Source organism: Halichondria panicea, chromosome 7 (assembly GCF_963675165.1).
Source record: "Halichondria panicea chromosome 7, odHalPani1.1, whole genome shotgun sequence".
NCBI classification, from domain to species: Eukaryota; Metazoa; Porifera; class Demospongiae; order Suberitida; family Halichondriidae; genus Halichondria; species Halichondria panicea.
In genome coordinates this window covers 6,257,815-6,379,710 of record NC_087383.1, presented here as the reverse complement: position 1 = coordinate 6,379,710, position 121,896 = coordinate 6,257,815, and the positions used below count along the sequence as shown (strand labels likewise).

General features: G+C 40.0%; 6 protein-coding genes and 13 long non-coding RNA genes across 39 annotated transcripts; 9 read left to right on the top strand and 10 right to left on the bottom strand.

Annotated features, from left to right (window-relative positions):
- Positions 1–7,797: 7,797 nt before the first annotated feature.
- On the top strand, positions 7,798–11,382 carry LOC135338625 (uncharacterized). 2 transcript variants are annotated; one of them, XR_010395664.1, is made up of 3 exons: positions 7,798–9,129; positions 9,326–9,407; positions 9,476–11,382. It is a non-coding gene; the product is annotated as an uncharacterized LOC135338625 (long non-coding RNA). The 2 variants fall into 2 exon arrangements; XR_010395663.1 differs by having other exon boundaries at positions 9,326–11,382.
- Positions 11,383–11,721: 339 nt separating this feature from the next.
- LOC135338540 (uncharacterized) lies at positions 11,722–22,795 on the bottom strand. Its single transcript, XR_010395535.1, has 5 exons — positions 22,593–22,795; positions 13,842–14,003; positions 13,505–13,637; positions 13,159–13,269; positions 11,722–11,949 (listed from the first exon to the last, which is right to left on the bottom strand). It is a non-coding gene; the product is annotated as an uncharacterized LOC135338540 (long non-coding RNA).
- Positions 13,997–18,130, top strand: LOC135338654 (uncharacterized). Of its 2 annotated transcripts, XR_010395700.1 has the most exons (4): positions 13,997–14,342; positions 14,638–15,917; positions 16,250–16,711; positions 16,794–18,130. It is a non-coding gene; the product is annotated as an uncharacterized LOC135338654 (long non-coding RNA). The 2 variants fall into 2 exon arrangements; XR_010395699.1 differs by having other exon boundaries at positions 16,250–18,130.
- Positions 14,330–16,492, bottom strand: LOC135338473 (uncharacterized). The gene is made up of 8 exons (XM_064534615.1): positions 16,234–16,492; positions 16,005–16,180; positions 15,658–15,940; positions 15,413–15,606; positions 15,212–15,361; positions 15,045–15,159; positions 14,793–14,999; positions 14,330–14,716 (listed from the first exon to the last, which is right to left on the bottom strand). Exons 1-8 carry the CDS (start codon positions 16,423–16,425, stop codon positions 14,396–14,398), a joined length of 1,638 nt encoding a protein of 545 aa, XP_064390685.1. The 5' UTR covers positions 16,426–16,492; the 3' UTR covers positions 14,330–14,395.
- Positions 16,564–18,204, bottom strand: LOC135338525 (uncharacterized). Its single transcript, XM_064534699.1, has 7 exons — positions 17,820–18,204; positions 17,671–17,767; positions 17,538–17,620; positions 17,373–17,486; positions 17,197–17,324; positions 16,756–17,142; positions 16,564–16,705 (listed from the first exon to the last, which is right to left on the bottom strand). Exons 1-6 carry the CDS (start codon positions 17,820–17,822, stop codon positions 16,977–16,979), a joined length of 591 nt encoding a protein of 196 aa, XP_064390769.1. The 5' UTR covers positions 17,823–18,204; the 3' UTR covers positions 16,564–16,705; positions 16,756–16,976.
- On the top strand, positions 20,289–22,161 carry LOC135338616 (uncharacterized). Of its 2 annotated transcripts, XR_010395653.1 has the most exons (4): positions 20,289–20,476; positions 20,564–20,893; positions 20,977–21,937; positions 22,005–22,161. It is a non-coding gene; the product is annotated as an uncharacterized LOC135338616 (long non-coding RNA). The 2 variants fall into 2 exon arrangements; XR_010395652.1 differs by having other exon boundaries at positions 20,977–22,161.
- On the bottom strand, positions 20,355–22,356 carry LOC135338515 (uncharacterized). The gene is made up of 10 exons (XM_064534680.1): positions 22,132–22,356; positions 21,799–22,047; positions 21,665–21,734; positions 21,548–21,612; positions 21,351–21,476; positions 21,226–21,300; positions 21,060–21,172; positions 20,873–21,007; positions 20,645–20,819; positions 20,355–20,587 (listed from the first exon to the last, which is right to left on the bottom strand). The coding sequence occupies exons 1-7, from the start codon at positions 22,153–22,155 to the stop codon at positions 21,101–21,103; spliced, it is 681 nt and encodes a 226-aa protein (XP_064390750.1). The 5' UTR covers positions 22,156–22,356; the 3' UTR covers positions 20,355–20,587; positions 20,645–20,819; positions 20,873–21,007; positions 21,060–21,100.
- Positions 22,796–23,522: 727 nt separating the features above from the next.
- LOC135338545 (uncharacterized) lies at positions 23,523–30,107 on the top strand. 5 transcript variants are annotated; one of them, XR_010395548.1, is made up of 6 exons: positions 23,523–24,599; positions 25,701–26,933; positions 27,406–28,111; positions 28,362–28,444; positions 28,648–29,210; positions 29,308–30,107. It is a non-coding gene; the product is annotated as an uncharacterized LOC135338545 (long non-coding RNA). The 5 variants fall into 5 exon arrangements; XR_010395549.1 differs by having other exon boundaries at positions 23,530–24,599; positions 25,701–25,917; positions 26,004–26,933; positions 28,648–30,107; XR_010395547.1 differs by having other exon boundaries at positions 23,532–24,599; positions 28,648–28,762; positions 29,056–30,107.
- On the bottom strand, positions 26,333–61,051 carry LOC135338663 (uncharacterized). Its single transcript, XR_010395710.1, has 2 exons — positions 60,972–61,051; positions 26,333–26,549 (listed from the first exon to the last, which is right to left on the bottom strand). It is a non-coding gene; the product is annotated as an uncharacterized LOC135338663 (long non-coding RNA).
- LOC135338548 (uncharacterized) lies at positions 33,017–37,597 on the top strand. Of its 2 annotated transcripts, none has more exons than XR_010395552.1 (7): positions 33,017–33,268; positions 34,807–35,461; positions 35,533–35,610; positions 36,377–36,549; positions 36,649–36,793; positions 36,841–36,981; positions 37,450–37,597. It is a non-coding gene; the product is annotated as an uncharacterized LOC135338548 (long non-coding RNA). The 2 variants fall into 2 exon arrangements; XR_010395553.1 differs by having other exon boundaries at positions 36,841–37,375.
- On the top strand, positions 44,235–81,363 carry LOC135338448 (uncharacterized). 3 transcript variants are annotated; one of them, XM_064534579.1, is made up of 14 exons: positions 57,579–57,871; positions 64,271–64,342; positions 64,458–64,544; positions 65,088–65,192; positions 66,412–66,516; positions 71,182–71,253; positions 71,396–71,482; positions 71,786–71,890; positions 74,813–74,899; positions 77,273–79,488; positions 79,598–79,670; positions 79,778–79,834; positions 80,030–80,379; positions 81,063–81,363. In XM_064534579.1, exons 1-14 carry the CDS (start codon positions 57,751–57,753, stop codon positions 81,066–81,068), a joined length of 3,543 nt encoding a protein of 1,180 aa, XP_064390649.1. In that variant the 5' UTR covers positions 57,579–57,750; the 3' UTR covers positions 81,069–81,363. The 3 variants fall into 3 exon arrangements, with proteins under 3 accessions (XP_064390650.1, XP_064390649.1, XP_064390651.1); XM_064534580.1 differs by lacking the exons at positions 57,579–57,871; positions 64,271–64,342; positions 64,458–64,544 and adding an exon at positions 44,235–44,274; XM_064534581.1 differs by lacking the exons at positions 57,579–57,871; positions 64,271–64,342; positions 64,458–64,544; ... (3 more) ...; positions 71,396–71,482; positions 71,786–71,890 and adding an exon at positions 72,270–72,555.
- On the bottom strand, positions 46,727–47,876 carry LOC135338612 (uncharacterized). 2 transcript variants are annotated; one of them, XR_010395648.1, is made up of 5 exons: positions 47,324–47,876; positions 47,134–47,257; positions 47,039–47,081; positions 46,939–46,980; positions 46,727–46,880 (listed from the first exon to the last, which is right to left on the bottom strand). It is a non-coding gene; the product is annotated as an uncharacterized LOC135338612 (long non-coding RNA). The 2 variants fall into 2 exon arrangements; XR_010395647.1 differs by having other exon boundaries at positions 46,728–46,880; positions 47,134–47,874.
- On the bottom strand, positions 61,402–64,258 carry LOC135338666 (uncharacterized). The gene is made up of 3 exons (XR_010395712.1): positions 62,069–64,258; positions 61,830–61,888; positions 61,402–61,652 (listed from the first exon to the last, which is right to left on the bottom strand). It is a non-coding gene; the product is annotated as an uncharacterized LOC135338666 (long non-coding RNA).
- A 430-nt stretch (positions 81,364–81,793) lies between the features above and the next one.
- LOC135338557 (uncharacterized) lies at positions 81,794–83,355 on the bottom strand. Its single transcript, XR_010395569.1, has 4 exons — positions 83,034–83,355; positions 82,824–82,924; positions 82,565–82,632; positions 81,794–82,144 (listed from the first exon to the last, which is right to left on the bottom strand). It is a non-coding gene; the product is annotated as an uncharacterized LOC135338557 (long non-coding RNA).
- A 2,750-nt stretch (positions 83,356–86,105) lies between these two features.
- LOC135338550 (uncharacterized) lies at positions 86,106–88,800 on the bottom strand. Of its 5 annotated transcripts, none has more exons than XR_010395556.1 (12): positions 88,639–88,800; positions 88,312–88,445; positions 88,009–88,128; positions 87,730–87,844; positions 87,616–87,672; positions 87,488–87,555; positions 87,271–87,319; positions 87,074–87,182; positions 86,920–86,976; positions 86,775–86,865; positions 86,665–86,707; positions 86,106–86,471 (listed from the first exon to the last, which is right to left on the bottom strand). It is a non-coding gene; the product is annotated as an uncharacterized LOC135338550 (long non-coding RNA). The 5 variants fall into 5 exon arrangements; XR_010395557.1 differs by having other exon boundaries at positions 87,074–87,196; positions 88,341–88,445; XR_010395555.1 differs by having other exon boundaries at positions 88,341–88,445.
- A 3,465-nt stretch (positions 88,801–92,265) lies between these two features.
- LOC135338538 (uncharacterized) lies at positions 92,266–95,454 on the top strand. Of its 4 annotated transcripts, none has more exons than XR_010395534.1 (5): positions 92,266–92,636; positions 92,730–92,770; positions 92,841–92,961; positions 94,183–95,175; positions 95,234–95,454. It is a non-coding gene; the product is annotated as an uncharacterized LOC135338538 (long non-coding RNA). The 4 variants fall into 4 exon arrangements; XR_010395533.1 differs by lacking the exon at positions 92,730–92,770 and having other exon boundaries at positions 92,277–92,636; positions 94,183–95,004; positions 95,068–95,175; XR_010395532.1 differs by lacking the exon at positions 92,730–92,770 and having other exon boundaries at positions 92,278–92,636; positions 94,183–95,004; positions 95,064–95,175.
- Positions 95,455–97,804: 2,350 nt separating this feature from the next.
- LOC135338920 (uncharacterized) lies at positions 97,805–104,022 on the top strand. The gene is made up of 15 exons (XM_064535013.1): positions 97,805–97,949; positions 98,190–98,310; positions 98,705–98,803; positions 99,046–99,148; positions 99,327–99,473; positions 99,588–99,677; positions 99,809–99,971; positions 100,120–100,222; positions 100,875–101,007; positions 101,254–101,502; positions 101,629–101,709; positions 101,878–101,982; positions 102,564–102,711; positions 103,137–103,385; positions 103,584–104,022. Exons 1-9 carry the CDS (start codon positions 97,805–97,807, stop codon positions 100,897–100,899), a joined length of 996 nt encoding a protein of 331 aa, XP_064391083.1. The 3' UTR covers positions 100,900–101,007; positions 101,254–101,502; positions 101,629–101,709; positions 101,878–101,982; positions 102,564–102,711; positions 103,137–103,385; positions 103,584–104,022.
- Positions 104,023–108,517: 4,495 nt separating this feature from the next.
- On the top strand, positions 108,518–121,316 carry LOC135338528 (ankyrin repeat domain-containing protein 1-like). 3 transcript variants are annotated; one of them, XR_010395524.1, is made up of 5 exons: positions 108,518–108,783; positions 112,153–112,445; positions 113,505–113,609; positions 119,233–120,821; positions 120,940–121,316. XR_010395524.1 is itself a non-coding variant. In XM_064534701.1 (4 exons), the coding sequence occupies exons 1-4, from the start codon at positions 108,773–108,775 to the stop codon at positions 119,301–119,303; spliced, it is 480 nt and encodes a 159-aa protein (XP_064390771.1). In that variant the 5' UTR covers positions 108,518–108,772; the 3' UTR covers positions 119,304–121,316. The 3 variants fall into 3 exon arrangements, 2 of the variants coding, with proteins under 2 accessions (XP_064390771.1, XP_064390772.1); XM_064534701.1 differs by having other exon boundaries at positions 119,233–121,316; XM_064534702.1 differs by lacking the exons at positions 119,233–120,821; positions 120,940–121,316 and adding an exon at positions 118,668–119,044.
- LOC135338594 (uncharacterized) lies at positions 110,583–111,430 on the bottom strand. Its single transcript, XR_010395627.1, has 2 exons — positions 111,033–111,430; positions 110,583–110,914 (listed from the first exon to the last, which is right to left on the bottom strand). It is a non-coding gene; the product is annotated as an uncharacterized LOC135338594 (long non-coding RNA).
- Positions 121,317–121,896: the final 580 nt, after the last annotated feature.

Below are 121,896 nucleotides of genomic sequence, written 5' to 3'. Positions count from 1 at the left end.
ACTTCCGGGCCTACAAAATATGTTTATACTATAATTATGACTCGTATATTGACCTGTATTTCAAAACCTCCCTATTATTCTAGCTCATAAATGTTATAAATGTGCCTATTATCAGTGCAATCTGTTGAAGGTGTGCATGCATGTGCTCCATTTATAGGATGCTTATACGGTCTCACCAAAGAAAGTTTTAGGCATTATCAAACTGCCCGTGTTGGTGAATCCTGCTGAGGAGCGTGTTGGTGGCTATCTTGTAGATATTGATTGGCAATATGTCGACTAATCTGCTTCAGCGATTTCTTCACTTCACAACTGGGAGCAGTGTATTGTCTGTCAGCAGTATTATCGTACAATTCAATCGTCTGAGTGGGCCAGGAGGCCCTGTGCGCACAACACATGTGATGCTTTGCTAAAGCTACCAATCTCGTATGCCAATTATAGCGAATTTCACGGAAAGTGGATGGCAATCCTCAACGACAATGACCTTTGTTGGGTAATGAACTGTTTGTAACTTCTTTCTGAATGGACCATGAACTTCTTAATTAAGTATCGTCATTATCATTATGTTACTATTCCCTGAATGGACCTTGAACTTCTTAAGTTTAATTATTTGTGCTGATCACGTCATAATTGTTTTGGCTATATACACAGTAAAAACAGATAATTATGTTATAATAACATAAAACATCTCAAATAAAATGCATCATTTGAAATTATTTTAATGTAGAAATGACATAAATTTCTGTCATTTTAACACTAAAATACGATGATGCATCCCATAATAACATAATTGTGTTTTTGCTGTGTAGCTAGCTTACTCTCAGTGTCATCCTTCATTTCAATCAATCACCTTCATGGATGTTCATAATAATTATATGATTATCGTCAATTCTAACAATAACTCCCTTTAATTATATAGGTAGTATTGTTTTGGCTTATAGCTATTGTACTGCATGCATACTCTCATTAATCATTTTTCATGTTGATAATTATATGAGCTTTGTTTACTGAGCATCACAATGGCATGCATAAAAATAATAATTATGTAAGAATAACATCAAATTATGAGAGTCATCATGGTCATGTTTTATACCGTAATCGTTGACATAAACTGCAAAACTTGTTCATACAAATCAATGCCAAACTCATCAGAAGGTGCTAACGGATTAACAGCTTGCTGTAGGAGAGCAAAATTCTCTGAACTTAGCCTTATTGGCACCTCAGGCACAACTATAGAACGTCCCTGAGACGGGATGGGGCCTTCCATATCAATTCCACATTCTTCCTCCACATTCTCAAAAAAATCCAAAGCTGCGAGTCCGGAGTGCTGCAAAAGTAGTGCCCCTGTTGTAAACAACTGGTGTGGAGACTTACGGTGTGCAGTTCGGATTGAGTGATGGTTCCATCCACCAATGAACAGTGCAAGTGCCTGATTAATACGTGGAATGAACACATTATAATGAAGGGAATACAGATGCGTCTCATTCAAACAGTCTAATAGATCCACTTGTTCCATAAAGTAAAACAGCTTGTAAAAGAGAATAGTCACAGCGGTGCATGTCCCTCCATATAGTCGCTCTATGCGTTGATTATGGACCGAGGCTCCTACAATCACACCTCTCCTATCATGTCCTCTTTTTTCTAACATGTGACGTGCGACCAATACATTTTCCCCACTTTGGTCCATTCTTATATACGAGATGGCAGCTGATGCTTTTGAACTGCACACAAAAATAATTCGTACACTGTTGGCGATTTATTATTGCCACAATACTTCAAGAAAGTCACCAGCCTACTGTAGCTGTCAATGCAGCCATGAGTGACGATTCTCCATCTAATAAGCTTATGATGTGAATCTGAAACAATTAAGATAATTCAACCATAATTAATTTTAATGTAATGAAATTAGTCAATACTATAATGAAAGCATGCACCGCAGGTGCTGATACCTCGATGGAGATGCCAAAGCTACATAACATAAAGCTACTAATAGCTTTTATACACATGATGAACATTTTTGATTTTGCTGCATGCAAACTTAGAGTGGGTAATGATTGACCATGATTATTGTTAAACAATAAAACAATCGATGCCAAAAGTTCAAGTCTAAAATTAATGGCTGCATCAGCAGAGCCTTGCAGCTCTCTTCTCACTCTTGTAATGCAGCTACCAATAGCTAGCATTCTAGTGCAGAGCTAACTACTAAGTAGAGTAGCAACACTTGGTAAATAAGTTTGGCTATACGTGCCCGGCTTCTGAAAAGACTGCAATGGCATTCCAAGTAAGCAAAACTAGGCGTAACTCGAGAACGAAGCATTATTTTGCAAATCCACGAATTAAAATCCAAGTAAACATGACTATAGAAGCCTATAGAAACTCTTACTTGCACTTGATTGCAGTCTACACACACATAGACACACAAACGTATATACCTCGCTTGCGCATGCATGCGCACCGAGGCATAATAATGGTCTAACTGGTTTGGGTTTACGGGGCCGCCCGGGGTAATTAAAAGCGCATCACATACGGATCAGTATTTGCACAGGGTTCAAACAACAGCTGCGGCTAAAGATATTATTAAAATTGCTGAGAACGGCATCATAAACGATTAGGTTACTCGTATAAGGGATTAAGAACACTCATAACAAACACAGGCAAGGGCCAATTAGAAGCCTTGCCATTGCTTGTTACTCGTACTACTTTATCAGAGGCTGCAGCTATAATTATACGATATTTTGCTAGCAATTAGAATTCGAGAGACCAGAAAGGTGTTCATTACGTCTACTAACGCTCCAGTAAAATGAGACCGCTTCCTTTTTTGCCTTTAGAAAGGGCTACTTTTAACCGTGCGTAAAGAATCTCACACACGGAATAACTCTTCTTTGATAAGAATGCACAAGTCACAAATTAATACTCGCGCTTATTTATTAATGTTACCATGCAGACTCAATTACAAACACATCTATGGCTGCTTGTCGTGACCAAATGTTTGGCATCCATCCACGCATAATGTAATTTGTGGTTAGTTCTACGCTGGGACAACTCTTTGATAAGTAGCATACCAGTTCCTTTCTGAAGGCAAACAGGAAGTGGTTTAGCAGGTAAGTTCTTTTCACCTGCACAAACTCAAAGTCTGCCATGTGAAAGTCTGCACTAACAAGCTGCTACTGTAGATACCACTGCAGTATCAATATGACTCAGAGGTGATTACGGTTAAAGTTTATTGAGGCTACTATTTGAGAGCAGCTTTTATCGCACTGAAGATGGGGATTAATTTTAGAGGCTACTATTTGAGTGTGGGCTTTATACAAGAGCGGCCTCTGATCAAGCATAATTAATATTTTGACGAATATCAAAAGGATGATACCGTATATTAGATTTATTCGATCTAAGGTGACACTTTTAAAGCCTAATTTTGGAGGTTGAAAAATTATGTTGAAGTCTTGCTGGTGTTGCATATTTGATCATTGTTTCTCTAGAGGCTATAGTTTGACCTCTATTTAGAACGTGACATACAAAAATATTGTCAACACAGCAGTTGCTACAGTGTATAGCCGGACCACGAATATTTTACCCAGCGACCTTGACTACCTTTACCTGCAGTGCAAGCAGAAACTATGAAAATAAGATCCATGAATGGACTTCCTCCCCCTCCCCCCCTAAACATCTGCATTCAGGTAGTTGTATGACTGAGTATATATGCAAAGGCAATCTCAAAACCCACTAGAATTCACCCTATAGACCTTCGAATGAACACCATGCAGTCATTTCTCTGCATGGCCGGCGATGTATTAAACAGGGTGTTGAAATAATGGTGACTTTTAGACCCCCCCTTATTTCCACTCTCTACTTCAAAGTCCTGTAAATGACACCCTGTTGACTAAATAACACGTACTTTTAGAGGTTACAATTAAAATTGCATATTATGGAGGGTGTCGCATATTTGGAGGGTTGCTTTACATGGATACCTTTAGCTATTTTCCAACAATCAAGAATATTTTTTGATTATTTCCACACGATACGTGGGGCACGGAAATCAAGCTTTTGGGAACTTAAAGAAGGCCTGTAAAGCCTTAAAGTTATTGCAGGGGACAAGATCAATCCCTCTTTCCTATAATTATATCTATTTGTATGGTTCCAGATCAATATGCATTTACAAAAACTTGTACAAATAATAATTATACCCACCAATATGCCAGAGGTTTGGGCCAGCAACTGAGTAAGGCTGTCGTCGACTAAGACCACCCATCAATCTTGAAGCTGCACTTAATGGGTCAGATGACCTTAGAGAACATCGGACTCTATCCCTTGACACACTATATCCCATTCTTCTCAGCCTTCCACATACCATAATGACTCCTAACGTCGGGGATTCTGAATGGATTTCCTTCACAATCCTGTTGAGCTCATGATCTGATAAAGTTGTTGCAGAGTCATCCAGCAATTCAAACTCAACTCGTCTTCTGTATACACAAGATTACTTATGTTTATCAGTCAAAAACTTACCTATATATATGGTCATACAAGATACACCAAGCAGGGCCGCAATTTCAGTCCAGCTAAAATTTAGTGATGATAGGTACACTAGTTGTTCCTTTTCAATTTCAAACTTAGATCTTCCTCTTCCAAAGATTCTTCTAGCAGCTTGATACTGGAATTTGCTGGTTTCTAACATCTCTTCATATTGCACCCACTGTCTATGTACACTTCTCAGGCACTCTAGTAGATGAGCCAAATTCGATTGAAACTCATTAATTACTAGCTCATCTTCTTCTCCAACTTCAGAACACCCTTGCAGCATTTGATCAGATAGTTGCATGCAAGTACTCAGACAAACTTCTAGTCTTGGCAACACATAGTCACAAAATTCTCGATTCGCTATTCCACGATGATGTTCTGTGTTCTCTAGGAATCTGCTGACATCAATAAAGTATTGACTCCATGCTCCAAACAATTCATCCTGCTCAGCCATCTCTAGCTAGCTAGCAAGCTAAGGCATGCAAGGTTGCTTATGCGCATGCGCATATGAAAAGGCAAGGTGATAAGGAAGGCAAGGTCAGGTTCAAAGTCTCCCTTGGCTACACTACGTATGCCACGTTATAAGGTTACGTACGCCACATTATAAGGTCACGTATGTCATGCTATAACTCCAATAAGGTCACGTATGTCATGTTATAACATTCAAACGTCATAACGCCATCATTTCTTTATGTTACTGGATTTCCAGGCCTATATTATATATTATAATATTATATTATATCAACTGGGAATGACTTTCTGTACCTATTATCTTCGTTGTTGTACAAGCAATATTTACCATTTTGACTTTGTTGAATAGAGAATTAGGTGAGGAATGGAATGGTGTTGACTGCTAAGTACTAAGGAAAGTTCACAACATGTGATAAAATGGCAAAATTTACCGGAATTTATGTTCACTTTTCCGTACCTCTCTTTGGCTTATAATTTGTCTTGGGTATTTCTATGCTTTTATATTGTAGTGAGTACTGTATATTGGGCACCCTTATTTGACTGAACAAAGCCTTATTTTGGCAGTAGCTGTGATGTTTAGTCTACATGTATATTTACAAATTAACGTACGTACATGTATATACTGGTCATACGTTATTATGTTACTACCGTCTTGTTTACTTACCCATGGGTGATATAATTATACTATAGGGTTGGATAATGAATACCTGGACGACTGGGATAGGGGGAAAAATCTGTTTCTAGCCGTAAGGAGCTTAAGACGCTGTAGTGATGCCACAAGGACTGAAGTTTACAGTCAGGTACGTATATATACAATGTGTATTGTAAACCTAAAACTCCCCTCGTCCCTTTGCAGTCAAATTATTTATTGACATGGTAGGGGACCTGTTCATCCTCCCTGGCACAAGTGCCTTTCTGAGTGAGCGAATCGGCTAGAACCCTCTCGAAGCGTTTAACTACATTTCTATTTGATGCATAATTATTTTTTTACGTGTGATCAAACAACCATAATTATAATTATGAATCGAATGAACTATAATACTAAAGAGTGTGAATACACAATACGCTAAAGTGACGTGATCAAGCTATTAAATTGTATTTCCCTCGTAAATCATACATTCATAGCTACAACTTTGTTGCTAAAGTCAGTGCAATTACATGATGCTGGCACTGCTAAATATCTTGAATCCTTCGTCTTCACAAACAGAGGCTTAGTGGCTTCTCTCGATCTCAGTAGAGTGTTTCTCTGTATTAATTAATATTAATTAAAAGGGACAATATTAAATTGGACAAGCAAGCTATGCAAATTAATGTAGACTGGTATTTTGGACTTATACCTCATCACTGCTCTTTAGCTCTAGCTCTTCTCAAGTCTCATATGCTGTCTGTCTGCTCTGTAATCTGTGCTGCCATCCCATATATCCCAAGGTGATGTGAAGAAACTATTATTAGCTTCCGGTGCAGTGAATTAACTTCCTGCACAGCCTGGATCCGTTTCCAATCCCTCTTTCTACACTACAGGGATTTGAGGAGTTCTTGCAACTGTAATGTCGAGAGCGGAAGTACTTGTCACGTGAACAGTTACGTAATTATGGCTCATTACAAACCAATTTTTCTCCAATAAAGCCTTTAGGCCTGTTTATTTTGGGAAAAAATCGACCTATAGGAGGCTTTGCTCTGCATATGCAGGGGCGGATCAAGGAAAAATGAAAGGGGGGGGTTAGTAGAAAGGGGCGAAGCCCCGTACGAGGGTGGCGGAGCATCCCCCTCCCGCCTCGCCGGAGGCGAAATTTTTTGCTTTTTACAATTTGCTCACACTTTTACCTTAATTTGAACTGTCATATTTATAAGTGAATACTGAATATGAAAAAGTTAATACAAAAAACTCGTTCTAATCAACAAAAGGATGTATACTGTAGATGTAATACATCTACATTCATGCACTCTTGGTACATGAAAGAATCACAATGCCTACCCAGACTGCACTGAGAGTGAGAGGAGATAAGGCTGCTTCCTTGCAACTAGCTGAAAAAGTCTGAGAATCTGCTCCATGTTGCAGCTCAACAGCATGCACAATAGCCTCCTTCACAAGGCCTAGGAAAAGAGGCCTGGGATATGATCGAGGCTACAAAACATTGCACAAGGAGCTGACTCAGCAACAGCAATAGTTGACCTATGCACTTTATTAGTTCTCTAGCTAGCTAGCTAGCTAGTATAGTATGCATGTCCAGCTAGCTAGCCTACATCCTTTATACTCTTAGTAGCTAGACTTGGCTATTGTCTAGCATCTCTTAAGTCAGTGAGTCTACATGCAGATGCATAAGTAACAAGGTTGGTGGCAAAATTGTTGTAACCTCAGACTAGCAATACATAGGTAGTTTTTCAAAAGGGGGGGGCTTCAGCCCCTCAAAATCACCCCTGGATCCGCCCCTGAATTATGCAAGCATTTGCACCACAGCTAAAGCTATCCTTGAGCCCAATCGTGAGCTACTACTATTAGTCTGTCACACAAACTGTGTATCCAGCTGGAGCTAGCCTAAGAGAGATATTACTGAGACTAGTGATACACTTTGAGTTTCAACAGCTTACAGGCAGGCTGGGGCAAGTAGTAGCTCACAAAACGATTAGAATCTCAAGGATAGCTTCAGCTGACAACCTGCTGTGGTGCAAAGCCTTTACCAAAGGCTCTTAGCTGTCTGATGTAAGTCGATGTTTTCCGAGTTTAACAAAAATGAATAGGCTCTATTGGAGAAAAATTGGTTTGGAATGTTACCAAGGTTCACGTGACAGATACTTCCGCTCTCGACATTACAGTTGCAACTAGTGTTCAAGCTGGCGCTGTGCTAATGCCTCTCGCCATGATTTGCTTTCGCTCAAAAGTATAGAAGAGAAAGTATAGAAGAGGAAAAAGTGTATAAAATAATCTGTCTAAAACTGACTTGCAATTGTATAATTATTGTTGTGTTTTGTGGCTGCTTATACCAGGACCTCAAGGATCTAGGAAGCAACAAAGAAGAAGATTTTGTTTTCAATTAATTATAAGCGGAAGTGCATAATTATTTCATAAAGTTAGCTTATCTATATAAAGTCACTGAGAAGAAAAGACTTATTACATGCATCTATTGTTGTATTATGTGGCTTTAATACCAGGACCTCAAGAAAGAAGAAAATTGGATCTGTAGTTCATGCAGTGTATAATTATAATATTTAAGAAGAAAAGACTTGTGTACATACATATTGTTATCTATAGTAGTGTTTTGTGGCTTACCAGGCCCTCAAGAAAAATATAATTCTGCCAGGAGGATCTGGATCTGGGGAATGAGCGCGCATGCGCATTACATCCATAGGAATAATTAAAGGGTGTGTCCAAAGAGATCAATTTCACAAATGGCTACTGCTAGCTAGCTGTTTTAATAGGTATTTTCTGAGTCTTGTAGCTAACAAAAAGCTAGCGCTTTAATGCAAGGCTAACTCATATGTTGAATATAAAGTTTGTGCGGACAGATGATGCTATGAAAGATTCTGAAGAGACTGCAACAGCCTTCAATGTGAGTCAAACTAGCCATAACTCGAGAAAGAAGCTTTAGTTTGCTAATCCACAAATCAAAATCCAAGAGAACGTGGCTAGAAGCCTATAGAAGCTGTTAGTTTTCGTCGCATTGCAACCGTTGAGCAGTTACAGCTGGAACAGACACACAGACACACAGACACACAGACACACACACAGTCAGCTTTACCGTATCCCTCGTGCCGCTACGCCTCGAGGCATAAAAACTCCTCAAATCCCTGTATCTATGCATAGATAGTAGAGGAGAGGGATTGGAAACGCATGTGTGGGACTCAGTACAATTTCGGCCCATCCGTGTCTCGCCTACGCCGACGCAATGCTGTAGCGGTAACTGAAGCAAGGCATCTTTTTAGAAAGACAGAGAAGTGCCTTGGCCTCAGGAATATTGCACAGGGCTATGCCAGTTAGTACTATGCTCTTAGTACCTAGTATAGTTGTAACCTTAACCTAGAAGTGTCTACTAAAGGAGTTTCATGAGTTTTTTTAAGCTTTCCTTGACTGGTTGAGGATTGTGGGATTTTTTTATCTCTCCAAAAAGAAGTACAGCCTGTTTGAGATTGAAGACAAGTACAGTGGTATGTTAAGTGTTTTTTAAATGTAGCAACTTTGTGATTGACTCTCCATGGTAGTATTTGCTGACAAATTTATTATCACACTCATGACTTTCACTTGTGGGATTTTATGGAAGTGTAGGTGTTGAAGTAGCAAATGTATATAGGCTAGAAGTGACCCTTTAATGTTACTACATGCTATTGTACACTTTATTTGTAGTTATACGAATGGATCGGCAAGTTTTTTGGGGAAGAGTTATGAGAGAATAAACGACGGAAGTGTCAGTTGTGGAAGACCCAAGGTAACTGTTATCTCAAACTGATACTGTTTTTAATCTCAGATTGTGTGCATCTGATGATGCTTCTTCAGAGTTTACATCGGCAGACTGTAGCACCTTCACTGAACCACTACCAAAGAGGACATTCAAGAAAATTGCATCATTATTTCTGTCTTTACATCACGAGTAGACATACAATAATTATGTTAAATTGTTTGTATAATGAATTGTTTATGATCTAGATCTATAAAAGAGAAGTTAACATGTTCTTGAACTTCTATTAATTAACACTGTGTCTGATCCCACTGTAAACAATGGCGAAAACTCCTCTAATACTAACTTCTGAAACACGAATGGAAGCTAGTAGCCTAACTTGATCCTAGTAGCCTTCCTGCCTGTCTCATGTCTCTTTCTGGCTAGTCAGTAGTAGCCTTCCTGCCTGTCTTTTGGCTGTTAAAGACTAAAATTATCATAGGACAAAGGTCAATTTCTAGTGACGGAGGTAGGAAAGGAAGAAATTTGACCGTGACACGCATGGGCCGGGCATTTACGTATGCGTTTCCAATCCCTCTCCTCTACTATCTATGATCTATGATTGGACTATGATTGCCGATTTCCAGAGGAGGTGCGAAGCACTTAACCTTTGCTCATTAGGTCTCTAATTGCCTTTGTGTTAATTGCATGTAGTCTTGTGGACCAGCCAATATATTATCGTCTGGCAAATTACACATGAGCTACTTGTGCAGCGGTCTAAGTGGCTGTTTGCATTGATAAGTGGTTAGTGGGTGGAGGACGGATGTGTGAAACCACATAATTAGATTTGCCAAATCTATTTTAGCTACCAGTGCAGCTGTGCGGTTTCACAACTTACTACAAACACTTATCAGCCACTTAGAGCGCCACGATATTTGTGGCGCGGTCAACACAACTCTGTACGGTGAAATTGGCCAGACCCTCTTTCAGGGTCTGGGTCCGCGAGACAAAATTGCATGTCAGTCTCATGAATTAGCCGCCCTTCCTAAGTGAGAGACCTAGGAAGGGCGGCTGATTCGTGAGACTAACCAACAAGCTGAAAGACATCATGCAAGACAGCCTGGAGCAAAGAGCTTGCCATCAATAGAATCATGTCAGGGAACACTCCAAAACAACCAGCTATAAGAAGCCATCATCTATGATTAAAAGAAGTGATATCCAGGACCATGCATGTACCACAGCAGAAGAGCCTGAGGCCTCCTTTTACAATGTATATACGTATAAAGTGGACCGTACATGCATGCTACATGCAACAAAGGCCAGCTATTGAGAAGCCTGGCCAAAATCTCATCCGCCCTGTGTTTGACTGTGGGAGGGAGCAGCTCAATACTTGACTGAAAGTGGTCGTCGTTCTCTGTTTTACGTTTTAATAATCCATTCTCGTTCACACAGTTAATGTGCATGTGACGCTCATTCAACTACAAAATGATCTTGTTGTTGCCAAACCAGTTCAAGATACGACAAGAAATGAAGATTTTGATGAGCTCGAGCATTCTTCCTCATTAGTATTCACACCTGAGTTTGCCAATGTGGTCAATGTCGATGGATTGAGAATTAAAGACGGCAAGGTGTTTGTTATTTGGAAGTGGCAGGTGCTACATCCACAAGACAAGACGGTAATAATAGTGAGGGGAAATTGCTGTTTGTTTTCGGCCAACGGAACCCCGGACTATTCAGACACAGGGTCTGAAACAGTCATCCAGAAGTACTCTGAAAAGCAAGTGTACTTATTGACGAAGGTGTCCCTGTACCTATATATAGAAGTACATGTTGAACCTGACAATCCTGTGACTCCAAATGCAATTGCGTTGTAGACAGTTCCTTTGGATACGTAGTGAAGGAAGCACGGGATGCTGTGCACAATGCCCTCATAAGGAATGACATTACTGTTGTAACATTCAAGTGGGTCAAATATGTTAGTGACTTTGTAAAAATGCCCAAAAACACATTTTTACAATTTGAAAAATTGCTAGGACCATTGATCAGGGGAAGTACCAAGGTATATACCGTATGGGCCCAGGGTTTTTTTTGCTAACATAACAAAGAAAGGTGCATGTATGGCACATCAAATTAATGTTGAAATACACATTAACCGAATAGCCGCGGTTGACACTTTGAAGCGTCAATACTTGAATAGCTGGTAGCCGCGGTTGAAGTGTCAACCGCACATTACTCTACTCTTAATTAATTTGTGGTGAGCTACAACCTTCCAGAGTTCCACAGCTTCACAAGGCTTCTCTCTAAGGTCAACAGAAGCCGTACTGAGTCCGATCACCATAGGTTAGTAATCAAAAATTTGCTGACATTTTTATGTGAAATTTGTATTTCAATATCAATCTCAAAAGTGAACATACATTATAATAAATACAATTACAATTAATTCTATGGTACAACAATGACTAAGAGGCCTCTGTACACAGGGGATGAGGTACTCCTAGGTATCCTGGATAGTAGTCACAGTGAGTAGACCTTCTCAGACCCATAAGATGGTGGTGGTTCCATGGCAGATAGCAGTGACGATAGTTTCACAGACCTGCATGAGGAAGAAGGAGTATTACCAACCAAGCAGACCACCTCTAGAATCAATTGTTCTTACACACAGTAGAACATAACCTTCTCAGAGACAAACACCAGCCAACAAGCCAGCCATAAAGAAATTGAATTTTAAATGTACCTTTGTTTGGGGTGGTGCCTAAAAGATCAAAAGATTATCATGCAATCAATACACACACTAAATTGAATAATAACATTCAGCCACATAATTATAATTGAATTGCTATAATAGACAGCACACTAAAAATTAGGCACTAACTCACAAGCCAACAAACCTAAAAAAGTATATTGAGAATGGCCATACACAAAGTACAGTACATCTCATACAAGGGTGCCAAATAATTATGAATCATGCAACCTTAGACATAATTATGTATAGGCTCCCACAAGCAAACTTACATGCAATGGCACTCATAGGCACATATAAAGTAATTGTGATCCTACAACAAACTGGGAGTTCATAAAAAGATTTAACTTTGGGCACAAAATTACAATGCATATCACAGGCAAACACACAAGCCAACTAATGACAAATTGTGACCTAATCCTAGCTGGGGAGCATAACACAACCAACAAGCCTATTATGTTGGGAAGAAAATGTCCTTACACAAGTAGACAGTACACTCACTCATAAACAGTACACTCATAAGCCCAACAAGCCTTTTCTTTCTTTCCCCTGAAAAGGTCAGAACATTATTATGCAATCAACCTCGTACATGTACACCTAATTGAGTAGTGAGCCTAATTGAATTGTAACCTTGGAAGCAAGCAGGAACTTTACACAAGCCAACCCCAATTGGAAGCAAGCAGGAACTTCACACAAGCCTAGGCATAACTTTTGGCAGAGCACTGATAATATTTAGCATGGTATAAAGTACCATTTTACACATGGTGAGGCCTGCTTCTTGCAATTTACAGAGTACCTCTGACAATCTCCTGTCGTGCTCTTCCTGTGTCGGGCCACAGGCACACACAGGGAACACACACACACACACACACACACACAGATACACACAAGCGCGCGCGTGTGCACAGATACACATACACACACATACACCCGCGCGGGCACACATAACAGACACAGATACACACACACCCGCGCGGGCACGCATACAGACACACACACGCACGCACATAAATATACACACAAGTGCGCGCGCGCACACACACACACACACACACCACTTACTGTAAGCAGTTCCACTCCTGGCCTGACTATGGACTCCCACCATCTCAACCAATCTGTTGGCCCAAACTTTCCGATCTCTGATTCAAGACAAAATTCCAGCATTCATCACAGCTGATAACAGAATACATTGTGGATGAGACCAACAGATAGCTAGACAAATCAATGACCCCTTTACATTGCAACACTGCTGAGCGTACATATAGGCTTCTGTATTTTAAACTCGGCTTCAACACACTGCTGGAGCCAGTACACTTTACAAGCTACGTAGGTAAGCGTATTATCAGCTAAGAACACTATGTACAAGCTAAAAACAGCATCGCTATAATCATACGCACACAAAGCTTACCTCTGAAGTAAAATCTCGCTCTGTCCTTGGCTGGTTGACTGTTCAGATTGGAGGTCCTGACAGAGTAACTAGCTACAAGGTAGCTTGAAGAGAACTGTTACTGTTACTAAGGGGTGCACCTTTCTTTGCCACACTGAAAAGAATAATAATTGAATATCAAACACTGTACACTACACTCTAAAAACAGGCTCTAAACTAACTCAGCTTCTACACAAGTACACTTTACACACTCTTAAGCTATCTAGGCAAGTGCAGAAGCATACTAAATCAGCTCAGAGGCTTATGAAGGCTTATACTAGCTACATAATGCTTGCTATAATACACACACAAAGCTTACCTCTGAAGAGATCCCTCGCTCTGGCCTTGGCTGCTTGACTTTTCCGTTAGAAACCAGGAGATACTGACACAGTAACTACTGTAGACTACTTTAGTAAGAAGTTGAATAAAGAAAACTGTCACTGTTTCCAAGTTATGCATCTTTCTTTGCTAGAGGCAAATGCTGAAAAAGAGAATATAATTTGAATATCAAACCTTGTAGACTACACTAAAAAAACAGGCTCTAAACTAACTAAACTACACAGCCAAAAATCCACGGGCTGTTTCATGCCTGTTACGGGCCCGTTACAGGCATGAAACCACGTGGTGTATTCAACTGTTTGGTTAGATACTGCTTAGCAGTCTGTGGATTTCAGCATGTAATCAGCCGTGGAACGGGCTGTAAGCAGTCTGAGCACGGCCTGTAAGCAGCCCTGTGTTCTCAGTTAGTTCCGGTTTGCTTTTACACAATTTAGGTCATCATATAAGTGTTTTCAAGCCCATCCATCATATAAACATTGAGGTGAGGTGTATTTATATAGTGGAAAAATGATAGTTAGATGATACAAAAACGAATTAATTAAGTGCATACTCATTTAAGCAAAATAAACAGTTTGAATAGTCGTGTTCTAATGTTAGTTTCTTTTCTGTAGTGATAGATTGTCTTTCGGCTAAATATGTTGCTCCTTGTACGTACTTGCAGTTAGATGTGCATTCGTGAATAATAGAAATAGGGATGATTATATATGTCGCATCTATTTGACTGATGTTTGGCAATATGTGTAGTGTTGTGCAATTTTCTTCATTCTGACGTGTAGTAGGGATCAGTCGCTGGACCAGAATCTGTGCCTGTGTGCCGTCTTGACAGAAACATGCCACAAGTCTTCCATACTCAACCTAGTAGAAATATTAAAGATGCAGGTGAAGCTCTGATGACAGTGATGCATGCATTTTGTTGTGCTATCTATCTTACATTATCATATCTTTGGAAGGAGATGTAATTTCCCACGTCTATCACCCCCACCTCCTGTGCGTAAACAGCCTTATAAGGTTGTATGATTTCTGATCTTGCCATGTACGTTAGAACCATTGTTCCATTCATTCGTGCCTGGCCGAGAGGTATAATGCCGGTGTGAAGGTGTAGCTCCAGGTCATTAAAGGATACCCTTTGCTTGTAAATCTATGAGCAATGTCTTGAAAGTATTAATGTTAACTGTTAACCCACCTTCCTTGGTGCACCGTGTTGGGCTATGTCCTTCTGACCGTGTCCTGGCCCTGGCATTCCCAAAAAAGATTGCAATGATGGTTCTTTTATGAGGTGTGTGAGTCCCTTGCCACATCTGTTTAGTATTTAACAACTCTGCGTGGGTATGATTATTATTAGAAATTTACCTCACTGTGCTCTTGTTTGGGTCAACACCTCCCTGACACAGGTAGCGGAGCTGCTCCAGTGTGGCAAATCTATTTGCAATGTCACGACTTGACGCCTGTCGATTACTGTGTAGATTCTGTTCCCTCATGATACCGTTGAAGGTTTCACATCTGTGATTCAGTAAATTAACTGTATGTTATTGAATCAGCTATAATACTCACCTCTCAGCGTTAAACACAGATGGGGGCCCAAAATCTTTTACATTCTCCGCTAAGTGTAGTAGAAGATGAAACTTTGGCTTATTGAGCATGTGCGACTTGTGAGATTTTAGAGATTGTAGCAGGGATGTACACGATGTGCTCAGTTTTTTAATGGAGGTGGTTGTTGCACTATGAGAGTACGCTCCTTTAAAAACCTAATGTCATTTAGTGTCGATTAACTGCGTTACACAGCAATTTAGGTGTACCTTTGAGAGGTGCAGCCATATTTCTCTTTCTCCATCGCTCAGATATCGCCGCAGCACAAACGGAGCTATTTGAGCAAGAGCCTTGAAGTCCCTTCCCACGCATGACTGGTGATATCTGGTCATGCTGCCGTTGATGTGGATGTCCAGGCCTGAGCGTGGGAACTGGTCAATTGAGGCTGACACCTCTTGTTTCTGTCTAGCAGTTAACCTCTCCATCAGATCCCTGAACATGTACTTATACCCTCCGAGCAGGATAGTGTGTAAGCAGTCGATAGGTGTGCTTCTGGAGAACAAACAATTTGCGTGTGTATTGAAATTATATGTATGTGCATTTCAATCGCTTTCACCTGTACAAGTCCACCGATAGTTGGAATAGTGGATTGTACACATCATAGAGACCGTATTTTGTTCGCAGAGTTCTCTTTCTTTTTTCATCTGCCATTGTGATGAGGGATATTTGTGTGTTAGAGCTCTCCTTTGTTCTCAGCCTCCCGACAATAGTTGTGGTCGTTGTTTTGTCACACTGAAGACATGTGTTTTGTATTATTGTATTGCATTTTTTTAATCAACACTCACCATGCACATCCTACAGAATTTGTTGGCTGTGCTCCCCATGTGTGATAAGATCTTGGAGTGTCGGGGATTGTCTCCAATTATCAGGATCACTGGGGCTCTGACAAGAACATTGGTCTTTAGGTGCGCATCATACATCACCACACCCTCTTCCAATTGTATTAGGTCATGTATGAAGCCCTCTGCCAATTCCATACATGGCACTTTGTTGGAGCAAGTAATTAGGTGAATGTTGTTGAGGTCTCTGTTTTGCTTTTTTGGCAGTCTTACCATACAAATCGCAATAGTTATAGCATTGGGAATACATACAAACGTCCTCACCTGCTAAAAGAAGGGCCCAATTGTCAAACTTGTTCCACTTCCGACTTCTATTCCCACTTGTATCGTCAGTGTACAACATGAGCGGCACTGTTATAACAGAGAGCCCTTTTGCCGTTTGTCTGATAGGGTGACTCCGTATCAACTCATTCCATTCCTAAAGGTACTCCATACAATCAGATTAATATAATTATATATTTAACTAACCTGTGATGTTATTGCTCTACCATCTCTCTCCTCTGTAGAGCGCACAAAAGTGTTGTCCTTGTTGAACAGGGTTGTCCGTTGGACGTCCTTTAGTTGAGAGCAGGCAATCTTAGTCTCGTCTGTTACAAATGTTTTCTGGCCATCAGTGCAGATCATTCTCACAGTTGCACTTAGTTGGTGTGTCTCTTTCTAAAGGTAAAATGGAATATTGCTAGATGCAGCTAGTACTTGTGTACCTCAACCTCAAACTTCATTATCTTTGCCCAAGTGTCCTGTGTAGCTTCCATACTGACAATATCACCAATGAATACCTGTTTCCCATTATGTGTGATCATGGGAGCGTGGTATTTGGGATCCTCGTGCCACCTTCTTGCCTCGTATATTTCGCTATAAAAACAACCATGTAATAATAATTTTTTTATATATTACATTAATATGTACCAAATTCCTTCACTTGAGTAAACAGGAAGTCTCTGTATGTTGTCTGCAATACGAGGTGTTCCCAAACACTTCCTTACTATTGTTGAGGGGAAGTTGACAAAAAATGGTATTCCTTTTCCAGAGTTGCACTACATTTAAAATTATTTGGAAATAAGCATTTAATTTGGTTAACTTACCTTTGTTGGTTCAGTGAACCCTGGTAGTCGTACACTCTTCACTTGGTAGATACTGGGAGAGCAAGGATCTATCTCTTTGCACATTTTAAGGGCAAAATCACCTATTCTCTCGCTCTAGAAATTAGGAAAGTTAGTACTACTAGTAAATGGTCTACCGTTTCATACCACGGGTCGTAGTGTACGCAGCAAGATGAAGCCCATTGCCATTGTCTTCGATGTAAAAGGGTAGAAATAGTCACCACTTTGTTCTACAGAGTATTGTAACATAATGTGCACATTTATTTTACTCATTAATTACCAGAATCATTGCCAGTAGAATGTGGGCTCAATATATCTGCTTGAGAATTAGCACCATCCTCTCCGTGTATCAGGAGATCTTCCTCACTGTCATTTGTCTGTTTTCTCTATGCAGTAACTTTTAATATACAACACACATTTATCACCTACCATTTCAAGGCTGAGCGCAAACTCTTCTCCATTCTCAATGGTCTAATAAAAATAATTATTTATATAGACCACGTCTAGTCTTCGTCTTATTAATTTTACCCTTGTAGTGTGAAAATGAGTCACAGAGTCTTTCTCTAGCTCTACTCTGGCAGCAATTTTGATTAACTTTTCCAGTCTCCTGTGCTTAGCACTTGTGTTGTGGCGCTCCAGATGTGAGGGATATGGAAAATCTACCTTGCAGACCGTGCAACGGGTGTCTCTCCCTTCCATGGCTGCTTCTTGCAAAGACCAGCTCCACCCAGTTGCTTAGTTGCATACACAGCCAAAAATCCACGGGCCGTTTCATGCCTGTTACGGGCCCGTTACAGGTATAAATCCACGTGGTGTATTCAACTGTTTGGTTAGGTACTGTTTAGCAGCCTGTGGATTTCAGCATGTAATCAGCCGTGGAACGGGCTGTAAGCAGCCTGAGCACGGCCTGTAAGCAGCCCTATGTTCTCAGTTAGTTCCGGTTTGCTTTTATACAGTTAAAAGCTGAGTTTGGCATGAATAATTCAACGAAGTGTTAAAATTTTTAAGAAACAAACATAGCCAGACAGTTCGACAGTTTACAACACTAATAGGAATGTTTCTTCTAGTGCTTGTGCTGCTCGAGTGTGTCACTGTGTATATAAAGAAGACACGTGAATAATGGTTGGAAAGAAAATAATGTTTCTTACATTTATAAATTTTCTGTTTGACTGTTTGTACTACCAGCCATGTCCTCTGTCACACTGTGTGTATAAAGAAGACATGTGAATATCGTTGCAAAGAAAATAATGTTTCTTACCAATATAATGTGTTGTTCGACTGTTCGTACTGTCCACAGACCAGCCATGTCCTCTGTCACTGTGTATATAGTGAATATCGTTGCAAAGAAAATAATGTTTCTTACCAATATAATGTGTTGTTCGACTGTTCGTACTGTCCACAGACCAGCCATGTCCTCTGTCACTGTGTATATAGTGAATATCGTTGCAAAGAAAATAATGTTTCTTACCAATATAATTTGTTGTTCGACTGTTCGTACTGTCCACAGACCAGCCATGTCCTCTGTCACTGTGTATATAGTGAATGTGGTTGCAAAGAAAATAATGTTTCTTACCATTATACATTTTTTGTTTGACTGTTTGTACTGTCACAGACCAGCCATGTCCACAGCCAGTAACTTAACTAAAGCAAAACACAAACAAAGTTTTATAATTATTATGAATGATTGCTTACCTGCCAAATTCTGATAGTTCCTAAGTATAGGTGTGTCCACGATATAGGTGTGTCCACGATATAGGTGTGTCCACGATATAGGTGTGTCCACGATGCTGTAATTAGACCAACCAATGTAAACGACAATAATTATTATTGTAAAATACCTTCTGGTCATGATGGGTTGAAATCATTGATGGCATGAGCATTCCAATTTATATATGTACATCTGTATGTGTGCATCAGTACACGAGTTTAAAGTGAGTTAAATAATTATTAATTGGCTCACATTCTCAAGTAGTGTGACAAGGAACCTCAATCTCGAGCTCAATCAGTACAGTAATGATGACATAGACACAGGTACATATGTGTGTGCATACGTACGTAAACGAGTTCGAGTAAGTGAGTCAATAATAGAACCTGAATCTCGAGCTCGTAAAGTAATGATGACACAATATCATAGGTATACATTTTATATACCTCGTACTCACTTATATAGTAGTCGTTGTAGAGGTCCTTTTTAGATGTGTATTCCTATACATAAGCAGCATATTGACCAACATTTTAAAAACCAGCTGAGCACTCACTTATATTAAACGTTGTAGAAGAAGTCAACAACCTGCGTCAGAGGCAACCAGATCTGCAATACGAAATAACTCCGTCAACATAATTATTTATACATTACCACATAAGCACACCTTGTAGCCTATAGAGCTAGACTCCTAGAGACAGTGAAAGAAGAATTGCAGAGACATCTAGCAGCTGACAAATGGACAGAAGTGAGTATTAATTAGACCTACTATACTAGCTCCTTATTTAGACTCTACTTACTTCCTCTCTCTCTCTTTTCTTGCTAGCTGGCCTTGGCAGTCAGCTACATAAATAATATAATTACTCCATCCATCCTTTAAAGCTGCAACTGAACGAGAACATCAAACTGAAGCACCTTTTCAGTCTCTTGGTGGATTTCGTAGCTAAGCAACTTTCTCTCTGCGCATGCGCATACACTGGCTGCACAGGCTGTAAGCAGGACGTGGGTGGTACAGGCTGAAACAGGCCCGTTATTTACGGTCCGTATTCAGGACAGGATGTACGTGCTGTAACAGGCCTGTGGTTCCAGGATGTAAGCGGGCCGTGGGCGATTACATCTGCATACAGGCCCGTATTCCGGCCTGTATTCAACTGATTTTCCCCACGGGCCTGAAACAGGCCTGTGGATTTTTGGCTGTGTAATCATGTCGTAATTTCCTGTTGAGCTTCCTGTACCGGAGGCTATATAATGGACTAACTGGTCCACGTGCGTGTATTCTAATCTGCTGGTGTACTTTAATATTGAGCTCATGTCTAGTCTAATGGATGGACCATAAATCACAGAAGGTATAGAGTCTACATGTACGTCTTTAGTTCCAAAGCAGGTAATAGACAATGAAGCTATAATATCTATAATTATACTCATAGTCTTGAATACTTTGCTCTGTGTTTATACATTGTTTCTTCTTAAGGACTCAGCTGGGTTGGATCAGAGTCTGTACACGTACACACGTACAAAGAGTTACTATATGAATTGCTTCTGAATGACATACCGACTGGTGACTCTTCGTCGGTATGACTGGTTCCATCGTCCTCTAGTATGGTTTGCCATTCTGCTGGGCATGGCTCACCAGACTTTCCAAAACGATACTCAAGCCACTCTCTAAATTGTACATACATTTTCCCCTCCTCTCGAGCACGGGGGGATTCCTCTCTGACAAACTTCTTCTGCAATTTGAAACAACGTAACAGTGCAATTCATGATCATAGAACATCGTCACCAAGAGTGTCAAGTTCTTGAGGTAACATTTTTCAATGTCCCTGCTCATTGGAGCCTTTAATGTTCCGATCATATCCCTTGCCACTGTCTCGGTTTTCCTTTCAGGGAATTTGCCGTATGGATTCAATCCAAGGACCTTGTTTGGAGTGTAAGCGTAAGTGGTATAATTATTAGTGATAAAATTTTACCTTTCTCCTCTCATCGACCCTGTACTCACTAAATTTCTTTTTTAACCACCGCAAACTGCGTCCAATTTTTCGGGGTCATTTGCATCTCTGTCCATTGCTTGTGTGGCCAGTGACTACGTGAATAACATGTATTTTCATAAATATTAGTGCATTGTTGAATACGCACTTGTAATGTTTCATCATCCACTTCTCTCCTCAAGGAGCGTAAAAACACTGCACCCAGTTTGGACTTGAGTGTATGCTAAGTCAAAGGTAATATTATTTTATGACCTGTGGCATAATTATACACACCATGTACTCTGTTTTTTCAACGGAAAAGATAGGTTTTGTGGTCTTGACATTTTGGAGGCACTGCTGTTGTCCACTTTCTAGTTTGACCAGCCTTGTATTAATTTCCTTTAGCTCTTTGAGAATATTCTATAGTTAATGACAAAGGCGTGCATGTATATACACCAGTTAATGTAATTATCATGCTTCTATTATTATACCTCCAGCAAGACTTTGTTTTGTATAGACTGTACCACTAAAGCACTTGAGCCTGAAGAGGATTCACCTGTATTAAATAATGTTATTCAACTGATTTATCCACATTTTAAATCTTTTACCCGCTGTTTTTGTATATTTGAGTCGATACTTCTCCCCTGCCACTACTTTGGTTTTAGTAGATAGCAAACGCTGTGTGTGTGTGTATGGTTCAATGTTAGGATTTTAAGTGTTAGCACCTAATATTTTAACATACCCCACTGCTGTCCATCAACGATTTGTTGGTCACGTCTATCCCGCTGGACCGCATTCCTTTGAGAAGACTCTCAACCGTCCCTGCAGTCATTACCCCAGATTTCCCATTTTCTAACTCGACTCGTACCTGACCCCTGTGTGTGAGCATAGTTTTTGTTTTACTCACTGTTTCTCTATTCACTAACTGTTTCTCTTTTTCTGTTGCAGGCCGAGGAAGTACACTCGATGAAAAGGGAATGGTGAACTGCTGCTGTACATATATTTTTATCATAATTATTTTAGCAACTCATTTTTAGCTTGTAGAGTTATTCCAGTAATTACTGTTGTGCTTTACCTTGTTCTTGTTGGCTTTACTCATTCTCTCTGTGTTCGATCAGTGTAATCATAGATCTATAGTGTAATGAATATGAACATTCACCTGCATTTCAGTGCTTCCTTACTGCGCATGCGTTGCATGCTGTAAGCAGGGCGTGGGTGGTACATGCTGAAACGGCCCTGTTATTTAGGGGCTGTATTTGGGCGTACATGCACGTGCTGTAACAGGCCTGTGGTTCCAGGATGTAAGCAGGCCGTGGGCGATTACATCCGCATACAGGCCCGTATTCAGACCTGTATTCAGCTGATTTCCCCACGGGCCTGAAACGTTCCTGTGGATTTTTGGCTGTGTATTCTTTCAGTATATTTCATACACTCAGAGGCTATCTAGGTAGGTGGACAAGCATATTAAATCAGCTCAAAAGGCTTCTAAAGGCTAGACTAGGAAAATGATGATCTCTATACACACACAGAGCTTACTTGTGAAATGATCCTTCGCTGGGGCCTTGGCTGGTTACCTGCTCCGTTCAAAACTCAGAGATCCTGGCAGAATAACTATTCTAGACTAGTTTGCAACAAAGTTGCCTGCAGAAAACTGCTACTGCTTCTTAGCTACACATCTTTCTTTGCTAGAAGCTGATAATGAAAGTAATTTAAAATTAATTAGATTTTTTTTTTTTTTTTTTTTTGTTATTGCAAGTGAGAAGACAAAATAATTTAGATTTTGGTTCCGCGGTGGGCGGTACTATGTATGAAATCATAACCGCGGCTATTCGGTTAAGTACTGTTGTCGCCTAACCTAATTTTGCGTTGATCGATTTCCAATGACTGCATTAATTTAATTGTATAACACTCGCACGACTGTAAACAATCATGTTCTAATAGCATTGTTCACCGCTCATGTAATCTTTTGTTGTACATTTCTATTGAAATTCGACCAAGTGCAGCAATAACATGCATCATAATTATACACGTATTATTAGCTGTTAGCCATGAATATAATGCTCATGATTATCAATGTCCAATATATAAATAGTTGTGGTCAGTTATATTGCAGTAACTTGTGAGGGAGGATGATCAACTGGCACATTGATTGTAGTATATATTCGCACGTACATCAAATGAAGGCATTTGATAAAACAGTAATAATTGATGGCAACGAGGGATCCATTCGATTGGGAGAACTTTCCTCCAATTTACGAAGTGTAAAATGTGCCCACCATATCTCTGAAGAAGCATTCCACATCTCACATCTTCAGTTGTGGAAGCTCTTGAATGTTTGATATCTGCTCAGTGCAAGTGAAAGAGATCTTTATTGCAGTTCACTCCTGTGTACCCATGGTTAGGCTCTTGAATCAGCCGCCCTTCTCAAGGTCTCTCCCCTACCTGAGGGCGGCTAATTCATGAGACTGGCATGCAATTAACACAACGGCAATTAGAGACCTGATTAGCAAAGGTTAAGTGCTTTGCGCCTCCTCTGGCCGATTTCAATCGGCGTGGTCTCGAGGCTAAGTGTCGCGAGGAGTCTTGCCATCAGGGACATTGATGGAACCATAGATTGAAAAGGAAGGGGATTGGAAACGACCAGGCCTCCCTGTGTAAATGGTTGAAACACTCCGCGTTATGATTTTGCGCTCGTGATTATTTTTGTTTTGACCGTACTCTGGTTGTATTTCAACTGTTTCTAGGTCTCCTATCCACTAGCGATCACTCAGAGGCTGGGAGGTTACTCTAGAGAAGTAAGTTTACACCACTGACAAGCTCTAACTTGTCTAAGTCCGCTGTTTTTACTCTGTTTTTAGTTTTTGTTGAGTATAGCTTGAATTACTCCATGTCAACTTTTCTCTTTCCCTGCTGCGAAGCCTAAACAGCAAAAGACATTGCTTGACTTGGTTATTATGTATCTAAGTGCTATATAGAATGGTTTCATGCCATAGATAAGCTTTACTGTTCGTAAACGTTTGCAGTATAGTCCTTCAAACTGCTTTAGTATACTTTTAGACACACCACGGGCCTTGACCTCTCACGACTTCATAGTAAGGGCTATTCCTTCTTTTATAGCATTTATTTGTTTAGTGATAGTGGTTGCGTTGCTTAGTCGATCTTTTAGAGCTATATTCTCTTTACTTTTTAGAATATTCAACATTAAAAGTGATCAATTTCACCATTTCTATGTACAGCACATTGTATGGTATGGCAGCAAAGACAGGTAATGAGCATGCTGACTATAAAATAATCCCTTTGTAGTTTTAGCCACGCCCTATAACGCGGAGTGTTTCACGCAAAAATTTTCGTTTCCAATCCCCTTCCTCTTTTGGAACACAGGACAGTCGAAAAGCAACTGGAATAAATGCGAGAAGTTTATTTTCCAGGAAGTGGGCGTGTCCGGAAGCAAATAGCTGGTGCCATTGTGTGAGTAGCTGCCTGTAGTTAGAGCTGTGTAGCATAGACCCAGACCACTGTTAGAAGCTGTTCAAAGCTCAGAAGGTAAGTACAGAAGTTGGTTTTGTAGTATATGTTTGAAATTAGGCGTATACTTCAAGTTGAAGCAAGTTTTGTTGAGTAATGTAACATGATTTTGGGCTTTTACATGGAGTTGCTAGTCTGTTACGGGTGGGACACAACTTCTAGTCTGTTCCAATGTTATTAAGCTAAGTGTATGCAGAGTTTTGTAAGTGTATTCTCTTTGCAACAATTTGTCAGTTGACTTTTGTAGATGGCACTACATGTGAATATATCATAAATAGTGTGTAAACAATAGCCTCGTTCCCAGGCCTTACTTTTTCTTGCTGTTGTCACTGTTCATCCATAAACATAAGAAAGACATAGTGAGGCAGCAAGGAAAGAAATGGGCGTACAGTTAAGAAAAAGTAAGGCCTGGTTTGGGAAATCGCGTGATCCACAAGGATTTTTATGAACGTGGGCGATATGTAGCCCACAATCGTGACGTAAGGTATTCTCCCACGCATTCAGAGTAAGACTGTACTGCACTGAGACCACCAAGCTGTGCTGCAAGTCAGATCAGAGAACCAGCGTGGCCAGCTCTGGTGGCAGTAGCTACCTGCTATAATTATGATAATGATGACTAAGCTATTCTACTATAGCATGTAGAAAGACACAAGAAAAGGTAATAGTGATAGAATCTAAACACACAATCTAGACTAGTAGATCATCTAGCTAAGCCTAAGGTATAGCTAGCTATAGTGCTTGCAAACTTCCAGTTCCAAGTCCATGTCCTGCTTGCTGCAGGCAAAGTTTTATTAGTCGTAGACCTCTGCGTGGGCAGTCCAACATCTCTAGCTCAGTATGCCCACGCTCATTTTCACCCTTCTACCACCCTTCTACCCTCACGCGACTTCCCGATACAGGCTCTCCTTTTTCCTAACTTTACGTCTATTTCTTTCTTTATTCCTCCAATTAATACCGTATTTTATCTCATTGAACGAATAAATCGATTGTGATAAAGAACAGAAAAAGGAGAGCCTGTGTAGAGGCTATGTAAACAATACAAAGAGCATAGTTAAAACATTATGTATGGTTAAATGTTCAGTCATGTTTGCATATCTATCAATTCGTCTTTTACTCCAGGCCAGTGATGACTTTTGTTTCTATATTCTCCTTGTCACTGTCACTGGTCTTCGCTGTCTGAGTCCAATTCAATTTCCGGCTCTTTCGTTTCAGCAAACTCTCTGCAAATGGACCAGAAGTACATTCTGGTCCACAGCCACAGTAATAATGGCTGTATCCCACTGCTGCTATAACATTTAGAAATGCTTAAAAACTCGCTATTATGTGGCAAATAACGGTGAGATTAATTAACCTGTTGCTCGTTAATGTTGGATGTTCAGGAATAATTTATGAGTAACATTACAGGTTTATTCCACTTGCTAGGTATACTAAATAAGCTGGGTAGGTTAGTTGAGCTTCTCTACAGTGGGGTAAGCATATACAGTGGTCTGTTCAGGCAATTCCTGATTAAACAAATTTTTGACCTGTAATATTAGCATATTTTTCGTACCACACAGAATACAAGTAGGACTGATTTGGACGATGCTTGGAATGTATTGAGGAGGACATCTGTTGGATGTAATACACAAAAATAATGTGGCTTATTGTGTGCTCACATCTCTCCAACTAGTACTATTTTGTGGTTTTTTATATAGCATTTTCAACGATGCATTTCTCGACTCTCAATGGATCGACACGAAAAAGTTAAACAATTACGTATAGATGTTCATCAATCCTATAAGATAGCACTGAACATGTTCAAATTCATCTCATACTTTTGCAACAATTTGTCAGTTCAGTTTGCTGTGGCATGTAAATTTGTATAAATTTGTTAGTGTTGAAGTTTCTAAGCAAAGCCACATGGCGGCTTTGTGGCTATATTTAGTTCCTGCCATGTGTAATAGATTGGTGCAGGAAGCAGGAAACAAACTGCAAAGGGAAGAGAGTTATAAAAAAATGCTACTTTTGCGAATAGCTCATTAATAATTATATTCATGAGAAAATAAAACTCCACATAGGAGCATGCGCTGGAACCATTGCCGTTCGACTGGGGAAGAAACTCGTGAAGACCCAGTGAGGGTAGAGTATAGCGGGGCAAGAGTGAAGTGGTGTTGGTCTAGCCGTACTGAGGAACACACTATGGAGCAGAACCCAGCTCAGCATTTCAAATGCCCAGACTAAACAAGCTAAAAATGAAGAAACGCCTTCGAAGTGATGACAACTGGCTGGAGGACGAAGGCTCGGGCAATGTGGTTGTCGCAAATACTAAGAGGTTTAAAGGTCGTTGTGTGGACTTCATACAACAGTGGAGAGGTAAACAATTGTCTCAGTAGTACATACTGAATGCACTTGTCAAACCCTACCAGTATCAGCTCTATTTAAGGCGCCACATAAAAATATTTATGCTGGTAAAGGTAGCCGTATTAGAGGTTGGAAAAGCTGTTTTTTTATCTCCAATTAGAAGGCCGCCCTCTAAAGACACACCATTCAGCCTCAAAAGTAATTTTCCACCTCTGAATACAACCACCTATACCAGCGGAAATATTTTTATGTGGCGCCTTAAATAGAGCTTATACGGTAGGTAGGATCTAATCTCCCTACCTTTGGGCATGTTATTTGTAGATATTCCAGTTCTGTAAGATCGTACACAGCACACCCGGCCGTACACACACACACACACACACACACCCGGCCCTCCTACACACATACACACACACCCAGCCCTCGTACACACACACACATACACACACACCCGGCCCTCGTACACACACACACACACACACAGGGCTATGTGTTTCGTATCAGCGGTGGCAGTGACAAGTAGGGCTTCCCCATGAAGCAAGGTGTCCTCACTAATGGCCGTGTTAAGCTCCTCCTCAAGAAGGGGCACAGACCCAGACGCACTTGAGAGAGGAAACGCAAGTCAGTGAGAGGCTGCATAGTGGACAGCAACCTGAGTGTGCTCAATCTAGTCATCATCAAGAAAGGTGGGTACACAACTCTGCTGATTTAGATGTACTCTGATGAGAATTGACTTTGTTAGGTGTAACTATTGGGCAGGGTTTCATAGAGAGGGGAGGGGATTCCCCCGATTAATGATGTCATGATGTACAAGAATTAAAATAAGTGTACTAGAACCCCTTGTGTATTATCGTTACGTAGTCATCGTATACGTGGCTTAAATTTATCATGGAAAAACACACATTGCACCTCAGATAATCATTTAATTGTTCTGGGGAACGACCCCTGACCCCTGACCCCCTGAATTAAACGCTTCCCCCTCTCAGCTAAACATTTTTTAGAAGTGCCCGAAATATTATAATGAAGTGTCATTGTAATGAGGTCATTGTTACCCAGAGTGTCCCCTCAGATCTGTGCCCGGCCCTACACTGTGTTCCGATGGTGTCCTGGTGCTAAGATGCGCTACAAGAGAACAAAGGTCTGCCAATCATGTGCCCAACTCAAGAACGTCTGTTAAACCTGTCTCCTTGGTAAGCCCTGTCACTATATAACCCTATCTGTTGCTATGGTGACACACAATCATCAGTACACTGCTTCCTAGAACAACTTTTTTCAAGTCATGAATTTGTATAAAAAGTTTCACAGTATATCTATCCAGGGTGTCATACAGGATTTTGAAAATTAATTTTAGCATTAAAAGTCTGTCACTCTTAAAACTAATAACTTGTTGTGTGTATGGAGGCTTTAACCGAATAGCCGCGGTTATGATTTCATACGTAGTACCGCCCACCGCGGATCAGGATCTCCTGGACTACAACGGAATTGTCAACCAGCCAAGGCCACAGCGAAGGATTCTTTTAGAGGTAAGATTTTGTGCGTATAACGATCGTACTTGTAGCTAGTGAAGCCTTTATAAGCCTTCTTAGCTAATGTACTATACTTAGATACCTACTGAGATGCCTCAGAGTGTGCAGAGTATGCTTTAATAGTAGCTAAGTAAGGTTACAGCCTGTTTTTAGAGTGTAGTCTACACGGTTAGATATTCAATTATTTTTATCTTGTTCAGCATTCGCCTCCGTCGGGCAAAGAAAGATGCAACTAACTTTTAGGCAACTGCCTAGCATTCTCTGTCGGGATCTCCTGGTTTGGAACGGACCAGCCAAGGCCACAGCACTTCATAGGTAAGCTTTGTGGCTGTGTATTAAACTGCTAGTACGCTTACTCTACATATAGATAGCTTGTAAAGTAGTAAATGTACACTGGTTACGTGTTACAGTCAGTACTAAGTATTTCTACTCATGTTCAACAGGCAGGATAAAAACTCATAGGAGTTGACGTTTTATACAACTAGTTACATGTTCTTATGCCATAGCATAAAACAGTCAGATGAGGGGTTGCCAGTGTGGCAAAACCACTTCTCGCACTGTAGGCAAAACCATGCTGTGTCCTTCCTTTTGTTTTTCTGATAACACAGATGGCAACGACCTCTGCGTACATCCATGGTGGTGAAGAGGGAAGTGAGCTATTCCTAGCGATTTCAAGGGTGTCTTGCTCTTTTTGGAGCAGTAGTCGCCAATTAGCTTCTTGGCCAACTCGTGACGAAATGAGAGGAGGGTTTTCAGTGCGTTGGTGGGTGAATACTGTCGATATAATATGTAGCTGTTCGTAATGCAAATATCCTTTAGGAAGAAGTAAATGTACATATAAAACTTATGGACTTTTGTAGGGCATCTGTAGTACCCTCTGAGCTGATCCCCTCTGTCAACACCCCCCATGAAGCGATTATGGTCCTCGATGCTCTGTGGGCACGGGACGGAGATTTTTTCGCCTGTCTTGACTGTACGTTGTACAGAGATAACCGAAGTGGCGTCAGAGGCTGTGGAGATCACACGGACAACCCTATTGTCACTGAGACCGTCACCTTTTTCTTTCTGGAGAGTCATGTATTCCCCCCTGAAAAGGTAAATAATAATTATGCTTATTACTTTCTGTCAGCTTTGGCTGCTTGAGAGCCTTGGAGAAGCCTCTGCGGTCAGCGCGAGCTGTACCACAAGTATAAATGCCATCCTTCTCCAAGTCTTCCAACAGTTTGACAGACGTGAAAAAGTTGTCAAAATAGACGTGGTGGTGCTTGCATGTGCTTCAACGAGGCTGTGAGGTCTTTCACAACTCATGCTCCCAGTTGCTTCTCTGGTGTGGCTTCTCTCCCTGTATACACTTGTAGCATGTGGAAGTACCCGTCTGCTAGGACCCAAACCTTGATTCCTCTCTTCACAGGTTTATTTGGGAGGTACTGTTTCAGTGCAGATCTACCCTGAAACTTTATCATTGCCTCGTCTACTGCAACTTCACGGCCTAAGTTGTATGCAGCAGAACAGCGCTCGTTGATCTTATTGAAGAGGGGGCGTACTTTGGCCAAACGATCGCTACCTGGGGTGCCTGGAGTCGGGAGAGTGGTGTTGTCCGTGAAATGGAGGTATCGTCGGATGTCCCTAAAGCGATCGCGTGAGATCTTCGATGCAATTGGTGAGTAGTGGAATTGCACGTCTCTCCTCCAATCATTTTCAATCGTTGCGAGTTTCACGATCCCCATGAAAATGCAGAATCCCATGTAAGCCTTTAGCTCAGCAGTCGTGAGTGGGGTCCATTTATCATGTTGTAGTGGGGTCATCATTTGCCTAGCGTATCAATTTGTCTCAGCTACTTTGTTATCCATTATTTCAGTGGTAAAGAAATGCTGGAATATGTCTAAGGGAGAACTTGAGATGGATACAGCTGGGCCTACAGATTGGATGAAGGCCTCTCGAGAATGGTCTTGAAGGGTGGGAGTCCAAGGGCAGGGGGAACTGTTTCAGGTGTGTGTGTGTGTGTGTGTGTGTGTGTGTGTGTGTGTGTGTTGTGTGTGTGTGTTGTGTGTGTGTGTGTGTGTGTGTGTGTGTGTGTGTGTGTGTGTGTGTGTTGTGTGTGTGTGTTGTGTGTGTGTGTGTGTGTGTGTGTGTGTGTGTGTGTGTGTGTGTGTGTGTGGCTTAGGCAAATTTACAATTGTTGTGTAGTAACCAATTACAACTTGTCTGTACTGTGTTGTGCCACTGGCCTATAGGACATTGTGTTATTATAATGGTGTGCAACTCATTATTACCTCTTACTTGTGTAAAGTTATAATTGTCATGTTTTAGGCATTCCAAAGGTCACTTCAATTGTGGTTGTACTTTTTGGCTTCTGTGAGATAATTATTTTTACATTGTCTGTTCCCAATGCCAATGTATTAGGCCTGCAATCCATGCTTTTGTATTATTCTCAATGATTGTTGATAACCTGGGGAAAGTCTGTACAGATTCTCTCTATTATTGTCATGTGTTGTGCCACTGGCATAGGACATTGGTTGTGTGTTATTATGGTGCAACTATAACCTTTTTGTAGGGTCATGTTTTAGGCATGCCAAAGGTCACTTCAATTGTGGTTGTAGTTTTAGGCTTCTGTGAGATAATTGTTTTTACTTGCAATGTGTAATGTCTGTAGGGCACCTGTCTGTAGTAGGCACCCTCCAATTCTTGATGCTTTTTTGTTCCCAATGTATTCCCATGCAGTGATAATGTATTTAGAATTCCCAGAGGCCACACATTATTTATTTTGTTCCCTGTTGCAATTTAAATTCTGTTTGGCTTTCTGTGTGTGCATAACAGACACTTTTTATAGTGTTATTATCTGTTCCCAATGCTAATGTTTAGGCACTCCCAAGGCTACAATTCCTTTATGAAATGTCCCTTATGAAATTAGGTCAATTTGATCCTAATCACTATGCACCTGTTACAATTCAATTCTGTTTGGCTTTTAGCTTTCTCTGTGTGTGTGCATAAGAGGCACTTCTTTGTACAGTTCCCAATGATAGCTTGTTGACTCAGAATCATGGCCACTGCTATCCAGGAGATCCTGCAGTACCTCCTCTCTAGTATACGAAAGCCTCTTAGTCATTGTTGTCCTGTAGAATTAATTTTTATTGTGTTTGTTGTGTTGTATCTTCACTTTGAATTTTAATATTGAATGCAATTTTCACTTAAAAATACAAGCACATTTTTGATAGCTAACCTGTAGTGATCCGTGTCCCTATGGCTTCAGGTGACCTTCGAGTGAATCCTTATGAGGTTGTGGAGACTTGGAAGGTTCTGGCTTACCACAACTATGCTAATAGTAGAGTAACATGCAGCTGCCCCAATATTGCATCATAGCAGCAACCCATAATTACGCAAATTTAAGTGTCATCAGTTAATCAAGAATTTGGTTCTGATGCTCCACTGTATATAGTATTCCCTGGTGTAGGTGATGGTGTGTGTGGTGGCTGCAATGTGTTTGTTGGTATGAGCAGTGGACCTGCTGGCCTCTTAGCTTCATGTGTGCACGTCCCCTCCACACACCCCACACACTACACCCACACACCCCACACAATACACCCACTCCACACAACCAACACACTTCACCCCACCCACTCCACACACACCCCCACACACCTCACAGCACGGACTCACAGTCACTGCAGCAGGGTCTCTGTTACCTGCACTGTCAGGGGATTGTTCACAATGACCTGAGACTGCCGGGTCATGGCATCATTAAGAGGTCAGTACATAGTTACATGGGCATGACCTCTGTCATCTGAAATACTGAGGTCAGAGGTCATGAGTATATGTTTATTGCTTTTGGGCCTAAATTTTATATTTTTTTGAAGAAAGAGCAAGGATATAGAGAGTGTCATACAGGGGGGATATCCCCCCCTGCATTCATGCAGGTACTAGTTGGGGTCCATAGCTGGCAATTTTACATACTAACAGCTATAGGGTATTAAAGTAACAGTTAACCTTTTTTTTTAGCTAGTTACATTTCAACAATCATTTCCCACTATAATTATACGTACGGTGATCGTCTAATTTCATGCTAAAGAATGTGTGTGCCTTTTGATGGAGGAATCAATGATTGATTTTAGTATACGTAGCTATACCCACATTGTACTATTATATACAGCTAAAATCCTAATCACACCCACACACCCCACCCCACCCACCCACCCACACACACACACCCACACACCACCCACACATACCACACCCACAGGCACAAGGCAGACTAGTGTCCTCCTGGTGAAGCTACACCTTCAACTGTATGAGATGTACACACAAGAACACAATCTGCTTGACTTCGATCAAGAGTGTACTAACTTTAATTTATTAGCTTACTAGTGACCTACGTATATACCACAACCATTATTTCCATTTCTTTCATGCATGTTTGTTCATTGCATTTCTTGATAATTATATCATGATGACTAATGGTGACTATAATACCGTAAATATGTATAACACTCTCTTGGTGAGACCAACAAATTTACTGCTATATATTCATGCATTTTATGCAAATATTGGGTGTGTAGGTAAAGATCATTAATAAAAAAAATAACATCAGATCAAGCTAAAAAAGGGCGTATCTTGTAAACTCAAGTAAACAAAGCTTCTGGGTACAGGTGTCAGCTCTTTGACAAAATACTTTTTGAGCTGACAAAATAGATACTAGCTAGACTAGACTGTGATTGAGCTGAAGTAACTCTGCGGATCAGGGCTATACACTTATCTTGCAGCTACTAGAGTCCCTGGCCGCCCCAGGCCAGGGCAGGTCAGGAAGGTCAGGACAATGGCAGCAAGGTGAGCTTGTACTGTACATAATATCTGGTGGCCTGTCTGTGTATGTATTCAGGGTTGACAAAGATACATTAGTATACATGTACAGCTTCAATCACACACTATAATAATAGATTGCAATTATGCACCTAATGTGCTCCCCCCGGGACATACGGGGGAATTTGACTTGAAATGTTGACCCCATACTGATATGATTTGACCTGGCCTTGCGTAGTAAAGACTGTACAACTGCTTGAGGCTGTGACTGGTGGTGACTGGGGAATTAGGGTATTTGAACAAAGAATCCTCCCCCATGCATGTGGGGAATTTGACCTGGGGTATAGTTATGGTCAAATCCTCCATGTTAGCCTGACCCCTCCCTAGGAGGTAGTGGGGCGACACATTGATAGGTGCATTAGAATTGCTCTGTAAGAAAATTAATGTTTCTGCATACCATTCTTATTCATTAGAACCCACACAACAAATAGTTCATTGAACCCTGGAACACTCTGATCATGAGTTGTTGTGTTATACCATAGATTGAGGGGTTAAAGGGGTTGGAAACGAAGGTACCCTCGAGTATCATCCGCGCTACGCTGTGGTTTAATGGAGCCACAACAATACCTATTTCTACACACAGTGCACAATAAACTACAAATAGCTGCTTAGTCCGTGCAACTTACTTATATTCAAGGTCTATACCTATTGTAGTAGTTATAACTAGCACGCTCTAAAACAGCCTTGGGAACTAACTTATGACTTTACTAGCTAATTTATCTTTTTTACTGGGTGTACGTTGTCAGTCATTATAAGTACTACATGTGGCTGACGGACTAGGCGTGTTATAAACTGTTACAGATGATGTCTCAAGGAAACACAACTTTCATATTTTAAGGGAGTTACCCGACAAAAATTAATTGCTTAACAGCCTCGTTCATAAGTAACGCGAATAGTTTCGAGGATCCATTGCAGATTCAATGTAACTTCTCTAACTCTATAATCTATTGTTTACTAAGTGGTGAACATTATTTTGAGGGACTTATGTTTCCAATTCGTGGTTTACTAAGTGGTGAACATTTGGTGGAATGGCTGTGTACATTGAGGTGACCTTATCTCAGAGGCCACAATGAATACAGTACTCCTTATCTATGAATCCAGACATTCTATTGTCCAATAATGACTGTGACCATAATGTACTCCTAACACTACATGTATTGTTTATACTGTATAATAGTATAACTCGTGCTTACTAGCTATAGAAGCAAAGATGACTGTATTACTTATTTAGATGACAACCTCAGAAACTAATGAGTGACCTAAATGAGTGATGGTTAATTAGTTGCAGGCTCCTCTGGTGTCTAGATGTGGGTATAGCTAGCAAGTGAAGGCTAGCTCCTAAGATTGTGGTCAATACAGTCACATCCTCTATAATACACCCACTCACTCCTCACCACCTAAGAGTCCACTAATTGGAGACTGAGATTACTCATTGTCATTTGTAGGTACATAATAATGATAATTTCTGCCCTTCATTGTTTACCTCCTCCCACAATACACTGTAGTAATGATCTGGGTCAGCAACTCTATTGGGCTTCCCGTGATGGTCGTGTGGACGAGGTGGAGAGGCTGCTGGCTAGAGGAGCTCCTGTCAACTGGAGGAATATTGGTCTATTTGGACAGACCGCTCTACATATAGCATGCATCAGCAACCACCACAGCACTGTTCACAGTAGTTTTCAAACGTTTGCAATATTGTAGTATGGTTAGTATACCAATAGTTTTCAAGTGATCTGTACGTAGGGTTGTCCATTCTTGAGTACGACACGAAAACGTGCAGTTGCCAAACGTTGGACAGGATTACTTAGTTGCCCAAGGTTGCCAAGCTTGCAAATGCAGGCCCCGCCCACACAACTACAAGTGTCAATGATTGGGTGGAGCCTAACCACTGTTGTCTCCGCCCAACTACACAAATGCACGTGGCTCAGTCCCAGTGTGCTAAATATTAACGGTAGACTAAAACTGATTCTCTATGCCCCAGAAGAATCTATACTGACAACTACTATAATAAATCTACTAACATCACTTGCTAGAAACTACAATATCTTGGAGGAGGCCGATCAATGGAAGATACTCACTAGGGTTGACTGAGGGTGATATTAGGCGTCATTTAGAAGAATCAACCCTGGAGGTGGAGGGGATGTCGATAGTGTTTCTAAGGTTTGCTACTCTCAACATAATTATTTATATTGAATAAATACGGTCTGAATCGGGTCATAATTATACTATAGGTTAAAACATGGTTGAAGTCAACTCCTCCTCAGCAATTGTCTGCAAGGCGAGTGCTCAATTTCCCAACTCCATCATCTGTAAGTGGAGATAGATGACTGTAAATAGTTTTGCTTATATGTGTGTGTGTGCTCTGACCGGCGACCTGTCACTGGGTCTTGTAGGCAGAGTTGTGTGTGTGTGTGTGTGCTCTGACCGGCGACCTGTCACTGGGTCTTGTAGGCAGAGTTGTGTGTGTGTGTGTGTGCTCTGACCGGCGACCTGTCACTGGGTCTTGTAGGCAGAGTTGTGTGTGTGTGTGTGTGCTCTGACCGGCGACCTGTCACTGGGTCTTGTAGGCAGAGTTGTGTGTGTGTGTGTGTACTCTGACCGGCGACCTGTCACTGGGTCTTGTAGGCAGAATTGTGTGTGTGTGTGTGTGTACTCTGACCGGCGACCTGTCACTGGGTCTTGTAGGCAGAGTTGTGTGTGTGTGTGTGTACTCTGACCGGCGACCTGTCACTGGGTCTTGTAGGCAGAGTTGTGTGTGTGTGTGTGTACTCTGACCGGCGACCTGTCACTGGGTCTTGTAGGCAGAGTTGTGTATGTGTGTGTGTGTGTACTCTGACCGGCGACCTGTCACTGGGTCTTGTAGGCAGAGTTGTGTATGTGTGTGTGTGTGTACTCTGACCGGCGACCTGTCACTGGGTCTTGTAGGCAGAGTTGTGTATGTGTGTGTGTGTGTACTCTGACTGGTGCTGTCTCTGTAGGCAGAGTTGTATGTATGTACTATTATCACGTCATGTGTATTCATGTGTGTATATGCCTAATATTTATAAGTATATAACTGTCTCTTTATTTATTCAGGAAATATCGTCTAAGAAATCAATTGAGCATATCTGTATGTAAAGGAAAAGATACCGATCAAAAAAAAGTACGAACAGATTAGAAGGCAGTGGGCAGTTGACCAGAAGGAAAACAGTGAGGAGCTTATTGAAAACAAAAGCAGAAATAGCTGGTACAGGGCAAGACGCCTCATGGTGAGTGCATAAAATTAATAGTTTCACTGAAGATCCACTGTGATGGATGTGTGGATGTAGTGAGAGGACTATCATTACCTTTGTGCCTTTCTTTTTTAGAAATTTCAGAATCGTGGAATGTGTGTGAAACCAACAGAGAGTAAATATTGGAGCCAATTGAATATGCTGTACATAACTGAGGAGTCTGACGATGGGGAAGACAAATCTGTAATAGTGGAGCATAAACTTCAGTGGCGATCACAAAGTATGCCCATGCAATAATAATAACCATACTTTCACCTTTCTATATAGAGCTCAATGAGTATATGATGGAATTGGACAGCCGTTATGAGACAAAGATTAAAAAAGATGATGGTGCAGTAATGGCTAAAAAGTCAAGAAAGCTTGGCGAACCTTCCACAAGTCATGTTCCACACAAATGGGCTATCATGAGTAAGTACATGCAAAGAAATTGTTTATGGCAGGCAATCTGTTCATGAGTAGTTAGCTAGAACACCTGTTACGCTGTAACGAGAATCACGCCTCGGTCGGTTGCGCATACGCAGTAAATTGCACACTGTAACGTTTCGTTAGCTTGCCGCCATTAATCCAATTTAGCAACAATCATGGTCGATAGAGGTGAGATGTATATCGATGCCTGCCAGATTGCCTCTACCAAAGACTTCAGCTTGATGACGTGACTTGTATCTATAGGGACACAGTTAATACACAATGGGTAACTCAATCTCAACTTACATGGGTTGGTCTCTTCACCATTCCCTGCATGTAACTTAATAATCCTGCTGGAAACTTCACCTCCCCCCCCCCCCGGTGCTCTCATAATTATGTAAGCATGACTGTGTATGTAAGCATGCATGTATACCCATTGCATTACTATGATTATGCTTTTCTTTTCTTTAGGTCAATCTGATTCTGAAGAAACATTCGAACTTTAGACCTCTTATCAATCCATGTAACATTTCACTTATTTATTCTCCCATTGATCTTTTGTGCGATGTACGTCATGCTTGCTAATTATCAATTCAAAGTATTGTTTCTAATTATAAGAGGTATAGTTAATTAACAAGGCATTACCAAGTTTGTGAATGTAGTAGTTTACAAGGCATTACCAAGTTTGTGAATGGACTTGGCTATTCTCTGGTAACTATTCCATTAGTTTACAAGGCATTACCAACTTTGTGAGTGTTGACTTGGCTATTCCCTGGTAACTATAGTTCACAAACAAGTAGTATTCTGTGTGAATATGCCTGCTTGGCAAGCTTGGCAAGCCCTTGTTAATGCTAGTAAACAAGGGGATTAACAAGCTGGAAACTGGCAATCAAGTTGCTGTGCACCCTGATGTAGTGAAGATACTCATACAGCAAGATGGCATCGATGTCAATGTACAGAATACTGATAAGTACACTCCCCTGCACTATGCCTGCTACAGGGGACACTTGAAGTGTGTCCAGTTACTGATGGCAACTGGACAGTGTGACCTAGGTAAGTCAGTGTGTGTGTCATGTAACACTTTAAGGCCGTATTATCTCCAATTCATAGCTGAACTAACGTACATAGTGGTTAGGGCTAGACACATGCATGTACATGTGCTTATGTCAAAACACTCAATATTGCTAGAAATGTTCATGAATAATTATGTTTCCTGCTCGTTTAATTAGTTAGTCGCTTTTATATGTGGGATAATAATTATTATAATTAGTTTTTTATACTAGTAGAAATAGTATACGTATACATGTACAGACCAGGTGTAATTCATACAACAATAAATAATGTAGTAATTCAAAGTTCCAATGTTTCGAGGGAGAGGGTCTGCGAGTCCATTGTGCCCATCACTGAGGCCGCATTTCCACGCTGTACTGCGACCGACAGCCTTTGCAGTAAGTAATGGGAGGACTTCTGATCTCCCGTGACACGTGCAATGTGCCTACCTAATTCCTTAACAAATGTCTTAGACTTAGGCCCTAGAACACCAGTAGTGTCTATGGCTAGTGGGGTGAAGCAGTGCAGTGCATGAACCAAGGCTGGTGTATTCGGCCTCCTTCCTCTCTTCTGCTCCTGCAGCTACAAGCCCTGCTATTATAATAATTATGATCCTTTTAATACCCTAAACACAAATACACGTTCATATCGTGTCTGGTTTAGTGACCTCACTGATATGTACTATAGTCTAGTGGGTTTGACTGCCATTGTTAATGATACACACACACACACACACACACACGCACGCACGCACGCACGCACACACACACACACACACACACACACACACACACACACACACCCACACACCCACCCACACCCACACACACCCACACACACCCACACACCCACACCCACACACACCCACCCACACACACACACACACACACACACACACACACGTGATTTGTGATTTGAGAACAAACGGTTGTTGTACCCTGACCTCTACGTGGTTTTTAACTGACAACGTTCTTGTGGTTGCTATGCAGCCATATGACTCTATACTATTGTGGTAATGTTCATTCTAATCTGGGGATAGTGACATGTTTCATCCCTGGAATTATCCCCATGCATGCATGTACCAAGTTTAAACATGTCTAGTGCATACGCAGCTATTGAAAAGTTGAATTTGAGAACAATAGACTCTGACTTAGTGAACTATGTACGTGTCAATGCTCCCTAACTCACCACTATAGGAGCTGTGTACAGTGGTGGACTAACTCCACTGGGACTGGCAGTCAGTACGGGGAAGCTGGACATTATCAAGTACCTCATCACAGAGTGCAATGTGGATGTCAATGGTAAGTTAGTACATGCAATACAATATTCATGTGAATGAAGTACAGTTCATGATCAGGGGAAGTTGATAATGGAGGGTTAGGGTACCTAGATACGTTGTCAAGGTTACATAAGTCATACTGTCCCTTCCATGTTACATTTTACCCTAACCCTAATTACTTTTGGCCTTTAATTTTTGCATGCTAGGACACTATGACCGAGCAAGTAGTTAATGGTCAGATAATTGCTTAGAAATTGACCGATGGACCGACTGTTATTTATACCTCTGTAACAATACTTGTGGCTTGCTCTTCATACCGTATCGTATAGCTTATGCACTGTCATGGTGTGTTGTGTGCATGGCTTATATAATTATAGTGGGTATAGTTTGAGGGTATATGAAATTTCGCGAAATGACCGTTATAATAGTTTTCGCTCATTTAAGTTTCGTGGAATAACTTGAACTTGCATGAGCTCCACACGCGACCTTTATTCGAGGTAGATATACATGCAGCTAAAGTGATCCTTTACCAGTCTCTATATGTTTGCTATAATAATTGATCTACTGAGTCTGTTACTGTTAATTCAAACACTATTGATTGTGTGGTTGCTATATGCACTCCATTCTCCTGTCAACAGACGAGGGTTAGCACTTCAGTGCTCGAGGGTGTATATAATTACAGTAAACTGAACAAGTCAGAATACGTTTAATCGTGTTGATGGCACTTAACAACTATAAACAATACTTGTGGCTTGCTCTTCGTACCGTATATAATTATAGTGCCGTATAGTGGGTATAAATGGCCATCCCAGACGAAGGTTTGGGATGAGTATTTTGAGTCAAATTTCGCAAGCAATCCAGTTACATAGCTATACTAGCTAGCTAGAGAGTCCTAGAACGCCTAGCCTTCATCTAACTAACTTGTCTTCTTCAGAACATCTTTTACGAAGCTTTATGAGTATACGGAAGTGCCCGGAAGGCAATAATTGAACTTCAATTATTCATGAAGTTTGAGCGTCATTTACTCAAGGTTGCAATACCTTCGTAGCGTTCCCTCGAACATATCTCCGGAAAGAAAGTAGCTAGGAGGTCGATCTTGGTATCATTTTGAAGCTTAAAGGACGCTCTATCCGATTCAACAATAAAAACTGATTCGAAACTGCCCGCGTTAAGGTCCCTTTTCATTGGCACTGTCACATGTTCATCATAACTATAATTATGACCTTTGGCTTTCAGTCTTTGCATGCTAGGACACTATCACTGAGCCAGTATAGTTAATAGTCAGCTAATTGCGACCGACTGTTAATTTATACCTCTGCATGTAACAATACTTGTGGCTTGCTCTTACGTATAATTATTAGCTTTGTGGTCATGCCAAGGGCGTATACAGAGAAGAGGGCATGCAACTCGCCCTATTCTCAGAATCATCTGACTTCGTAATGAGCTATTTTTAGAACTGTCCACAAAAACGCCCACGCGTAACCTTTGACCGCACAAGGTAAATCATTATATCTGTATAAGCTAGCTCGATTGCAGCATAGTAAAACTAGTTCTCAGCAGTATGGCTCGTACTAGCAGTGTCAAAGGCAAACCATCCAACAGTTGCAACTCCAAGAATAAACCTGTCTTCCTGAGTCTCTGGTACTTCTTAACAATGCGCCCAGCACTTAACTTCCCGCTCGAAGGGGTTGTCTTGGACCTGGCTGGACTAGGACTGGTCATGACACTTCTCTAAAATAATACTGCACTGTTAGCTAGCTAGCTAGGCAGCTCTGATGTACACGCCCATAATTATAACTCCGTAAACAACACCGCCCACTTGTTCACGTCCGTATACTGGATTCTATTTTTAGCATATCCGGTCTCTGATACGAAGTCGGATGAGTACGTAGGGTACATAGTGAGTTGCATGCCCTCTTCTCTGTATACGCCCTTGGTCATGCTCTGTACAATCAGTAGCATGCTTGTGGGCAAATGTAGTTTCTCTTTGTGTGACACCTTATATATAGGTGAAATGTTCCTGCGTGTTGATGGCACTTAACACTAAACAATACTTGTGGCTTGCTCTTCATACCGTATAGTGGGTATATATAGTTTATGAGGGTATATTAATGAAATTTCGCAAAATGACCGTTAGAATAGTTTTCGCGCATTTAATTTTTGCGGAATACCTTGAACTTGCATGAGCTTCACACGCGACCTTTATTCGAGGTAGATCTACATGCAGCTAAAGTGATCCTTTACCAGTCTCTTTATTATTGTAAAACTGAACACTCTATATTCACCTGTCAACAGCCGAGGGTTAGCACTTCTAGGGTGTATAGTAACTTGTAGGCCATAGACTACTGCCATAATTATAGGGAATAGCTCATTGCGTTGACCTTTCTATGCATATACAGTTAAGCAATTTGATATGCTATACGCTATAATAACACACTGTAATTATTTTTGTTCTGCTGTGTACAGTACACTCTCGCTATTCCGGCTCTCTGAAGTACGGCCACCTCGATATACCGGCCATTTGGCTTGGCACGGAATGCTAGCTATAATTATGTTTACTGCACAAAATTCACCCTAAAGAACGGCCACTCGCTATTCCGTTTACCGGCCAGTACTGGCTGTCCCAAACAAGGTTTTCAATGTAACTTTAAGCGTATATTACGGCGGATATGACGTTTTGGGTGTGGTTTAGCAAATAAAATTGGATTACTACTTTTGCGGTTCTTGTCTCGAGGATAATGTAGGATAATGAATCATTCTGTTCTCTATTTAAATGTAATCCAATTTTATTTGCTAAACCACACCTAAAACATCATATCCGGCCGTAATATACGTATAAATTACATTGAACCTTGTTTGGGACAGCCAGCATTGGCCGGTAAACGAAATAGCGAGTGGCCGTACTGGTATAGGGCCTGCACTGGTCACTGTTTTGCATCGTTATTATAGTAACTTGTTAGTGTATAACAATTAAAACATGAGTGTATATACGGAAACCCATGTCATGGTAGCTATAATAATTATTAATTATATAAAGAGGATGAACGTTCTGATGATCAAAGAGTTATTCAAGTGTATCTAGCCTGTATACATGCATGTAATTATTATAGTAGCAATCAAACATTTTTTTTGCGCTCTCTCTCAGCACCCTCCTTACTAGCTGCATTTCCTAGAAACACCACTGTGCTCAGAGAGGTATAATTATTATGGTATACTGTGTGCATGTGTGTGTATAGACTGCTACAGCTGCTCAAGGATCAATGAAGTGCAAACAAGAGTTTCTATAATATATAGGCTTCTATAGTATCGTTTTTTGGATTGCAATTTGCGGATTTGCAGTTATAGCTATAATTATAGGTTTATTTACTTGGAAATCCATCGCAGCCTTTCAGAAGAGTGAGTAGCAAAACTCGTCCATGGAGTGTTGCTACTCTACTTAGTAGATAATTTCATATAGCTCTGCACTATAATTATAATGCTAGCTGGCTTTATTGCATGCAACTATACTACCTAGCTTTTTGTATTAGTTGAATACCTGTTGTTTTGATGTATCAAATGAGTTTGCATGGGATTTCCCTATAGTCTTACACAACGTGTGACCGGAAGTGGGTGTAACTCCCAAAAATGTTCGTACTGCGCGCTCGTTAATTTGAAATCCCCCTTTTCTTTTTCTTGGATCTGCTACTAAGTCAAGTTCAGTCGGTAGAGCATCAGACTCTGATCATGGGTTTGAGCCCCACATTGAATGAATTTTTGTTCGCTGGTATTGCCCCTTCTATATGTGCATGTGCTGAACACCACGGGTGATAATGCAGCACACCAATACCAATGAAGCTATGTTGTACTAGCAGACTATTACACACATGTATATACAGTTACAACAAGTGTTGCAAGCGTGCACTATAATAATACCGTGAACTATAATAATAGTTTGTTTACTAAGTTCAAATATTTTGTCTTCGTGGCTTATGCCCTAGCTCTATTCCATTGTCGAGAAGGCTTGCACACCATTCTGAAGTTAGAAGAGGCTACCTCTACAATGGTCGTATGGTCGTAGTTAAGTTGGAAACACAAATTCAAAGATTTCCCATGGTCTGTACAGAAACCAAGTTCAAACATCCCAACCATACGACCATTATAGAAGTATACAGTAGACTCTTGTTAATCTGGTCACCCTTGGGACCATGCAGCTTGGCCGGAATAGCGAGGTGGCTGTAGCTCAGGAAATAGCCGCGGCTTAAAAACGACCTTACCTCGAATCTAATGACTACTTTTGCGGTTCTTGTCTCGAGGATAATGTAGGATAAGGAATCAATCTGTTCTCTATTTAAGTGTAATCCAATTTTATTTGCTAAACCACACCCATAATGCCATATCCGGCCGTAATATTCGTATAAAATTACATTGAACCTTGTTTGGGACAGCCAGCACTGGCCGGTAAACGGAATAGGGAGTGGCCGTACTTCAGGGTGAGTTTTGTGCAGTAAGCATAATATTATAGCTAGCATTCCGTGCCAAGCCAAATGGCCGGTATATCGAGGTGGCCGTACTTCAGAGAGCCGGAATAGCGAGAGTCTACTGTAGATGAGAGCCTCTTCTATATAGTTTCAGACTATAATGTGCAAATAAACCTTCTCAATAGAAACATTTTCGTGGACTTAATTTTTGTGTAGGATTACTAACCCACGAAATCCGCGAAAATTAAGCCCCTCGAAAATTTCGCGCTATACGATAGTACATCGGCGTGGACGGGCAACACCTATATGATTACACATGTAATATATACCATGGCCATGCAGGCCGTATTTTAATCGGCCTGGATTCGAGGCTAATTCCTGACATAATTATACTCACCACTATAGGAGCTGTGACCAGGGATGGACTAACTCCACTGGGACTGGCAGTCAGAGTGGGGCACCTGCACATGATAAAGTTCCTCATCATGAAATGCAATGTGGCTGTCAATGGTAATTAGTTAGTATAGTAATACAATAATTATTATTTTGTGCATAATTATGCTGTACTGGGTTGTCAAATACTAACAATTAAGTAGGTTGTACATTTCTCGGTATTATTGAACACCTTGCTAACCTACAGTATGCCTCGATTCCTTGATAAGAGGTATAGGGCCTACACTGGTCACTGTTTTGCATCGTTATTATAGTAACTTGTTAGTGTATAACAATTAAAACATGAGTGTATTATACGGAAACCCATGTGGTGGTAGCTATAATAATTATTAATTATAAAGAGGATGAACGTTCTGATGATCAAAGAGTTATTCAAGTGTATCTAGCCTGTATACATGCATGCATGTAATTATTATAGTAGCAATCAAACTTTTTTTGGCGCTCGCTCTCAGCACCCTCCTTACTAGCTGCATTTCCTAGAAACACCACTGTGCTCTGACAGGTATAATTATGGTATAGTCTGTGTTTGTATATATAGACTGCTACAGCTGCTCAAGGATCAATGAAGTGCAAACAAGAGTTTCTATAATAATTTATATTAGCCTCGATCTCAGGCCAATCCGTCTCCAATTGAACACTAGGTCGCCTCCTCGGCCTGGTATTGATTGTATCTGGGTGTGTATCTGGGCATGCATGTGCTGTGGTTGCTGTGGTTGCTCAGGTATTCGCTCAAAAAGAGCGAATACCTGAGCAAGGTGGAGCGAATAGAAACACTAATAGTGTATGTAAGCATACTTACTCCGTAAATCACCGTTAAATCACAAAGAACTCCGTGTCATAGGTATATTCTTTAGCAAGTTTAGTTTGTCATAGATATAGGCTTAGCTATAGAGTGTGAGGAGCTGTCTTGTGCGAAGGAAGAAGGATCATCACTCTTGTGAAAGAACAGACCTATGTTCTCAAGTTTCTGCTATCAGTGGCTACCTTTGATTGACTCGACTACACAATTTAATACAAGCGCTTGATTAGACCATTGATTGCCAGATACACTTGGTAGAGTCTATCCTCAGACTCCGGCCATCGATCTCTTGTATACTATGCTCAGGGGTGTCTACAAGTGGCTGGGCCTGGGATGTATTGTCAAAGTGAGCGATATAAATCAATAATACCATTTCATCATTGGAAATTGTACACTATAGCCTATAGCCCAATCCTTGGTATCTGGATCAAGATATGACATTACGGTACTGGCACTGGTGTTGTGTTAGCCTCCTTCACCGGCCTTCAAGGAAGTGCGGCCTGGGATCGAGGCTAGTTTTGTGTGGACCATCACTGTGAATTACAAAATGTATAGTGGAATGGTGAATTTAAGTTCTACTTATTAGTATACAGGAGCAAAATGGAACCTTCCCCTCCAACCCCTGTTGTACTCTTCCTAGCTGATGGGTGTGAACTCATTGAAAGAGGATGCCCCAGTGCCACTCGTGTCCTTCCCAAGGGGCTGATCTTATAGAACTATATACCTGCACTAAAACTACTGACGTGGAATGGCTCTTTCAACACTTGTGGTTGCTATCCTGACCAGTGACGTCAGGATTCTACTGTCTCTTGATGCACTGTGAACGCACAATCTTTGTTATGCCACCTGAAGGCTTAGCAGGCATATCCAACGCAGTATTTATTAAGTCTTTCTGGAAGCTCTTGTTTGAGATCTTCGCTTCTAAACATCTGCATTTATTATGGACGCAGTACTGCTGTGCAGTACACTCTACAGATAACAGTATTAATTTCTAGTGTCATTATATCACTGTATTTTTAGCCAACTGTGATGAACTGAAGATGTTACAGTACATAGCATTCCTCTTGATACTTACCAGTTTCCGGTCACGCCCAGATACAATCAATACCAGGCCGAGGAGGCGACCTAGCGTTCAATTGGAGACGGATGGGCCTGGGATCGAGGCTAATAATATATAGGCTTCTATAGTAGCGTTTTTTTATTGCAATTTTGCGGATTTGCAGTTATAGATAGGTTTATTTACTTGGAATGCCATCGCAGCCTTTCAGAAGAGTGAGTAGCAAAACTCGTCCATGGAGTGTTGCTACTCTACTTAGTAGATAATTTTATAGCTCTGCACTATAATTATAATGCTAGCTGGCTTTATTGCATGTAACTATACTACCTAGCTTTTTGTATTAGTTGTACCTGTTGTTTTGATGTATCAAATGGGTTCGCCTATATTAAGTTAGTTAGTTGACTGTTCATAGCAGCTAGCTATAGCTCTACGCAGGCCGGTCTATTATGGGACTTATACACTGTAAAAACTAATGGGTTAAAGTGACTCGCGGTTGCGGGTCATTTGAATGTCTCACCAAATGACCCACACTACTCATGGGTTGTTTTGCCAATGTGTTAAATTAACCAATGGGTTACCATATTGATTGGGTTAAAAGTAACAATAAAGTGAGTCATAATTACCCCTAGGTATGATTGTTTTGACCTTTGAAAATTTGTTAATACATAATCAACAGCACACAATCAACATTAGCATTTAGTGCACATAGTAAATCAATTATACAACGTTGGAATGTCACCAGCAATTGTTCAAGTAATTGTTCTCCTTGGAATTCTCTCCTACGCCCAGCAAACCGGGACATTCCTCCTAGAGATGTGGAATTAGCAGTTATTTTTACAACAACTATAGCACTTTGCATACTTACTTCGTAACTGCAAGCAATCCAGAGGATGTCTCCAGAAGGTTTCTATACAATAAAACAATAGCTTTTTGAGGGTAAATCACTTTTAATTTAATATACTCACTTTCAGATCTAGTCACTTATTATTGCTCTCTTCTGTCAACCCCCTACAAAAATAACATTTAACATCTTTGAATCAATTCATGAGCATAGGATCACCTGGTTTTTAGAGTACGATGAGGTCGAGGGTTGCCGAGTCTTCCTTTAAAAGTTTTTATCTCAGCAGCACTCAACCTGTCTTTGGTTGGTTTCCTTAGCATTCAGTACCGTAGTAAAGGTCTATCTGTGGTGAGTAGTGTAGTTGTTAAGTAGTGCTCTGCATACTGTTCTAGTAAATTCTGTATCTTACCTCTTAAAAAAAGTGTCTTCAACTCTTCTTTGTGCATCTGACATGTTTGTATAAGTGCCTCTAAATGCATGATTATAAATAATTATAGATATTTATTTATAGACTGGGGAATTATTTTAGGGTGGGTAATTTAGACTCACAATACTGAGTAATAATTATGAACTCACTGAGAAGGTTAATATGACTCTTGTATACTGGGTTTAACTTACCCATCTTCAGTTAACATACGGGTTATTTCGTTTAAAGTGGGTCAAAATCGACATAACCATCCATTGGATCACCATTTAACCCACTTTTGTGGATATGACCCGTGTGTGACCCACTGCTCATGAGTTTAAATGACCCACTAGTATGTTACAATGACCCACTAGTTTTTACAGTGTACCCTGGCTGAGAATGCATGGGATTTCCCTATAGTCTTACTGCACAACGTGTGACCGGAAGTGGGCGTAACTCCCAAAAATGTTTGTACTGCGCGCTCGTTAATTTGAAATCCCCCTTTTCTTTTTCCTGGATCTGCTACTAAGACAAGTTCAGTCGGTAGAGCATCAGACTCTTAATCTGAGGATCATGGGTTTGAGCCCCACATTGGATGAATTTTTGTTCGCTGGTATTGCCCCTTCTATATGTGCATGTGCTGAACACCACGGGTGATAATGCAGCACACCAATACCAATGAGTTATTCAAGTGTATCTAGCCTGTATACATGCATGTAATTATTATAGTAACAATCAAACATTTTTTTTGCGCTCGCTCTCAGCACCCTCCTACTAGCTGCATTTCCTAGAAACACCACTGTGCTCAGAGAGGTATAATTATGGTATACTGTGTGCATGTGTGTGTATAGACTGCTACAGCTGCTCAAGGATCAATGAAGTGCAAACAAGAGTTTCTATAATAATATATAGGCATCTATAGTATCGTTTTTTTGGATTGTAATTTGCGGATTTGCAGTTATAGCTATAATTATAGGTTTATTTACTTGGAATGCCATCGCAGCCTTTCAGAAGAGTGAGTAGCAAAACTCGTCCATGGAGTGTTGCTACTCTACTTAGTAGATAATTTTATAGCTCTGCACTATAATTATAATGTTAGCTGGCTTTATTGCATGTAACTATACTACCTAGCTTTTTGTATTAATTGTACCTGTTGTTTTGATGTATCAAATGGGTTCGCCTATATAAGTTAGTTAGTTGACTGTTCATAGCAGCTAGCTATAGCTCTACGCAGGCCAGTCTATTATGGGACTTACCCTGGCTGAGAATGCATGGGATTTCCCTATAGTCTTACACAACGTGTGACCGGAAGTGGGCGTAACTTCCAAAAATGTTCGTACTGCGCGCTCGTTAATTTGAAATCCCCTTTTTCTTTTCCTGGATCTGCTACTAAGACAAGTTCAGTCGGTAGAGCATCAGACTCTTAATCTGAGGATCATGGGTTTGAGCCCCACATTGGATGAATTTTTGTTCGCTGGTATTGCCCATTCTATATGTGCATGTGCTGAACACCACGGGTGATAATGCAGCGCCAACGCCAATGAAGCTATACTGTACTAGCAGCCTATTACACACATGTATACAGTTACAACAAGTGTTGCAAGCGTGCACTTGCTAATGCCTCTCGCCATGTTTTTGCTTTCGCTCAAAAGTATTACTAGAGTGTTATAGAAGAGATAAGTAATTTGCAATGTGTTTTGATTGTTTCACAAGAAAGTGCATACTGATCGTCTTAAATTGCCTGCAGCCAAACAATGGGAGAAAACCTTTGTCAAAGGCATAGTCAGTAGTCTGTGAAAGACAGAAATCAATCACAGAAAGTAATAATAATTTTTTTTTTTTTTGTGACAGGCTATGGGAAAAAGGCCATATTGGAGCAGATATTGGCATTGAGCAATAGCCAGATTTATAGACTGCAGTGTATAATCTCATAATAATTTTTCTTGGCTTATAGTTATCTACAGTCTTTCTACTACCTCTCTGTAAAATCTGATGCTCTGAATCCAACGCGTTCCACCGAAGCGCTTTGACTAAGCAGCCACCATTACCTTACTTTACCCAATTTAGCAATCTTTTAAGTGGGCGTTTCTCAATACCGCTATTTCGGAACTTTGAGTTTCTAACGCGCATAATTCAGGCATGAAAAGAGGTATGTGCAAACTAAGCATATCAATGCATAGGCAATTCTTTGCTCTATCATCTGGTATTTAAATCTCAACAATTGTAGTCTGCTCCAATAATTATGGCCTTTTTCCCAGAGCCTATTATTATCTATAACAAGCAGTCTAAAAAGAGTTATCAGAAAAGGTTGGTTTGTGGCTTACCAGGACCTCAACAAAAAAGAAATTGATTCTGCCAGGATCTGGCGTTCAAAATGGATTCTTTTACACGTACACGTGGTATTGAGCGCATGCACATTACATCCAGGAAGAAGGGGTGTGTCTGCAAGTTCCATAATGATTACTAAAAATTTAATAGCTAGCTTCTTTATAGCAGCTCTTTCTTACTCTTGTATAGCAGCTAGCGCTTTAGTGCAAGGCTAACTCGAATAGAAAGTTTGTGCGAACAGATGATGCTATGAAAGATTCCTGAAGAGACTGCAACAGCCTTCAATGTGAGTCAAACTAGCCATAACTCGAGAATGTTTGCTAATCCACGAATCAAAATCCATGAGAACGTGACTAGAAGCCTATAGTTTTTGTCGCATTACAAGTAACCGTTGAGCAGTTGCAGCTGGAACATGCAGACACACACACAGTCAGCTCTACCTTATCCCTCGTGTGGCTACGCCTCGAGGCATAATTATACACATGCTGTGAAAAAATAGTTGGGAAATGATTGTTGTTAAAAAGGATGCTGAAAGTTTGATGTCTATAATTATAATTATTAATGTCACTCAGTAAATTCAATAATGACTCTTGCAGCTATAGCGTTCTAATGCAGAGCTATATAATTATAGCTAATAAGAAGATGTAATTATACTCAACTGATTTTGCTACGCTAGAGTCTGCAGTCTGCAATAAAATTCAGTGAATTTTAGGCGTGACAAATCAGAGAAAAGCAGAACAGAAGAACGGCGTAGATCATTCATAGCCTTCAATGTATTACTAAGCAAAACTAGTCGAAGCATTATTAATTTTTGTAAATCCACTGAATATGACTTAGTCTGTCTAGAAGCCTCTTATTCTTATACACTTATTGAGCAGTTGTATATCACTCTACACAGACACACGCACAAACACACTACCGTATACCTCGCTGCGAGGCATATAATTATAGCGTAGTATTATAGTAGGTATAATTATACGCTGATGTGTGTGTGTGTGTGTGTGTGTGTGTGTGTGTGTGTGTGTGTGTGTCTAGAGTGCTGTAATAATACAGCTGCTCAAGGCTCTGTATAATTATAGTGTGGATGTACAAAATAATACTTTAAGTTAGTTTCGTAGTACTGTATAGCACTCATTTATAAATGTATCTTTATTTTAAGCACTGCATGTTTTTTGTATACCAGTGCTTTTCCGTATATATGCAAATAATTGTCAGTTTATCTATAATAATTATGAGCTATGGTTGTAGCTATAATTATATGCTGTATCAAGGAAGTATTGACTGCTGAAGGTGGGAGAGGGCATGCGACTATTAGTAAGCATCTATCCAACATGCTCACCGAAAATTACCTAAGAGTGACACATACTTTTCCACGTATACCGTATATATCTTCTAATTTATCGGACACTTCTAATTACCCCGGACACTCTTTTCGGCAATTTTCTTTGTTGTAATACAACGGACACTCCAGTGCTTTAATATTACATTTGTTCTAAATATCTGGACAATACTTTGAAAAGTTGAGTTACATTCACCATTCACAGACGGCAAGTAAGACAAGACAGACTTAGAGTGCTGCAGTTAGATAGCTTTGAGTAGCTAGTTTTAGATAGCTAGTGCAACTACTCAGTCGCACACTGTTCTATTAAACTTAGCTAGCTCGCATGCAGCTGCTTGCTTGTTCTAATTATTCCGGACACTTCGCATGCTGTATAAAAATCTGTTCCAATTATACCCGGATAATTTCCAAAATAATCATTTTTTGCTGTCCGATAAATTAGAAGATATACGGTAGTATAATTATAGCTATACTGTTTATTACCCGTATTTTGGAATGATAGTAGCTATAATGGATTGTGCTAGTGAGTTCATGACTCCAGTGATGAGATATAGACGACAGAGGACTACGTCATCAAGTCTCAAGCTCATAATCAGTGGGAGTATAAATTATTATAGTGAGGAACCAGCGTCAGAGCACCACCATCGCCACTTAAAAATCATATCAGGAGGGGTTTGTTTGCCAAATTATATATAGGGGTATAGGGCCAAGGGACTGTTGAGTCAAGGAGGTCTAAAGTAACTGGTAAGTTCCACATGCAGACTGTTATATACATCGTAAAATAGTAGTGATCACTATTATTTTACGATGTATATAACAGTCTGCATGTATAATAATAATCAGAACTGAAGAGGGTCAGTATACCATTGAAGTATAATATAGAAAGGTCTGAGAGTGGCCCTATATATCTTGGACCATCACCAAGATATAGCAGTTATAACGGTTTCTGGGGAAGCACATTCGAAATAACATACTTTACTTTGACGTTCTCCTTGACCAGACATGCCCAACTTTCGTCTGCGCACAGAAAACATGAACACATGTAGAATTCAGAATAACACTTAATATTAATTTTAGCTATTATAATAATAGCTAGTATCATTTGCATGCATTTTCTCCTTTACATTAATTTTCTCTCAACATTTTTATCTCTCTAGTAAATACACATGATCCTTGCCAGAACGCAATAGTTAGATCGCAATAGTTAGATCGCAAGGGTCAACTTTTCTGCTGGTTTGGTTCATTCACAAAGGTTTTTCACCAGCAAATATTCTAGTAATACGGTATATATGGCAAGTCTATTTGCTATCAAATGCTGCCCGCTACTGTGAAAAATCTCTCTTATTTTTGTTTTTAACTCGTTCAATACAAGTAATATAGTTGTGACACACGAAAATATGCCCATCTTGAATAAACGCCCATCCCCTCTTTTGCTTCAAAGTTCTTGCACGAGGGAATTTTCACTCGATTATAAGAATGAAGAGTTGAGCATGCGCAGTAGCTGAATACCACATGCTCACTCTTAATTTTAGTGTCTGACAGAAGAAAGAAAGTTTTAGGTAGTAGCTAGTAAGATCTAGAGTAGACTATAATTACACTCTTTTCTGGACTATAAGATCAAACATATAACTTTCTCTGTATGGATCTGTTTGACCTTGAAGATGTATAATTATGCAGAGAACAAGTATAGTCCTATAATAATTATGCTGAGAAAGGAAAACACAAAGTCCAAGAAAGTTATCACACATGCAGGCTAATTTTGCAAGTTACCTTGCCTTGGTTTTTTGAAACGAAGTACCTGATAGCTATATACTCTGTATAGGAGTATATGTCCTACCATATCCTTTGGGAAGTTTCTGCTACATCTGACATCGGCAAGCATTGAATAGAGGAATAGAGTCAGAGTTCACTTCTTCATGTTCATTCTCTTGTCATGCTTTAATCATAATTATTATTCATGCATTAGTTTATAACATTGTTGTCAATAAAATGTTCATACTATGCATTAAAATGAAAATAGAATAAGATTTGTCATAGAGCGAAGTGTAAACCTGGATTTGAGGCCGCGAGTGGACGTATATTCGAATGAAAACTCGCCGTTCGCGATTAAACGCCCAGTCAGGACTCTAATAAGCCTAGACTTCTTGCTGGGCGTACTTTCTCGAGGGTACGGTATAGCCTCCTTCACTGGCCTCCCCTGAAGAGAAAAAAAACGAAACTGCATGCCTTTAATGTGATTTTTTTTATGTAGACTAGCCAGAGCGAAGCTTTAACGTTGCTTGAGGCTTGTAGAAACTCTTGGTTTCAGAGTCTTCTTTAAAATTATAGCCTAGCTTGCTTAATGCTTAGCACTATTCTAAATCAGTTATATGCCCTTAGTAGCACCCTCGCTATAATTATGCTTGGGATGCTACAGCCTCAGGCCTTCGAATCTCAAAACCAGAGACCTTGGACTCAGCCAATATTTACCACGTTGTAACGGATTGGAGTTGCACTCGCCGAATTTCTTGTTTCTACGCTTTTCATGCTTTTCCTGCCAATCATATACGTTCACAATGTTTCACAGTGCAAAATTAGTTTTTTAGTTCGATTCCCTTTATTTCTTCAGTACAGAAGTATTATACGTTTCGAAAATGTGAAAAAATGCCTAAGAGGAATGTCAAGAAGCAGAGAAGAGAAGACAGGACTGGAATTATAATTATGATAAAAATAATGACAGCCATGTTTACTGCATGTATATAGATGTACTTTGAAGAGCATTGTTCAGGCCTTTATACAGAAAAAAATTGACAGGGGGGAGAAAATCAACATTTCAGAAAAATGGGAGGCTCGGCGATTATCCGTATCTTGGGGGATCTGCGAAATTGTTGTGTTTAGAGACTGTCGTGCATCACATCTTAATTCATTCTTAAGAGTTATTAAGTACTAATAGTATTGTGGAATGTCATAAAAAATGCAGAAATCCAATTGCCTAGGTTGAATGGCACTATAGATAAAAGCCATAGCCTGAGCGACACAAGCCTTTCTCACTATTAATGAAGGTCGCTCTTAATTGAATCGCCCTCTGTACTTATACAGATAATTATAGTGACTTTGAAGAAGAAATTGTGGACGTATGGAACAGAAAGAGTATATAGATTTAATTAAAGTAGCTTCGTAAAGAACTCATTATTGTTGTTATAAAACACTCTTTGTTTGGTTGGTGTGTAACAGGCCATAACACAGTGCGTTATGGCCTATATTTTCAATACAATTGCCAGGGGGGAGCGCCCCCTGTGCCCCCCTCTATGAAGTCCTGGTGTTGCAAGAGTATATGGAGGCCTAACACAGTGTCTATTATGGTCGATCTAGCCTGTGCATACATCTAGCATAATAATTATTTTAATTATAGCATCCATTACCTGAGGTGAGAATGGAGAGTTGAAGGTTATACTATATATACACTTGCACTGTATCACAGCCACGCACGTGCCATGTGACATTGCTGGGCAGTTATTTTAAAGATGGTGGAATTGCGTAGATATAAGAAAAGTGGAGCCTTATGGAGGTACTATACAACTGGTGCAACAACAAAACATGATGACTTAAGTAGTGAACTGTAGGTGTTGTTCTGTATAATTATTTCTTTTGTGCAATAGGAACAATAGGTTTCATGGCTCCTGAAGCTGTCTCCTGCCATGATGTAACCTCTGTAGAACTGATATTCTAGACCATTCCAGCATAGTTACTATAATTATAATTATGTTTTGTATTTAAGTCACCATGTATTGTTGTTGCACCAGTTGCCATCACAGTACCTTATTGCTGTTATTATTCTACTGTTGAACATCTTCAATACTACAAGCTCCACGCTTTTGGGTCAAACTGATCGTTACCCCAAACTGGTTATTCTCTACACATAGCTATAGTTGTTAAATAGAACTGTCCATCTATTTCAGGGAGAAAAGTAAATTTTTTTGCTTCTGGTTGACAAAACAACCGCATGTCTCGTGTGTACAGATTCATCCTGCATTTTGGTTGCTATAACCAATAAATGCTTTATACCATGGATACTGATGACTATATCACTCGTCCGTGTGCCTAGTATAACTGTCACTCGTGCTTTGCAGGCAGTCATGCATTTACTGGCACAGACTCGTGATAATCTTCAGTATTATAATATCTATGGATAATAATTATCATAATAACAGATAAGTCAGTAATTTGATGTTGCCTTTCCCTGCGGACAGAGAGCAGGTTTAATAATACAATAGCACAATATACAACTATTAATTGATCCTTTGTTGTACAACTTATACTTGTGCTATAAATACTTCTTTTAATTACATACATTTTGTTATGACATCATTATATTTCTAGGGAGGAGGGTACCAAGACGCCCACCCTCTCTACGAAACCCTGCCAGTATTAGTGAATGATGCATGATGGGGGAATTGCGTATATAATAAGAAAAGTGGAGCCTTAGAGGTCATCTGCCTCGTGAAAGTGAACGCAATTCTGAGAAAAACGCCCATTGTCCAAGTTGTATAGTCGACTAGAAGCTGTATCCTGAACATGTTTGTATAATGACTTTCCAAGAATAATTATTACTTACTACACTTATTCAAGATACTAATCCGACTTTTAATTGCCTTAATGGTTGTAATTAATTTTGTTTTAAAAGAGTGGGAACAATCACTGCATGCCTGTAACTGTATTACTGTATGGATTTAGTGGAGATAGTTATTATACTAAGTAATAGTCAGTCAGACGAAACACGATGAAATTTGAAAATAGTGCAATTTTTCATAAGGTATAGCAATATAAGTGTACTTTAAGCCTGTCTAAGCTCTAGTAGGTTGTTTTTGCTTCAAATGGTTGTCACACTCTTTATATAGTGGCGCATGTTTCCTCTTCTGATACACTGGAGTGCGATATATAGAAAGCAAGCACATGCATGCTGTTTATCCTTCAGCCATTTTCAAAACGGATTGCTGGTTGTCAATTAACGTTTTTCTTGTCTTTTTTTTGGGGTCAAAATCTTTTAGTAGCCTTCTGCAAGCTCTCCTGGTGTTGTGGAGTCTTATTTCTTTGACTTTTAGCCGGCCTCCGAAATTTGTCTTCAAGTGCTAGTGGGAGTATAGAGTGTTTTTAGTTGTGTGCTTGTGTGTGTTTCTGTTAGTACCTGTTTAATTTGGTTTAGTCAGTTGAATTCGTGTTTAGGGTTTATCAGTAGTGAACTGTAGGTGTTGTTATGTATAATATCTCTTGTGCAATAGAAACAATAGGTTTCATGGCTTCTGAAGCTGTCTCCTGCCATGAGGTTGAGCAGCAGTATTGATCGGAAGTGCTCGGAAATCAATAATTGAACTTCAATTATTCATGGCGTTTGAGCGTCATCTGCTCAAGTTGCAATACTTCGTAGCGTTCCCTCGAACATATCTCCGGATAGAAAATAGCTAAGAGGTCGATCTTGGTATCATTTTGAAGCTTAGAGAACGCTTTATCCGATTCAACAATAAAAATAAACTCGGGTATACCCGCGTTAAGGGTTGTTTTCCTAGGCCCTGTCACATAATTATAATAATTATTATAGTTTCTTTTCGTATTAATTTTAACAAATACTTGTCTCCTGTGAAACTGTGGCTTATGCTCTCTATTGCGTTGTCGAGAAGACTTGCTGGCTAGCTGTGGCCCTCTGTGGTGTTGTCGACACACTAGTTTGAAGCCAGAAGAAGCTTTCATTTGTAAAAACCAAATCACGACCATCCAACCATCATAAAAGTAGTTTCAGACTAGTGTGCAAGCCTTCTCGACAACACCATAGCAGTGGCGGATCCAGGGGGAGATCCCAGGGTGCCACGGATCCCCCCTTTCAGTCTAGCTATTGTGGCTTACTACAGCTACCAGCTAGCTATTTATCAGTTTTGTAGCTATTGTAAAAAATTTTGATTCAATGATTGTACCTGCATGTTGTTTTGATGCACCATGCAATTGCCAAAGGAGTGTTCAGGTTATATAGCTTAGGTTAGCTATAGTTGACTGTTCGTACTTCCATGTATAGAAGTCCCTGGCATACTAGCACTGATCATGGTCGATCATTTTCCGCTTTTACATTTAGATCTACTACTGTCCTCCACGAGGCATCAGCACCCGCGATGTTTTCATTGGTTAGGACAATGTACTGTACATTCCTGACTATAGCCTCGAGATCAGGCCGATTAAAATACGGCCTGGTATCTATTGCATGGGTGATGTTAGTGCACATGCACAAACTGAGTTCCCCAGAATCTGAGGATTTGTTCTACATTAGGAAATTTTTGTAAAATTTATTATAAGTATAATAATAGTTCGTTTACTATAAGTTCAAATACTTTGTCTCCGTGGCTTATGCCCTCTATTCCGTTGTTGAGAAGGCTTGCACACCATTCTGAAGCCAGAAGAGGCTACCTCTACAATGGTCGTATGGTCGTAGTTAATTTGGAAGCACAAATTTACAGATTTTCCATGGTCTGTACAGAAAATAAGTTCAAACATTCCGACCATACAACCATTATAGAGGTAGATGAGAGCTAGCCTCTCCTGGTTTCAGACTATTCCTGGTTTCAGACTATAATTATAGTGTGCAAATAAGCCTTCCTAATAGAGGGCCACAGCTAGCTAGCTAATCTTCACAATGGGCATACAATAGATAGTACATGGGCGTGGACGGACCACACCTATATGATACCATGGCCATGCAAGCCGTATTTTAATCGGCCTGGATTCGAGACTAATTCCTGAAATGCGCATCACTATAGGAGCTGTGACCAGGGATGGACTAACTCCACTGGGACTGGCAGTCAGTAGGGGACACCTGGACACCACAAAGTTCCTCATCATGAAATGCAATGCGGCTGTTAATGGTAAGTTAGTATAGTAATACAATTATTATTATTTTGTGCATTTATTATGCTGTATACCGGGTTGTCGAATACTAACAATTAATTAAATAGGTTGTACATTTATGAACACCTTGCTAACCTAGCTACTGGTATGTACAGTATGCCTCGATTCCTTGATAAGAGGTATAGGGCCTGCACTGGTCTCTGTTTTGCATCGTTATTATAGTAACTTAATTGTTAGTGTATAACAATTAAAACATGCATGAGTGTATTCGGAACCCATGTCGTGATTTATTTACTTGGAATGCCATCGCAGCCTAATATTATTTTCAGAAGAGTGCATGCATAGCAAAACTCTTCCATGGAGTGTTGCTACTCTACTTAGTAGATATATCTCTACACTATAATTATAACGCTAGCTGGCTTTAGTGCAACTACCACCTAGCTTTTTGTAGTAATTGTACCTGCATGTTGTTTTGATGTATCAACTTCAATGGGTTCGCCTATAAGTTAGTTAGTTGACTGTTCATAGCAGCTAACTAGCTCTACGCAAGTCTATTATGGGACTTATACCCTGGCTGAGGATGGGATTTTCCCTATATTATAGTCTTACTGCACAACATGTGACCGGAAGTGGGAACTCCCAAAAACATTCGCGCTGCGCACTCGTTAATTTGAAGATATGCAACTAAGTAAAGTTCAGTCGGTAGAGCATCAGACTGAGGATCATGGGTTTGAACCCCACATTGGATGAATTTTTTTGCTGGTGTTGCCCCTTCTATGTGCATGTGCTCGTGCATGTGCTCATGAAAACACCGCAGGTGATAATGCCGTGCCAATGCCAATGAAGCTATACTGTATATACTAGCAGACTATTACAAACAATCTCAGTCATGTATACATGCAGTTACAACAAGTGTTGCAAGCCTCTCGCCATGTTTTTGCTTTCGCTCAAAAGTATTAGAGTGTTATAATAATTATAGAAGAGGTAAATAATTTGCAATGCGCTTTGATTGTTTCACAAGAAAGGGGTGTCCACATAATACTGTAGAAACTGGATTATTAGCGCTTACTCGACTATAAGCGTATATTTATTTTAAGCGCATGCTCAACTGCAGGCTTTAATTGAAGTGCTTTTCCGAAGGTTATTAGTTAATTGATTTAGCTAATTTCGTTTATCTATGAGCTAGTTAGCTTGTACAGTGCATGATAGCTATATAGCTGGTGATATCCATATGGAAGGACTCTCTGCTGCGCACTTAAGGCCCGGGTCCAGATTTCAACACCAAATTTTACACTATGTTCATACTGCTGTATTATTTGCAATATACAGTGGATGATGATCCAAAATGAAGCTCAATGTTTTCTTTTTCCTAATTAGCTTAATTCAATTATGCTAATTAGTCCCATAAATGGTGATGACGTCATGCCACTTTCAGAAAGAGAACTGCAAATACGGCATTGAAGATGCCAAGATCAAGCTTCAAAAACAAGGCTAGATGAACATCTCATAGCTAGGTACTGGTATCCTTGATGGGAAGAGTAGGAGTTATTGTATTCTTGAGATACACAAAATAGCCTACTTCTAGAGTGGCTGTCAGAGCTAAAGAAGCTAGCATAGCTAAGAAAGTTTTAGACATTTTTACTTCCCATCAATGAAACATAATCATAACAACATACTCTATCTTTTGAGGGCCTAAACAGCTACTCTAAGTCCGCCGTATTAATTTGTTGCTAAAGATAATCTATAATAGTTCTAGCAGCTAGCTAAGTAGCCTCGGTCCCAGGCCAATTTTTTTTAATAGAACGAAGTTGAAAAATACGACCTGGTATTGATTGTATCTGGGCTTGGCAGGAACCGGAAACTAAAGCAGAGATTCTTTACATTTTGTTTCCTGCTTTTTTTCTGTAATACTAAAGGTGTACGTAGAGGCATTTTACTCCCGTAAAAGTTACAGTAATGTAGCTCCGTGTCATGTTCTCAATTTACAGCTAGCTAGCTATGGCATGCAACGCGTTGTCTTGTTTGAAGCAAGATGGCCTCACTCTCATGGCAGAACAGGCCCAGGCTCTCAAGCTACTGTTTGAGGGAAGGGACGTGTTTATCTGGTTCCCAACGGGGTATGGCAAGTCTCTCTGCTATATCAGTTGCTACCCTTTTTAATCGACTACAAGCTAGGTAGGACCAAGGCTCCTCCTGTTGACAAAAGTGTTGTTCTTGTCTCCCCTTGTATCTCTCATCATGAGACTCATGATTGACCAGGTCAGGAGTCTAAACAATAGAGGTGTTTCTGCTGCCATCCTCAGTAGCAATAAAGGAATCGACAAAGATTTGGTTGCCACTGCCAAAGAAGTGTCTTCTGGGAAGTATTTCCTGCTGTATACTGCCCCAGAGGCTGTTGTTGAAGACCACTGTTGGAGGATTCATTTTTTGTTGTAACACAGAGTCAATTTGTTTTATGTATTAAAAAACCACGCCCAGATCACGCCCAAATACAATCAATACCAGGCCTAGTAGGCGACCTAGCGTTCAATTAGAGACGGATCGGCCTGGGATCGAGGCTACTAGCTAAGCAAATACATTGACCTTATGACGTCATGTGCAATGAATAACATTAATAAACATTATTAACACTACATCATCTACATCATCTTACAGTGCAACAACCAAAGAGAGTAGATTTTTTTTTGGTACACATTTTTTACATTAATTTTTGTGGCATATCTTCTAAAGTAAAAGTGATATGATCTATTTGAGTGCAGGTACTTAAAGTTCAACTATTGGCGCTTCCATTAGACCACCACCTGTTACATCACATGACATCATCAGTATAAAATGGCTGTCTGAAGATGTGTACTTCCGAAAATATGTTAGGAATAGAAGTAGCTTATTTGTTTGAGTTAAGATCTGAAATTTGTTGTGCATGTACCTGAGTATATTGCTCATCTTTTGAGCTTCAACGGAAGTCTGGGCTACTAGTAAGTTCTGAGAAATACTGCATTTTGTTGTTTTTTGGTGGCAAATATGTTAGGAATACAACTTTCGATTTTATATTAGTTAAGGTCTGATTTTTGAGCAGCATGTACTACAATAGTGTACTTTTCATCTGTACTAACTTACAGGAGTTAGGCTAGCCTCTTCTTTGCTAGAGCGGCCCATCTTGTCAAAAACAGTGCTTTTTATGACTTTTGGGGCGATTTGGCTACGTATAAGGCTAAATTACACGCCCCTGTGACATAGAATGACCAACACCAACTGTGTATTTGCAGGTAGACATCACATGACCTTTGGATGTAGCAAATAACAACAAGATGATTTGTGACGTCACAAATCAATGAATATCATTGTATACGTCAGCAAAAGTAGCAAAACAGAGCAAAATCACCATTTTTGACAAGAAGGGCCGCTCTAGCAAAGAATAGACTTGTTTAGCTCCTGTAAGTTAGTGCAAATGAATTTTACACTATTGTAGTATACATCCTTCTCAAAAATCAGACCGTAACTAGCATAAAATTGAAAGTTGTATTCCTAACATATTTGCCACCAAAAAACAACAAATGCAGTATTTCTCAGAACTTACTAGTAGCCCAGACTTCCGTTGAAGCTCAAAAGATGAGCAATATACTCAGGTACATACACAACAAATTTCAGATCTTAACTCAAACAAAATTAATAAGCTACTTCTATTTCTAACATATTTTTGGAGGTACACATCTTCAGACAGCCATTTCATAGTGATGATGTCATATGATGTAACAGGTGGTGGTCCAATGGAAGCGCCAATAGTTGAACTTTCAGTACCTGCACTCAAATAGATCATATCACTTTTACTTCAGAAGATATGCCACAAAATGTGAAAAAAAATAAAAATAAAAAAAATCTACTCTCTTTGGTTAAAATGTAGGCAATGAATAAAATTAATCTTATCAGTGCCTGTGACGCAGGCCTTAACTGCACAGAGTGTGCATGCTGTTATACCTTGTCTGATCATGCTGAGAGAATGTGAGACATGAATGAGGTCCTTTTATTCCAAGTTCCTGGTCAATATGAATGTTTTTGTAATACAAATTTAAATGGTGTAAATGATTTGTAAAACTGAACTGTAACATAATACTATGATAGTATATTATTATAGATCCAGTTAGCAGGGGCGTAGGCAAGGGAGGTGCTTGAGCACCCCTCCTGCCTCACTCTACTACATATATATTATAGCTTACTTGAAGATCCAGTTGAGCTCAGCACTCCATTCAGATTTAGCTTGTTATAGCTGAATACTGAACTAGCTATTCACCTAAGAGAGTATAGTTTTTAGTTAGTAGCTGGACTCCCGTTATGAAAGATAATTTTTTGCATGCATGCTGGTTTTGCAAACTGCATTGAAGGTCACATAGGGTTCAGCTATTCACTTCCTGCATGCAGCATGCATGGGTGGAGCTCAATATAAGTTCAGCTATACAGTGCCTTTAGTCTATAGAGGAAATAAATGCAATTTGGTACGTGTTAGTACATAAATTGAGATTATAAACGTATTGAGTAATTATTGTGGTATCATAATTATGCCTCAAGCGAGGTGTACGGTAGTGTGTTTGTGTGTCTGTGTGTGTGTGTATATAGACCGCTACAGCTGCTCAAGGATGAATCAAGTGCAAGTAAGAGTTTCTATAGGCTTCTAGTCATGTTTACTTGTTCGTGGATTTGCAAAAGAATGCTTCGTTCTCGAGTTATGCCTATAGTTTTGCTTACTTGGTATGCCATTGCAGCCTTTTCAGAAGAGTCCGTAGCAAAACTTGTTCACCGAGTGTTACTACTCTACTTAGTATAGTTAGCTCTGCACTAGAATGCTAGCTATTGGTAGCTGCAAGAGTGAGCAGAGAGCTGCAAGGCTCTGCTGACTTGCAGCCAGACTTGAACTTTTGGCATCGATCATGGTTGATCATTACCCACTATTTGGTTGATTGCATGCAACAAAATTAAAGATGTTCATCATTATAATAATATGATTATACTTATAATCAATGTGTGTATAAAAACTAGCTTTATGTTATGTAGCTTTGGCACCTCCACTGAGGCATCAGCACCCGCGGTGCTTTCATTATTATATAGTGTTTTGTGACATACCAGAAAAAGAGATAAACACAGACACACACACAAACATACTACTGTATACCTTGCTGCACACATATACACACCTGAGGGATAATTATAGCGTAGTATTCGTTGTACTGAGTTATTATTCCCTGTGTGTGTGTGTGTGTGTATGTCTAGAGTGCTGTTATAATACAGCTGCTCAAGGATCAATGAGCTTCTATTATTAATATAATTATAGTTACGTATAATGGATGTACCTTTAAGTTACGTAGTTTCGTAGAATTAGCACTTACTTGATTATAAACGTATTAATAGTTATTTTTAGCACTACAGGTTTTTTGTACTCGAATTGAAGTGCTTTCCCATAATTATTATGCGAAGAATGTCAGTTTATCATGAGCTATAGCTAGCTTATGGTTGTAGCTATAATTATATGTATATCAAGGAAGTATTGACTGCTGAAGGTGGGAGAGGGCATGCAACTCAGCATCTAGCAGCTAACGGCTTCTGCATGGGGAGGCACATTCGAAAGAACATGCATATACTACATACTCTGCTACCCCGTCGAACCCATCTGTCCTCTGTGCGTGTACAGAAAACACGAACGCATCAAGAATTCAGAATCGAACACACTATAACATGATAATAGCTATAGCATTTACATTTTCTCTTTTACATTAATTTTTTCTCTCAATCTGCATACAACGTTTTGTCTTTCTAGCTTAGTCTGCATGTACCACTTCGACTTATATTGAATTTCGGTGCATGCATGATATCGAGTTGTATGCCCTCTTTTCTGTATACGCCCTTGTTTATTATTTAACCAAGGGTGCCCTTGGAGAGAGTCCTTCCAGATATGCACATTCGTTACAAACATGTCAAAATTAATGAAACGTATCTTTTGAAATTTCATAGAATTTCTGTCATTTTAACACTAAAATACGATGATGCATCTCATAAAACATAAGCTAGTGTTTTTGCTGTGTCTATCTGGAAGGACTCTCTGTAATTGTATGCTGTTACCTTGTCTGCATGATGACGTTGAGAGAATGTGAGACATGTTATATAGATCAGGCTAACCCCCCCAAAAAAGCTATAGCTAAAAGTTACTTGACAACATAAAGCGATGAAGCCATAATTATCACATAGCTTCTGGAGCCAATACATATTTACCGCTGTATTGAAATAGTCCACTCAACAGTGCACCCAATAATTATAACTCTTAACTTACAGTGTGTTGTATAAACACATGCATGGTGCTGAACATGTTATTGTGAACCTGTACATAATTATTAGCTATATTCACAGTGCAATTGTTGTTCTCACCTCAGATTCTGCACTAGTAGTTACTATCCTAGAGCTGACACTGAAAGATGAAGGTGATGTAACCACCAAAGTTGACGGTGAGATTCATTATTAGGTGTACACTGAGTTGAGTGCATGGAGGTCATTAATTTTACTGACTATAGATTATAATTATAGCAACAGATGCTCCTTTTGATATTTTTTTTTCTCCAGAGAACAATCGACTTCTCTTGGCTTGCAAGTTTGGGTACGCAACAATTGTTCGATATCTGATCAATGAGTGCAATGTGGATATTAATGGTGCGTGAGTATCTTTGTACACTGATTGTTAATGACCTTTCTACCTCCCCATTAAGTGTGTACGTCTCAACAATATTAATGATCAAATGTTAGGCCCTCCAAACTCATTGTGTATGTCTTGGGTACACCACTTACTGTGAGTACATGGAGTATGGGACAGGGAAGCTATAGGTGTTCAATAAGAAGGCTTGGTTACATTAGCTGATTATTATTGCTCCATTATGCGCATGCCCCAGTAGCGTATCTAGCAATAGGCTCAGGGTACGTGCTCAAGCATCCCCCGAAGCTAAAAATCATTACTGTAACTTACTGTTTATCTGAAGAGCTCTCATTAACGGTGAGCAGCACTAGATTGAAAGCTATATAGAGCATAGCCGTTAATCTGAAAATTTCATGTATTCGAATGGGGTCTAGTCTGGCATTAGCGACGTTCTACTGTAGTAACTAGATTTCGTTTGTACGTATCTATTCCATTATCACTGTACTATCAGGTATTGTCACGTACACTTCCACAACTCTGACCTCTGACTCACCACTATATAGGCGCTGTGACCAGTGATGGACTAACTCCACTGGGAGTGGCAGTCAGAGAGGGGCACCTGGACACTATCAAGTACCTCATCATGGAGCACAACGTGGCTGTCAATGGTAAGTTAGTATACAGTTAGCTGATACAGCATGTGCAGTACATGTCGGGGGATTTGGCACATCCATGATTAGCAACCAGTAAGTTGTGGATGCTTTAATACTATTTTGGACACAATCTTTTGTACATTTTCTGTTGCAAGTGTACAACGCAGATACCTCTGCGCACTTAAGGCCCGGGTCCAGATTTCAATACCAAAATTTACACTATGTTCACACTGCTGTATTATTTGCAATATACAGTGTATGCTGCATCAAAATGATCCAAAATGAAGCTCAATGTTTTCTTTTTCCAAAAAACTAATTAGCTTAATTCAATTATGCTAATTAGTCCCATAAATGGTGATGACGTCATGCCACTTTCAGAAAGAGAAGTGCAAATACGGCGTTGAAGATGCCAAGATCAAGCTTCAAAAACAAGGCTAGATGAACATCTCATAGCTAGGTACTAGTATCCTTGATGGGAAGAGTAGGAGTTATTGTATTCTTGAGATACACAAAATAGCCTACCTCTAGGGTGGCTGTCAGAGCTAAAGAAGCTAGCATAGCTAAGAAAGTTTTGGACATTTTTACTTCCCATCAAGGAAACATAATCATAACAACATACTCTATCTTTTGAGGGCCTAAACAGCTACTCTTACCTTGTTTTAGTCCGCCGTATTTGTTGCCAAAGATAATCTATAATAGTTCTAGCAGCTAGCTAAGCAAATACATTGACCTTATGACGTCACATGCAATGAATAACATTAATAAACATTATGAATCTCATTAACACTACATGATCTACATGATCTACATAAAATGTAGGCAATGAATAAAATTAATCTTATCAGTGCCTGACCCAGGCCTTAACTGCGCAGAGACTATATACACCCGAGGCATCGATCGTACACTAACCCAACGTTGAAACTCTTTTTGCCCCAGTAGCGTATCTAGCAATATAGGGTCAGGGTACGTGCTCAAGCACCCCCCGAAGCTAAAAATCATTACTGTTTATCTGAAGAACTCTCATTAACAGTGAGCAGCACTAGCTATTCAGATTGAAAACTATAGAGCATATAGCCGTTATATTCGAATGGGTTCTGGTCTGGCTCTATTCGGATTAGCGAGGTTCTACTGTAGTAACTAGATTTCGTTTGTACGTATCTATTCCATTATCACTATACTATCAGGTATTGTCACGTACACTTTCACAACTCTGACCTCTGACTCACCACTATAGGCGCTGTGACCAGTGATGGACTAACTCCACTGGGAGTGGCAGTCAGAGAGGGGCACCTGGATACTATCAAGTACCTCATCATGGAGCACAACGTGGCTGTCAATGGTAAGTTAGTACATGTCAGGGGATTTGACACATACATGATTAGCAACCAGCAAGTTGCCGATGCTTTATTACTTTGGACACAATCTTTTACATTTCCTGTTGCAAGTGTACAACCCAGATAATATAATTATACCCGAGGCATCGATCGTACGCTAACCCAACGTTGAAGCTCTTTATGACTTCATCTTTGTGTATGCGGGTATCTTTCACAGAACGACCGTTAGAAAGGTTTTCGTGGATTTAATTTACGCGGAATAGCAGGCTTGTTGCAGCATGCATGTGATATTAAATTTCTGGGTAAATGTTTGTAGTACATGCTGAATGAGCGAAAACCGCGAACATTTTTATACCCTTGAAATATACCCGCCGTACCTGGCAGTTAATTAGCGTGTTGTGTGGATATAAAAATATTATCTTAGTGTGTGATGGATGTGTGACTATAGTATGCCATGCTCTTTAAACAGCAAAAACACTAATAATGTTATAATTATATAATTATGAGATGCATCATCGTATTTTAGTTTGAATGACAGAAATGTATGTCATTTCTACATGAAATTTCAAAATATGCATGTGTTTCATTTAACATGTTTTATGTTACTGTATATAACGAATGTATTTTTACTGTGTATGGCTCTTCTTGTAGCTCCATGGTGAAGGTGATCATCACTTTAGATATAATATACAGACTGGCGTCAGTGTTCTTCTGAGATCATAATTATACCACATTAACCGCCATTGACTCGATATTGAGCTGCACACGTTTGCTAAAATCGTTGCATGATTGTAGTAAAGCGTAATTTTTGCCCGTCTTTTACGCCCCCATGCACCGAACGTGTGTATGGGGAGGATCTTAATGGGGGAGTGAAAGCCTCATTTAACTTGGATTGGATGTGCCGTGCCCCTCACCTTAGTTCGGCACTTCGAGGCCGCCGAAAACATCAAAAATCCTCTGTACATTCCAGCCATTATGTGTCAAGGGTTTCACTGGGGTATACTGGGTGTAGGTTAACAATGGGACCAAAATTGAGGTCAGTATAGATGAGAGCTTGTTGCAGAAATCATTCAAGTACCAGATATCGCCACATTTTGCCAATGGATAAACGGTTGTAATAAAATAATATGACAATGCCGCACTATTATTATACCAGGAGTATACAGTAAGCAACTATATTATATTAATCGAACTAAAAAATACTAGGATATAATTATTGCCAGGAAAAGCACGAAAAAGCGAAGAAACAAAGAAATTCGGCGAGTGCATAACTCTAATCCATTACAACGTCATTCACATGTACAAAATTAATGTTTACGCTATTACATACATTTTAGAATGTTTTTGTGACACTGATAATGACCGTGTTGACCTAAATACAGAGTTTAGCACAGGCATGCATACACGTGACATGGAAGTGATGATGTGACTGGTGGATGCATGGAAGCTTGGAACACTGTCTAATAATAATTTTTATTTATTGTTAATTGTGCTAATGTAATATCAACACTGACTGTACATGTTGTAACGTTATAACAGATTCGAGTTATAATTATATGCACTCGCCGAATTTCTTGTTTGTACGCTTTTTCGTGCTTTTCCTGGCAATCCTATATAGCAACGTTACACATTGCAAATGTTTTTTTAGTTCGAATCCCTTTCTTTTTTCAGTATACAGAGCATCATACTCTTCAATAATGAAAGTGAAAGAAACTATGTGACAGCCATGTTTATACTGTAGATGTAGTTTGAAGTGAATGCAACATCATCCCGGAGGCCTATTATAGTACATCTATGCTAGTCAGTGCATACGTCTAGCATAAATAGCATACCTGAGGTGAGAGAATGAAAAGTTGAGCTGAAGAAAAGGAGGTTTGTGTTACAGCCATGCCCATCTCATAAGTTGCCATGCATGTGCGTTCCTGTGGCAGTCATGTAAAGATTGCAGAATTGCATAGGTTGGAGCCTGAGAGGTTATCTGCCTCTTGGAAGCAAACACAATTCTGAGAAAAACACCCATGCATGGTCCATGCAGGTTGTAGTCGACTATAACTATAGACGCGGTATCCAGAATCTTCTGAACATGTTTGTACAAGGAAGAAATGTTTTTCAAGAATGTTACTTACTTACTTAGTCAGTCAGACGAAAAGCCGTGAAATATGAAAATAGTGCAAATAATATAAATAGTAATTGCGTGAGAATATTCATAGACTAAAAAGCTATCTGCCCAGTCAGTTTCTTGATGTGGCCTTTCCCTGCAGAAATAGAGCATGCAGTCTATACACACAAGTCAAAATGTGTGCAAACACACACAATTGCACTGTCAATCCTATGTACAACCTACTGGTTGTACTAATACCATTATGAATACGCTCTACGTCACTGGGTTAATACATGCCATGTAACGTATGGGTAGGCAGGTAGGCAAGCTATAATTATACATTTTACCACATGCATGTGCTTGCGCAATACATGTAATTTTTGGGAGTTTATACCCAGAGTATGAGAGAGTATGAGAGAGTCAGACAATATAGATTGAAGAGAGAGGGAAGTGGTTTAGAGCATAATTATAGCCATGCAGGATTTTTTGAAGAGGGGGCAAAACTTAGCCACGCATATGACCGGAAGCTACGCCTCTTAATGATGACGTCATAATTAACTTATTCTGGTCCTATACCGACTAGCCCATCACAAAGGCATTCAGCAATTGATAGCAGAGATTTGGCCATGCATATACCATGTTGAAAACCAGACCAAGGACGTTTCTTCTGACAAGAGCTGGAGAGCCTGGGCCTATTTTGTAATGAGGGTGAGGCCTTCTTGCTTCAGCAAGACAATGCATATTATGTTCATCTAAACTTACCGTAGCTAGCTATAGTTAGATATAATCTATGACTAGATTTTAGTACTGGAGAGCATAATACATGCACAGAGTTAAATTACGGTATTAAACTTATACGGGAAAATATGACAGGAAACAAAATGTGAAGAATCTCTACTTTTGTTTCCGGTTCTGCCACGTCCAGATACACTCATCACCAGGCCGTATCATTATGGGACCGAGGTTAGCTAGCTAACAGCAGCAAGATTCGCAAGAAAAGGGGGTGCCTGATAATCAGTTACACTAACCTGAGCTGAGTATAGTAGAGATCCGGAGGGCCATTGCCATGCATGCACCCCCTGGCTATACGCTATACAAAGTAACATTTGTCGTATATACATAAAATGTCACTAAAAATAATACGCTCATAATTATAACATAAGTGTGCACTGACTTCACGTGATGCTTCTACATTGAATTCTACATACATTTTGGCTCTGTGTTTCGCTCCTAAAACTCTCACGAAAACCTGGGGAATTAATTGCCTCAAAGCTCCCCCAGGTGAGCCCAACCCTCATTCGTTGCAGACATGCATAATTATATAAATCTACATGGGCCATAATCAGGTAGCAAGATTATTCTCACTTCCCGCTCGGCAATAATTGTAGTGTAATTGCACTGTGTGCATGCTTGTATACAGTAGATAAAAGTCAATTAAAAGTTTCCGTTCCGTACCGTAAAAACGTTCGCGTAGAAACGGAACAGAACTGCTCATTAAAAATTAAAACGGTACGAATCTACCCCCTTATAACGATCACACTTGTAGCTGCTTGATATCGGACGATGGCTAACTATAGCTTAGTACAGTACAGTGTTCAAGAAATCAAGCTGGTGCATGAACTGTATTATTATTATGTTGAACAAAGATTCCTCATCCTCCACAGACAGCTATACAGAATCCCAAGAAGCAAGGTAAAGCGAGCTAGTTACTGATCGATTGTAGAGCTATAGCAGGCTATACGTAGAAAATAAAAATATTTATGGCTGTATATACCTCAGAAAATTTCACCAGTTTTTCTTCATAAATTATAATTATATGTGCATTCGTATCGAGCTAGGGACTCAGGGTGCTGAAACACCCCCTATAAGCTTGGGAGCTATTAGTAATCAAGTTTGTACAATAATAATTATTAAGTTGATCTTGATAAGGCCTGCATGGTATTCAATGTTTTCAATTTGTGTATTATTGTAGTGTTTGTCGGCAATTCTTAGATATAATTATGAGCAGAAGAAAAGTCTCGAGTAACAAGCAATTTGACTAGATTATTGTTCCGCGGTGGCCGGTATGAAATCATAACCGCGGCTATTCGGTTAATTGGGACTGTGCAGGTTGACCTCGAATCTAATGACTAATTTGCGACTTTGTCTAGAATTGTTATGCTCTCTATTTAAATTTTCATATTTCAAATCACACCCAAAACGTCATATCCGGCCGTAATAAACGTACATTAATTAAAAACCAAGCTTGGGGCAGCCAGAACTACAGTATATACGGAGCCATGGCCATGCACACTTCAAGTCTGATCAAGCTATATAGCAATTTATGACGACCTGTATATTTAAGTGACTACTTAATTCAGAGACCCTGATGTGAGACCCTGATGTACATGCAGTATAGGCTTGTTAATTTGTATAATTATGAGGTTATCGTAAGCCCTTGCTCTTGTGACATTATCCAGTAGACTGCATGTGATCCATTTTGCTCTAAACATAATTATCTTGAAATCATGCATGCATATTTATTAGCGTAGTATATTCACAGTGCTTGCAATTGTTGTTCTCACCTCAGATTCTGCACTAGTAGTTCGTATCCTAGAGCTGACACTGAAAGATGAAGGTGATGTAACCACCAAAGTTAACGGTGAGATTCATTATTATATAGGTGTACACTGAGTGGCGGTCATTTACTGACTAGCAACAGATGCTCCTTTTGTTATAGTATTAATCCACCCCTCACAAGCGTCTAGTGCTTCATATTAACCACTTTTTATCGTTTTCTACAGAGAACAATCGACTTCTCTTTGCTTGCAAGTTTGGGTACACTGCAATTGTTCGTTATCTGATCAATCAGTGCAATGTGGATGTCAATGGTGAGTATATCTTTGTACGCTGATTGCTAATGGCATGTATCTCTTTACCTTTCTACCTACCCATTAATTGTGTATGTCTCAACAATGATATCTTATATACCTTATGCAATGTTAGGCCCCCCATAACTCATTGTGCATGTATGTCTTGAGTATATATACACCACCTACTGTGGGTATAGTTGGGTAGGTGCAGTATGGGACATGTAGAGGTGTTCAGGCAATAGTTGTTGGTGACGTTCATTAGTTATGGTTTCTGAGACGATGTGTTGTGCATTCCTGACACTGTCTGACTCACCACTATAGGAGCTGTGACCAGTGATGGACTAACTCCACTGGGAGTGGCAGTCAGATGGGGGAAGCTGGACACTATCAAGTACCTCATCACAGAGTGCAATGTGGATATCAATAGTAAGTTAGTATAATTATTTGCATGCACTGTACAATGACATCACTTGACCTTTCTATCCCAACCCATTGTGTATGTCTCAAATGATACCATACAGTAGCAGCCAATATAATTTAAGTATCCGTTCCGTTTACGTAGTACGTCCGTAGTACGCATATATATATACGCTACATATACCGTAGCGTTTTTTCTTATTCAACCATTGTTAACCCTTTAACCGCCACGGGACGATCGTGGCCCGCAATAGTGACTTTTTTTGCGAAATTCTAATTCTGCGATACTTAGGAAGTTGCTCGAACTACGCACATCCCTGTATAGAGGAAGAGCTGTAGAATCACGTGCAATTTAGTCTAGAAATTTCCAAGCCACGTTGCTATGTTAAATTTCATTAGCATCTTACCGCACGAAGTTTATAGCTATATGGCTAGGTTGTTTACTTGTGCCGATGTGCTTGAACAGCTTGAGGACAGCAATGGCGATGTCTCCTCTGGTGATAACAGTGCCTATGAAGGAGAGGGGATAGTAGGATACCTCCCAAAGGCTACCAGCTTTATGCCAGACGCTGATGAACTGTCTGGGACTGAGGACATGCATGACATGGACCTAGACGCTAGCACTATGGACCAGGACGGTGAAAGACCAGGAGAGGGCTCACTGTGTGACTCTGGCAAGTAGTATTATTATAGCTAGAATATCAGTGGTGTAAGTATAGTATAGCTAAAATATAGAATTAGCAGTAATGAACAGTCTTTATGTGAGCTTGTAAATTTCATAGATCGTTCACCGATATAGTAATACATGTACGTATTGTACTTCAAATTGATATATATATCTTAGCACTGTTACATTCATATGATGTGAAAATCAAGCTTAGTCAAGCCTTTATACCATTATGATAGGCTGATCCATAAAAAAAAATTTTTGGATTTTATCTCATCGCTGGCCGAGCATTTAAAATGATAAAAACGGTTGAGCGTAATAACCGTGGTTGTTATGGCAACACATGTTGCACCATTTTATTCCTTGTTGTATGGGCATTCTATTGGTATATGGTTGCTAGGCATTTTATTGCTCTGGAAACCCGATAGAGAATTTACAGACATTTCACTTCACTGTTAATTAAGAATCCGACGGTTAAAGGGTTAAATGTTCCATACCCATGCAGCTCTCACGCAGCTAGCTAGAAGTAGTTATAGCAGTATAGATAGACATTAGCTATAGCTAGCTAGCTAGCTAGCGTTTTCTAACCTTGTAGAACATGGGTTTAGGACTCATATTTATAGAGACTTGCAGACATCCTTTTTGATGAAAAGTTGAAATGGTGCATTACAATTATGTCTTTGTTGTATAGATCAAGAGCTATAGACTTAGAGCTAGACAGAGCCATAGCATAATTATAGCTACCGTATTACTAGAATATTTTGTGGGTGAAAAATCTTGGCGAATGAACCAAATCAGCAGAAAAGTTGACCCTTTACGATCTAACTATTGCGTTCTGGCAAGGATCGTGTGTATTTACTAGTAATAATTTAGGTTTTGCGGATTTTATTGTAACAGTTGCGAATTGTTCAACCATCGCAAAGTTCGCAAATGTACGGTAAAATAATACTCGAGATGACTACGATTGTCTCTTTGTTCGCTTTTTAACACTGTTCTCGTACTTGCAACGTGCATGCATCTATGGTAAATATCAACAGTATGGTAAATTGCGACGCTTTTAACCCTTTCCCCGCTTTAGCCGACTATGGTCGGCATGGCTACTGATAAATTTCAAAAAATCATTGTGCACGCTGTGTTGGAGCTATGCACACGCTGCAGGTACCAGCACATGCGAACTGAGCTGCTCTTCCATATGGTATTTTTAATATTTTGCTTCGAGGTACAGTTCGATCAGAATTGTCGAAAGAAAAGTGACCGTTTTATAATTGCTACAAGATCTTCGTAGTACAACCTCAGGGAGGTTCTAGGGAAGCTAGAGAGTGAGAATATCGATGCCTATGGCCTTGTAGAGTGAGAGGACAGTGAATGGGATCATAGCTAGGTAGGAAGCTTCCTTTCAGAGGTCAAGCTAAAAAGAAAGAGCCTGAGAATCCTGAGGAAGACGCACTTGTCTTGAGGTGGACCATCTTCCTGAACCTGGTAAGTCACTATAGAGTAGCATTTGTAGTCTTGATAGCTTCACTATAGGTTTGTTTAGGCTATAGTTAGTACAACAGTGGACATCATGAGCCACCATTGAACTTGTAAACCTGTGTGTAGGGGAAGAAAATATTTCCCGGGAAAAGGGCGTCTGCCAATAGAACCTCAAATACAAGTTTCTGCAGATCATGATTGAGTCCTGAGTGAGCCATATCACCGTGAGAACATTCTGAACACTTATATCATGTGTTCAGTCACTTCGTAACATCATACAATATTGTTTGTGTACATAATTGTGAATTTTTGTTAACAATTGTTATTTGTGGGGTGGTGGTTGGTTGCTAGGCAACCATGATGATTCCATGAATGCGACAGGTCCGGTTCTACCTGTGCAACTTTGTTACAAGTGTTTTTAATATACGGTTCATGAGTTATAAATTTTTTAAACAAAATATGCGAATATTCACTTTTAATTAAAGCAGGGAAAGGGTTAATAATTAATTTTATGGTGTCAAAACAGAAAAGTTACTACGGACATACTACCTAAACGGAACAGGCACTTTATATTGACCGCTACTGCATGTAGAATCACGATAAAATTCGTGCCGTACGTCCGTCACAGACAGACAGACTCATAGGACTGGGACCAACATTAAAAAGAAATTGATAAGATTGTGTATTATGAAACACTTCAATGGCTTTCATTATAATGAATCCCTGCCCACTGCTTAATCAGTGGGGTTGTCATTTTTGTCACATTGTCTGATTCATGCACCACTGTATAGTTGCTGTGACCAGTGACGGGCTAACTCCACTGAGGAAGCTGAACATTATCAAGTACCTGATCTCAGAGTGCAATGTGGCTGTCAATGGTAAGTTAGTAGATGTTAGCTAATACATCTATGTGCTAAAGTAGAGGTTATGAGAATATTTTTTGTCACTTGTTATGTACAGAATACAATTCTCGTTCTGTTTGCATAGTGGCGGATCCAATGGGTATAGCTTTAGGTTGAGTACCCCCTGGCTTTGATGACGAGCCTGAATAGAATCTAAAGCTAAAGCTATATAGCTATAAACTCACTGCATGGATAGCACGTAGCCGAGTTTGATACTAGTCATGTAGAAAATGAATTGCTGCAGAATAGCTAGGCTTGAAAAACAGATTACTATAATTATAGTAAGTGACTTTTAGCTCCCCCCTATCAAGATTGCACATTGAGCTGCTCTTTCACGTAGTATTTTTAATATCCTTCCTCGTGGTACGCTTTGTGCAGTATACTGTCGAAAGATAAGTGCAGCCTCTACACTGGCTCTCCTTTTTCTTACTGTATTACTAGAATATTTTGCTGGTGAAAAACTTTTGCAAGTGAGCCCAAGCAGCAGAAAATGCGACATTATTTTTGCTATCTAACTGATAAGGATCGTGTGTGATTACTAGTAATAATTGGTTTTGCGATTTTATTGTTGCGAATTGATCAACCCTCGCAAAGTTTGCGTACGTTTGATGCTTGCAAGTAATACGGTAAGATGAAATAATTATACTGTATCAATATTGTTCAAAATACGGCATTAATTGGAGGTAGAGTTAGCAAAAAGGAGAGCCTGTATTGGGAAGTCGTGTGAGGGTAGGAGCGTGGGCATGCAGTGCTGGAGATGTTCTCAGTCTAGATTGTGTGTTTAGATTCTATATACCATAGAATATCTACTGAATAATTATATGTTTCTTGTGTCATAATTATTTCTAAACTAATAGCTTAATCATCATTATCATCTATAGCAAGTATATAGCTACTGCCATCAGAGCTGGCCACGCTGGTTCCCTGCCTTTGCATGCAGTAGCTTGTTGGCAGCGTCTCAATACAAGTCGTATTATTAACTTTGAATGTGTGGGAGAATACCTTACGTCACGATTGCATGTGGGCTACATATCACCCACGTTTATAATAATCCTTGTGGATCACGCGATTTCCCAAACCAGGCTTTATATACTCTTTCTTAAACTGTACGCCCATTTCTTTCTTTGCTACTTCATTTTGTCTATTCTTTTTTGCTAGCTACCTTCTATATTATTTATGGATGAACAATGACAACAGTAAGGCCTGGAAACGAGGCTAAGAAAATTGACCGTTTGATAATGGCTACAATATCTAGGTTCTAGGGCAGCTAGACAGTGAGAATATCGATGCTTATTACAGTGAGAGGACAGTGACTAGGATCATTGCAAGGTAGGAATCTATTTTTCACAAGTCAAGCTATAAATAAAGAGTCTTGAGAGCCAGAGAAAGAAGCTTCTGAGCATGAACCAAGTTCCTGGACCTTCTAAGTAACAGTACTATAAGAGCATTATAATCATTATGTATATAGTCTTGACATAGCTTCAGTATAGGTTTGCTTCGTCTATAATTAGCTATAGTTAGTACAGCAGTGGACATCATTGAGCCACCATTGAACTTGATGTGTGTAGGTGAAAAAACATTTCCTGGAAGAGCAGTGAGGATTATAACGTTTTTCAAGTGAAGTAACAAATGTCAGACCATAGCATAAAGTGGTCGGCCAAGAAGTTGAAATGTGCAGCCCTTCTCACTCTATTTAGCCACAGTAGCTTGTCTCTTGCTTTTTTGCTAGAGCTATGATGTTTGTTGTTTTATAAAGCCGGGAAAGGTTAACTGTCGTGTTGAAAGGTCTGCTCCTCCTGGCTCTGTTGTTCTGGCTCTCTGACTGGCTTTAAAGTGTATATTATGCTAGTCAGAGCTCCTTCTTATAAACACCTCAAACAGAAGCTACAGTACAAAAACTGATACAGTGTAATTGGTTCAATTCATGCACTATATAGCACTGTGAATGTGTTTCAGACATCTCCCAATAATTAATTTATAATAGTATCGAAAAAATTATCTATAATTATTATTCTACATGTGCATGTATATTGCTGTTATTGACGTTCTAACTTGTCAATCTATGGTTTCTATGTTAAAAGTCACTGTCTGGAAACTTAAAATATAGGCGTGCCATGCATGGGCGTATTGTAACACGACGCGTGGCTTTACGCATTGGTTATTGCCATTGCTCTGTAAGTTCTGTTTATTGTAGTACTCGCAATTTCGTTGATGTACGTCGTAAAGGTGACTATACTACATTACTCAACACAAAGGTCAATTACTTTTCATGCATGTAAGACATCTTCGAATAACCAAAACTTGTACTTGCATAAAGGTGCTCAATGATTATTGACATGTCCATTGCAGATGTTCTTCTACTTGCCTGCAAGTATGGGGTTACCAAAATCGTGGAATATCTTCTAAATGATGTTGTTGGCTGTGATCCCAATATCAAAGATGACGATGGACACACACCACTCTTTCTTGCAGAGAACAAGGAAATCATTCTACTCTTGTTGCAACACGGAGCTACTGCTAAAAATGCATATTCCCAGCATCGCAAAGCTCTTGGTAAAGTGTTTTCAAAGGATCCACTGAAAAACCCAGTGAAGATACTTGTTATCGGTCACGGTGGAGAAGGAAAGAGCACTCTCATTGAAGCAATGGAACACGAGCCAACTGCACTCACATCTCTAGTCAACATTTTCGTCTCTCCTAAAGAAGTCGATGGAGTCAGCCAGAAAACAGCCGGAATCATCCCTCGATTATTCAAGAGCCATGTATTTGGAGATGTGTTGGTCTATGACTTTGCTGGTCAAGAGGTCTACTACAGCAGTCACGCTGCCATTATCAAGAACACCGTCGATGCATGTCGGCCCATTATTCTCCTAGTCCTAGGGCTCCATAAAGATGACACCTACACCACTCACTCTGTCTCCTATTGGTTGGGCATCATTGCTAACCAGTGTGCCAATATGGAGGGCAAAGCACCACTCATTGTGGTAGGTAGCCATGCTGATTGCTTAACTGACGATCAGAAGATTTCAAAGAAAGAAGAGATTGTTTTGGAAGCTGTTTCGAGATATCCGACCCTGGATCTGCTGAAGTTCATTCCCATGGATAATCGCTACTCCAACTCTAGTGGAATGAAGATATTGCGAGCTACTGTCGGCCCTGCTTGCGCCAGCATTCGATCAACGTTGGCTGTTTCTTTAAATGCACACATGTTTCTCATTTACCTTGTTGGCAAGAATGAGATTGCGTTATCACTGGAGCAAGTTCAGCAACAAATAAAGGAGGAATCCAGTCAAGCCCTCTCCAAGAAGCACAAAGAAATTGTACCATTCATTCCGACAACCATTCCTCGTTTTGTTGATATCTGTGTTCAGCTCAATGACAAAAGTCACATCCTCTTCCTACATAACACCAGCTCACCAGAGAAGAGCTTCATTGTCATCAAGAAAGACGAGCTCCTGGGTAAAGTCAATGGCACCATATTTGCTCCAGAAGATTTTGATCAGCACTGTCAACTCTCCACAAGCACTAGTACTGGTGTTGTTCCTTGCTCCAAGCTGGCTGCTGAATTCCCTAACTTGGATACTGACATGCTCACTGGATTTTTAATTAATCTCGAGTTTGCTGTGCCTATTGAAGACCCGGAAGTCCTCCGTCTTATCAATCAGCATCGAACAGACGCTGGTGAGTCTGTACCACCTGATGAGTCATATCTTTTCTGTCCTGCCCTCATCCGGTTAGAAGTTGACACAAAAGTGTTCAAGCATCGCGATGACCTTGCTTATCATTTTGGTTGGGTTATGTCGTGCTCTCACAAGAACCAGTTTTTGGACGCTCGATTTCTCCACGTTCTCCTGCTTCGAATATCTCTCTCCCTTGGGCTTGCTCCAATCATAGATTCTGACATCCCTTTTCTGCAACGTCAATGCTCGGTCTGGAAGACTGGTGTTTGCTGGAGCACTTCATATGGTGTCAAAGTGCTAGTGGAGGTCATTAACAAGAAGAAGGTCGTTGTTTTGATGCAAGCTCGTCAAGTCTCAATGAAATTTCTCAAGCTGCGCTCTACTGTGATAAAGAAAGTTGTTGACACCTCCACTGAGTTATGCTCTACTGTAGTCACTGAGGAGGCCCTCCTTCCTCCTCACAGTGTGACCTACCCTCTGGAAAATACACACATTTTTGATCTCAAGTCCCTCGCTGACAGTATTATTGGCCAAGAAATTTGTGTCGTATCAGCTAAAGGTGTTGAAAACATGCCAATTAGTGATCTGCTCCAAGCTGAAGTGTACGCTGATCTCGGTGAAAATATTGTACAGCATCTGTTCAATCCAGCACACAAGGAACTGTCTGATCGATTCATCTCGGCCCTTGTAACTTGTTGGAACAAGAATCCTCGACTGGCTGATATCGTACGCACAGCTATTACTGAGAATGCCAGCGCGGCATTTCAAGAGTGCAATAATCTCGATGATGTTCTGATAGTCTGGAACAACACTGGAGATTCCAGTGGTGAAGCACTGAGAAGAATTCTAGATCCACTTAGTGTGTTTGCTGGACGAAACCCTCTCGTGAGTTGAAAGGATTGATAGATTGCTTTGATTTACTGAATTGTATTGTGTTGAAAATGTTTAATGATCCTACTGTTACTGGATTTGTTGATTTGGTCTCTCTATACAGGAACTGGCTGGTGTTGCTGCTAAGGAGACTAGTGATGATCTACTACCAGCCCCCAGACCAACAGCTAACACAGGTACTAACTGCCAGACTAACTTACTGTAGATGCATAATAGCTATTAGCTTTATATCTGACGTTATACACACGCATGTTACACTATAATTGTATTCCCCTCCTATTAGACGAGGCCACACTGACAACTATTGATCATGAGGAGAGAACTGACGTCAGACAACCTGGTCAGAGATCTAATAATAACTGTTCGAAGTATTCCGTCTCCTATAATAATTATCATCATACCTAAAATGGAGCTATTTTTTCACTAGCTATTTACACCCAATCTGGTACACCATGCATGCATGCAGTGACCTAGTATACTGCAACTGATCCCCTATAATCTGCCAGTTTGAATATCAATGCTCAACTCCTTGTAGGCACAGCCTCTGATGAGGGAGGAGTTGGTCTTCAAGAGTTGATGGACAAGTACCATGTCGATACCGCCCAACTTGATAGAGAGATCCCTGATAACGAAGTCCCAGTCATAGCTGCCTATTTCGACAGTGTGGAGCTCTACTCTCAAGCAATGGGTCTGAGTGCCGCTGATCAAACTACTGTGAGAACTACCCTCCTTCAATACGATGCTCAGACTGCCATGACCAGGTGCTTGTCAATATGGAAACATCTCTACTCTTTCAAGGCCACATTCAGAGCACTGTTGGAGCTGCTACTGAGGCTGAATAGAACTGAAGTAGCTGCTCAAGTCTGTCAGTACTTGACTCAGAATGTAAGTACACACTTTTAAGTATAATTATCATGCCATAATTATTAATACATTAATTCATGTGCATTGTGCATTTTTGAAATTACAATGCTTATTAATTTTTGGGTTTAGTTTTGCCAGCTAAATTATGTAGCTATATAGATGTCCATTATAATTATACTATACCTGAGTCCTATACCTTATATCTTCTAATTTATCAGACAGCAAAAAATAATTATTTTGGAAATTGTCCGGGTATAATTGGAACAGATTTTTATAGAGCATGCAAAGTGTCTGGAATAATTAATTAGAACAAGCAAGCAGCTGCATGCGAGCTAGCTAAGTTTATTAGAACAGTGCATGTGCGACTGAATAGTTGCACTATAGCTATCTAAAACTAGCTCTCAAAGCTATCTAACTGCAGTACTCTAAGTCTTACTTGCCGTCTATGAATGAAACTCAACTTTTCAAGTAATTGTCGGTAATATTAAAGCACTGGAGTGTCCGTTGTATTAGAACAACGAAAATTGCCCAAAAGAATGTCTGGGGTAATTAGAAGTGTCCGATAAATACGGTAATTATCTAGCTAATAATTATTGTACTGGTTCATAAAGTTCACCTTGTATCGTCCTGCGGTTAACATGCAGTCATATAATCATTACACACATGCAGTTGTATTCACTAACTGAGTTCTCCCATGCACACAGTCATGATGATGGAGATGGAGCAGTTCTAACTATCAATGATCTAATGCTGAACACTAACAATAATTATTATACGTATGCTATACCCTATAGCTTAGCTCTTTCATTTAGATTGACAGTTAACTATTATAATGCTGATGCTGAACACTTTATTATACGTATAATTATAATTATAATTATGCTACACCCTCTATAACTTAGCTTTTTCTTTTATTTAGATTTACAGTTATATGTTTTTTGCAAAAGTTTTACATCAAAAGTGATTGTTCCGACTATTAAATGAAAAGTTGGTAATTAACGATAATCTATTAAAACATCACGGCTGCTTATGCCTCGATCTGATCTGCATGAGGATAATTATGTCAAACATTACTATAATTATTATATACAGACAGCTGTCGATCAGGCAGAATCACATGCAGGGAAACTCAAATTAAAGGGTAGGAATGCATGCATGGTTGTTGCTGAAAAGAATGCAAAATTAATGGCATGCTGCATCAGTTGGATCGGAGCGTTTCAGCTCTCTTCGATTAGTGCAGCTATATATATATAATTATACCTATTATACCAATAATTATAGCTATTATAGCATTCTATATAATTATAGTGCTAATTATTAAACGAGCATGTTGGCTTTAATTACCGGATTAGCCACTTCCGGATCCCGGAGCGAGTTTTGAGTATAAAAAGAGCTGCCCAGGACGCGACCTTTGACCCCGAAAATTTCATTCAAGCCTTAGTAACGAGCTGTTTTTTTCTCTTGCGCAAAAGCGCTCAGAACCCATTCATACACACCGTGAACACTAAAAAAAAATACACAGAAGGGAAGGGAATACATTCCTGGTGGGTTTTCTTCTTTACCAGAATCAAAAAGAAAAAAATAAAATTTATGATTATGGCTGACAAATAAATAATGCTTAGAGTACAGTAAAAGGCTATGTCTATTCAGCTCCAGGTTAGCTACAGTGAGCATTACTCCAGTGAACTCTTCCAAAGAGTTTTCCTTGCTTTCTTGCATATAAATAGACGGCATTGAGACTTGAGACTACGCCATTGTGCATTGTAGAAAGTTGACGAAATTGATTCTGAAAAAGAATTTATATCAGCATTAATTAATGTCAGTATATCAAACAAATCTTTGCTATCATTTAGAGTTGTAGAGTGGGGTGCAAACAAGTGAGAGCTCTCCCGGGTAGGGGTTGGTAGTGCTGGCATAATTTTGAGCATAATTTTTGGGGAAGAATTATGCTGGTATCATGGGCACATTAGTGAGAATAATAGGCAGGTTTAGAAATACAGGTCAGTCGAGTCAGTAGTATAAACATCTGTAGGCCTGATGGAAGTTGCGAGTACATGGGATGTGGTCTATGTTATACTTTGGAGGAATAACGTGGGAATGAATAATAGAACTACCAACCCCTAGCCGGTGAGTCTTCCTCCAGAAAAGAGGCCAGAGAGGTAACGATATAATTATTGCTTGCAATTGATACAGTAGTAAGACTTACATTTTCTATATACATAGGTTTGATGCCAGGAAGACTTTCAACAAGCGAGGGTAGTCCTTCAAAGCGACCTGAGAAAAGATGAACGTTATTAATAATAATGACTCTATGTATGAAGGTTATTATACAAATGTCATGGTGGCTATGAGCATGATGACCCACTAGTAATTGAACGGAAAAAACACTCGTCCATTTTGTCACTAGTCACCCTTCACCACAGCCACAACACCCAGCTGCTGTTTGTGCGATATTTTAAATTTACAATACTAGTACAATCAATTTTCGTTCTTCAGGAGGTACTTGGACGATACCCGAACCCACTAGGTGTTCCCTGTCCCAGACTTTCAGCACTTCACTTTGTTACTTTATCCATGTAAAATGAAATGTTAATGTTAAAAAGCACTTGCAGGTTGATAAAGTCACATTACTGTATTATACTACTTAATTTTATACTATAGACTAGACTACTTACCTTCTTCAACAACAACATCAGTTTGCCAAATCTTCATGTTTTTCCATGGCCAATGAACCTCTGGCAGCAAGAAAATTAAACGCTTAGCACTGTCAATTCTATCAACAAAGATCTGCTTGGTATCTTCAGTCTCGAACCAAAGCTCCTGTGGAACCCCAGTAGGCTTCTTCTGAGGTTGAGAACACTTCTTGAAAATAAACTTTGACAGCCATTTTTTGTTTTTAGTTTATGTCATGTCTACTATCTCGTGAGAGCGCGGAAGAAGGCGTATCAAAAGGAGACTGTAAGAATGTAAAGAATGTGCATTATACAGTCAAGGGTGTCTTTTTGCAAGACTCAAGCAAATTCATTTTTTCATTTTCGCCATTTTCCCGTTGCATCCGGTCGGAGCTGTCCTGGGCACGCCTTTTTATAGTCAGCATGCTCGTTTAAGTATAATTATTATAGACTCCATGCATGGACAAGTTTTGCTACACACAGTTCGTTCTGAAAAGGCTGCATGCACTGAATAGTACATAATTATGTAAGGCATAATTATTTGCAAGCATAATTATTTTATTTTGTAAATCCACAAATTTCAATCCATGACTATCCTATATAGAAACTCTTATACACGCACTTCATTGATCCTTGAGCAACAAACACTATACCGTCCATATAATTATATAACTCGCTTGCTCATGCGCACCAAGTCATAACTTATATCCATGCATGCAGTGAGTGGTATATCTTTCAGACCAGCGCTTGAATGTATATATGCATGCATGGGTTATTCAGTATACACAGTACTGCCTGTAGCCAGGCCAAGTGTAGTGTAACCTCCAATAAAGCTATATAGGGACAACGTAATACCTCTCTATACAAGTCATGTTTCAATGCAGAATTAAGTACAAGTGTTTGATAGGCTATTTTACGTAGCTATAATTATAGCTTATATATCGATGTTGTGAATTGATGAGTGTTTTTTTAGCTGAAAGTTCAATTCAGCCACCTCTGCACTCACTCTCCGTGACACCTCCACACAGTCAGTCTATAGAGCTGCAGGAATAATAAGAGAATCCGATAACATAGTTGACAGAACATTTACACCATAAAACGACGAGCCTATACTATGTGTGTACGGTATACTACCTCAGGGCCACTGTAAAATATGAATAATTTATTATGCAAGAAGAAACATTATATAATTATAGCCAAGCCACCTTAGTATAATTATTGCGGACCTCATATGATGCATCACTAACATTTTGAGTTCTAACACAACACACAATGATACTAACCACTACACTCACACGTACCAGCTGACAACTGCTTCTCACGGTGGTCCAGACTGAAACCATTTAAAGGGTTGGCCAGTTCATCTACACGAGAGATGAGTACTGAAATGTTGGCAGCACATTGTATATAATAATTAGCATAATTTGACCCTCTTGATCAGAGTCTGGTCGACCTATATAAATTATATTCTCACATCTTATTATTAGTTATTACAAGATATGTACTGTATAAGCACTATAGCCACTAGGCATGGCATGCATGGAGGAGTACTTTATCTTTCGGCACTAAATATAATTATTATAGAGGACTTTCTGTAATGTGGTCCCTGGCCGATTTATAACAATGTTGAAATAGAGATAACGAGGCTGAGAAAGAGGCTATACCTCAGGTAATGCTATATCATGCAGTATACAACTATACAAATATATTTTTGATGTCTTTATAATTATTAAGCCCAGCACATTGTAGCCTCGATCCCAGGCCGAGTTTTCGCTCTTATAATGGTTATAATAGGTGAACAACTATAGGGATCGAGGCTATAATTATACTCTTTTGTGTGATTTAAAGATCCCGATATTACCACTGCATGTTAGATCGAATCCACAATTGGCCAGGCACACGTTAATTAATAGCACATGCATAATTATGATAATAAGTACGAATCGGGTTCGATAATAGCTACAAAATGATAATTTCAAAATCATCACTGATAATTGACAGACTGAACACCACCGCTATGTAGTAAAATTTGAAAGAGAATAATAAGAAAAAGAAAATATATCATCAGGCTGACAGCCTTGGGGCTCCCCCTTCTCCTTGTAGCACACTATTTGCACAGTATTATTGTTAAAGTTCTGTACTGGCACTATATAATATATGTAGTGACAATCCGTCCTGACAACTCATTCCCGTGCATGGTTGTCCATTGCATAAAGACCTGCTTATGATGATTTGTATAACAACTATTATATCTGTAGAATACTAGCCATGGGCATTTCAAAATTTTAACTTATCAGCTACCAACTAGCTTGTTAATGTCTGAGTATAATTATGCACAACTGAAATTGATATCAGCATCATTCATACAGTCAGATCAGGTATGCATAACTTCTATTTCCCATGATAATGCTGAGTGGTACATTACACATCATTTTATTTTCTCGCAAACCTGTTATGCAAATAGCAGTTATGCTTATTACAGGAAACCCATTATACATGCTCGTGCATGCCGAAGTAGAGTCCAAAGTGCTTTTAAAAGAACAAATTCCCGTATAGACATTGTAACTGTTGAATGTGAGAGCAATGTGAAAGAACAATTGCTAACAGCTGAGCAATTGACGATAGCCCATGCAAAACCATGAGATATAACGTTCCGAATCGGAATGAAAAAATAAGTAGGTATATAAGAGTCTTCAAGTATGTAGCTAATACATTTATGTTACCAGTTTCTACAACTATAGGATCGCCAACGAACATAATTATCTCAGGTCACCGGGCCGGCCACTACCACATGGACGTTACAAGTTAAACAGGAAAAGCCCGATAACCATCCAGCGTTCTTTACACACTACAATATTGCATGCACTCAGTGCAACTCAAACTTCTGGAACGCGAGTACTAGCTATAGTCTATATAATTATAAGAGCAAACAGTGACGTAAAAGGATTCTCTAAACTGTGTTCAAACCAAGAGTATACACTCTAAAAACGTTGGTGTGCCACATTTGTCCCAATACACACACCAGTTTTGGTGTGACTGTCACACTTAAATTGGTGTGCTAGATTATTAACGGTGTGAGGGTCACACCTAAATTAGTGTGCTATTTCAGTACTGGTGTGAATTGCACACTGCCAAAAACAGGCCAAAATTGTACAAAAAGAATAATAAAAGTAAACTATTCTATAATGTCATACATGTTTGTTCTGTTTCTCAGTTCTGCTATTTCTTCATCACAAGGACTTTGCATTTCTGTTTTCTTCAGGAGTATATTGCCTGTTCTGTTTCTTCATCACAAGAACTTGAATCATTTCTGTTTTCTTCAGGAGTCTGTTCTGTTTCTTAAACACAAGGACTTCATTTCTGTTTTCTTCACGGGTATATTGTTTTGTGTTTATTCATCACCAAGACTTCATCTCTACGAGTGTTCAGTTGTACTTGATTCTGCATGTCAAATACGTAAACATTTAATTTTGTACGACTATAAAATTATGTAATAATATTATTGTTTGCCACAGAACATGGCGACCAACATACGATCACAACTTTGAAAAACACATAACTATAAAAAGCTGAGCTGACCTCGATAAATTCACGAAAACGTATACAATGCAACAACACCATAATATTAACGTACTTGTGCATGTCCTGTTTCACTAAACTTAGGGCGCTTTTGTTACCTGCGTTGTAAAAAACAAAACATGAGTTACAAAAGATACATGCAAGCATTTAGATGAGATTTCCTACCTTTCTAGTTTTGTAGTCGATATCCAGCTGTATTGCCAAACTGTACCAGTCAGCAGTGATTGCATTCTTCACTTTTTCTAAAAATCTTTTCCTGCATGTGGTGATGAACCATGAAGTCACAACTTGTAATTGCAAACATACAAACCTGTATCATCTGTAGCAGGAGGTACAGAGAGATCAACCTAGCCACACCCGCTAGGTCCTGCATGCAGGGGACCAAATAATGTAGACATAATTATACACATAATTATACACATGAATGAACTATTATTAATATTCGAGATATGAATTCCACTCACCAAAGGGTTTCTCCCAGTGAAGACGCTGTACTTGTTGAGAGTCTCCCTCAGACAGCTGTAAGTTCCCTCAATTTCACTCCTCCGTGTCTTAAGGAGCCTGGACCACCTCCTGTCATAACATAACTAAAAAGCTGAGCTGACTTCGACAAATTCACGAAAACGTATACAATGCAACAACACCATATATATTAACGTACTTGTGTCCTGTTTCACTAAACCAGTATCTTTTTAGGGCGCTTTTGTTACCTGCATTGTAAAAAACAAAACATGAGTGACAAAAGGCAAGCATTTAGATTAATTATACATAGATCGTAATTATGACCGACTATCCATTGACACACAAGCGCACATCCCCTATACGTATATATATATGCAAGCAATATTATTTTTGCAAATCCACGAATGAAAACTTACATTGAGCAGCTGTAGCAGTCTATAATTATGCACTTGCGCACCAAAGTATAAATATATACATCTCCTTCCTAGTATACAAGACATGTGAACAAACAGATAAACAAACAGATAAATGTATAAATACTTACTTGATTTGATATGGAGTGTTATATGCAGCATAGATTAGATCCAATACAACATTATCCCTATTGGATGAATTTTAACTGAAACTGTAAAGGATTATAATTATTATTATAACTTACGAAGTTAAAACTTAGTAGCCATTGAGATAGGATCCAGTTAAGCAGTCAGTAGTAGAATGCAGTCAGCTACAAATGCACAGGGTTCCTCCTTGTGTTTCACGACTGAAAATCCCCCCTATATAATACAAGAGTTGACAAGTATATAGGATCCACATACAATGACATAATTATATAAACACAGAACCTATTATATATATAATTATAATATTTATAGTTGCTGGTGGGGACAAACAGATAACACACTTCTCAGATCCACACTGTAACAGTAAAGGAACTTACAGAATGTATATATAGGGTTTCTTGGTAGCCATTGAGATAGTAGGATCCTCCAGTCAGTATATCGAGTTAGCTATGTATTATAAGTGCACAGGGTTCCTTGTGTCACGTCTGTAGATCCCCCTACAAGAGTATACAAGTAAATTGCTGGAAGGATCACACATACACTGACATAACTATATAAACACACACAATAATTTACAGAACCTCCCGATATTCTGTATACAAGAACTAAAAAGCACGTTGCATGAAATACCTATACTTGATAGTGTTATCCACACGACACCACCCATCTCTATACCGTACCGTATAGAGCAGTAACTGTATCAACGTACAGAATGTGTCCTATAGGGTTTTCTTGTTACAATTAGCCATTGAGGATCCTACCAGTTCGACAGTCAGTATAGAATGCAGGCACAGGCTAAGCTTGAAGATCTCCCCTACAAGAGTAAATTGCCGGAAGTATAAACACACACATTTACAGAAACTCCTGTATACAAGAGCTGAAAGGCACGTTGCAATTGGGACAAACAGATAACATTTGGGTTATTAATAATCATATTCTTATGAAGATCCCACACGAAGGTAGACATCAATTCGAATCACTATGAATTTCTAACGGAACTAGCTTACCTCACAAAGTCTGTATGTGTCCCAGATAGTTATTTGGGGTAGTAAGCAGAGCCATAAATAAAATAGTAGGATTCAGCCAGGACGTACGTACAGTCAGTGCAGTAGCTAGCTAGCTAGCTAGAGCCAGTCAGCTAGTACAAGACACATGGTTTCACACATAAATATTTTTAATGCGCATGCGCAACTAGCCCCGCCCACTGGTACCAGTGCTGCCTCGTGGTACATGGTAAAGCTCATGTTCAATTCTAGCGCGCGCCTATGGATATGGATGGATTTTATTATGGACCAAAAGATAAGTTTAATATACGCAATGTGTGTGTAATGTGTCTGCATGTCTGTAGCGTATCCTCTGTTGTCAGTTACACGGGCCTTGCCGGTCGACTTCGTCACTGGGGTGTGTTGTGTACACCAGTTGTCAGTTACACTGGCCTTGGTCAGTCGACTTCGTCACTGGGGTGCATGTGTGTATTTGTGGATCAGTACGTACAATATGTGTACAGAATACAAATGTACATTTATAATTTGGTTGTACAAATCTTACAGGTTATGGTTCTCAACTGAATTCAAGTAATTATTATGGACCTGCAAGATAAGTTTAATACACTGTAGTGTGCGTCTATGTGGTGTGTGTGTGTGCCTGTAGCATGTTCTCTGTTGTCAGTTACACTGGCCTTGGCCGGTCGACTTCGTCACTGGGGTGTGTTGTGTACGCCAGTTGTCAGTTACACTGGCCTTGGTCAGTCGACTTCATCACTGGGGTGTGTGTGTGTATTTGTGGATCAGTACGTACAATAATTATGTGTACAGAATACAAATGTACATTTATAATTTGGTTGTACAAATCTTACAGGTTATGGTGCTCAAACTGAATTTAAGTAATTATGGACCTGCAAGATAAGTTTAATACACTGTAGTGTGCGTCTATGTGGTGTGTGTGTGTGCCTGTAGCGTGTCCTCTGTTGTCAGTTACACTGGCCTTGGCCTTGGCCGGTCGACTTCGTCACTGGGGTGTGTTGTGTAGTTACACTGGCCTTGGTCAGTCGACTTCGTTGCTGGGGTGTATTTGTGGATTGTGTACAAGAATATGTGTTTGTGTTTCTGTATGTAGTGGTTTCGTCGCTCGATGTCTGTATGTATTGGCATCTTAATAGTCGTAAAAACATTTATTATATCATCGTAGCTGCATACATAATGATAATTATCTTATGTCCCTACAGTGGTTCTGGAAACTATATTGTTGTTGGTGAACTCGGATGTAGCATATACAATTCATAGCTCCATATATTATCTTGTACAAAACAATAATTATAGTGTTTGTCATAATGCAATATTTTGGGTATGATGATTATGTTTGAGAATCTACCTGTATAATTATAGCAATTATAATTATTAAAAAAGCACATCATAAAAAGATGGTCTGAATCCAGCACACCATTTTTAATGATGGATCCAGCACACCGATATGACACACCATTTCAGAGAAAGCACACCATCAAAAGAGGTGTGAATCCAGCACACCAATATATGACACACCATCTTTAATGGTGTGAATTCAGCACACCAATTATGACACACCATCTTTAATGGTGTGAATCCAGCACACCATTCGTCAGTTAGTGCACACCAGTTTTGTTAGCACACCAAAGTGACACACCATTTTCAGGTTACCACACCAAATGACACACCTAATTCACAGCATGGTGTGCCATGCACATCTAAAAGTTGGCACACCATGCTAAAGGTGTGCACGTCACACCAAATTGTGTGGTGTGCCAGATATTTGGTGTGACGTGCACACCGCTGTTTTTAGAGTGTATACTGCATCGAAGTTATTGCCGCACCTGAAATTCAAAGCAAAGCAATACAAAACTAATACAAAATTAATACCTCTTTTTTTGTCTCGACAAATAAGATTATATAGCTAGTATAACAGTGTCAAGTTTCGATGGAGAAAGCCAAAAATAACCTATGAGGTCCCGATAAAAGCAAACAAGGTGATACGGATGTGAAATACCTCAGGACACTCAACAATTTTTGAGAATCTAAGTTCCTCAACAAACTGCAAAGCTTGTACTATTAATATACTCAATAGTTATACAATGACAAAAGCTAGGAATGTGCTGAGAATGCTTATACAATCATGCATATACAAAGTTGTATGAAGATGTATTATATAAAGTGTAGATGTCAAAACCAAGATCATGTTATTGATTGTTCTATATAGAGCACACTCTGCAAGTGTTATAACAGCACCATAATCTGGTCCAGCTATTTAATTACATAAGCAAAAATGTGACCAAAATATTTATCTATCCGACAAGAATTCACGACAAAGATGATCTCTCCGAGTTCCCAAACAAAGCTTGACGGTGAAATTATTGGAAGCAGGTTACTTGGAAGCTATCACTATAATGAAGAATTAGATTACCTGCATGGATGTTGAGTAGTAAGAAAAGGCACCTCAGTGTATTTGTGATGGTGCATGGCTTATAGTATAGCCTCGAGACCAGGCCGATTAAAATCGGCCTGGTCTCGACTTATATAGATGTAGATGGCTGCATGGGTTAACCAACTGATGCACTTCATTATAATTATAGGCCACTGTTAGTTGCATGCATACTTGTTTCAGATCAACCTCCCTCCTCGTTTTGCTCACCTCCTCATTTAAGTTAGCCATTATTTGAGGTCAAAGTCCTTTTTTGGCTGACATTGCATTATTTTACCATGATTGTGCCATGTTGCAAGTTGCATTGTGCACTAAAAAGCCAGTGCATGCGTAAAAAAATAAACAATTTTTTTTTTCATACTCCGTCCTTTTATGTATTGTCGTCAGTTAAAAAAACAGGATATAACGTCATCAAAATATAATAATGGGATAATTAATGAGTAATGAAGGCCTCCCTCCCTCCCTCATCGGGGTCGAGCTAGTATTCTCATCTGAAACAAATGCAACTAACAGTGGCCTCATAGAGAAACAAAGGAATTTATAGTTACCAAAAAGGTCCAATGAACCCTACAACAGGTTATACAAGGTCATAGCAAAATGTGTGTGACTACATGGACCGGAGAAAGTGTCTCTGACTGCTTATGCAATGTGGTTGCTGCATTGTACACGATCCAGCCCTTCCTTCTTTTCTGCAGAAAACTGCTTAGCCAGCAATAATAATAATCTGTAAACACATGCGCGGAAAATCTTATAAAAAGCTGACACATGAGATTTCTCTACATTTTTTCAAAATCAAGCCGTTCTCAAGATTCTCGATTCTTCTACTCGCCAATCAGGTGGCCGGCCACGAACACTAACGAATCTTCTCGAAGGCTGCATCATTATTATTACTGCATGAGCATTACATTACATGCTGTGTCCTAACCTCTGCCCTAACAATGTTATTATCACAATACATGTTCTGGGAGACCACTGGCAGAATTTGGAGAATACTAGAGGAAACAACACTATATACAGAGTATCTACTGCTATTATACTGAATTAAGTCAAGTCTGTATGGAGCATCTCTTCACCAAGCAATGACATCACTGGCATTGGTGGAATACAATGTCCTCCTCCTTAAGAAAAAGTGAGTGTCTGTATTATATATGTATTACAGTGGAACCTCTGTTAACAACCACCTCTGAATAAAGGCCAATTGCTATATATATAACGGCCAGGCACTCAGGTCCCAAATAACAGTTTGTGTACTACAATTAAAACAACCTCTCAACAAAGGCCACCATTGATCCCCATGCATACAAATTAACCGAATAGCCGCGGTTTTGATTTCATACGTAGTACCGCCCACCGCGGAACCAAAATCTAATTAATTTTAAATTACTTTCATTATCAGCTCCTAGCAAAGAAAGATGCGTAGCTAAGAAGCAGTAGCAGTTTTCTGCAGGCAACTTTGTTGCAAACTAGTCTAGAATAGCTACTCTGCCAGGATGTCTATGTTTTGAATGGAGGAGTATACCAGCCAAGGCCCCAGCAAAGGATCATTTCACAAGTAAGCTCTGTGTGTGTATAGCGATCATCATTTTCCTAGTTCAGCCTTTAGAAGCCTTTTGAGCTGATGTAATATGCTTGTCCACCTACCTAGATAACCTCTGAGTGTGTGAAATATACTGGAAGAGTAGCTTCGTGAGTTAGGTTTAGAGCCTGTTTTTAGAGTGTAGTGTACAGTGTTTGATATTCAATTTATTTGTTTCAGTGTGGCAAAGAAAGATGCACCCCTTAGTAACAGTAACAGTTCTCTTCAAGCTACCTTGTAGTTCTATCTGAACAGTCGAAGAGTCAACCAGCCAAGGACAGAGCGAGAGATTACTTTAGAGGTAAGCTTTGTGTGCATTATGATTATTAGCTATATAGCTGATAATACTGTACGCTTACCTACGTAGCTTGTAAAGTATACTTGCTCCAGCAGTGTGTTGAAGCCCGAGTTTAAAATACAGAAGCCTATATATGTACACTCAGCAGTTCAGCAGTGTTGCAATGTAAAGGTGTTATGCTTAGCTATCTGTTGGTCTCATCCACAATGTATTCTGTTAATAGCTGCATGTGTATTCACTATTGATGCCCGCGTGTGTGCGTGCATGTGTGTGTGTGTGTGTGTGCGTGCCCGCCCGTGCTGTGTGTGCCCCCTGTGTGTGCCTGTGGCATGATACTTTATATGTGCTAACAATTTACATATTATCAGTGCTGCCAAAAGTTAATTCTTATGCCTAGGCTTGTGTGAAGTTTCTGCTTGCTTCCAAGGTTACAATTCAATTAGGCTACTACTCAATTAGGCTCACTACTCATTAGGCTCACTGTGTACGTGTATGGTGGTTGATTGCATAATAATGTTCTGACCTTTTCAGGGGAAAGCAAAAGCTTGTTGGGCTTACGAGTGTACTGTTTACTTGTGTAAGGACATTTTATTCCCAACATAATAGGCTTGTTGGTTGTGTTATGCTCCCCAGCTAGGATTAGGTCATAATTTGTCATTAGTTGGCTTGTTGGCTTGTGTGTTTGCCTGTGATATGCATTGTAATTCTTCTGTGCCCAAAGTTGAATCTTTTTATGAACTCCCAGTTTGTTGTAGGGTCACAATTGCTTTATATGTGCCTATGAGTGCCATTGCATGTAAGTTTGTTTGTGGGAGCCTATACATAATTATGTCTAAGGTTGCATGATTCATAATTATTTTTTTGTCACCCTTGTATGAGATGTACTGTACTTTGTGTATGGCTGTTCTCAGTATACTTCTTTAGGTTTGTTGGCTTGTGAGTTAGTGCTGTGTTACATGTATCTACCCAATTTTTAGTGTGCTGTCTGTTATAGCAATTCAATTATAATTATGTGGCTGAATGTTATTCAATTTAGTGTGTGTATTGATTGCATGATAATCTTTTGATCTTTTAGGCACCACCCCAAAGGTTACATTTAAAATTCAATTCTTTATGGCTGGCTTGTTGGCTGGTGTTTGTCAGGTTCTGTGCTACTTGTGTGTAAGAACCATTGATTCTAGAGGTGATCTGCTTGGTTGGTAATACTCTTTCTTCCTCATGCAGGTCTGTGAAACAATCGTCACTGCTATCTGCCATGGAACCACCACCATCTTATGGGTCTGAGAAGTCCAACTCACTGTCACTACTATCCAAGATACCCAGGATACCTCATCCCCATGTGTACAGAGGCCTCTTTGTTATTGTTGTACCATAGAATTAATTGTAATTGTATTTATTATAATGTATGTTCACTTTTGAGATTGATATTGAATTTATATAAATACAAATTTCACACGAAATTTTAAGCAAATTTTTGATTGGTGACCTATGGCGATCGGACTTGGTATGGCTTCTGTTGACCTTCGAGAGAAGCCTTGCAAAGATGTGGAGCTCAGAAAGGTTGTAGCTTACCACAAAATAAATAAGAGTAGAGTAATGTGCGGTTGACACAAATATGCGTCATCCGCGGCTAACAGCTTATTCCTTAATGACGCAAATTTGCGTCAACCGCGGCTAATCGGTTAAGGTGTTTGTTATAGAGGGATTCCACTGTACATGCTCCTATAGCTATAATTATAGTGTTGTGTGTGTATTATGAGTTGCAACATTATTGTCCTATACAATCGTGTGTGTGTATTCTAACCCTCTGCCCTTGTACCCACAGCTACTATACTCAACTACATCTTATCAGTCATAATTCAATCATCAACTCATTTTATTTATTGGGGGCCCCTTCATATTTTCATTTCTTTTTTCGTTTTCGTTGTTATAAATCATGAAAGAAGAAGAAAAATGATCAGGAGGAGGAGTGGTCAGGCCACACCTACAATGTACATGTGACCACGCCTCTAATGCAAGGTCACACCCACCTTTCCACACCTTCATGTGAGCTGTGGGTGTGCCTAGTACTACATACACACATGATGCTTTGTCCCTGTATATAGACAGTACGTATAACTATAGTCGATTTCTAACCACCTGGATTTAACATAACCTTCAAACCAACTGGAAACTAACAGAATGTTCCAATCAACTGGACTGGGATAGCCTCAATAGGTAGGTGGTTTATACAACAACCATTGCTTGAGACTAATGTATTATGCATTTGCTGCAGATATCCCAGATGGTCCCATGGGCGGATGGACGGGGGGGCCAGCGATGCAGTGCCACATACTCGCGACGGTGCTGGCTGTCACACTGCATGGAGGGAGGACTATCTCTCTATAGTGTGCAAGAGCACTGCAAACTGAACACACTTTTGTAATTTCAATTTCTCAATGATTTGCTATAATTAATGTGGTTTTGAAAATTTAATAAGAAATTTGAACACAACAATTGTTGGATCAAGAGTTCATTAGCGCAACTCCCACAGGAAGCATTCTACCATACCTACGTCACAATATACAATCATTGCAAATGTAGATTCCACAGTGTATACATGAATGCAGGCATAATGGTGTACAGGAACACTTGCTCAAGTCAACTATTACTCACAATTAATATTAGTTTGTATAAGAAGCTTCATGGGTATGATAATTATAGATTCAAGCAGAATACTGGAATCCGGAAACGTTTCACATCCACGTCACGTCATTACTGTATCATCTATGATTGTATGACTGAATGTGAAGCTGGCAATACTAACAGGGTAGTGAACTAAGAATTGACCTTTTTTAGCATGATTACTTTTAAAAGCATGCCTTATTTCCCCCTCTACTTCACAATCCTGTATGACACCCTCCAAGCCGTCCAATGAGTCGTCCTCATGCATCCTCCACAGTGTCACCTTGTACTCCTCCATCATCTACAACTTCTCGTACATTGAAGTAACGTATACATGTGCAAAACATGAGTATAATTATTTATCACAGAAGCTTTGGATTAGTAATAAAAAGCGGTTAGCTATACCAGATGTTGACTGCATGCCACCCATCAAAAGCATGCATCCTATCATAGATTAAGGAGGGGAGAGGGATTGGAAACGCAATAGAACCGGATGAAAATATCCGTGTTACGGTTTCGAAATAAGGCCACTGGGCTGATGTCGAGGCCATACAAGAAGGCTCAGTAGCAAAAAGACAGAAGACAGGCTGATGAGCAGCAAATTTGATCGTTCCTGCATGTAGACAGGCTGATGAGCAGCAGATTTGATCGTTCCTGCATACATGCTGTAGGGGAGAGCTTGTAGCATCAGCCAGATTGAGCAAAACTCTCCTCTGGATCTCACCTAAGACACTATAGGCTCTATAAAGACAGAATTATATATTATTATGCCTGTTGGCCATTTGGAAATATCAACTGTCTATTGGCCATTATTATTGTGATATTTATGACATTTTTGTGAAATATAAACTGAAATGAAGCTTGTATGGAAAAGTTACAAAAAAAAACAAAAACTACGAAAAAACTTTCTTGCTCTTTTTTGACTTTTTAACTTATATAGGGATCCCATAATCTTTCTAAAGTTATTTCTTTCTTGTATTTGCCTGATGATGTTGGAATTTGGGTCTTCAAGGCATATCTGCATACACAAACGGTTGACATGTTCAACGTTTACATACTAAATTGAGCAAGGTGTAACTTCTCACAAGAATGCATTCAGGTCATATAAATAAGCCATTACGATGATTATGCCTGGCCTATAACTAAAAATTGTGAAATTATAACCTATTCACCTCTGCATAGAGGTACAAATAAACACATTAATTAATTAGCGTAGTTGATACTTGAAATCAGCAACACATGTTTTTAATCAACACCATTGTGGCTCATGCATTACAATCACTATAATGGAATACTTTGAAACACTATATACTTCTTCTAGGTTAAAGATTATTTAAACTGTTCTAGGGAGAAAAAGCATACAAAAACTCTCAAAAGTGTTGTAGGGTCGTCTTGAAACTCAAACTTGGACAAATTCACAACTAATGTGGTTCCAAATGATGAACACTAGAGATTTATAGGCTGGGTTGTGTCCAGCCCAACTTTAGAAGGCTCTGGAGAAGAAGAGTTTTAGTTGCTGCTGGAGGTTAACGCCCACTGCCTATTGCACTCTGAACCGTAACACGGATGGTTTCAAGAGGCAACGTTGGAGTCATTGTCGCACGTGATCCCGTTTCCAATCCCTGTTAACTACTCAATCTATGATCCTATACACCAGCTCCACTGACTAGTTCCTTGTCGATCATGACTAACCACTCACTTGTACTAGATGAGATGCTCATTGCCACATTATCTACTGCCACTAGCTATTTACTGGAGTATCCCACAATTCCCGAGCCTTGCGGAAGCTCCTATAGGGATCGCCAAACGATCGCTTTTCCTCACCAGACATCCACTATTTTTTCTGTGTGGGTGTGTATGGTAAGGATCATCAAAACTATGGAACAGCTTTCTTCCTTGTTTTGTCAGTAGTTAATCTGTGTGACGATCATAACCCTCTTGTGCTTCTCACCCACATTGGACTATAATTGCCAATTTCAATCGGCGTGGTCTCGAGGACAAGTCTCACTATCAGGCCGGGACATCGATGGAACACTGAAGAAACTCGTGAAGACCCAGTGAGGGTGGAGTATAGCGGGGCAAGAGTGAGGTGGTGTTGGTCTAGCCGTACTGAGGAACACACTATGGAGCATGCAGATACCCAGCTCAGCATTTCAAATGCCATTTGATGGACTAATTAAGAATGACAAGCGGAAAGAAACGCTTTGAACGAAGTGATGACAACTGGCTGGAGGACGAAGGCTCGGGAAATAAGTATGGTTGTCGCAAAATTAATACCAGGAGGAGGTTCAAAGATCGTCCTGTGGACTTCATAAAACAGTGGAGAGGTAAACAATTATCTCAGTAGTACATAATGAATGCACTTGTCAAACTAATGCCCCCTTACCAGGGATAAGTGGGGATTAGACCAATCACATGATCTAACCTCCCTCTATTTGGGCATCTGTAAGATCGTACACACACACGCACACACACACACACAGGGGTATGTTTGTATCAGCGGTGGCAATGACAAGCAGGGCTAATTCCCCATGAAGCAAGGTGTCCTCACTAATGGCCGTGTTAAGCTCCTCCTCAAGAAGGGGCACAGTTGTTACAGACCCAGACGCACTGGAGAGAGGAAACGCAAGTCAGTGAGAGGCTGCATAGTGGACAGCAACCTGAGTGTGCTAGTCATCATCAAGAAAGGTGGGTACACAACTCTGCTGATTTAGATGTACTCTGATAAAGAGAATTGACTTTGTCTCTGTTAGGTGTAACTATTGGGCAGGGTTTCATAGAGAGGGGAGGGGATTCCCCCTATAAATCTGAGAGATTAATCATGTCATGATTTTTCTCCTTAAAAAATGTGTATAAGAATTAAAATAAGTTTATATACTAGTTACATGGCTGGAAACTGCATCGCTTGTTTAGAAATAATTATCTAGGTTGCTATTATTTGTTGGTGGAGGAGCACTCTAAAATACTGGAGAGGGAGAAGTGGCCGGTCAATTGGGACGATGTGCGTATGCACACACACACACACACACACACACACACACACACACACACACACTCCTCATTCATACACACACCCTCACAGGCTGGGTTCAGTTTGGTGGGTGGGCGTGATGAACCTCAGCTGCCCAATCCTGGAACCTTCATCGGTGAATCAGGGCGGACCTGCCGAAGATAAAACAAAGTGAGTGAGATATGACCTTTCCAATTATGGCGAAATCGAGCATTTTTAACAAAAGCAAAAGTTTTGCGTCTTTTTTAGAATTTGGCCAATTTAGTAGCTATTTTTTGGAGCACGTAATTTGTGTTCAGATTGTCCAATGTCAAAACTAATTGATGACAATAGCTCTCAGAATTACCACCCCCACACCTCACACACACCCACACCACACCTCACATACACACTCACACCTCACCCATACACAGGGTTGGAGACATCCTAGAGTCAGTGAACGGCATCAATCTGGACAATGCCGACCACAGAGAGGCAGTGAGGGCAGTCAAAGAGACGAAGAGGACCCTCAGCATTGTAAGCTTTGTTTTTTACTGCGTAATTTTCTTTTTGACTAACTTGATTACTAGCTTCATTTAGCTATCTGTATTAGTCACGTACATACGTCCTTTCTAAAAACTTAATTTAACGTTGAGCATGCTCACATGCAGTGCTGGCCACCTTCCTTCAGTGTATGTGTCCCGTCCCCTCACAGATCTTCCGTCAGCGTAAGAGTGCGTATCCCATCGTCATGGGTATCGTACAATCAGTGAACTCTGTACCCCACCCACCCCCTCCTCAAGTGACAGTGGCCAACACTGAGACACTCGAGTATTCTCTCTCTACGTCACGAGCAAAGAGAGTAAGCCTTTGATGTGGTTAATATCATGTATCCAAATCCTTTGATGTCGTCAATAATCGTGTACCACAAGCCTTTGATGTGGTTAAATTTATATGTACCTACGCCCCCACACAGTCTGATCTGGATTCAAATTTGATTGGTCGACAGTATGCACAGTCACTGACGTGGCTGCTAATACTGAAACTCGGAGATTGTATCATTAAGGTCAGTAGTCCATTTCAAGTTTTATTTTTTACCTTAAAATATTCTTTGTGTGAGGTATAAAGTAGCTCTAAAATCGTGATGCAAAAAAAGTGTTTCTGAAATATAATTTTGCCATGATTATTCCCCCTTAGGTCAACAGCCAAGCCATACAACGTAAGGCTATACAACATGAGAAGCCCTCTAACATGATGAAGCCACACAAAAACATCCTGAGGCTTGAGATTGAGCGACCTTACAAGAACGACCGGTCATATACCTCGGTCAAGCTCTCCCGGCAAAGAACATTGCTGAAAGGTACTGACTAGCACATGCACACGCACACACACATGCACACACACACACACACATTGTTATAGCGAAATATTTAAATTGGTAGTTCATACAAACATTTCCACCATACCCGCTATACGGTTATAATTATAATGTTCCCTCTTCCTTGTAGTTAGACGGACAGTAAGAGGTTGTCGTGGGCCAGTACTAGCATCATTCCGGTCCTCAAACCAAAGAGGGCAATCAGCTGCGAGGATAACACACAGCAATCCTCTGTGAGTGTGAGCATATAGCTACCGTATTACTAGAATATTTTGCGAATGAGTCAAATCAGCAGAAAATGTGACCCTTTGCGATCTAACTATTGCGTTCTGGTGGCAAGGATCGTGTGTATTTACTAGTAATAATTAATTTAGGTTTTGCGGATTTTATTATTGCGAATTGATCAACCATCGCAAAGTTCGCAAATGTTTGATGCTCGCAAAACATTCTAGTAATGGGGTATAAGTATATAGGGATCCTCCTGAACATTGATAAATACAATATAATTAGCTACAGACATGTACCTGTACGTATGTGTAGTGAGGAGGGTCTTGTGTGAGCACTAATTCTGAATTAATTGTTAGCTGTACTATAGTGAAACCTGTCTCTGTAGTCTGTAGTACTGGCCTCGGAGGATTGGGAATGGGACAATTATATTGTGTAGTGAAGCGTATGACTGTCTCTATAGTGATGGTGTCCCTTGGGCAGACCAACAGTGACTATATATAGAGGGTGGTCTACTATACTACATGTAACAGCCACAAACACAGTCATGCTATGGAGACTCTGGAGCTGGCAGTATTTTAGACAGGCTTCACTGTACACTTCAACCAAGCAATGAGAAGAGTTTTGTCACATGACATTATACCCCCCCCCCCTATACAGGTGTCACATGACTCAGAGCCGCTGAGTGAAGCCATGGCCCAGTGGAAGACCTCATTGACCAACTATAAGCCTCAGAGCAGAGAGAGCTACAGCTCACCAGACTCAATTAAAGGACTATTCCTGTGAAACAGAGGTATGCCAGCTATGTATTACTAGAATATTTGTGCATCGAATCTGCCAAATTAGCAAAAATTTGCAATCTAACTTATTGTGTTCTGGCAAGGATCGTGTGTATTTACTAGTAGGTTTTGTGATCTTATTGTTGTGAATTGATCAACCCTCGCAAAGTTCGCATACATGTATGTTTGAAACATTCTAGTAATACGGTAGTCGGCTGTGCATGTTGGGTGTTGTTAGTTTTATCTTTTGTTTCCCCCAGTCTCAGGATAGCAGTGGCAACAAGCCCACAAAGCTGGTCTCTATGGTAACTGCCGTCAAGTGTAACCATGACAGCGGTGCGGAGGCGTATCGTCCACAACCCCCCCCCCCAGTAACAACCACCGAGGCCTACATCTGACGGTGTTATATATGGCAACTTCAATGAGAGGAGGATTGAATACGAGGAAGTGCTCTTGTCTGAGCGTACTGATAGCCAGTACTCACAGTCTGAGAGTTATCTCTCTGAGAGGTGTGTGTGTGTGTGTGTGAGTGGGCGTGTAGGGTGTGTGTGTGTGTTCACAGTCTTAAAGCTTTCTCTTTGAGAGGTGTGTAACAATGTATAGCTGGTTAAATGTTTTATTATTTGATCCTACAGTAGCTACTATGGTGGACTGAGCAGCACTCAGAGTATCGACCTGACCTTCCACTCCTTCCAGACCACCCCCTCACATAACAGGTGGGTGTGTGGAGCGTGTGGGCATAGTGTCAATTTGTCAACTCACTGTTGCTAGAATCTATCAGCTAGATACACACACACAGTCTGTTTAATCTACTCATGTGACTACGTCCATAATCATAATTGGTAATATCACCATTAATGTTCCCTCCACCCTCCCTCCACTAGATTGACTGTGGACACAATGATGACGACGCAGGCTCCCACACAGCATCACAGTGACGAGGAGGAGGGCACAGGTGTCGGCTTTATGGCACGTGACGATGCCTCAAGGTATGTGTATAGTGACCAGGGTTTCATCTAGGATTAAAAGTTTGGGGGGGGTGGTTTACGCACACCACATAATGTTTGACCACTCCCGTGACCACACCCACTATTACATGCTAGTGCATCACACTATATCTAGTTACTGTAAGACCTTGATTTAAGGTGACCCTCCAAATATGCGACACCCAGGAGCTTCAGCAATTTTCTGACCTCTAAAAGTAGCGACAGCTGCGTTAACAATTATTTTGTAATGTCGCGTTCTAAATAGAGGTATAAATGTAGCCACTCCCTAGCCTCGATTGTAGCCCACTGGAATATCAGTGTTTTTAAGCGGCCTGAAATCGAGGCAAGTAGATTACCTCAAACTATAGATACAACCGTCTAAATATGCGACACCAGGACTTCGATGTAATTATTCAACCTCCAAAAGAAGCGACCTCTGGCTCCGTAATTATTAAAAAGTGTCACTTTAAATCGAGGTATTAAGGTAGTAGTTTTGTTGCACCTAATGAACCCTAAGTCTCTTCTATAGAAGCCGTACGTACCTTAACCCCCATGCCAAGTGTTTAATGATTATAGTGCTATAGTTTACATTGTACAGGGTTCAGTTGAGAACAGTCACTGCTCCCCCCTCCTGCAGTGATGGACAGTCCTAGGGCCCAGAGAGCTACCCACATGCACCAGTCAAGACTGCTAAGCCAGAGAGGGAACAGATACACAAAGGAAGGCTGTTAGGTCAGTACACACAATACAATAGGTTAGTACATTAAGTAGTGGAATTGTAGGGTCAGGGTTCGTGAGCCACACAAACATGTTTCAACCACGTGGACACTTTGCACACGTGTGAGTATGTGATGCTAGGAATATCATGCATGGACAAATCTGTCATCTGTTTAATGGTTAATGCATGGTTCTGATGCACCACTGTATATAGTTATTCCCTGGTGTAGGTGATAGTGTGTGTGGTGGCTGCAATGTGTTTGTTGGTATGAGCAGTGGACCTGCTGACCTCTTAGCTTCATGTGTGCATGTCTCCTCCACACACCCCACACACTACACCCCCACCCACTCCACACACCCCCCCACTACACCCCACCCACTCCACACACCCCCCACAAATATGTCTGCTAGGACCCAAACCTTGATTCCTCTCTTCACAGGTTTATTTGGGAGGTACTGTTTCAGTGGAGATCTACCCTGAAACTTTATCATTGCCTCGTCTACTGCAACTTCACGGCCTAAGTTGTATGCAGCAGAACAGCGCTCGTTGATCTTATTGAAGAGGGGGCGTACTTTGGCCAAACGATCGCTACCTGGGGTGCCTGGAGTCGGGAGAGTGGTGTTGTCCGTGAAATGGAGGTATCGTCGGATGTCCCTAAAGCAATCGCGTGAGATCTTCGATGCAATTGGTGAGTAGTAGAATTGCACGTCTCTCCTCCAATCATTTTCAATCGATGGGAGTTTCACGATCCCCATGAAAATGCAGAATCCCATGTAAGCCTTTAGCTCAGCAGTCGTGAGTGGGGTCCATTTATCATGTTGTAGTGGGGTCATCATTTGCCTAGCGTATCAATTTGTCTCGGCTACTATGTTATCCATTATTTCAGTGGTAAAGAAATGCTGGAATATGTCTAAGGGAGAACTTGAGATGGATACAGCTGAGCCTACAGATTGGATGAAGGCCTCTCGAGAATGGTCTTGAAGGGTGGGAGTCCAAGGGCAGGGGGAACTGTTTCAGGTGTGTGTGTGTGTGTGTGTGTGTGTGTGTGTGTGTGTGTGTGTGTGTGTGTGTGTGTGTGTGTGTGTGTGTGTGTGTGTGTGTGTGTGTGTGTGTGTGTGTGTGTGTGTGTGTGTGTGTGGCTTAGGCAAATTTACAATTGTTGTGTAGTAACCAATAATTATAACTTGTCTGTACTGTGTTGTGCCACTGGCCTATAGGACATTGTGTTATTATAATGGTGTGCAACTCATTATTACCTCTTACTTGTGTAAAGTTATAATTGTCATGTTTTAGGCATTCCAAAGGTCACTTCAATTGTGGAAGTCTGTACAGATTCTCTCTATTATTGTCATGTGTTGTGCCACTGGCATAGGACATTGTTATTATGGTGCAACTATAACCTTTTTGTAGGGTCATGTTTTAGGCATGCCAAAGGTCACTTCAATTTGTGGTTGTAGTTTTAGGCTTCTGTGAGATAATTGTTTTTACTTGCAATGTAATGTCTGTAGTAGGCACCCTCCAATTCTTTATGCTTTTTTGTTCCCAATGTATTCCCAGTGATAATGTATTTAGAATTCCCAGAGGCCACAAATTATTTATTTTGTTCCCTGTTGCAATTTAAATTCTGTTTGGCTTTCTGTGTGTGCATAACAGACACTTTTTGTAGTGTTATTATCTGTTCTCAATGCTAATGTTTAGGCACTCCCAAGGCTACAATTCCTTTATGAAATGTTCCTTATGAAATTAGGTCAATTTGATCCTAATGACTATGCACCTGTTACAATTCAATTCTGTTTGGCTTTTAGCTTTCTCTGTGTGTGTGCATAAGAGGCACTTCTTTGTACAGTTCCCAATGATAGCTTGTTGACTCAGAATCATGATCACTGCTATCCAGGAGATCCTGCAGTACCTCCTCTCTAGTATACGAAAGCCTCTTAGTCATTGTTGTCCTGTAGAACTAATTTTTATTGTGTTTGTTGTGTTGTATCTTCACTTTGAATTTTAATATTGAATGCAATTTTCACTTAAAAATACAAGCACATTTTTGATAGCTAACCTGTAGTGATCCGTGTCCCTATGGCTTCAGGTGACCTTCGAGTGAATCCTTATGAGGTTGTGGAGACTTGGAAGGTTCTGGCTTACCACAGCTATGCTAATAGTAGTGTAACATGCAGCTGCCCCAATATTGCATCATAGCAGCAACCCATAATTACGCAAATTTAAGTCATCCAGTTAATCAAGAATTTGGTTCTGATGCTCCACTGTATATAACTAGTGTTCAAGCTGGCGCTGTGCTAATGCCTCTCGCCATGTTTTTGCTTTCGCTTAAAAGTATTAGAGTGTTATATTAGTATTAAAGTTAGCTTATCTATATAAAGTCACTGAGAAGAAAAGACTTATTTACATGCATCTATTGTTGTATTATGTGGCTTACCAGGATCTCAAGAAAGAAGAAAATTGATTCTTCCAGGATCTGTAGTTCAGTGTATATAATATCTAAGAAGAAAAGACCTGTGTACATGCATATTGTTATCTATATTGTTATATGGTAGTGTTTTGTGGCTTATATACCAGGCCCTCAAAACAAAGATAATTCTGCCAGGAGGATCTTGGGATATTATTTTCTCACACGTGGGGAATGAGCGCGCATGCGCATTACATCCACAGGAATAATTAAAGGGTGTGTCCAAAGAGATCAATTTCACAAATGGCTACTGCTAGCTAGCTGTTTTTAGTCTCGATTTCCAGCCTCTTTGCAAGAGTCTGGTGAACTTCACTATCACCACTTGTGTCAGGTCCTAAGTGCCGCGGTTAGATAACCTAGTAGTGATAATTGGGTGTTAACCAAATAGTGTAGGTGTAGTGGTGGGTGTTACCCACTGTGTGGTGAAATTCATGCAATCACTGAATGGGTACAGGTGTGGCCAAAAATCAGTGTGGAACATTTAGTTTATGACTTTCAAGATTTAGTACATAATTATAGTGCAAGACTATGGAAAGACACATGAAGATGCAAGACGTGATAATTGAGAGTGCTAGAGCAATTGGGATCCATTATTTAAAGCCAGAGCAAATGAAAGCAATGTATTCAATCATTGGAGGAAAGGACACATTTGTGTCACTGCCAACCGGCTATGGAAAGTCAGTAATCTTTGCTGCATTACCTATGGCCTTTGACCAATTGAAAGGTGAACTAAAATTGCTGTATGAGTGTACCTATATATACGCCTTTTTCTGTTTTGCAGGAACATCTGGAAGCATTGTACTTTGTATTAGTCCTCTCACTTCGCTGATGATGGATCAACAAAAAAAGTATGCAGCTGGAGGATTGACAGTGGAATACGTTGGAGAAGCTCAGACAGACCGTAGTGCTATTAACAGAGTACTGAAAGGAGAAGCTCAGTTGGTGTTCATCTCCCCAGAGAGCATATTAGCGAAGGCTATTTTTCGAAATATGCTTCTGTCACCACCGTATATAAAGAATCTCGTTGCAGTAGTAGTTGATGAAGCCCATTGTGTTAAAACCTGGGGAGATGATTTTCGAGTCGCGAGATTGGAGATTTAAGGAGCCTCATTCCAGACAATGTCGGTGTTCACGCACTTACTGCTACCTCTACAACAGAAACATTTTACATTGTCAGTAGAAGGTTATGTATAGACGATCCTACTTTAATTGCCTCCCCTCCTTTCCGAGACAATATTTCTTATGGTTCTTATTTTAATGGTTGCTGCTGACACGTACACTGGTGGAATGGTTGCTGCTGACACTGGTGGAATGGTTGGTACTGAAACAGATAATGGAATGGGTGGTGTGGGGGGTTCCTGCATAACTCTACTTCTTTTTGGCGGTGGTGGTTAAGTTATCTTCTGCATGTCTTGAAAGCAGACCATTATTTTATTAGCTCTGTTGCTTCCTTCTTTACCTTGCATAGCTTTTCTTGTTGAGCATGGACATTCTTCAGTTGTTTCTCGCACTGGTGACACAATATACTGTCACTAGCACTAGTTTCAGGGATGCAATGCAGAGGTACTGGAAGGAGCTGCACAAGTACTTCTCTTGCTTCAGAACAGCTATGACCATTGAGCTTCTTTCGCCTTCGGTTGTCCAGAGACTCATTCGCACACAAACAGCAGTAGAGGCCCATATCTAGCTACTTTTTTGTGATGCAATAGCTTACGTAACAGTTTACACAACAGGCCACAACGGCCCACAAGGCACTTGACAAGCGGTTTCACACCCCAAGAAAATCTTGGGGTGTCTGCACGAACTGTTCATTGCAAGTTCACCCGACCATATACGAAGTATGGGAGGGCGTGGCCAGACTAAGCTGTTTTAACAGATATTTTCTGAGTATTGTAGCTAACAAAAAGCTAGCGCTTTAGTGCAAGGCTAACTCATATGTTGAATAGAAAGTTTGTGCGGACAGATGATGCTATGAAAGATTCTGAAGAGACTGCAACAGCCTTCAATGTGAGTCAAACTAGCCATAACTCGAGAAAGAAGCTTTAGTTTGCTAATCCACGAATCAAAATCCAAGAGAATGTGGCTAGAAGCCTATAGAAGCTGTTAGTTTTCGTTACATTGCAACCGTTGAGCAGTTATAGCTGGAATACACACACACACACACAGACAGACAGACACACACACAGTCAGCTTTACCGTATCCCTCGTGCGGCTACGCCTCGAGGCATAATTATATAGTATTCCCTGGTGTAGGTGATAGTGTGTGGTGGCTGCAACTGACCTCTTAGCTTCATGTGTGCATGCATGTGTCCCCTCTCATGCATGTGTCCCCTCCACACACCCCACACACTACACCCACACACCCCACACAATACACCCACTCCACACAACCAACACACTTCACCCCACCCACTCCACACACACCCCCACACACCTCACAGCACGGACTCACAGTCACTGCAGCAGGCTCTCTGTTACCTGCACTGTCAGGGGATTGTTCACAATGACCTGAGACTGCCGGGTCATGGCATCATTAAGAGGTCAGTACATAGTTACATGGGCATGACCTCTGTAATCTGAAATACTGAGGTCAGAGGTCATGAGTATTATGTTTATTGCTTTTGGGCCTAAATTTTATATTTTTTTGAAGAAAGAGCAAGGATATAGAGAGTGTCATACAGGGGGGATATCCCCCCTGCATTCATGCAGGTACTAGTTGGGGTCCATAGCTGGCAATTTTACATACTAACAGCTATAGGGTATTGAAGTAACAGTTGACCTTTTTTTTTAGCTAGTTACATTTCAACAATCATTTCCCACTATAATTATACGTACGGTAATCGTCTAATTTCATGCTAAAGAATGTATGTGCCTTTTGATGGAGGAATCAATGATTGATTTTAGTATACGTAGCTATACCCACATTGTACTATTATATACAGCTAAAATCCTAATCACACCCACACACCCCACCCCACCCACACACACACACACACACACCACCCACACATACCACAGGCACAAGGCAGACTAGTGTCCTCCTGGTGAAGCTACACCTTCAACTGTATGAGATGTACACACAAGAACACAATCTGCTTGACTTCGATCAAGAGTGTACTAACTTTAATTTATTAGCTTACTAGTGACCTACGTATATATCACAACCATTATTTCCATTTCTTTCATGCATGTTTGTTCATTGCATTTCTTGATAATTATAATCATGGTGACTAATGGTGACTATTTTGGTCACTATATTATACCGTAAATATGTATAACACTCTCTTGGTGAGACCACCTCAACAAATTTACTGCTATATATTCATGCATTTTATGCAAATATTGGGTGTGTAGGTAAAGATCATTAATAAAAAAAATAACATCAGATCAAGCTAAAAAAGGGCGTATCTTGTAAACTCAAGTAAACAAAGCTTCTGGGTACAGGTGTCAGCTCTTTGACAAAATACTTTTTGAGCTGACAAAATAGATACTAGCTAGACTAGACTGTGATTGAGCTGAAGTAACTCTGCGGATCAGGGCTATACACTTATCTTGCAGCTACTAGAGTCCCTGGCCGCCCCAGGCCAGGGCAGGTTAGGAAGGTCAGGACAATGGCAGCAAGGTGAGCTTGTACTGTACATAATATCTGGTGGCCTGTCTGTGTATGTATTCAGGGTTGACAAAGATACATCAGTATACATGTACAGCTTCAATCACACACTATAATAATAGATTGCAATTATATATGCACCTAATGTGCTCCCCCCGGGACATACGGGGGAATTTGACTTGAAATGTTGGCCCCATACTGATATGATTTGACCTGGCCTTGTGTAGTAAAGACTGTACAACTGCTTAACCCTTTCCCCGTTGAAGCCGTCATATGACGGCCACTCTAGTGGTCATTTTCAAAAATTCGTTGTGCCCACTGTGTTGGAGCTATGCACACACTGTAGGTAGCAGCACATGCACATTGAGCTGCTCTTTCACATGGTATCTTTAATATGCTGCCTTGAGGTACGCTTTGTACAGTAATGTCGAAAGAAAAGTGACCGTTTGATAATGTTTCAAGATATTCGTAGTACAATCTCAGTGAGGTTCTAAAGTAGCTAGACAGTGAGAATATCGATGCTTATGGCCTTGTTGAGTGAGAGGACTGTGACTGGGATCATAGCTAGATAAAAAGCTACCTCAAGCTAGAAAATATAGAGCCTGAAGGCCTGAGGAAGAAGCTCTTGCGATGGAACAACTTCTTGGATCTGGTAAGTCTAGAGTAGCATCTGTAGTCTTGATAGCTTCAGTATAACTGTATTTAGGCTAGTTAGTACAGCAGTGGACATCATGAGCCACCATTGAACTTGTAAACCTGTGTGTAGGTAAAGAAAACATTTCCCGAGAAAAGGGCGTCTGCTGATACGACCTCGCAGAGAACTTTCTGCAGATCCTGATTGAACCATGTCACTGTGAGAACATTGAGAACACTTATTTAGTGTCTTTAGCCACTCTGTGCCTTCATACAATATTATTTGTGTACATAGTTGTGAATGTTTGTAAACAATTGCTAATTAGTGGGGGTGGTCAGTTGCTAGGTAACGAAGATGGTGTTAAGATACCTCTGGGGTCTGCGCTACCTGTAGGAAATAGTTACAAGTCATTTCAATGTATGGTTCATGACATACAAATTTTTAAAGAAAATTGTTATTTATTCTGTATTTTCTTGTTTTAATTAAAACGGGGAAAGGGTTAAGGCTGTGACTGGTGGTGACTGGGGAATTTAGGGAATTTGAACAAAGAATCCTCCCCCATGCATGTGGGGAATTTGACCTGGGGTATAGTTATGGTCAAATCCTCCATGTTAGCCTGACCCCTCCCTAGGAGGGTAGTGGGGCGACACATTGATAGGTGCATTAGAATTGCTCTGTAAGAAAATTAATGTTTCTGCATACCATTCTTATTCATTAGAACCCACACAACAAATAGTTCATTGAACCCTGGAACACTCTGATCATGAGTTGTTGTGTTGTACCATAGATTGAGGGGTTAAAGGGGTTGGAAACAAAGGTACCCTCGAGTATTATCCGCGCTACGCTGTGGTTTAATGGAGCCACAACAATACCTATTTCTACACACAGTGCATAATAAACTACAAATAGCTGCTTAGTCCGTGCAACTTACTTATATTCAAGGTCTATACCTATTGTAGTAGTTATAACTAGCATGCTCTAAAACAGCCTTGGGAACTAACTTATGACTTTACTAGCTAATTTATCTTTTTTACTGGGTGTACGTTGTCAGTCATTATAAGTACTACATGTGGCTGACAGACTAGGCGTGTTATAAACTGTTACAGATGATGTCTCAAGGAAACACAACTTTCATATTTTAACCCTTTCCCTGCTATTAAAAGTGAATATTCGCATATTTTGTTTAAAAAATTTATAACTCATGAACCGTATATTAAAAACACTTGTAACAAAGTTCCACAGGTAGAACCGGACCTGTCGCATTCATGGAATCATCATTGTTGCCTAGCAACCAACCACCACCCCACAAATAACAATTGTTAACAAAAATTCATAATTATGTACACAAACAATATTGTGTGATGTTACGAAGTGACTGAACACATGATATAAGTGTTCAGAATGTTCTCACGGTGACATGGCTGACTCAGGACTCAATCAGGATCTGCAGAAACTTGTATTTGAGGTTCTATCGGCAGACGCCCTTTTCCCGGGAAATATTTTCTTCACCTACACACAGGTTTATAAGTTTAATGGTGGCTCATAATGTCCACTGTTGTACTAACTAGCCTAAACAAACCTATAGTGAAGCTATCAAGACTACAAATGCTACTCTATAATGACTTACCAGGTTCAGGAAGATGGTCCACCTCAAGTGCGTCTTCCTCAGGATTCTCAGGCTCTTTCTTTTTAGCTTGACCTCTGAAAGGAAGCTTCCTACCTAGCTATGATCCCAGTCACTGTCCTCTCACTCTACAAGGCCATAGGCATCGATATTCTCACTCTCTAGCTTCCCTAGAACCTCCCTGAGGCTGTACTACAAAGATCTTGTAGCAATTATAAAACGGTCACTTTTCTTCGACAATTCTGATCGAACCGTACCTCGAAGCAAAATATTAAAAATACCATGTGGAAGAGCAGCTCAATGCACATGTGCTGGTACCTGCAGCGTGCGCATAGCTCCAACACAGTGTGCACAACGATTTTTTGAAATTTATCAGTAGCCATGCCGACTATAGTCGGCTAAAGCGGGAAGGGTTAAGGGAGTTACCCGACAAAAATTAATTGCTACATAAAAAGATTTAACTTTGGGCACAGAATTACAATGCATATCACAGGCAAACACACAAGCCAACTAATGACAAATTGTGACCTAATCCTAGCTGGGGAGCAACACAACCAACAAGCCTATTACAGCCTCGTTCATAAGTAACGCGAATAGTTTCGAGGATCCATTGCAGATTCAATGTAACTTCTCTACTCTATAATCTATTGTTTACTAAGTGGTGAACATTATTTTGAGGGACTTCTTTTATATTGTATGAATACAGTACTCCTTATCAGACACTCTATTGTCCAATAATGACTGTGACCATAATATACTCCTAACACTACATGTATTGTTTATACTGTATAATAGTATAACTCGTGCTTACTAGCTATAGAAGCAAAGATGACTGTATTACTTATTTAGATGACAACCTCAGAAACTAATGAGTGACCTAAATGAGTGATGGTTAATTAGTTGCAGGCTCCTCTGGTGTCTAGATGTGGGTATAGCTAGCAAGTGAAGGCTAGCTCCTAAGATTGTGGTCAATACAGTCACATCCTCTATAATACACCCACTCACTCCTCACCACCTAAGAGTCCACTAATTGGAGACTGAGATTACTCATTGTCATTTGTAGGTACATAGTAATGATAATTTCTGCCCTTCATTGTTTACCTCCTCCCACAATACACTGTAGTCATGATCTGGGTCAGCAACTCTATAAGGCTTCCCGTGATGGTCGTGTGGACGAGGTGGAGAGGCTGCTGGCTAGAGGAGCTCCTATCAACTGGAGGGACAGTGGTGGACGGACCGCTCTCCATTGGGCATGCATCAACAACCACCCTGATGTAGTGAAGATACTCACACAGCAAGATGGCATCGATGTCAATGCACAGGATACTTATAAGAACACTCCCCTGCACAAGGCCTGCTACTGTGGACACTTGAAGTGTGTCCAGTTACTGATGGCAACTGGACAGTGTGACCTAGGTAAGTCAGTGTGTGTGTCATGTAACACTTTAAGGCTGTATTATCTCCAATTCATAGCTGAACTAACGTACATAGTGGTTAGGGCTAGACACATGCTTGTACATGTGCTTATGTCAAAACACTCAATATTGCTAGAAATGTTCATGAATAATTATGTTTCCTGTTCGTTTAATTAGTTAGTCGCTTTTATATGTGGGATAGTAATTAGTTTTTTTATACTATTAGAAATAGTATACGTATACATGTATACAGACCAGGTGTACAGACCAGGTGTAATTCGTACAACAATAAATAATGTAGTAATTCAAAGTTCCAATGTTTCGAGGGAGAGGGTCTGCGAGTCCATTGTGCCCACCACTGAGGCCGCATTTCCACGCTGTACTGCGACCGACAGCCTTTGCAGTAAGTAATGGGAGGACTTCTGATCTCCCGTGACACGTGCAACGCGCCCACCTAATTCCTTAACAAATGTCTTAGACTTAGGCCCTAGAACACCAGTAGTCTCTATGGCTAGTGGGGTGAAGCAGTGCAGTGCATGAACCAAGGCTGGTGTATTCGGCCTCCTTCCTCTCTTCCTCTCTTCTGCTCCTGCAGCTACAAGCCCTGCTATTATAATAATTATGATCCTTTTAATACCCTAAACACAAATACACGTTCATATCGTGTCTGGTTTAGTGACCTTACTGATATGTACTATAGTCTAGTGGGTCTGACTGCCATTGTTAGTCACACACACACGCACGCACGCACACACACACACACACACACACACACACACACGTGATTTGTGATTTGAGAACAAACGGTTGTTGTACCCTGACCTCTACGTGGTTTTTAACTGACAACGTTCTTGTAGTTGCTACGCAGCCATATGACTCTACTATTGTGGTAATGTTCATTCTAATCTGGCATGTTTCATCCCTGGAATTATCCCCATGCATGCATGTACCAAGTTTAAACGTGTCTAGTGCATACGCAGCTATTGAATAGTTGAATTTGAGAACAATAGACTCTGACCTAGTGAACTATATTATGTACGTGCCTAACTCACCACTATAGGAGCTGTTAACTATGATGGACTAACTCCACTGGGAGGGGCAGTCAGAGTAGGGAAGCTGGACACTATCAAGTACCTCATCACAGAGTGCAATGTGAATATCAATGGTAAGTTAGTACATGCAATACAATATTCATGTGAATGAAGTACAGTTCATGATCAGGGGAAGTTGATAATGGAGGGTTAGGGTACCTAGATACGTTGTCAAGGTTACACAAGTCATACTGTCCCTTCCATGTTACATTTACCCTAACCCTAATTACTTTTGGCCTTTAATCTTTGCATGCTAGGACACTATGACTGAGCAAGTAGTTAATGGTCAGCTAATTGCTTAGAAATTGACCAATGGACCGACTGTTATTTATACCTCTGTAACAATACTTGTGGCTTGCTCTTCATACCGTACCGTATAGCTTATGCACTGTCATGGTGTGTTGTATGCATGGCTTATATAATTATAGTGGGTATAGTTTGAGGGTATATGAAATTTCGCGAAATGACCGTTATAATAGTTTTCGCTCATTTAAGTTTCGTGGAATAACTTGAACTTGCACGAGCTCCACACGCGACCTTTATTCGAGGTAGATATACATGCAGCTAAAGTGATCCTTTACCAGTCTCTATATGTTTGCTATAATAATTGATCTACTGAGTCTGTTACTGTTAATTCAAACACTATTGATTGTGTGGTTGCTATATGCACTCCATTCTCCTGTCAACAGACGAGGGTTAGCACTTTAGTGCTCGAGGGTGTATATATAGTAAACTGAACAAGTCAGAATACGTTTAATCGTGTTGATGGCACTTAACAACTATAAACAATACTTGTGGCTTGCTCTTCGTACCGTATATAATTATAGTGCATATAGTGGGCCATCCCAGACGAAGGTTTGGGATGAGTATTTTGAGTCAAATTTCGCAAGCAATCCAGTTACATAGCTATACTAGCTAGCTAGAGAGTCCTAGAACGCCTAGCCTTCATCTAACTAACTTGTCTTCTTCAGAACATCTTTTACGAAGCTTTATGAGTATACGGAACTTCAATTATTCATGAAGTTTGAGCGTCATTTACTCAAGGTTGCAATACCTTCGTAGCGTTCCCTCGAACATATCTCCGGAAAGAAAGTAGCTAGGAGGTCGATCTTGGTATCATTTTGAAGCTTAAAGGACGCTCTATCCGATTCAACAATAAAAACTGATTCGAAACTGCCCGCGTTAAGGTCCCTTTTCATTGGCACTGTCACATGTTCATCATAACTATAATTATGACCTTTGGCTTTCAGTCTTTGCATGCTAGGACACTATCACTGAGCCAGTATAGTTAATAGTCAGCTAATTGCGACCGACTGTTAATTTGTACCTCTGCATGTAACAATACTTGTGGCTTGCTCTTACGTATAATTATTAGCTTTGTGGTCATGCCAAGGGCGTATACAGAGAAGAGGGCATGCAACTCGCCCTATTCTCAGAATCATTCGACTTCGTATTGAGCTATTTTTAGAACTGCCCACAAAAACGCCCACACGTAACCTTTGACCGCACAAGGTAAATCATTATATCTGTATAAGCTAGCTCGATTGCAGCATAGTAAAACTAGTTCTCAGCAGTATGGCTCGTACTAGCAGTGTCAAAGGCAAAGGCAAACCATCCAACAGTTGCAACTCCAAGAAGATGAAACCTATAGGTACAATAAACCTGTCTTCCTGAGTCTCTGGTACTTCTTAACAATGCACCCAGCACTTAACTTCCCGCTCGAAGGGGTTGTCTTGGACCTGGCTGGACTAGGACTGGTCATGACACTTCTCTAAAATAATACTGCACTGTTAGCTAGCTAGCTAGCTAGCAAAGGCAGCTCTGATGTACACGCCCATAATTATAACTCCGTAAACAACACCGCCCACTTGTTCACGTCCGTATACTGGATTCTATTTTTAGCATATCCGGTCTCTGATACGAAGTCGGATGAGTACGTAGGGTACATAGTGAGTTGCATGCCCTCTTCTCTGTATACGCCCATGGTCATGCTCTGTACAATCAGTAGCATGCTTGTGGGCAAATGTACTTTCTCTTTGTGTGACACCTTATATATAGGTGAAATGTTCCTGCGTGTTGATGGCACTTAACACTAAACAATACTTGTGGCTTGCTCTTCATACCGTATAGTGGGTATATATAGTTTATGAATGAAATTTCGCAAAATGACCGTTAGAATAGTTTTCGCGCATTTAATTTTTGCGGAATACCTTGAACTTGCATGAGCTTCACACGCGACCTTTATTCGAGGTAGATCTACATGCAGCTAAAGTGATCCTTTACCAGTATCTTTATTATTGTAAAACTGAACACTCTATATTCTCCTGTCAACAGCCGAGGGTAGCACTTCTAGGGTGTATAGTAACTTGTAGGCCATAGACTACTGCCATAATTATAGGGAATAGCTCATTGCGTTGACCTTTCTATGCATATATACAGTTAAGCAATTTGATATGCTATACGCTATAATAACACACTGTAATTTTGTTCTGCTGTGTACAGTAGACTCTCGCTATTCCGGCTCTCTGAAGTACGGCCACCTCGATATACCGGCCATTTGGCTTGGCACGGAATGCTAGCTATAATTATGTTTACTGCACAAAACTCACCCTGAAGAATGGCCACTCGCTATTCCGTTTACCGGCCAGTGCTGGCTGTCCCAAACAAGGTTTTCAATGTAATTAATTTTTATACGTATATTACGGCGGATATGACGTTTTGGGTGTGGTTTAGCAAATAAAATTGGATTACTACTTTTGCGGTTCTTGTCTCGAAGATAATGTAGGATAATGAATCATTCTGCTCTCTATTTAAGTGTAATCCAATTTTATTTGCTAAACCACACCCAAAACGTCATATCCGGCCGTAATATACGTATAAATTACATTGAACCTTGTTTGGGACAGCCAGCACTGGCCGGTAAACGGAATAGTGAGTGGCCGTACTGGTATAGGGCCTGCACTGGTCACTGTTTTGCATCGTTATTATAGTAACTTGTTAGTGTATAACAATTAAAACATGAGTGTATATACGGAAACCCATGTGGTGGTAGCTATAATAATTATTAATTATAAAGAGGATGGACGTTCTGATGATCAAAGAGTTATTCAAGTGTATCTAGCCTGTATACATGCATGTAATTATTATAGTAGCAATCAAACACTTTTTTTGCGCTCGCTCTCAGCACCCTCCTACTAGCTGCATTTCCTAGAAACACCACTGTGCTCAGAGAGGTATAATTATGGTATACTGTGTGCATGTGTGTGTATAGACTGCTACAGCTGCTCAAGGATCAATGAAGTGCAAACAAGAGTTTCTATAATAATTATAATTATAGGCTTCTATAGTATCGTTTTTTTGGATTGCAATTTGCGGATTTGCAGTTATATGTGAAAAATCTCTTTTATTTTTGTTTTTAACTCAAGTAATATAGTTGTGACACACGAAAATATGCCCATCTTGAATAAACGCCCATCCCCTCTTTTGCTTCAAAGTTCTTGCACGAGGGAATTTTCACTCGATTATAAGAATGAAGAGTTGAGCATGCGCAGTAGCTGAATACCACATGCTCACTCTTAATTTTAGTGTCTGACAGAAGAAAGAAAGTTTTAGGTAGTAGCTAGTAAGATCTAGAGTAGACTATAATTATACTCTTTTCTGGACTATAAGATCAAACATATAACTTTCTCTGTATGGATCTGTTTGACCTTGAAGATGTATAATTATGCAGAGAACAAGTATATAGTCCTATAATAATTATGCTGAGAAAGGAAAACACAAAGTCCAAGAAAGTTATCACACATGCAGGCTAATTTTGCAAGTTACCTTGCCTTGGTTTTTTGAAACGAAGTACCTGATAGTTATATACTCTGTATAGGAGTATATGTCCTACCATATCCTTTGGGAAGTTTCTGCTACATCTGACATCGGCAAGCATTGAATAGAGGAATAGAGTCAGAGTTCACTTCTTCATGTTCATTCTCTTGTCATGCTTTAATCATAATTATTATTCATGCATTAGTTTATAACATTGTTGTCAATAAAATATTCATACTATGTATTAAAATGAAAATACAATAAGATTTGTCATAGAGCGAAGTGTAAACCTGGATTTGAGGCCGCGAGTGAACGTATATTCAAATGAAAACTCGACGTTCGCGATTAAACGCCCAGTCAGGACTCTAATAAGCCTAGACTTCTTGCTGAGCGTATTTTCTCGAGGGTACGGTATAGCCTCCTTCACTGGCCTCCCCTGAAGAGAAAAAAAACGAAACTGCATGCCTTCAATGTGATTTTTTTTATGTAGACTAGCCAGAGCGAAGCTTTAACCTTGCTTGAGGCTTGTAGAAACTCTTGGTTTCAGAGTCTTTTTAAAATTATAGCCTAGCTTGCTTAATGCTTAGCACTATTCTAAATCAGTTATATGCCCTTAGTAGCACCCTCGCTATAATTATGCTTGGGATGCTACAGCCTCAGGCCTTCGAATCTCAAAACCAGAGACCTTGGACTCAGCCAATATTTATCACGTTGTAACGGATTGGAGTTGCACTCGCCGAATTTCTTGTTTCTACGCTTTTCATGCTTTTCCTGCCAATCATATACGTTCACAATGTTTCACAGTGCAAAATTAGTTTTTTAGTTCGATTCCCTTTATTTCTTCAGTACAGAAGTATTATACGTTTCGAAAATGTGAAAAAATGCCTAAGATGAATGTCAAGAAGCAGAGAAGAGAAGACAGGACTGGAATTATAATTATGATAAAAATAATGATAGCCATGTTTACTGCATGTATATAGATGTACTTTGAAGAGCATTGTTCAGGCCTTTATACAGAAAAAAAATGACAGGGGGGAGAAAATCAACATTTCAGAAAAATGGGAGGCTCGGCGATTATCCGTATCTTAGGGGATCTGCGAAATTGTTGTGTTTAGAGACTGTCATGCATCGCATCTTAATTCATTCTTAAGAGTTATTAAGTACTAATAGTATTGTGGAATGTCATAAAAAATGCAGAAATCCAATTGCCTAGGTTGAATGGCACTATAGATAAAAGCCATAGCCTGAGCGACACAAGCCTTTCTCACTATTAATGAAGGTCGCTCTTAATTGAATCGCCCTCTGTACTTATACAGATATAGTGACTTTGAAGAAGAAATTGTGGACGTATGGAACAGAAAGAGTATATAGAAGAATAGCAGTTTAATTAAAGTAGCTTCGTAAAGAACTCATTATTGTTGTTATAAAACACTCTTTGTTTGGTTGGTGTGTAACAGGCCGTAACACAGTGCGTTATGGCCTATATTTTCAATACAATTGCCTGGGGGGCGAGCGCCCCCTGTGCCCCCCCTCTATGAAGTCCTGGTGTTGCAAGAGTATATGGAGGCCTAACACAGTGTCTATTATGGTCGATCTAGCCTGTGCATACATCTAGCATAATAATTATTTTAATTATAGCATCCATTACCTGAGGTGAGAATGGAGAGTTGAAGGTTATACTATACACTTGCACTGTATCACAGCCACGCACGTGCCATGTGACATTGCTGGGCAGTTATTTTAAAGATGGTGGAATTGCGTAGATATAAGAAAAGTGGAGCCTTATGGAGGTACTATACAACTGGTGCAACAACAAAACATGATGACTTAAGTAGTGAACTGTAGGTGTTGTTCTGTATAATTATTTCTTTTGTGCAATAGGAACAATAGGTTTCATGGCTCCTGAAGCTGTCTCCTGCCATGATGTAACCTCTGTAGAACTGATATTCTAGACCATTCCAGCATAGTTACTATAATTATAATTATGTTTTGTATTTAAGTCACCATGTATTGTTGTTGCACCAGTTGGCATCACAGTACCTTATTGCTGTTATTATTCTGCTGTTGAACATCTTCAATACTAGAAGCTCCACGCTTTTGGGTCAAACTGATCGTTACCCCAAACTGGTTATTCTCTACACATAGCTATAGTTGTTAAATAGAACTGTCCATCTATTTCAGGGAGAAAAGTAAATTTTTTTGCTTCTGGTTGACAAAACAACCGCATGTCTCATGTGTACAGATTCATCCTGCATTTTGGTTGCTTTAACCAATAAATGCTTTATACCATGGATAGTGATGACTATATCACTCGTCCGTGTGCCTAGTATAACTGTCACTTGTGCTTTGCAGGCAGTCATGCATTTACTGGCACAGACTCGTGATAATCTTCAGTATTATAATATCTATGGATAATTATCATAATAACAGATAAGTCAGTAATTATTTTGATGTTGCCTTTCCCTGCGGAGAGAGAGCAGGTTTAGTAATACAATAGCACAATATACAACTATTAATCGATCCTTTGTTGTACAACTTATACTTGTGCTATAAATACTTCTTTTAATTACATACATTTTGTTATGACATCATTATATTTCTAGGGAGGAGGGTACCAAGACGCCCACCCTCTCTACGAAACCCTGCCAGTATTAGTGAATGATGCATGATGGGGGAATTGCGTATATAATAAGAAAAGTGGAGCCTTAGAGGTCATCTGCCTCGTGAAAGTGAACGCAATTCTGAGAAAACGCCCATTGTCCAAGTTGTATAGTCGACTAGAAGCTGTATCCTGAACATGTTTGTATAATGACTTTCCAAGAATAATTATTACTTACTACACTTATTCAAGATACTAATCCGACTTTTAATTGCCTTAATGGTTGTAATTAATTTTGTTTTAAAAGAGTGGGAACAATCACTGCATGCCTGTAACTGTATTACTGTATGGATTTAGTGGAGGTAGTTATACTAAGTAATAGTCAGTCAGACGAAACACGATGGAATTTGAAAATAGTGCAATTTTTCATAAGGTATAGCAATAAGTGTACTTTAACCCTTTCCCCGCTTTAGCCGACTATAGTCGGCATGGCTACTGATAAATTTCAAAAAATCGTTGTGCACACTGTGTTGGAGCTATGCACACACTGCAGGTACTAGCACATGTGCATTGAGCTGCTCTTCCACATGGTATTTTTAATATTTTGCTTGGAGGTACGGTTCGATCAGAATTGTCGAAAGAAAAGTGACCGTTTTATAATTGCTACAAGATCTTTGTAGTACAACCTCAGGGAGGTTCTAGGGAAGCTAGAGAGTGAGAATATAGATGCCTATATGGCCTTGTAGAGTGAGAGGACAGTGACTGAGATCATAGCTAGGTAGGAAACTTCCTTTCAGAGGTCAAGCTAAAAAGAAAGAGCCTGAGAATCCTGAGGAAGACGCACTTGAGGTGGACCATCTTCCTGAACCTGGTAAGTCACTATAGAGTAGCATTTGTAGTCTTGATAGCTTCACTATAGGTTTGTTTAGGCTAGTTAGTACAACAGTGGACATCATGAGCCACCATTAAACTTGTAAACCTGTGTGTAGGTGAAGAAAATATTTCCTGGGAAAAGGGCGTCTGCCGATAGAACCTCAATTACAAGTTTCTGCAGATCCTGATTGAGTCCTGAGTCAGCCATGTCACCGTGAAAACATTCTGAACACTTATATAATGTGTTCAGTCACTTCGTAACATCACACAATATTGTTTGTGTACATAATTATGAATTTTTGTTAACAATTGTTATTTGTGGGGTGGTGGTTGGTTGCTAGGCAACAATGATGATTCCATGAATGCGACAGGTCCGGTTCTACCTGTGGAACTTTGTTACAAGTGTTTTTAATATACGGTTCATGAGTTATAAATTTTTTAAACAAAATATGCGAATATTCACTTTTAATTAAAGCAGGGAAAGGGTTAAGCCTGTCTAAGCTCTAGTAGGTTGTTTTTGCTTCAAATGGTTGTCACACTCTTTATATAGTGGCGCATGTTTCCTCTTCTGATACACTGGAGTACGATATATAGAAAGCAAGCACATGCATGCTGTTTATCCTTCAGCCATTTTCAAAACGGATTGCTGGTTGTCAATTAACGTTTTTCTTGTCTTTTTTTGGGGGTCAAAATCTTTTAGTAGCCTTCTGCAAGCTCTCCTGGTGTTGTGGAGTCTTATTTCTTTGACTTTTAGCCGGCCTCCGAAATTTGTCTTCAAGTGCCAGTGGGAGTATAGAGTGTTTTTAGTTGTGTGCTTATGTGTGTTTCTGTTAGTACCTGTTTAATTTGGTTTAGTCGGTTGAATTCGTGTTTAGGGTTTATCAGTATAGTGAACTGTAGGTGTTGTTCTGTATAATATCTCTTGTGCAATAGGAACAATAGGTTTCATGGCTTCTGAAGCTGTCTCCTGCCATGAGGTTGAGCAGCAGTATTGATCTGAAGTGCCCGGAAATCAATAATTGAACTTCAATTATTCATGGCGTTTGAGCGTCATCTGCTCAAGTTGCAATACT

Coding starts and splice junctions, on each gene's coding strand:
- LOC135338473 (XM_064534615.1), bottom strand. CDS start 16,425: ATGGAATTGGCAGAGGGCTTCATACATGACCTAATACAATTGGAAGAG. Junction 16,181..16,233: donor AATTCTGTAGGATGTGCATG/GTGAGTGTTGAT, acceptor ACATGTCTTCAG/TGTGACAAAACAACGACCAC. Junction 15,941..16,004: donor CTATCGGTGGACTTGTACAG/GTGAAAGCGATT, acceptor TTTGTTCTCCAG/AAGCACACCTATCGACTGCT.
- LOC135338525 (XM_064534699.1), bottom strand. Junction 17,325..17,372: donor GGTTCACTGAACCAACAAAG/GTAAGTTAACCA, acceptor TTTTAAATGTAG/TGCAACTCTGGAAAAGGAAT. Junction 17,143..17,196: donor TACTCAAGTGAAGGAATTTG/GTACATATTAAT, acceptor TTGTTTTTATAG/CGAAATATACGAGGCAAGAA.
- LOC135338515 (XM_064534680.1), bottom strand. CDS start 22,155: ATGAGTAAAGCCAACAAGAACAAG. Junction 22,048..22,131: donor GTAAAGCCAACAAGAACAAG/GTAAAGCACAAC, acceptor ATATATGTACAG/CAGCAGTTCACCATTCCCTT. Junction 21,477..21,547: donor AAAACAAAGTCTTGCTGGAG/GTATAATAATAG, acceptor CATTAACTATAG/AATATTCTCAAAGAGCTAAA.
- LOC135338448 (XM_064534579.1), top strand. CDS start 57,751: ATGCGCATCACTATAGGAGCTGTGACCAGGGATGGACTAACTCCACTG. Junction 71,254..71,395: donor TGTAACCACCAAAGTTAACG/GTGAGATTCATT, acceptor CGTTTTCTACAG/AGAACAATCGACTTCTCTTT. Junction 79,835..80,029: donor AACTGACGTCAGACAACCTG/GTCAGAGATCTA, acceptor AACTCCTTGTAG/GCACAGCCTCTGATGAGGGA.
- LOC135338920 (XM_064535013.1), top strand. CDS start 97,805: ATGACAAGCGGAAAGAAACGCTTTGAACGAAGTGATGACAACTGGCTG. Junction 98,804..99,045: donor CCTGCCGAAGATAAAACAAA/GTGAGTGAGATA, acceptor ACCCATACACAG/GGTTGGAGACATCCTAGAGT. Junction 100,223..100,874: donor ATAACACACAGCAATCCTCT/GTGAGTGTGAGC, acceptor CCCCCTATACAG/GTGTCACATGACTCAGAGCC.
- LOC135338528 (XM_064534701.1), top strand. Junction 112,446..113,504: donor AACTGGACAGTGTGACCTAG/GTAAGTCAGTGT, acceptor TCACCACTATAG/GAGCTGTTAACTATGATGGA. Junction 113,610..119,232: donor GTGCAATGTGAATATCAATG/GTAAGTTAGTAC, acceptor TTTGTGCAATAG/GAACAATAGGTTTCATGGCT.